The sequence below is a fragment of the Pseudochaenichthys georgianus genome, chromosome 22 (genome assembly GCF_902827115.2).
Source record: "Pseudochaenichthys georgianus chromosome 22, fPseGeo1.2, whole genome shotgun sequence".
Taxonomy (NCBI): domain Eukaryota; kingdom Metazoa; phylum Chordata; class Actinopteri; order Perciformes; family Channichthyidae; genus Pseudochaenichthys; species Pseudochaenichthys georgianus.
In genome coordinates, this window is record NC_047524.1 from 31,830,860 (window position 1) to 31,975,038 (window position 144,179).

At 42.2% G+C, this 144,179-nt stretch overlaps 1 protein-coding gene across 2 annotated transcripts; it reads right to left on the minus strand.

The window, feature by feature from the left end:
• Positions 1–12,229: 12,229 nt before the first annotated feature.
• Positions 12,230–111,103, minus strand: gabrb1 (gamma-aminobutyric acid type A receptor subunit beta1). Of its 2 annotated transcripts, none has more exons than XM_034112077.2 (9): positions 110,701–111,103; positions 110,533–110,624; positions 110,371–110,438; positions 81,135–81,355; positions 41,590–41,672; positions 30,856–30,999; positions 30,122–30,274; positions 28,618–28,868; positions 12,230–19,560 (listed from the first exon to the last, which is right to left on the minus strand). In XM_034112077.2, the coding sequence occupies exons 1-9, from the start codon at positions 110,787–110,789 to the stop codon at positions 19,219–19,221; spliced, it is 1,443 nt and encodes a 480-aa protein (XP_033967968.1). In that variant the 5' UTR covers positions 110,790–111,103; the 3' UTR covers positions 12,230–19,218. The 2 variants fall into 2 exon arrangements, with proteins under 2 accessions (XP_033967968.1, XP_033967969.1); XM_034112078.2 differs by lacking the exon at positions 12,230–19,560 and adding an exon at positions 21,144–21,328.
• Positions 111,104–144,179: the final 33,076 nt, after the last annotated feature.

Here is a 144,179-nt window from a genome sequence, read left to right on the forward strand (position 1 = left end):
TTAGCTTTTCTTTTTTAATGCTTAATGTCTTTCATTTCTTTTTTGTAAAGCACTTTGAATTACCCTGCGTCGAAAAGTGCTATATAAATAAACTTGCCTTGCCTTGCCTTGCCTTGCATTAACTGACGCTTTTATCCAAAGCGACTGACAATAAGTGCATTCGACCAGGAAGACACAACCTTGAAGAAAACAGAATGATATAAGTACATCAGGTTTCATAGAGCCAAAACATTTCAAGTGCTACTCAACTGGCTTTAGATAAGCCAGCCCTTTGTTAGTATATAAGTGCTTAGTTTGTATATAAGTGCACACCAAACAAAACATTGTACTAATTCTAAATGTGTAATTGCTTATGCCTTAAATGTTAACAAGTGTAAACAACTAAGCAAATTCACATTTTAATATAGGAGGCTGGGGTCACCAGTTTAAGTCTGTAGCATAATATCTACAAACAATAACCCACCACAGTGCCCAGCCATGTGATTTACTGTACCTTGTATTTTGTTTTCAGGTTGTCCCATTTCTTTGCTGCCTGTGGACCAGTCACCTGGCCCTCCAGACCCATCTCTTTAACAACCTGCCTTTAGTTACAAATTATCTTAATTCACCATGCACATTTATTAAAACATTTTATCAGACAAATATATGTACTTACTCCCAGCCTGATTTGGCAGCATTTCTTTTGCCACTAAACATGTGCTCCAGCTTAACCCTTGCACTAATTAAGGCAAGGGTTTCAGCATCTGTGACTGAAATAAATACATCATTATTAGGCTTGCATGGTACAACGCAGGAAACGAAGAATTAAATAGCCTAATGCAAACTGAGCATAAAGGTTTTAGTACGATGTTAACTTTACCTGGATAATTTCACAACAGTCATTTCATATAAGCATGTTGCCAAGTTATGGCTTAAGAATGTAAAAGCTTAAGAGAGCAGCGGTAACTTACATGATCTTCGTTTGTCTGCCATGATCGGTTGTTTCCGTGAACGACCGAATATTCCCTCGCCTTAAATGGCACGGCCGCAAGGCATTGTGGGGCAGCATTTTCGCTTCTCCTGCCGGTTAGGGAGGTCCAGTGGTTCCTAAACTAAAGGAGGTTATAAAGGAAGTTTGAAACCTCCTTTCCTTTCATTCTCATCATTCTAGAGAATTCGAACGGCACTTATCATGGCTGCCACTGAGGGACTTCCGGGTCATTTCACTCCTTTAGGAAGGTTCCTAAGCTAAATGGACTATTCGACTGCAGCCCTGGTCCCTTTCTCATTTCATCAAATCCCCCTCCTCGACTCCTCGGTCCTCCGGTAGTGACCCGGAAATGAATTTCAGCGCGCCATGTTGAAGGACATCTCATTTCTCTAAATGCACACCGAGGATCGAGCGTGGAGGAGGCTCTCTGGAGGAGCTCTAACTGAGGAGACACTGATGGGTCCTCCACGGCTCCTTCGTGGATGCATTTCTGGGAACAGAGCTTCCACGACCCGACCGGAGAAAAAGACGTGCTACAGGCACGAAACACATTACCAGTAGAAATACATTGCTTTTAAAATCGTGCTGTGCAACACGAAAAAAAGGGACAAATCGTGATGGTGAACACGAATCAATAGATTAAAAATCGTGTTGGTGAACACGAAATGCCATGAGACTGGGTTGATATATCTCCCTAAATACTGCACACTGCTCCTTGAATGTAGAAAGAAGTGTATAGCTGGCTATAGCACATTGTGGTATCAGCATAAACTATACTGCACTCATCCATGCAGTTATGTAACTCAAGAGTCTATAAGTAGATGTCCCTACTGCAGTACAATGAACAAAGGCTGACTGGAAGGTATTACAGTCTCAATGATCTCCAACACCACAGCATGTTTTGGAAAATGGTATGTATCATGGTATGGTGACAAAGAGCCATCAAACACGCAGTTCTTTTGTGATTTGTTTTGATTTTCAAATTATTTTGAGATAATCAGTTTAAAAGAGAACATTCACAATATCCTCTGTGCCCAGCTACCCAGCCATACTTCAGTGCCTACTTTACTTACTATAAAGAAGTCAACTATTATCTCAGCAGAGGCTATGCTTTTCAGCTGACATCATGCCCATCAACCTCAGACCAGACCTTGTGCTGTGGTCCAACCCAGTCTCACGGCATTTCGTGTTGTAGTCACAACATTTAATCTATTGATTCGTGTTCACCAACACGATTTCCCCCTTTTTTTCGTGTCACACAGAACGATTTTAAAAGCAATGTATTTCTATTGGTAGTATGTTTCGTGCCTGCAGCACGTCTTTTTGTCCGGTCGGGTCGTGGAAGCTCTGTTCCCAGAAATGGGTCTTGGAAGACCGGAAGCTGTGTGGTTCATAAAAACATGTTCTTACTCAATATCAAGCCACGATTATTGTTTTTATTTTAAATCGTATAATGTCGGACTTTTTTTGTCGTCTGTGAGGAAAATAAATGCGGCTCAGAGCCTCAGAATACTGACATCTGTATTTTTTAAAATATTTTTTCCTTCTAATTTGTTATTCTTTTCTAAATAACACACTGTTATTTACTCACCAATAACACTCAATTATCCTTGTTTTTATTTGTTTAATTCTATAATCTCTGGCTTTTTTGGCGTCTGTCAGGAACTGAATTTCAAAATAAAAATAACCGGAAACAGACGTTATTGAGATAAACAGCCACTGAACTGATTACCCAAGATCCTCAGTTATGGTTTAAGCTCGCTGATTGGATGTTTTAGCCGCATGTAGGGATATGGTTTTAATGCATGTAGGGATATGGTGTTCATGCCATATCAAATCCGAACAACTTTTAAAAAAACAACTTTATTCCGAGTGTTCTTGCTTTTCTCTTTGAAAGTCATCACATAACGGCATTGTAATACACGGTTCGGCTGCATTACATATTACAGATCTGCCGTAGTTCTTTATTTAGAGAGCCCTGATGAGAAGACCTTTGGAAAAACTGGAAGAAATGCCGCCAAAACGGAATACTTGACGTGGATCATAAATATATTAAACATCTTCAATTTCTCTTCACACAATACGTCTCCTTGCAGTATCAACACTAATTCGGCTGACTTTTATATTTGATCTAATTCATAAATAGGTTATATTTCCACCATAACGGTGCACAGCTGATAGAAAAGGACTTGTATGTAAATACTGAGTCTGAAATAGTATAGCAATATGCTGTAAAATTATGTGAAAACATGAATAAAACTACACATCTTCAGATGTTGTACATACACACCAATAATACAAAGTTATTATGGCTGTGTGTACCTTGTGTGCACCTCCTAGTGGTTAAAGCACGTTATTGAATTATTGTTTTTATGTGTTATATTTGATGAAAAAAATATTAAGAGTACATACTTTCATAGGGGGAAAGTAGAAGGTCCATGATAGAAATATAGAATATAAAAAATCAAGAAGATACTATAAGTGATCTCTACAATAAAACAATTTAGTGCAGGATGTACAAAGATATTAATAGGAGGATGTGCAAAACAGAACAACAAATTAACCTTTATTTAAACATTAAATAATACTTTCGATTAAGGTCTTCTTTCAAATAAGAAAAAAGCTTTGGGGGTATCTATCTACAGATAAATATTAAGCCTGAGAAAGTACTTAAACGTCTAATATTTGCTTTCCAGCAATGTTAACTATGTTGAAGCACTTATTTTAACTGATAGTATACACATTAATTATACTCTTATGTATGTACTGTAGATAGAAAAAGAAATGTGCAGAATATGACAGTTTAATGGTGGAGGTATACACATATTGATATATGTCTTGTCATGCACTGTTGAGGAACCTCAGCTGCGACCCAAGTGTTTAATTCATTGCATAACTACACCGTAGTGAACTGCAGTGTCAGAGGATTTTAAAAACCTTTGTATCTCATTGAATGTTACTCAGATTGTTGACAGTCCTACTCGCCCCAAATATTAAGTCCCCTAATAAATCCTCCCTAATTGATCTCATTTTAACTAATGTTCCCCATAAATATTCTTCTGTGGAGTATTTGCAAATGATCCGAGTGATCACTGTGTTGTAGCCACAATTAGGGACACTAAGGTCCAAAAGGTTAAACCTCGTATTATCATCAAGAGAGACAAAAAACATTTTGTGGAGCAGGGTTTTGTGCATGATCTGTTTGATTTTGATTGGGGTAAAATCGATCTGTGTGCTGATGTGGAAACCGCATGGTCTTATTTTTATCTTGGTTTTATGGAGATCATTGATAGACATGCACCCCTGCGTACATTTAGAGTAAAGGGACAAGACAATCCTTGGTTTTCTGCTGAGCTGTCTAGTCTCCTTCATGAGAGAAACAAGGCCTGGGCAAAGGCTAGGAAATCAGGCTCCGAGATAGAGTGGCTGCGTTTTAGGCAGCTAAGGAATAGCTTCACTTCAAATGTCAAAAGTGCAAAGTCGAAGTACTATTTGTCAGTTACCACAGAAAACCTAAATAATCCTAGGAAATTTTGGAAAGCAATACAATCGATATCCACCGGTGAGATCCGTAATGAGCTACCTCCGTGCCTCACCACAGCATCTGGCTCTATATCGGACAGGGCCACTATGCTAAATTGCTTTAATGAGCATTTTGTGTCCTGTGGTTCTCTATTTGATTCTGTCACTAACTCTGCTTCTGTAAACACTACAGTCTGTGACTCTGAACAACGTGGTCTGGAAAACCCTTTCAGTTTTACTCCTTTTACTGTTGATGTTGTTCATGAAGCCTTATCTAAGCTAGATCCTAGGAAACCGGCTGGCCCGGACAACTTAGAACCTTTCTTTTTAAAGATAGCTGCAGATTTTATTGCTCCACCTCTTACTTCTCTTTTTAACCTCTCCCTCAGCACAAATACAATTCCAAAAGTATGGAAGTCTGCTTATGTCTTGCCTTTACTGAAAGGAGGGGAGGCAAACTATTTTAAATAACTATAGGCCAATCTCTAAATTGTCAGTTCTGGCTAAGGTGCTCGAACGCCTAGTGAGTGAACAGGTAAAGGAGTTTTATGCACAAATGAACATCCTGTCTAAACATCAGTCAGGATTCAGAAAGAAGAAACACAGTTCATCAGGAGAGACGTGATGTATGGAATACATGTTATATCGGTCACAATTATATAAATGAAACATAATGATGACAGTTTATAACAAGGTGAATGAAATGTGTTTTGGCGACTAGGCCCAGGTTTTGTAGGACATCATTCGGGAAGGGAAAGAACCGTTTCCGATGAACCCCCCTGGGTCTAGACCTGGTGGTGGTGATAAGTGGTTAGGTCCGGTTGGAAGGGAGAAGGTTGAGCTTGGCCCTGAGTTGGAAAGCAGGAGGCGAAGGGTGGAGGAGGGTTGCGCGTTGACGCCTGGAAGACAGCTGATAGGAAGGGGAGAGCATATATAGAGGGTTTAACAGGTGCGATAATTAGGCTTGTGAATGGAGGGAAGTGATATGTTGGCTAAGGAGTGGCGCTCCCTGTCATCCAGTGGAGGGAGCGAGTATTGCCATGACGAGCAATACGGAGTGTTAGGTCTTCCTGTCTGAACTTGCGCTCAGCTTCATTTCAATCAGGAGAGACGTGATGTATGAAATACATGTTTATTATCGGTCACTAGTGCTGCGTACCTGGACTCACATTCAGGTTCAGGTCCGGACTCAAGTCCAGAGGTTCAGGCTTGTGTCAAGTTGTGTGAGTAACTAAAGTGAACTTATTGTGAGCTAATTATCAATTGAAAATTAACTCATAATCAACTCAAATTCAAACTTGTCAGGTTTATTGTGCTCCCTTCCAACTTGTGTCTACATTTCTCTACAAAGTACAAATGTAAAAATAACACTTTTTGCCACTTAGTCTACAAATGACTTATGACAGCAACTACAGTGAACTACTACAAAGTTCAAACATTTATTTCATTTACCAAACTAAAGTAACCAAACAGTCCCTGAGCTGACTGAGCCTAAATCCCTAAAACGTTGCTGAAAGGTAGAGTGTAGAGTAGACTATACGCATTACACTGTTACACACCTACTATACAGTATACACTGTAGTGACTGTACAGTCAGAGCGTACTGTAACTGTACTGTCTGTACACCATGTATTTTCTACAACTCTAACATGTGTACATTATACAGTACATACTACATACTTAGTGATGTACTACATACTGTTAGAAATTAAAATCAATGTTGATATGGCCTAATTTTGAATTAAATACACTATAATCAGTTTTATTCTGAAAAAACCGGAAGTTCACACTATTTACTTAATACTTTTATTCTGAAAAATTCTTCACGTCCGGTTAGCATTAGCAGTGGCGAAATGCTCCGTTTTTAAAACCGTGAGTCGAAGGTGAAATGACATGTGATGTTGTACACTGAGCACACTGGGATTAGCACCCATTTATTGACGCTGAATAACGTTCATCAGGGAATGTTTTAAATAACCACTACACCAGAATATACGTAAGTGCTAGTTGTTTTGCGAGTCCAAGTATCGGTTCCTGACGTTCCGGTTTTAACCGGACTTGAACCGAAACTTTTTACAAGTCCAGTACCGGTTCGGCGTACCGGTACGCAGCACTATCGGTCACATTATATAAATGAAACATAATGATGACAGTTTATAACAAGTGAATGAAATGTGTTTTGGCGTCTAGGCCAGGTTTTGTAGGACATCATTCGGGAAGGGAAAGAACCGTTCCGATGAACCCCCAAAAGAGTGAAGTATGAAGTACTGAACGTGAAGACATCTTACCTTGTGGGATGCAGTGGAAATCTATGGATGAAAATGAGAGGTTAATACATATGGGAATTTAGACGTACTGATGCCTCCCAGGCGTCCTTCCTGGCTGTACGGGGCATCCCGGCCGTACGGGCAATAATATTAAACATGAACACAGACCCGGAGGTCACGACCTGACGTGCAGGGTTAAACATGAACACGGACCCGGAGGTCACGACCTGACGTGCAGGGTTAAACATGAACACGAACCCGGAGGTCACGACCTGACGTGCAGGGTTAAACATGGACACAGACCCGGAGGTCACGACCTGACGTGCAGGGTTAAACATGAACACAGTGACACGTATGCTGACGTGCTATGAAACCACCACCACCAGTATAGGCATAATTACCATTCTTTTAGTGTTTGAGAGACCTTGGATAGCCAGCACGCGCTGATGTCCGGCGAATGTGGGATGTGAAGGCGGAGGAGGACCACCGCCCGAGTTGCAGGGATGAGGGAGAAATGCCTGATTGCAGCAGAGGTGGCTGAGCCTATCTGAACGAAAGCCCTGATATGCTATTAAGACGCCACAACCAGTTATGCATTATTTACCATCGGTAAACTGAAGAGCTCTTGGATTGCAGCACGAGCCGATGTCCGGGCGAAGAGGCAGCGAGCCGATGTCCGGGCGAAGAGGGAGATGTAAATAAGTAAGCACGAGCTGTTAGCTGGAGTACAGTAATGCATGAATATCATAGCCTGATTGATGCGAGCCAAGTGAGCAAACCCGAGAATATGAATGAAGTGCAGAATGCACGCAGAAAAGACGTACGCTTAGTTAAATGCTGAGACATGACCCACGATATAGTATAGCTTAATAGCAGTTAAGTGCGCCAGGATGAGTCATAGATGCTGATAAACTGATTGAGTGATTAAGATTGTCTTCCATAATCTGAGTGAGGATGGTGGGAGGAAGGGGAGAGCAGATTTAAAGGGGTTAGCAGGTGCGATGATTGGCTAGCCGGGGCGTAATGCCCCTGATCACTTATTGAGATAACGTGTGACACCCGATGATGTTGTCTTCCTGATTGAACTTACGCTGAGCTACAATTCAATCAGAAGAGACGTGATGTATGAGTACATGTTTATTACCGGGACACATGATATGCGGGAATAGTGATGACGTATTACAGCAAGTAACTGTAATGATGTTTTGGCGATTAGGCCCCGGGTTTGCAGGATGATAATTCAGGAGGGAAAGAACCGCTCTGATGAACCCCCAAAAGAAGTGAAGTATGAAGTACGGAGCTGTGAGCAATCCTTACCTTGTGGCTGGCTGCGGAGATCTATGGATGAAAAGAGAGATTAACATGGGGACATGATGAGCGCCGGAATCGCTTCCGGGCTGCGGGGTTAGTCATGTGCGGGACCACTGCCCGAAACGTGCACGCAGGTTTAACATGACGCAGACCCACTGGCCGCAACCTGCACCCGCAGGGTTAAACCTAAGCACGGACCTGTGTCCGCAACCTGCGCCCGCAGGGTTAAACCTAAGCGCGGACCTGTGTCGGCAACTTGGCTCGGACCCACGTTCGCGACCTGCACTTGCGGGATTAGCATACGCAGATCCGGAGTCATAGCCTGACAGATCCGGAACCGTAGACACGTATACATGCTGACGTGTTACCACACCAGTTATAGGTATATTTACCATCTTTTAGTGTTTGAGGGACCTTTGGATGGCCAGCACGGCACTGATGTCCGGGCGGATGTAGGATGTGAAGGCAGAGGAGGACCATCGTCCGAGTTGTTGCAGGGATGAGGACGAGACGCCTTGATTAGCAGCGGAGGTAGCTGCGCCTATCCTGAACGAATGCCCCGAGAATAATTGGGGTGATAAGCCGGATCTAATGAGAACTTGCTTTAAGTAATGATTGAACTGGCGTTGAGTTAAGGGAATATCCCCTGAAATAAGAAATAGTGGTGAGAGAGGATTAATGAAAAGGTCTAAGATGCAGAATTTGATCATGGATTTATAAGGGCAGAACGGGGAATCGTTGCGATTTTCGTTTTTAAGCAATATACATGACATGGCCTATTATAGATGTCTCCGGTACCGATAAAAGACCAATACGTTGGAGCTTAACGGCGCGTAAAACACACGTGATGACACGTGAATCGACGACTGAATAAGTTGGCAACTAATTTGGTAATCAATTTTGATCGATTAAGACGATTAGTTGTTGCACCCCTACTGCCGAGGAGATGTTGTTGTAGCAGATTCAGCCGTTGGTGCACCGAGAAACGGAACATTATTATTATTATTTATTTATTTATTTTTATTTATTTATTTTTGGGGAAGAAAAAAGAGAAAAATACGATCATTTAGTCAATAATCATTAAATTAATATTGGGAGTGAATTCCTAATTAATTTAGTATCTGGTCGTGTCATAACCAGGATAATGTGCAGCGACTTGTCATTAAGGAGAAGAAGCCCTACGAAACACCATTCATTTCAGGTAATATTGTGTTGAAGCTTGAAACTGCGTTAGTTACTGAGCATTGTAACGGGTAGTAATTACCCGCACTGCATTAGTAATGCATTACGTTCTTCGTACGCAAGTAATACGTTACTGCAACTCCATACTGTAACACGTTACACCCAACACTGCCTGGAACTCACCTTAACTAAAGTAGAAATGTATAGTGTTGAATTTCCTGTCGGCTCCCAGACCGTAGTCGTGGAAACGGGGGGGGGGGGGGGGGATTGACTCTCTGTCGTCTCCCAGCAGAAGCAACACGCTTCGGGTTCAATAACCCATTTTATCGGAAAGACTGGAGAGAGGCGAGCTCTTCTTGGGAGGTCCTTGCATTTATTTAGCTCTTCTGTTTCGCGAGATAGATTCGCAAGATCACAGACCTTCCTTTTTCTGCTGCCTTGTTTACTTCTAGAAAACATGTATCCCGCTCGCTCGCTCTACCATACCCACGCACACATGCACGCGTCACGCCCCTCTCTTAAAGGGGTAGCGATCTCGCTCTGCATGACCCTAATGTCATAACAATATAACGAAACATCTCGTGAATTTGTTGCAACTGCCTTTTGCCAGCGCTACCCTGACGCCTGTTTTAGAGGTGAGGCGCAGGAGGAAGTAACTTCAATGGGATGTAGCTTAACCCCTGCCTGCCTGCCTGCAGGAGGGGTTGTGGTTGAAGCCAGAATGGGTAAAGCTTCGCCTGCGATGAGGACCGTTCCGCGTGAAGCCGGAAGCGCCGCATTTGAGCCAGTGATGCCCTCTCGAGAGACTGAAGGCGTGCGTCAATTGTTTGCGTGAAGAAGCCCATTTCCATTAAGCCCGGAGGAACTTCCGTGGAGCCCGATTTCCTTGTTTTTTCCTCCCGCGTCCGGGTTTGCGGGGCGGCCGGCTGGACCCGCTAGCCGAACTGGGGAACGCCGTCTGTAGCTTAATCCGCCAGACTGCGGAGCTGATGAATAATGCCTGGAGCTGGGACGAAGCTCTGCTGCTGCTTGCGCGTTGACGCCTGGAAGACAGCTGATAGGAAAGGGGAGAGCATATATAGAGGGTTTAACAGGTGCGATAATTAGGCTTGTGAATGGAGGGAAGTGATATGTTGGCTAAGGAGTGGCGCTCCCTGTCATCCAGTGGAGGGAGCGAGTATTGCCATGACGAGCAATACGGAGTGTTAGGTCTTCTGTAGTGGGAATTTTTGTTGAACTTGCGCTCAGCTTCATCACCATCACTGCCACAATGAAAGTGGTGAATGATATTACTAGTATTTTAGATAATAAGCAGAGTTGTGCAGCTCTGTTTATTGACCTTTCCAAAGCGTTTGACACCGTTGATCATCGCATTTTAAAACAGAGGCTACTCAGTATTGGCATATACAGCCATGCAGTGGGTGGTTTGTGAACTACCTCTCTGAAAGGTCCCAATGTGTTCATTTTGATGGACTGTCTTCTGAGTGGTTAAACATTTCTAATGGTGTACCACAAGGTTCTGTTTTAGGACCACTTTTATTCTCCATATATATTAACAGTTTAGGTGATAATGTAGATGAAGCTACTTTACATTTTTATGCGGACGATACCGTGATGTACTGTGCAGGTCCCTCCATTAAAGAGGCTGTTGTTAAATTACAGGCTGTTTTTAACACTATTCAGACTCAGCTCTCTGAACTAAAGCTTCTTTTAAATGTGGATAAAACCAAGATAATGCTCTTTTCAAAAGCTAAAAAGACACCAGAGCCTGTTTTAGATATTGTAACTACGCAAGGAACAAAACTTGAAGTTGTTGCCTGTTACAAATACCTTGGTATCTGGCTTGATGAGTGTCTCTCTTTTAAACTTCATGTCAATAACCTGCTTAAAAAGCTGAGGGTTAGGCTAAGTTTCTTTTTCAGAAACAAGTCCTGTTTCTCATTTGAAGCCAGGAAAAGGCTCTGTGACCTTTTGACCTGTGCTGGACTATGGGGATCTGATCTATATGAATGCACCGGCCCATTGCCTGGAAAAGTTAGATGCTGCGTATCACAGTGCTCTGAAATTTGTTACTAACTGTAAAGCACTCACTCATCACTGTACCCTGTATGCCAAGGCAGGTCTGCCTTCACTAACTGTACGGAGGCTCAGTCACTGGTACATGTTCATCTATAAAGCCATGTTGGGTAAACTACCTTTTTATATCTGCTCTCTGATCTCTCAACGAATTGAAAGTACGTATTGCCTGAGATCTCATGATGTTGTTTTATTAAATGTGCCAAGTGCTAGGACTGTCTTAGGGAAGAAAGCTGTTAGATGTGCAGCTCCACTAACTTGGAACAGTCTGCAAACCTGTTTAAAACTGAGCACTTTGGTTCCCCTGCATCATTTTAAAACTCAGCTGGGTGACATGCTGTTTGATACTCATGGTACCTGTCACTGTGAATAGAGTTTTGTAAACTGTACCCTGTACATTATGTTGTATGTCATCCTTATTGTTGTTCTGTTGTTTTTATGTTACATGTGTAACTAATGTCCTGCAGGTCACCCTTTAAAAATAGATCTTTTGATCTCAAGGAGCTTCACCTGGTTAAATAAAGGCTACATACATACATACATACATACATACATACATACATTATGTCAATAAACCTTAGAAAATCTTGAAATCTTGAAAGGGATGTGCAAAATAGCCATTATACAGTCTTTAATTAACTATTAGTAGAGAATAACGAGTAATGAATATACTTTATTACTCGTTTCCATTCATGTCAATTGCAGATAAATTATTTAGAAAATAATAACAAATTAGAAGGAAACAAATATTTGAAAAAATACAGATTTCAGTATTCTGAGGCTCTGAGCCCCATTTATTTTCCTTACAGATGACAAAAAAAGTCCGACATTATAAGATTTAAAATAAAAACAGTAATCGTGGCTTGATATTGAGTAAGAACATGTTTTTATGAACCCCACAGCTTCTGGTCGGTCTTCCAAGACCCGAACAGACAAAAAGACGTGCTGCAGGCACGAAACATACTACCAATAGAAATACATTGCTTTTAAAATCGTTCTGTGTGACACGAAAAAAAGGGGAAAATCGTGTTGGTGAACACGAATCAATAGATTCAATGTTGTGACTACAACACAAAATGCCGTGAGACTGAGTTGTGTGGTCAGATCATTGAGCTGAACGTAGCGGGGAAGAAAAGGTCCGGACAGTTCAGGAAGGCTGCAGAGGCTCAGCGATGACGAGGCTACTCCGTTAGCAGGGAATAAGATGGCCCTAAGGCACGCAGTCAAAGAACTGAAGGAAAGGGGCAGTCAGCGGCTATGAAGGAAGCGAAATGAACCCCTCTGGAGGTGTTGTATCAGTGAAACATTAGCCGCGTTCACACCAAGTACTTTGCCGTACTTAGTTCCCAGCACTTAGTTCCCCTATGGAACTAAGAGCCGATCGTGTTCACACCGGAATAAGTTCCCTGACGGAAGATTACGCAAATGAGCCGCTGACGTCACTTCGTCTTCTTCTGCTTTGGGTTTACTGGCAGGCCGCAAACAACTTCACGGCGTATACTGCCCCCCGAGTCCCCGGCCGGAAGTCCCCGGAGTTGGGGAAGGCTTCAGTAGAGGCTGCTGGGACTCCCAGCAGCTTCTACTGAAGCCTTCCGAGTAAATCGCCAGAACGCCGACACCTCCTCATCTCCACCACTCCCATGTTTTCTTTTGTGTTGCCATAAGTTAGTCTCTGCGTTGGTGCACTGGGCGAATGCTAATGCTAATAATGCTAATGCAAGGGTAATAAAATGGCGGCTCTACAAAACATTTCAGAGTTTTTGCAGGGCGTGGTTTGCAATTTGCCCATCCAATCAGAACTGGGGCACTTTTCTTCCCCCAGGAGAGTACCACCTCTCTAGCAGGCACTACAAATGGGGGTAAAAGTTCCCGGCACTAAGTACCCTTTTTGGTGTGAACGCGACATAAGGGGTACGAACGGAACTAAACGGGAAAAGTACTCCGGTGTGAACGAGCCTATTGAGAGCTAAGAGTTCCCACTTGATAACTCACTGGCTGCCATCCCTCACTCGACCATCCTGCAGAGTCCAGGAAGCAGCATGTCTCAAGAATGCAATCAAGGGATATTAACACCATCGCTACATAACAGACTTGTCCTTCAAGATCCACCATCATCACACTTGAACTTGTGAAGCAGTTCACTGAACTGTTCATGGCTGAATGCAGCCTACTAAGCAGAACTGTTGGGATGTTCTAAGAAGGAAATTGTTAACCGTGTACAGTTCTTTATGTAAAGTTTGGTCAACAAATTCAGCATGGCATGTAACCCAAAACACTTTTCTTAGGTCAAATGGAAAATGTGTACCTTGAGACAAATTAGCAATTTGCAACATAATCTACAAATGAATTAATATTCCACATCATGGTGACATTATAAGAGTTACAAGCTATTTTCCGTTTCAAAAGAGTCTACTTTACTGTGTAGTGCTCCAATGAACCTCTATGCAGATGATGCTCATATTATCATAGCACAATTAACCTGGGAAGCAAACTATTTTAGTCGGGCCCTTTCATCAAGCCCCAATCTTTGGTGAGATATTCACACAACAAAAAAACAGACAAATATACATGTTTCTAATAATTCAGCCAAATACCACTTAGTTGGTAGAGATGTCAGCAATTTTATTTAAACCTTATTCTTTGAAGTCTCTAGTGGACACAAATAATTTGTATTCCACACACACACACACACACGCACTCACACACGCACGCACGCACGCACGCACGCACGCACGCACGCACACACACACACACACACACACACACACACACACACACACACACACACACACACACACACACACACACACACACACACACACACACACACACACACACACACACACACACACACACAGTCTTATGTTTGCCTGTTAACAAACTAAAGACACACAAGGAAACTCACCCACACCCCATTCCACTTGAGAGCACATAAAGAGCATGAGAGAAAAATGGTACAGTAATTTTACACAATAAGAGTCCAGCCCCCCCCACAGCCTGTAGGCAAAACAGTTGTTCATGGCTTCCATTAGCTCGTCCATTCACAGAAAAACAAGAGTCCATCTGCTTTGCATCCTTTGTTGAGAAGAAAAGCTGTTTTTTTTTTTTTTCCCACCTCCTGTCCGTCCACTCTGCTCTGGGTAGAAACAGCAAAACTGGCATAATGGAGACCTGCCTCGCAGGAGATTTTCTTTTCAGCATTGAATTCAAAAGATTGTCATCGAAATGCTGGAATGTCTTACAACTACAATCTACGCTTAGATAATGGTACCGTACGCTAGAGCGTCAGAAAAGAGTCCACCTCTGTTTTTGGTTCTCCTTGTTCTTCTTAATCTAAAAAAAGTACAAGATGATTTATTTTTAAATTCTACTCACTAGATAGAAGTTAAGTTAAACCCTGTGAAAATATTGAGATTCTTGGTAAAGGCACAATATTCAGCCATGAGGAAAGAGCACACCGCTACTATTGTGTCCTGTAGAAGCCTTTGTATTTTTCTCTGTTTAAAGCCCTGATAAAACAAGCTGTCCACATTTCTCATAACCATCATGTTGCTGTTAATATACTGTACATCACCAGTTCGTCCTTAAAGAGCCTGTGACAGCATCCCAACAACTGTTGTGCAATGAAATATTGGGCTACTAGTCATCTCGAACCGTCAGTTTAAGAAAGAAGTTGCGATACCGTTCCGATAAATATCAATAATTTCGAACATCGCGGGGAAATTCCTTCGACTCATTTTGAAGTTTTGGGGGAAGCCGGAAGTGACGTCAATGCGGGAACGCTTCACTGTGCGGCGAGAGAGCCAAACACGGACAAAGTGTGTTGTCATACGTAGAAATGGTGAATTACTGAGTTTAGGCACGTTAATAAAGTTTTAATGAAGTTGACTACAGTATATTCATATTTGTCAGTGCTTTCATGTCAATTCGGCGACATAAACATAAATGATCGTGGTGAAGATGATGATTACATTAGGATTAAAAATCGGTAGTGAGAGCTGCTGAATTTCCTCCCGTCGGATGTGATATAAAAACAAATCGATTATTTTTGTAGTTGTAAACTCAAGTGGATGAAACTACATTTATTAGTGCTTTCATGTCAATTCGGCGAACATATGATACATTAAATTATCGTGAGGATGATGATTACAAATCGTTTGTTTGAGCCGGTCTGCATTTCCTGATGAGAAAACAAACCGATGCTTTTTGTAGTTGTAGTACACCAACATGGATTAAACGTGTGTTTTTTTACCACAATGTTGGGGAAATTAATGGATAAATGGACGGATTATTATTATTATTATTATTCCCACTCCGATCGGGACACTAGGTCCACCGTTTCCCCGCAGCGAGGCTCCCCCCGTTGACAGTTTACGTGGGCTGGGCTGGGTGCAGTGGCCGGTACCGAAGTGGGCCGGTCGGATAAGTCACTAGCACATCCCCCACTCCCCCCGTTGACAATTTACTAGCGGTACCGAAGTGGGCTGGTCGAGAGTCCCGGGATGATTTTTAGTCCCAGTCCACCACTGGCTACATGACCGTATGATCGCCCATATTGACGCACCTCATTCCTAAACTTCTAACAGATACAACATAAACCGATCCTTCAGCCTCATATGAGCTCTCAGACACGTTCAAAATTAAACTGTCATCGCTGTCTGAGCTTGCTGCTGTGTGCACCATCGTGCGTTTACATGCAGAAGCTGGGATCCTGAACGGTGCAGCTGGAGCGCTGTGCGCGCAATGACGTCACACATCATTTGGCGGGACTTGAAGAATCCCGAGAAGATCCAGAAAATGGTCAACATTGAAGGCAGATTAATGGTTATCAAAGTACAAATATCCAAAATCAGTTCAGTAACAGTTTTCAAGGGGACAATATGTACTCAAATTGATGGGTTTGGATGATGGGGGAAACTCGTGTCACAGGCTCTTTAACTTAAACCCTTAAAAGTCTGATTATTTCTTCTTCCTTTCTTAATTTGTAGTAGTCAATGCTGTCATTTCGAAAAGTGATCTGGGAAAGTAGAAACATAGCTAAAGACAGGTTTAAAAATACATGTTTCCAAAGAGTACCTGCTTGATTTTTTTTTTCCATAAGAAATTGAACAATATATACGTTGAAGTCAGATTTATATTTGCCTCCAATTAAGTGTTTTAGATCATTTGGATAAGAGTGGGTTTGTCTACACTTGATCGTCTGATTGCTTGGGTTTCCTGACCCGTCTGACTTATGCGGTCTTCATAGTTCTCAGCAATTAAGTTAATTAGCGCAATGTTAGCTTAACTGATAGTTAAGTTATGGCCAAAGCTCTAAAGACAATTCGTAAATGTAATTGAGGAGAGGTCACCTATCATTCACCACCCATATACTCACTCAGTGACCAGTAAAATAGAAACCTTGCAACAACAAAGTGAAACTGCCTTTAACTGCATTAGTCTCTACCAAAACCAGCGACTCTATTTCCATTTTTGTTTTGCAATAATTATAATGCAATGTTCTATCAATAAGCTTGTGTAGTTTGTGGGCTTTGAAAAGACAGCTTCTTTAAAGTGAAACAATGATAGAACCAAGAAACCTCATAGGATATTTGCCAAGACAGACTCCCTTAGCTAGGACTACCAAGATAAGTAGGAAATTGGGTATATCAGGTCACTCTGACTGGATTAAAGAATTACATAAATGCACGATGTGTCTGAGGCTACTATTTAACGGTACAGGATGCCTTTTCTGTCAATGGTAATCTGATGAAAGTAATTCATTGGACAAGAACAGATCAGTATTCCAGGAAATTGTCCCCAATACTGATTCAAGTGCTTTTGTTTTTGGAGCCAAACTGTATTGTCCATTAGCGTTGTTTATCTGCCATAACCACAATCTTTTGTCTTTTTTTTGTGGTATTCTAAGTATAAATGTCCTGTATTACCTTTCATAGCTGGCAACAGGGTTGACTCTGTAACGTGAGTTATGCACTACAGACGACTAGAAAAGTGCTGTCTAGTTTGATACATTCTGGTTTCAAATGATCTGTTGGTGGTTTAACAGCTGTGCATGCCTGTGAGTGTGTTGATAATGGTTTTGCCAGTTGTACATACCCAGAGATTAACACGTTTATACCAGAACCCAAAGCAGTAGAAGACCTTAACATGGTAGCAAATTGATTTCATCATCATGAACATTTTCAACATAACAATACTCCCCTTCATATCAAATAATCTCCAGGAACTCTTCGAGGACCAATTGGAAGGAAGGTCAAGTCATACAACAAATCCTACTATTATCTATGGAACAAACAAATAATAGAGTCCTTGGTTTCACATCTTCTGGTTACAGGGTGTATATGCACCCATGCAGAAAACCTGTGCGCTGCTGAAGCTTAAACAATTTACCAACACAAACTCCAGTCTTGTGCATGAGCTTGCTAGATGACCATTCAAGTTCCTGACCTCTCCATTCTAACTATCCATTTCACTATATTTTAAGGACACCCTTCTTCCTGCATGGGCACTAATCATAATTTGCAAGGTGAGGAATTGTCCGATATGCATGCAATTTACAGGAACAAGCTGGCAACAGGCTGGCAGGTGCATTCACTTGGTGCGATGCTAGTTGTTGTCTCTATCTTAATGTCCATAATATTACTGTCCTCACCACTAGTTTTGTAGTGTATTTTGGTCCTGATCGAGGACTGGAGATGGAGCAAACTAGAACTTGGTCTTAGAACTCATACCTCGGCCATATTCATGAGCCTTGATAAAAAAAAGACAATCCACTGAAAAACTGAAAGTTAAGAGTAAGATTGACCTTGTGCTTAGGGGTAGGCTTAAATGATTTGACCCATCGGGAGAATAACCCCAATGCAATAAGTTATGTATTATATAATTTATAAATATTTTGTTATAGTTTTTACAATCTCACAAAAATGTCATTAAAAATGTACGTGTTGCAACACCAGCAGCGAGTTTTATCAGGGCTTTACATTTTTAATGTGATTTTGAAAGCATGGTGACATCATTGGTCATTCTTTACCTGATTTCTTTTAAAGAAAATTACATTGTACATGCTCACAGACGCTGTGAGAATATCGTAGATACATTTTGTTTTTGAGAAATGACTGGAGTTCCAATTAACCTCTGTCCTGTACTTACCTTAAATGCAATGATTGTTTCGCAAGCATACAGTATAATGATTATAATACAGATTGGCTCAGTAGAGCCATGCAAAGCTTCCTTTTTTAAAGAAAAGAAACTTGTCAGAAATAACCCCGCATCATAAAAAGCAATTTGACATGTTTTATAGCTTGCATATGACTGTCAGAGAAGGATTTCAACGCAAGTCTACAAAAAAAACCTCAGTCGGAGCACTGTCTGAGCGCCAAATAAGGACTATATATTATGATGGGAATCAACAACATGTCTTCTCTTAATAAGTTAGGTGAGCTTCAGTTACAAGTCACCTACTTGTTTTGCGCTGGGCTTTGTCTCTTGTTTTTTTTTTTACCTTAAGCAAACAAAAAGGTTGTGTTTCATTCACATGCAAAAAGTGAGATAACAGAAGGTAAGTAAATGAGATAGAACAAATGAAAGATCATTGCCGGTAATTTCAAAAGTCTTTTTGGCAAGTTTTTGCTTAGAGATACTATGTCTTTACTGTGTCTTAAATTCCATTATTTTCATCCATCTATTTTGTACAGATGAGTACAGGAAAAGTGATAGGATTTTTTATAAATTATACCTCTGTTATATATATATATTTATATATTATATATTAAATTGTATTTACATTGTAAAGACATCCAGTTCTACATCTCATTCCAAAACACAATTTATACAAATCCTCCATCGTTTTCATCGCTGTACAAGCCCCGGTTAACTTTCTCTACTGCCACCCTAATTGACGTAGTAAAACCAGTAGACCAGGTTGAAGAAGGTGAACGCAATCGGGAAAACCACGCGAGACCACTTGTCTATGGCGTTGACATCCGTGAGGTCGGGGATCTTGACTTTGAGCTGCGAGGCCCTCCTCCGCAAGCGCCCCTTCTTGTGGCCCATTGGCCGGTCGAGGGCCGGTCGTCCGTACAGGTCTCGGCTGGTCATGGGCTTGCGGTACTGTATGCTGGCGCTGTCGTAGGAGAACATCGTAGCCCGAGGGTCATTGAGAACACCCATCATATCTGCTCCACTCATCTCACTGGTCAGGTTGGTCAGGAGGATGTTGCCATGAGCGTCAACCTGAGGAAGGGAATGTCATTAAAGTAATTTTGTAACCAAATCCCAAGTAGAATGCAAAGTCAACGGTTGTACCCTAACAAAAGTAGTATCAAGTTTAGCAAAGACATATGGGAACTTGAACATTGCATCGTGGTCTGACACATACAGGGAATAACTTAGCAAGGGCGACTCATCGAGGATATTGAATGGCGTAGCCCAGTGTTTCTCAAACGTTTTCATACCAAGGACCACTTAACCAATAAAAAAACACTCGCGGACCACCTAACTCCACAAATATCAAAAAACACATTGTTTTTCTAGAACAGATTACAAATCGCCTGAAAATGGTACAAACAAGTGGCAACATGTGTGATGAAGGTGTTGCGCTGGGCTATATCATGCAATGAAAGTGAAACTTAACCTTGCTCCATTGCGGAGATATTCCTGCGAGAGTGCGGAAAACTGAAATGAATTTATTTATTTAAAATGTTACCAATATACTCACGGACCACTAGGGGGCGCTCACGGACCACCAGTGGTCCGCGGACCACACTTTGAGAAGCACTGGGTCATTGCCAATTGATCTGAACGGGAGGTCAGGCATCTGTTGGTTTAGTTATTGTGTTCATTTGTGCTGACAGTAGGCACATAGCTAGAACATTTAACTAAATGTCCATCCATCACATCCCTGTTAGTGTAGGCCATTAAAATAAATCATAATCTAACCTGTATACTACTAGTTGTCTTTTTTCGGTTTTTGCTTTCTTTGAGTGAAGGTTACGACTGTCAGTCGGTTCTGAAACAGCTACTGGGTAAGTCCTGCTGCCGGAGTATGCCACAGTGCTGCAATTATACTGTGCAGCTGCACCTTCTCAAGAAGAATCCTGGGATCCGTAGGTATTTCTTGTTAACTGTAGTTTATTGAAAGGGACAAAATCAATTTGTAATTTGTGATATTGGGCTATATAAATAAAATATGATTGATTGATGCACGCAAGGGGCTATAGTGCAAATCTTACCCCTAATCCCACCAGGAGAGTCTGCGCTGCGCTGCGGCTGCGGCGTTTTTAGCGATCGCGGCCACTCTAGTCAATGGGTGCTATTCCACCAGACCCGCTGCGCCGCGGCTCGAAGCGTCCCAGAAGCTCCTCGCCGCAAGGAATTTCTAAAATTTAGGATGAATCCTATTTTTGACGCGCAGGCAGGAAGTGGAACGTTCATCCAACAACTGCGAGGCTGCACACACGATGCTCCGCTTCCGCAACGTTTTGAAACGCGCCTGGTGGGTTATGACGCAGGAAGAGGTCACAGCGCAGCGCAGCCGCGTCCGGTGGGATCAGGGGGTTAGGCGGCTGGTTTCTCAGAACCTCACAGATAACACAGAACTGAAGGAACACAGGCTTAACCAAAAATACTATCCACTGTCTTTATTTTTTTTCCTGATAATAGGTTTGAAAGAGAGATTTACATTTACAAAGGGAGTTGAAGCAACATTTGACAGAAATCCCACATAAATTACAAAAGTACACAACTTGCAAGATATATATATATATATGTATATATATACTGTACACACAAAGTAACTTATATACTAGACTGAAATAACTCAAATGAATGCTTGTTGTGGAGAGGGGCACTATGTCCAGCGTCCATTCCTCGGGGTAGGAGTTAGTGTGTGTGTGTGTGTGTGTGTGTGTCTGTGTGTCTGTTTGCATGTGTGAGTGTGGTTGGGGGGCTTTGGGAGAGTGACCTCTTTAGATGAATCCTTTAAAAGGCAAGTGATGGCATCCTGTCAAAGAGAGGGTGAAGTTCAGGATTTAAGGCAAGGCAGGGCAAGTTTATTTATATAGCACTTTTCAACAAAAGGCAATTCAAAGTGCTTTACAAAAAATGAAAGACATTAAGCATTAAAAAAGAAAAGCTAATAAAATAAACATTAAAAGGAAAAATACATGGATACAAGTTACAGTGCAGTCTAAAATATGAATAGTTCAATTAAACATTAAAAGAAAAAGTACATGGATAAAAGTTACAGTGCAGTTTAAGATATGAATAGTTCAATTAAAAGCAGCGACAAAAAGAAAAGTCTTCAGCCTGGATTTAAAAGTAGTAAGAGTTGCAGCGGACCTGCAGGTTTCTGGGAGTTTGTTCCAGATATTTGGAGCATAATAACTGAACGCTGCTTTACCATGTTTAGTTCTGACTCTGGGGACAGAAAGCTGACCAGTCCCTGAGGACCTGAGAGATCTGGATGGTTCATAATTTAGCAGGAGGTCAGAAATATATTTTGGGCCTAAACCATTCAGTGCTTTATAAACCAGCAGCAATATTTGGAAATCTATTCTTTGACACACAGGAAGCCAGTGTAAAGACTTCAGAACTGGAGTGATGTGATCCACTTTCTTAGTGTTAGTGAGGACTCGAGCAGCGGCGTTCTGAATCAGCTGCAGCTTCCTAATATATTTTTTAGTGAGACCTGTGAAGACACCATTGCAGTAGTCCAGTCTACTGAAGATAAAAGCATGGACAAGTTTTTCCAAATCCTGCTGTGACATTAGTCTTTTAATCCTAGATATATTCTTTAGGTGATAGTAGGCTGATTTAGTCACTGTTTTAATGTGACTGTTGAAACTCAGGTCAGAGTCCATGACTACACCTAGATTTCTGGCTTTATCTGTTGGTTTGAACATTGCAGACTGAAGCTCAGCGCTAACTTTTATACGTTCTGCCTTGGCTCCAAAAACCATTACCTCAGTTTTATCTTTGTTTAATTGGAGAAAGTTCTGACACATACAGTCATTGATTTGTTTAATGCACTTACTCAGTGTTTGAATTGGAGCATAGTCTCCTGGTGAAATTGTTACGTAAATGTGTGTGTCATCTGCATAGCTATGGTAACTTATTTTGTTGTTCTTCATTATCTGAGCCAGTGGTAGCATGTAGATGTTAAAGAGAAGAGGCCCCAAGATGGAGCCTTGAGGAACCCCACATGTCATATTTGTCAACTCAGATGTGTATTTACCGATAGAAACAAAGTTGTTTATATCCTTTAAGTAGGATTCAAACCAATTTAGAACTGTTTCCGAAAGTCCCACCCAGTTTTCCAGTCGGTCTAGTAATATGCTGTGGTCAACAGTGTCAAACGCAGCACTGAGATCTAATAATACTAACACTGAAGTTCTGCCACTGTATGTGTTTAAGTGGATGTCATTAAAGACCTTTACAAGAGCAGTCTCAGTGCTGTGGTTTCGACGAAAGCCTGACTGAAACACATCGAAACAGTTATTTAAATGCAAGAAATTACTCAACTGTTGAAAAACAACTTTTTCAATGATTTTACCTAGAAATGGGAGGTTTGATATGGGCCTGTAATTGTTCATTACTGAAGCATCTAGATTATTCTTTTTTAAGAGCGGTTTAATGACTGCAGTTTTCAGGGCCTGTGGAAAAATACCTGAGTGAAGAGATTTGTTTACTATATGAAGTAGTTCTGAGGCCATGCAAGGCAAAACATCTTTGAAAAATCCTGTTGGAATAATATCAAGGCGGCAGGAGGAGGACTTCAGAAGTTGTATAATGTCCTCTAGGTTTTTATCATTAATCTGATGGAATTGTGTCATGATGTCTGAATTGATGTTAAGTGGACACAGAGACAACACATTTGCTGTTCCTGATGCAGAGGCACTGATTGCTTGTCTGATTTTCTGAATTTTGTCAGTAAAAAAGGAGGCAAAATCATTGCACGCCTTGGTGGATAGAAATTCAGAGGCTACTGACACTGGGGGGTTAGTTAGTCTGTCGACGGTAGCAAACAAGGCACGTGCGTTGTTTTTGTTTTTGGTAATGATGTCAGAGAAGAACGATTGTCATGCGTTTTTATTATGGAGTTAACAGTAGTTTTGGAGAGTAGGGTGATGAGAGACCCTCTACCTTTTGTTCCACTGGATTGGTGCAATGTCTTGCTCTTCTCTACGCAATCATCCAGATGCTCTTTTAAGCAGACATCATACTTTCCTAATAAAAGGATGAGCTCCAAAAAGTTACCGTGGTCCATGGTGTTGTCAGCTAGCATATATGCTCCCTCATTCTCCACCTGCCTGTAGCTTAGCCCCCTCTTCCCAAGCACTTTCACCACATCCACCACACGCTCCAAAACCTGACGTCTCTTTCGGACTTGTTCCCTATGAGCAGACATCTGACTGCCAGCAAACATGCTTTCGATGTCTGCTTTAGAGCACCGTAAGAAAAAAGCTTCAGCACAGGTTGAATGTGTAAGGCTTTTTTCGTGCTCCTCTGTACGCTGGTGTGCGTGTCTCCAATCTGACATTCCAGTTATAAATGTGCCAGTGTCAGTCCTCTTCCCAAATGCCAGACATACAAAACAAAACAACATATGACGTCCCTTGCAATATGTAAGCCACTTTCTGCTGGTGCCATCTTTACCGGTGAATACCTTGTGCACAACTGGATTTCTGGTATGTTGTTTGGGGTGCTGTTCTAAAAACATCTGTAACATAGATGGCTCGGGGCGGGCAAAGCAATATATGTCCTCCTGCTCTTTGCTCTCCTCACTCTCACTGACACTCTCCTCCTCTGGGGATGCTACCTGGCTCAACACAATGATACAGAATTAATGGATTCCCTGATAGAGGTCCATACAAATAGGCATTGACATAACAATACCACACAGTTAATGGTCAAAACTACATTTTTTATCTATTTCTATATTATTCAGATATTGTCAATCAAAACTACCACAAAAAGCTGACTATAAAAAAAATGTTCAGGTCCCAAAAGACCACTGTTGCCCTTATAACCAAATAAGTAAATAAACTAAACAAAACAAGCTGCCAGCTGACAGTAATTGTTCATGAATGGTGGTTAACAAAATAATAACATTCTTTCAATGAGACAACGTATCAGAGTACTGAGACTTTGAGGCGTGAAGATGGACGGTGTGGCACAGTGCGCTGTGCAATGATCATCAGATCAAGGGGTGAAACCCGCCGCCGCTGCTGCGTCTGTAAAGCCGTTGTGTCCTTGGGCAAGACACTTCACCTGAACTTGCTCCTGTGACCTGCACCTGTACTAAACATGTCGGTTATTTTGACACAAGCGGTAGCATCAGCACGAAGGGCCTACTTTTTTCTTACCCGCAATTTTTCTGCTCCCCCTTGGCCTTCGCCTTCTCCATTTCTAACTCGAACTTTTTTTTTTTAGAAAAAAAAGGCAGTTTGGCTTCAACGGCCGGCTCACCTCCTGGGGGCGTGATTTAATGATGCACACCGAGCGCCCCAAAGGGGGAAGTGATTAAAGATTTGATTGGGCCGGCCCAGTGTCAATTACTAAAAACATTTAAACAGAGGGCCAATCTACCCGTCTTATGGGCCGGAACTTCAGAAAAAAAAAAAAATGACATGTCGGCCCAAAAGGCTCGTCGGCCTACTGGGAAAATGCCCGGTATGCCAGATGGCCAGTCCAGCCGTGCGCACAGGGTACCCCTTGAGCGTCAGTTTTCAACGGGCAGGGCGTCCCATTGACTTGCATAGAGCTCCCTGAACGTTGGTAATAGACGAGTTGGGATCGCGGTGAAATGCTCTCTGCAGATTCATTCTCACAGCGTTTATCAACCTTTTTCTTACTCAATATCAAGACATACTTATTGTTTTTATTTCTTTATTTTAATTGAATAATGTAGGACTTTTGTTGCCGTCAGTTATGGGGAGAGTAGGGGCTCAGAATACTGAAATCTGTATTGTTTCATCGTTTTTTCCTTCTAATTTTGTATTATTTTCTAAACCACACACTGTTATTTACTCACCTATAACACATACTTATCCTTGTGTTTATTTTGTTGTTTGATTAATAAACACAAGTTGGAGTCCGTCAGGACCGAGGGTCGGAGCAGCTCATAGTAGTTGCTTTAGAGCATTTTACACCCGGAAGTAAGTATTCTCTCCGCTTCGCTTGACAAACCCCGTGATAGTCCTCAAGCTCTGATTGGATGTTTGAGTGTGCGCCGAGGGTTACGCCGAGCGTCAAACAGCACTTTCAAATGGGATGGAACCACGGCAGACTGTCCCAAACTGGATTTCATAACAAAGGTTCATGCGAACTTAGTTCATGCAAACTCTTTAGTTCGCATGAACTAAGTACAGATTGCGTTCACACCAGAAAAAGTCCCTGGGGGTGGATTAGGCAAATTAAGCCGCTGACGCCACTTCTTCTTCTTCTGCTTTGGGTTTACTCAGAGCCATATGGCGCTGGGTTTACTGGCAGGCCGCAAACCACTTCACGGCGTATACTGCCGCCCAAAGTCCCCGGCCGGAAGTCCCCGGAGTTGGGGAAGGCTTCAGTAGAAGCTGCTGGGAGTCCCAGCAGCTTCTACTGAAGCCTTCCGAGTAAATCGCCAGAACGCCGACATCTCCTCATCTTCACCGCTCCCATGTTTTATTTTGTGTTGCCATAAGTTAGTCTCTCTGCATTTCTGCGCTAGGCTAATGCTAATGCTAATAATGCTAATGCGAGGATAATAAAATGGCGGCTTCACAAACCTTTTTGGGAGTTTTACGGGGCGTGGTTTGCAATTCGCCCAGCCAATAAAAAGGTTCGCATGAACTACTTTTAGTACCGGCTCTTTTTGGTGTGAACGCGATCATGAACTAAGTTCGCATGAACCTTTGTGGGAAAAGTACCGCAGTGTGAACGCGGCTTATGGCACGTCTCTACTGGGAGTTGTAGTTTTAAAAAATGTTTTCGTATTTCCCATAATAAGAAGTTGCCAGTATTAAACTGTGTACATCCCTGGAGGTTTAGGGGATAGGAAACACTCAAATTTAAAACATATAATTAATAAATGGGTGTAAATTGCTTGTGCCCATAATGGGCAGCATTAATATATATACCCACATGCCAGCTAAGATCAGAAGAGCTTTATTTAACAGCTGGTCTTATGTCTGTGACCCCTCCTGTTGTTCATTGATGAGCCTGAAACATGCACTTGTCAAGGTTCAGAGGCACATTGTGCAAATATGGCAGTAGCCATCGATCAGCTTAAGATAAGATATACTTTATTGATCCCAAGTTGGAAACATTTGCGTTACATCAGCATGTGTAACAGTTGTAAATATGCAGTGGTGTTTATTTGTAAATCATTTAGTATAATCACACAAATTCTATGTTTTATATTGAATAATTCTGTGTTCTTTATTTATTGAATGTTCAATACCTGACAAGGTCGGAGATGAAAAACTTCGCAGGGTCGCAGGTTCCTCAACAGTGCATCACAAGACATCTATCAATACGTGTGTATAATTCCACCATTAAACTGTCATATTCTGCACATTTATTATACTATCTACATACATCTTATAAGAGTATAATACATATGTATAATATCAGTTAAAATAAGTGCATAAACATACAGTAGTTAACATTGCAGGAAAGCAATATATTAGTACTCTGTCAGGCTTAATATTTATACCCCCAAAGCTTTTTTCTTATTCAAAATTAGACCTTAACCTAAAGTATTATTTCATGTTTAAATAAATGTGTCTCCTATTCATATCTAATAATAAAAATAATACATTTCAATACGTGCTTTAACCACCAGGTGTCCCTTTCTATCAGCTGTGCACCGTTATGGTGTAAATATACCAATATACCGATTGGATCAAATATAAAAGTCTGCCGAATTAGTATTGATACTGCAAGGAGAATTATATTGTCAAGAGAAATTGAAGATTTTGTTTAATTTCTGATATATTTATGATCCACGTCACATATTCAGTTTCGGCGGCAGTTCTTCCTGTTTGTCTAGAAGTCTTCTCATCAGGGCTCCATAAATAGCGAACTACGGCAGATCTGTAATATTTAATGCAGCCGAACCGTGTATTACAATGCCGTTATGTGATGACCTCCAAAGAGAAAAGCAAGCACACTCGGAATACAGTATTATTTTATTTTAAAAATGTTTTCCCGGATTTCACATCAACAGGAAGTCTGGTTAACTAAAATGTCTGTGCGGAACAATACCCCAACCCATAGATCCGTGGGTGAATAATGTCAATCACCACGTTACACATATCCCTTAACATTTACATTTTAATTTACAGTAAAGTATTTCGTGAGGCCTTCTAAAATGTTTTTAAATATAATTAGGGTTGTAGTTGAAGCACAACGGCACATCCATTAATTCCACAACCACACACATGCATTAACATTTATTTAATACATTAATGTAGCCTTTGTTTCTGCTAAAAGAGGTGTCAACCAGCTGGGGCATCAATAAAATTGCCGAAATCGAGTATGACTATAAAAACAAAAAAAAATTATTATATTAATATTGACAATAACAACCGACCGTCGGGGTAGAGCATTTGCCGGGGAGAGTTCGATTGGCGTCTATTATCAACGCTATGGGAGGTCTATGAAGGTCTATGGGACGCCCTGCCCGTTGAAAACTGACTCTCAAGGGGTACCCTGTGCATAATAGAGTGACGGGGAGGGGCCCTGACCGTCCGTCAACATGTGACGGGTTGGGAGTGAGAACGTGTATACAACACGACTTTTTTCTCTTATGGTGCGTTCGCATTGCGTTAACTGTATGACTTCACCAAGGCTGTCAGTTGTATTTACTCACGTCATGCAAAGGAGGCGGGGCTTATATCCATGTTGATACTATGGTGGATACCAACTACAACAAATACACGTTTACAAATGATGCCGAAATAACAACATACTGTTACCGGTTTGTAAAAACTATAAATGAATGCTTTGAGAACTGTGCAAACAAGATGGCAGAACGCGTTAACAAATTTGACGTTGAGTTGAAAAAATGTAACTCTCGCAAAGAGACGAGTCGCGTCATTGTTGCCGCATCAATCGCGTCAGTTGTGACACCGGCTCAAATTCACGTCTCTGTGTATTTGGGTGTGAACGTACCATTAGAATACATTATTCTAATTCATCAGTATTACAACAATGGTTCTACCGACAGCCAACTGTTGCCATGTTTTTTTGGCCTCTCTGATGTCAAAGCCCAAATGGTACCAAAACTACACAAAGCCCCGTACCCACCTGGACTTTGTTGCTCTCCAGTCGGTTCTTCTCGTTGTTGGACTTTGCAGCTTTCTCTGCCACCTTCTTCTGCAGGTGAGGACCACGACCGAAGAAGATATAGTTGACAAAGGCGTACTCCAACAAGGCCAGAAAGACGAAGACAAAGCAACCCATCAGGTAAATGTCAATGGCCTTGACGTAGGGGATCTTGGGTAGAGTCTCCCTAAGGTGGGTATTGATGGTGGTCATGGTCAGCACCGTGGTTATACCTGCAAGCAAATGGGAAAGCGGTAAGAAGAAGATCTTTTTGACAAGAACTGCATGCTGAGTGGACAACATTGCTGCAGAAGAATCAATGCCTTCATTAGCCCTTCTTTGCCGACCATACTGTATACTGACTGTGGGCGTTTCAAGACATTTCCAAGACATCTTCCAATATTCTCTTTTTCTGTTAAAGGTAGGGTATGTACGTTTGAGAAACCGGCTCCAGATCGCTAGAATTTGAAAATACACGACCGGAGAAAATCTGCCACTTCCTTATAGAGGCCTTCCTCCAATACACACAAACGCGCACATGACCAATGAGGGCACGAGATAAGTTTGTGCACAGATGGAAGTCTGACAGGCAGGTAGGCCATCCAGTTATTTTAGCTGGGTCGGCTAAAATGATTGGTCGTACTTTTTACAGTATTACAGCTTCCACAGATGACGTTTTATTATGGATTTTTTGTCAAAGCACTTAAGATATGCATTGCTATCAGGATGTTAAGAGCATTCCATGGAATATAACAAAAAGTGTATCTCGAGCCGGTTTCTCAAACTTACATACCCTACCTTTAAGGTCGTGGTGTAGGGATAGCAGGTCAAGGGGTTAATCAGTCCACACCTTTGGTCAAGATTGAAATATCTTCACACATATTGGATAAGTGGCCATACCATATGTAAATGGTCGCCTAACTAAAATGTTATAACATGTAAAGCGTGTTTCGTAGTAACATTTCAATATTTGCTTCTGAGATGTATTGGAGTAGAAAGTAGTAGAAATTGTAAATACCGGTACATTTCGGTACTTGTAAATGTACTTTTTATTATTATATCAAATAATCAGCGTATTTCCGTCGGTGTTTGGGTTTTGTTAGGGAAGCATTATCTCATGGTCCAACCCTGCAGTAGAAGGAATTGCTATAAAGGGATAGGTACACTTTGAACTGTGTTCACCAGTTTAATATCGCATCTAAGCATGCTAACATTTTCTGAGATTCATAAAAAAACAAAAGTACAGCTAAGGTAAACAGATTTAACCTTATGATGGCACTATGTGAAAATTCAGAAAATCTCCAAGTTTGGATTAATATCCTGGGTACCATACATTTCCCTAAAGAATCTCTCAATCCATGTAATAATTGTTGAGATGTGTGGCCCAAACAGTGAACCAATCAATCTTCCAGCATAAACACATATAGAGCCAGGACAAACATCATATCAGCAGACACGATCTGTAAATAATATAAAAGCCACTGACCCAAAGCTACTCTGGCAGCCGATGCATCGTAGTTGATCCAGAAGGAGACCCAGGACAGGATGGTGATCAGGGTGGAGGGCATGTAGGTTTGCAGGATGAAATAGCCAATGTTCCTCTTCAGCTTAAAGCTCAGGGACAGACGTGGATAAGAGCCTGTTACACACAGGGTGATGAGAACATTGTTACTGTTGCTCCACAAAACACACAGACATAATTAATGATGTACAGATAAGAGGAAAACTCAGTGGGATCAATCTTTCCAAATGTCAAAAAAGCCGACCACACACTTCCATGTCATCAAAATTGCCCATTAGGATCTAAAACAGAATCTGTAGAGCAGTGACCATCAACTGGCCCGCCAGACTGTGGCGTTGGCGGAGTGGTTAGTGCGTTCGCCCCCCACATTTTTTGTATACAACATCTCGTGAGTAATGTGCAGTCCCGGAGTCCAACAGAGAGGCAGCAGCTGCGGGACAGTAGACTGCGTACTGCGTAGCCTTGCCTGCCCTGAAGAAGAAGTGATCCTTCGTTAGCGTGAAGAGTCTGCTTTATGCGCTCTGCAGCAGTAGCCTCACTGCGAGGCTCCGGCGACTTCACAGTACATGCACCTCCCCCCCAACAGAGTCCAACAGAGAGGCAGCAAAAAGAGTAGAAGTGGTGACAATGACATGAAAGATAATTATGTTCCTTTTTACTAATATATCTAATATATGGACACCATTTGACTCTATTACCTGTGGCAAACACAGCTTTCTTGGATTGGGTCTGGTAGTCTATGATGTCGAACTGGGGCAGTTCGATGTTCTCCACTCCAGTGACCGAGCCTATGTTGGGTCCTCCCTGCCAGTAGAACTCGATGTCGTCAGTGGTGTATCCATCTGAAAGAGGGAGGGGGACACAACAAGGTAAACCTTCCTTAAAACACAAGACAAGCATGTCATGAACCAATGTAGTACATGACATCTCATCTGATTTGAATAACGCTTTTTTTCAAAGCAACTTTCAATAAGTGTAACCAATCATGAAGAAACAAACTCAAAGCAAGGATCCTTTAGGTACAGTAGCTTATAATAATCCAAACCATTTTAAGTGCTACCTTTTTGCCTTCAAATAAGCCAAACATTTTACTACATCCAGAAATGTTTTCATTACGCAAGGTGCCGTCGAAACAGGTAGATTTTTAGTCTGCAACTGAAGATGTGTAGACTATCTGCTGTCCTGATATCAATCGGGAGCTTGTTACACCATTTTGGAACCAGGAAAGCAAACAGATATGTTTAAATGTACCTTTCTTACACCAATACAAATGAAGTTTTGTTGGCTTTTTATATTACCAACAAACCGCCCTGAATGTAATCTGATGCACATTCTTAAGACGTGAAACCTATTGCTGAAAATTCCAGTATTGTTGCTGATGTGATAAAGGTAACACAAGCGGCAAGAGTCATTTGTATTCTTTATTTCTGACTTATTTCACACAAAAAACCTTTAGTGGAAACGTTTTCACTTATATGATTAAAAAAAAAAAACGGCAAAGTGGCAAGGCTTGCCAACCCTGGGGGGCACAGTGACTCATTTGGGGGGGCATGGCCCGCGTATGACCCCCCATGACGCCGACCCTGAGTCTCCCTCTGCCTTGACTTCAGTTCGTCCTCCAGACCAGTCTGACAGGCAGCATCCCTCATCCTTCTGCTAACATTCAATATCTCCTGTAATCAAATCTTTGATATATTGTGGCCCTGTCCTTGCTATTGAACCATGAAAATGTGTGGTCTACCAGGGAATGTGGTGGTTGTACATTCTGAGTGCCATTTTTGTTCCCATTGGCCTACGCTGCATACTGCCTTCCTATTTGAAGAAGATTCAACTTATTGTCATTACGTAGTACAGGTACTATGTAACTAAATGGTTTCTCTGCATTTAACCCATCCTAGTGTTAGGAGCAGTGGGCTTCCATTATGTACGGCGCCAAGGGAGCTCAGGGACACCTCGGTAGCACTTGGTCTTTCCGGGACTTGAACTGGTGACCTTCCAGTTGCCAAGCCATGTCCCTATGGACTTAGCCACCACAGCCCTATTTATCCTCCTCCTAAAGGACAGGAAGTAGTGCTCTAGGTGAGTCCTTCACCTATGAGTTTCTACTAAAGTTACGTGATTACTTAGCCCAAAAACCTTTTCTGATGTTGAGATTCAATTGGCAAGAATGCAATTACATGCCAAACGCCATTGTTTAATTTTAGGTAATGTTTTCCTAGAAAGTTTAGAGCAAACCAGAGGCCCACTGGCATAAAGACTCCAGCTGCACAGGCAGATTCCACATCCATTTCCTAAAATATGTCATGATGTAATTTCCCGTTTAGTAAATGTTAGCAACAGTAAAATAACAAAAGTAATTGTCAGAGAATATTTTAATCCGATCTCTTTGTGTCTAGAGATTCTCAGCTTTTCTGAGAATCTGTTATTACAAAGATATGCTTTTCGTTGAGTCGCATATGCAACTTGAGGAGGACACGGGTCAAGAGGTCCTCTGCCTTCCTGTGGGGGAAGTTTGGCATCATGAGAGTTTGCAATACAATCGGCTCTTGTTCCAATGTCTGGTAATGCCAATCCCTCCTTTTCGGGATATACAGATTCCAGTTTCTCCCCTTTGTCTTCAGAGATTGCTTGGTTGCCCCACATGAAAATGTGATATACTTTGTGATCTCTCCGGCCGTATCATACTCTCAATAAATATCAGTGTTTGATTGAAGCTGCTCCTGCTTCCATCCTTTCCTGAGTTTTGGCTCTGCATTGCTGCATAGAGGTTTTCATCACAGTAATATTTTACAAATACATCTGTAGAGACTCGTTTTTTTAATTTTGAGCTGAAAAACAATTTGAGTCTTGTCCATTAGACCAGGATCATTTAATTATTATAACATTGAAACATTCATAGTGAATCACCATTCATTTACACAATGAATTGTTCAAAGTATGTCCTCCATATTTTAACAGGAAGTAAAACTAACTTATTAAATCAGTGTAACTGATAAAGCAGAAAGTAGGCTCTCTTTTTCCATTGAACTATTTCCCACAGGCTGATCCTAATCAACACTAACGTCTCTGGGCTATGTTTATAGCAGTGGTGAACCGTCAGGGCCTTCAAGGTATTCAGAGAATACCGTGGAACACTCAGATAAAACAAACAAAAAATCGATTTAATTATATAAATAAAATGTATATAAATGAATAAATGAGAATTGTATCTGTGTTGTTGATCTGTAATATTACAGTGTTGCGTTGATTTGTTTGTCCTTCTCGGACCATGCACTACGCATTTAAGTGGTTTTGTGTTAGAAAAGAAGCAACCAATCCAACATACTCTCACTCCCTAAGCGTCCAGGAGCGACGCTTGGTCAGGGTCCCGTGGCGTCCAGTTGTGACGCCCCTAGGCTCCTTCAGCTTCATAAACGGACGCAAAGAGCTTTCAACTGATTGCAATGTATTCCCATCTGCGGCGGTATTTGACACTCATGGACAAATGGACATTTATGTCCACAGCTCTTAAAGGCAATGTGAGCGTCCATTCCCATTGGATAACGGAGAATTGTACACCCGGAAGTAAGTATTCTCCTTATGTCGATTGATTTGACAGTGATATCTCCACTACTCATCAACAAAAAAACACCAGATTACCTTTGTTGATTAAACGACATTGATAGGTTTAAATTGTGTACAATGCTTTTGTGTTTTTCCCCTTCAATTCTGAGAAACAACTTGTTTTCTCTGAAATGTGGAGCACCCAAAGAGACTACACTACCCACAATCCCCAGCCATTGTTGTGACGACGCCTGTCGGCTTTGCGACAAACCTCGTCATAAGTCAAGTCAACAACCTCTGTGATTGAATGAAACATAAATTCATACAAAAAAAGTGACGTAGATTTTACTCTCATCTATTATTCAAAACCATTCTATTTATTAAATAGTCAATTAAATGCCAGTGTTTTATCTTTTTATTACTTATATTTGTATACTTTATTTGCTATGAGTTATATCTGAAGCAAATGATGTTTCTGAAGATGTGTCCGGGGGAGCGGACATCGCTCCCGGCTTTTCAGCCTGAGCCGATGAATCGAAGATGTCATCGTCATCCGAGTCAGACAGGAGGAACTCAGAGGTATCCTCTTCGTCCTCCATATAGTCCAACTCCAGGACATCCTCCGCGGGTGGAACCATGTTGAGGTTCAGTTGGGAGCCCCAGCTTGAAACAGCGCGGGGCTCCGCTCTCGCAGCTCTTGCTGCCACCGGGTCCCAGCATGACACGGCGTGGGGCTCTGGTTCAGCGGCTGTCACTGTTGTTGAGCCCCAGTCTGACACAGCGCGGGGCTCAATCTCTGCGGCGGACGCCACCATGTCTTGATTGCCGGCCGGCGATTCAGCGGACATGAGGGGGTCCCGTCCCGACAAGCTAGCTTGGCGTGCTAACTGTCGGCGGAGGCTCTTAATGGTGAAGCGGGTACAATGCCCGCACAAGCCGGGGTTATCGATAGCCTCCCGGGCGTGTTCCAGCCCGAGGCAGGACGAGCAGACCCGGTGTGAGTCTGTGCCTGAAATCTTTAACCCGCATAGCCGAGCCTCCGAGTCCCTGACTCCTCTGGTGTGAGGGAGAGAAGGGTCCATCTTCGTTCGCCGGGGTGTCGGCGTGGAGTGGACGCGCTAGTAACAGGTACGTTACTGAGAAAAAAATCCAACTTTGCCGGAAAAAAGGCGACGTTGTAGATTTTATTCTTTAAAGAATATTAACTGGTGTGTTAATACCTTTTTTTATCTCTGTCTCCTCTGGTGTGAGAGAGAAAAGAGAACGTCCTCTTTACCGTGGCGTCGGTGTAGAGGGAAGAAAAAACTAGCAACAGGTATGTTACTAGCTTGAAGAAAAAAATCAAACCTTACCGTTATTTCGACAGAAAGAAACGGCGAGGCAGATTACAATATTAACTGGTGTGTTAATATTGTTCAGTCTTCTTGCAAAGCAAAAAAGTAACCGGCAAGCGCCCGTCGACCGAATATTAGCTTTGGGTTCAGTCTGTGGACCGTTAAGCTAGCCCGGTTACTGATAATTCGAGATGTGCTCTGAAGCGAGAAGAAGTGTTTGAATGACGCTGCGTCGTAGCGCAAGCTACTTAAAGGGTGGGTGGATTCCCTGACGTTGACGTCAAGATCACCAGCCAATCAGGATTGGCGTAATGAGATTGATGCTTCTGTTTGCATACGCGTTGAGGCGCATCCCATAGTGAGACATCGAACGGAGTGTTATGAACGAGAACTCCAAATGTGTCTTCGGGTCAATGCGATTGATTTCGATAGAACAGGTCACATATGACATCATTAATGAAGTGGTTTAAAAATATTTAGACCTATTTTTTGCTGTATCTGGGTTTGAAAATGCACTCTACAAGAACTCCTTTATCTCACTACAGACACACAGAGGTCTAAAAAGGTTTTTAAGTTACTTCCAACATGGCATGTGATCTGTATCTGGATTTATTATCAGGACCAGAAAGTTACCCATGCAAATGCAGAAGTAAATGCTACTGTTCGAATCCTATTCTTATTTCAGAAATAGTAGGTTCCAAAGACCAAAAACATTTTAGAAGGCCTCACGAAATACGTTAATGTAAATTAAAATTAAAATATGAAGGAATGTGTGTATAACAACATACATCCGTCATAAACAATACCGGAAACAGACGTAGGCCTCTATAGAGTGGCGAAGTCCCTCCCCTTCCGGTGGACCTCCATGGGACCTTATTTCGGTAAAATTATGTATTGAAGTCAATGGAGAGAGAAGGATTATCTTTGTCAATTTAAAAGATAATGTTGCCGGTCAAAAAAAAGTGTCGTAAAACTGTGAAGTAACACATTTCTTTGTGTGAAACGCTCAATGAACTACATCTCTGGTCTCGCACAACAACACACGTCACCAAGATGGCCTTCACTACTGTCTTGCTAAACAAGGGATTGACTACCCTCACTATCACCACAATGAAACACGTCCAGAAGAATATCATGCAAAGCTAGCTGCCTGCCTGCCTGCCTGCCTGCCTGCCTGCCTGCCTGCGTTCCTTTGATTCTCTCTGAACTGCCTGATCTTTTTAAGGTTTAATTGTTGCTAATGTAGCGTTAGCATTTCTCCCCCGGGCTTACATGGTGTATTATAGAATGATCACACCGGTGACAGTACTCTTCAAAGGGTTCACGAAATATGACTACTACTCTTACTGTTTAACATTTTGAGTTATTTAATGTTACTTCATGTTAAGGCTAATAACAATGACAAGGCTAAGGCTGTAATGCTAACTAACGTGCTTGCTACTAGCTAGGTAGCTAACTTGATCCAGCTACTCCTGGTCCTTTCATCAGACAGGAAGCGAAAGAACGAGCAAGACCCAATGCTCGTATGATAAAAACCTAAGCACACAGGCATCTTGTTAAAGTTATCTTATCTTAGCTATCTCTTATATTTAGCGGAGGAAAACAATTGTGACATCAGTTATGACATCACTTTCGCGACTCTGGGATTTGTAGTCTTTCTAGTTGCGTATTTTTCATAGTCTTATATTTCAACAGTTTTATGACAAACTGTGACTTTTTAGACATGGAAATTATTTTTTAAGATTGACAAACATCATATGTGTAATTCGTGGCACAATTCAAACGGGATTGAAATATACGTTTTCTCTCTCCATTGACTTCAATACATAATTTTTCCGAAATAAGGTCCCATGGACCGGAAGTAGATGGGCCTGACTTCGCCACTCTAAGGGACATTTCGAGCGTTATTGTGATACACACCCACTGAACTGATTACCCAAGATCCTCAGCTATGGTTGAAGCTTGGTGATTGGATGTTTTAGCCGCAATTCACGTTGGGATATGGTGTTTATGCGATATGAAATCCGAATAAAAAAAAATAAAAAAAATAAAACTTTAATCCGAGTGTGCTTGCTTTTCTCTTTGAAAGTCATCACATAACGGCATTGTAATACATGGTTCGGCTGCATTGAATATTACACATCCGCCATAGGGAGGCGTGTGGCGTAGTGGTTTGGTGCGTTGGCGTTCGGATCAGGGGAGCACAGGTTCAAACCCCACTGCAGTCAGCATGTCGTTGTGTCCCTGGCCAAGACACTTCACCACTGTAAGATGTTTTGGATAAAAGCGTCTCTAACAAGTAACATGTAATGTAGTTCTTTATTTATAGAGCCCTGATCAGAAGACCTTTGGACAAACTGGAAGAAATGCCGCCGAAACTGAATACGTGACGTGGATCATAAATATATCAGCAATTAAACATCATCTTCAATTTCTCTTCACACAATACGTCTCCTTGCAGTATCAATAGTAATTCGGTTGACTTTTATATTTGATCCAATTGGTAGATAGGCTATATTTACACCATAACGGTGCACAGCTGATAGAAAGGGACTTGTAGTTTTTAAAAAATATTACTGATTTTCTTTGAATATAATAATGTAAATACTGAGTTGAGAGAATAGTCAGGGGTTTTTGGTGATGGGAGACACATCTATGGAATCATAATTTCAATAGCTTACCGTTAAATGATGGATATACCTTTCTGTCTGTGATGTTTTACAAATCAGATATTAATGTGTAGAAGTAAAACATGTGAAATAATATAGCAATATCCTGTACAATTATGTGAAAACATGAATAAAACTACACATCTTCAGATGTTATACATACATTACCTACACTAATAATACAAAGTTATTATGGCATTGTATGCTGTGTGTACCTTATTTCTAACACCTTCAGAAACTGCCTTTCCAACTCCTCATCAGTTCATGGTACAATGCATAAGCTTCAAATCGAGAGAGATTGGGTCTCACACGGACACCGGAAACTGTATTTTCCTTTACCGTTCTGTTTTAATTTCACAATAAAGTTAATAGTAATATTATGTTTGATATTATTATGTTTTATTAACTAGACCACTGGGTCATGTTAAGACCATCTTTTATGTCGGTTTGGTGTTACAAATATCAAGAAAATATATATGTGGATAACAAAATATATCCGTCATGAACTAAACTGGAAACTTATTCTGGAAAGTATAATTTATTGTGTTAACACTTGACCGTTTTTTAACCCACACCGCCTAGTGGTTAAAACACGTTATTGAATTGTTTTGTTGAATAATAAATTGGGTTAAAAAAACATTAAGAGTACATACTAAATAGGGGGAAAGTAGAAGGTAGAATATAGAAATATAGAATAGAAAACATCAAGAAGATACTGTAAATGATCTCTACAATAAAACAGTTTAGTGCCGGATGTACAAAGATATTAATATGAGGATGTGCAAAACAGACGAACTAATTAACCATTATTTAAACATAAAGAATACTTTAGGTTAAGGTCTTCTTTTAAATAATAAAAAAGCTTTGGGGGTATCTACAGATAAATATTAAGCCTGACAAAGTACTTAACGTCTAATATATTGCTTTCCTGCAATGTTAACTATGTTGAAGCACTTATTTTAACTGATATTATACATATTAATTATACTCTTATGTATGTAGATAGTATAATAAATGTGCAGAATATGACAGTTTAATGGTGGAGGTATACTCACATATTGATATATGTCACTGTTGAGGAACCTGTGACCTACACCGTAGTTGTGTATAATATGATATGTCAATAAACCTTTGAAAATCTTGAAATATTTAAAGGGATGTGCAAAATAGCCATTATACAGTCTTAAATGAACTATTAGTAGAGAATAACGAGTAATACTTTATAGAGATCTGCAGATAAATGTTTAGTCTTCTCAAGCACCAACTATCAAATAATTCGCCTGATTGTGGGCACTTGACAATCACCTTTCCTGAATTTTACTCAGGTGTAACTAAAGTCTGCTTTAAGGGTTGTTTATATTTCACATCATTAATCAGAATCTGCAAAGTAACTAAAATAAATGTAGTGGAGTAAAAATACCAGGTTAACCTCTGAATTGCAGTGGAGTAGAATTACAAAGTAACAATACATTGCATGTTTTCCATGCTGCCGTGTATTACTTGGGATCAATAAAGTATATCTTATCTTATCTTATCTTAAGATGATCGATGGCTACTGCCATATTTGCTAAATGTGCATCTGAACCTTGACAAGTGCATGTTTCAGGCTTATCAATGAACAACAGGAGGGGTCACAGACATAAGACCAGCTGTTAAATAAAGCTCTTCTGACCTTAGCTGGCATGTGTGTATATATATTAATGCTGCCCATTGGACACAAACAATTTTCACCCATTTATTAATGATATGTTTTAAATGTGATAACACCACTGTGTTTTGTATCCCCTAAACCTCCAGGGGTGTACACAGTATAATACTGGCAACTTCTAATTGTAGGAAATACGAAAACGTCTTTTAAAACTACAATTCCCAGTAGAGACGTGCCATAGAACATCAAATCAAATCAAATCAAGTTATATTTATAATATAGCACATTTATAAACGATTTTTGGTCGAGCCAAAGTGCTGTACATATAATTACGAGATAAGGACTCATTCAAATCCTATTTTGGATAGTCTGCCGTGGCTTCATTCCATTTCAAAGTGCTGTTTGATGATCGCCGTAACCTTGGCGCACTGCCATTCTAACATCCAATCACAGAGCTTGAGGACTAATCACGGGGTTTGTCAAGCAAAGGGACTGGTGTAGTCCCAAACGATAGCTGAGGATTATGGATAGTGTGTCTTCGGCCATCCTAAACTCCAAAAAAAACGATTTGTTTCTCCGAATCGAAGGGGAAAAACACAAAAGCATTGTACACAATTTAAACCAATCAATGTTGTGTAATTAACAAGGATAAACTGATGTTTTAAGTTGATGAGTACTGCAGATATCACTGTAAAATCATTTGACAGTGAGGGGAATACTTTTGGTTTACTATGAAAACTTTGAGACCGGAAATACTTTTTTCACCCTAAGCTGTTGCCTGGCAACGCAATTCTGTTTATAGTTAAGGTTGATAAGGCTTATTACTTATTGGCTTATTACCGTTTTTATATTTTAAACCCCAAACCGATGGAAAAACCGCACAGCAACATAGAAAAGACGTTCATAACATGACCCTGCGCTATAGTTAATAGACAAAATAATTTCATAAATGGGGCGAAGCCTGCGAGCTAGTTCAGGCAGTCAACTCGAGCACTTATGCTGCATTCACACATAACGCCCCCTTGCCACTCTACAACCAACCAAACAGAGTCTCCTTAATATGCCGCTCTATTTAACCTGCCAGATCTCTCTCTATGCATTGCTTGCTGCTGCTATTGCTGCAGCTACCTCCACGTCGCTGCTGCTTGCTGCCCCACCACCACCCCAGCTTCCACCCCAGCTTCCACCTGTAGGCTCGGGGGTTAGTTATTTAATCATCACTCATCGTGCTATGTATATCTGTGGAGTGATGAGGCCCGAGCCTAGACGCCAAACTCAACTATATGCTGCTTTTAATAAACATGTTAAAGGAACACGTGAGTTGTCTGACTGAAATAATATATTATTAATTACTTTATTTAGAAAATCATTTCCTGACGGACGGCAAAAAAGCCAGACATTATATAATTAAACAAATAAATAAAAACAACGATACTTTTGTGCTATTTTTGAGTAAATAACAGTGTGTTAACTTCAACGTTTTTGAGGCGAAGGGAAGGATCGGAGAGAGAAACGGGAACCCCTGAGTAAAAACATCATGTTCCATATTTAAATATGGAACATGATGTTTTTAAATGTATGCATACATTTATGTGCAAGGCAACCTAAAGTGTCATGCATTAACATAACTTTTGAAAGTGCATACACAAAAAACAGGTATTAGTTATTACTATTATCACTTTTAGGAGGGTTCATGTTTCTGTAATTTGTATTTTCAGACATATTTTGAGTTAGAACACCATTCATTCGGTGCAGAAGCTCAGCCCCTCTGGATTTGTCTTGGGGACTGGAGGGTCGTGGGTTCAAGTCCCCAAACAGCCAATTGCCTGTGCTCCCCTGGCGCTGTATAGTCACTGTGCCCTGCTCCTAATACTATAGGAGCTATGTACTATGGGATGCAGTGTTTACATTTTAATGTGTACGCTTTACTGTGTACATATCGGACAATCAAAAGTTGATTTGATTGGTTTCAAGTCAAGTTCAAGACTATAGTTCTTTATTTACTTGTCCTTACAGATGTGGTCAAGTTACAGCCTGGACTAACTCTATTGTGTGCACAGTCATTTCTTTTTTTGACACCACAAAATATACATACACAATTTGTTAAAGTGTAACAGGACCTCCTGTCACTTTGACTTTCCTCTGTTGGTCTACGAAGCCTGATGATGCACGATGACCAAAACACAGTAAATAAAGTAAAGGTGTAAAAGAGACACAAGCAAAGCCAGAGCCACTTACAGCTTTCAATCTCCAAGGTGCAGTTCTGCTCATCCAGTGGGTATCTGCGCAGGTCCATCATGCAGGCAGCTGTCGTGGTGATCCTGAAAGAAAAAAACGTTATATCGTGATATCTGAGCAAAAATTCATCATGAGTACGAACACACTGAACCCTTACATAACTGTACTTCCAGACCTAGAAATCATCATTTAGTATTTGCACACATTTGAAAGTTAGTCCACACCGAAGCACATCCAGCCTTCAAGTTTCTACAGAGAAAATCATGATACCTGGAGGAAATGTACTTTATAAAATAATGAACAATATGGTTTTCCCCAATTCACGGCAAGTCATGTCAACAGCAGATGTATAAGGAAGGACTCAAGATGTGAAAGGTTGTTCGTGATCTAGGCCATACAGGAACTGAACAATCTGTACATTACCATAGTTGCCTTTGCAATGCTGAAGTAGCAACTGCAGCCCACCTTCCTTTAAAAAGCCACATTTTCAAACGTTATTACAGCCATGAGTATAAAGGAATTAACATCAAAATCCAGGCAAATGGGTGAAACATTACATGTTACTTGTTACTTGAAACCTGGGACGTCCACCTTTTGAAGTCTTTCCTCTGAAGGAGGAAACACTTCAGTTTGACAGTTTAGGAGCAGTGTTACAAAAGTAACGGCGTTACATTAATGTATTACTTTTTGCTGCAACGAAGTAATGTAACGCATTACTAATGATATTTGGGTAATATACTACCCGTTACAATTCTCAGTGATACAGTTACAACACAGTTACAACACATTTTAACCCGAAATTAAATGGTGTTTTGTTTTTTGATAATTCACTAACATCGCGAGACATTCCGACACCAGATACAAAATGTTGTGGGTAGATTAGTAAGCTTGGTGTTTACCCTTCAGGCTGATCAAGATCACTCCGCTTCGTATCGGGTTCCCTGATCAGCCTGTCGGGTGTTCTTTTCCCCATAATGGCCGCCGCGCTGCACATTATCCCGTTTATTACACGGCCATATACTAAACAAACAGAGCCCATTCCGTGTCCTGTTAGTGTTCACTTCCTCTCTGCCTTCTTCTGGTGATTTATCTGACGTCCAGCGCTCTGTCTTTTAACCTCTTTTCCTTTCTCTTTCTTGATCCTCCTTAGCAACCTTCATTATAGTCCTTGACAGTGGTCTGTACTGCTGTATTAACAACGTGTCACATCTTAATAAGTTACAATCAGAATCGAGTATTCAACTAAGCCGTGTAATACGAGTTGTTAGTAGCCTTAAGGGCCTACACAGTTGTTATGCTACACCACATCGCCCTTCATTGGATGTATAATGAGCTGCACTAAACTACATTTTAGCATTTCAAATACCTAGCCATTCTTTTGCGGTTATTTTGGTAAGTAATATAAAAGTACTGTAACTCACTACATTTCAGAGACAGTAATATTGTAATTCAACTTATTACTTAAAAAGTATGTACTGTATTACATTTTGGAAGTAACTTGCCCAACACTGGGAGTAAATCAAAGATTGACTCATTAATTAATTTGTTATGTAATTCTGGGCTCTGTGTTGATGAGAGCCATGAACAGTTCTTAGTGAGAGTGAGAGGCTGTGGTTGTTTAGTGCGCAGCCTCACACAGCTCAGTATGGGCTCAGTATACCAAGACGCACCGTCTCAGGACTCAGGGGTCCCACCCCCTGGAACCTCCCCACCTCCGCCGTGGTGCACCCGGCAAATACGGTTGTTTCTCAAACCCTCCTCCACTGTTGTCTAGCGGGTGTCACTAAAATACAAGATGTTGTTATTTATATAAATAAATATATATCTATTTAGATAATAAGTGTCAGTGCGATTTTATTTTGTATTAGGGTGCATTTCCTGTTCGGAAAGCGGTGCTGTACTGAGAGTAAACAATACAAGGTGTCCCTATTTTTATATATTTATACTGAACAAAAATATAAATGCAACACTTTTGTTTTTGCTCCCATTTTTCATGAGATGAACTCAAAGATCTAAAACATTTTCTATATACACAAAATAACCATTTCTCTCAAATATTGTTCACAAATCTGAACAAATGTGTGATAGTGAGCACTTCTCCTTTGCCAAGAGAATCCATCCCACCTCACAGGTGTGGCATATCAAGATGCTGATTAGACAGCATGATTATTGCACAGGTGTGCCTTAGGCTGGCCACAATAAAAGGCCACTCTGAAACGTGCAGTTTTGCTTTATTGGGGGGGTCTGGGGGGGTCCGAAAACCAGTCATTATCTGGTGTGAGGGGTAGGGGTAGGGTTAGGGTTAGGGTAATGTTGTGAATCGAGTGGCCTGTGTTCGTCGTCCATAACATACGCCTGCCCATACCATAACCCAACCACCACCATGGGCCACTCGATTCACAACATTACCCTAACCCTAACTCTAACCCTACCCCTCACACCAGATAAAATGTATTTTAATAACTTATTGTTGGAGGAAAAAAGACCCAGGATTGGCAAAAAGAAAACAGGACCTCCCCACCAACAGAACAGAACAGTTGAGTAGGTATAGGGATCTTCACAGGTAAAAACAAGGCAATAAAAACTTGCTGAAGTTAAGTTTTACTTGCCAAAAACTTGGACTCCCAAGGGGGAAAGAGACATTGGTTGTGCTGTGGCCACATATCCTTGTTCTAATGTTTTCTATGCTGTCAAATGTTACGTTATGTTAAAGACTTAGCCTAACTTTTGAAACACTTACCTCTGAAGTTTCAAAGACCAATTTATTTTTAAAACTCCTTGTTACACACACAGTTTCTACTTTGAAAATGAGATAATAAACTGAATACATTGATTATATTGTACTACATTATATTAAATCACATCACATCTCACATGGCAGAACATTAACTGGATTAAATCCGACTACAACAGTATATGGGATCCTGTACTATAGGATGCTTCAGGTGGTCTGTTGATTTAGCAATGTCTGAGTTAGCAAACTGATGAATGCTGTAAAAGGTGGTTGAAAAATACAAAAAAAGCTAGTAAGCAAACCCTAAACTTGGCTGCACCTGGATATATCTGACGACAACGTTTTCATCGATAGCTTCCTCCCCGGTTCAGGTTTATACCGACAACATTTTCAACCTTTCCTTTGTTGGCTTCAGTACTGTTGTGAACGACAAGGATTGCGCCATGAGCTTCATCATGTCTTCATCATGAGTCTGAGTCTTCATCATGAGCCTGAGTCTTCATCATGAGCCTGAGTCTTCATCAGGAGCCTGAGTCTTCATCAGGAGCCTGAGTCTTCATCGTGTCTTCATCATGAGCCTGAGTCTTCATCATGTCTTCATCATGAGCCTGAGTATACATCATGTCTTCACCATGAGTCTGAGTCTTCATCATGTCTTCACCATGAGCCTGAGTCTTCATCATGTCTTCACCATGAGTCTGAGTCTTCATCGTGTCTTCATCATGAGCCTGAGTCTTCATCATGTCTTCACCATGAGCCTGAGTCTTCATCATGTATTCACCATGAGCCTGAGTCTTCATCATGTCTTCACCATGAGTCTGAGTCTTCATCGTGTCTTCATCATGAGCCTGAGTCTTCATCATGTCTTCACCATGAGCCTGAGTCTTCATCATGTCTTCACCATGAGCCTGAGTCTTCATCATGTCTTCACCATGAGTCTGAGTCTTCATCGTGTCTTCATCATGAGCCTGAGTCTTCATCATGTCTTCACCATGAGCCTGAGTCTTCATCATGAGTCTGAGTCTTCACAAGTCCCTGTGTTGTGTGGATGTCGTGCCTTGTTCATGTATCTAATACACTGTGTCCCAGTGGCTACAAGGACTTTCATTGCACATTTTTACTTTAACTTCTGTTTATATAAATATTAATTTAGTTTATTCTAATATGGTGCACCTGTGATGAAACTGTAATTCCTCAGGGATCACAGTTTCATCACAGGTGAAAATAATGTTTTGATTGAATGATTAAGAGAACTATACATCCCAAGACAGACAATGAACTTACACTCTTAGTGTGTAACGACAGAACAATCCTGAGGGCTGAAAGGCTATCACTTGAAAGAACACGGTCCATTGGATAGCTTCATTTGGACTTCACATAAGTACAGGTGAATGGACATGTTTATGATATGTATGTGTTTATCATCTTCACCTCTAATAAAATAATGAGTTTTATCATTCCTGTGCAGCACTGCAGACATCTTATTTTGAGCTGAAACCAGATTTCTTAACACTTATTGGACACTATACGTAAAGAAGGTGCACATAAGCAAGCCTTGAGAGAAAAGTGTGACTTTGGTAGTCTAGAAAAATCCACTGACGCTCCTCCCTGATCCTCCACTCTGCTGAGTGTCCGGCTACACCTCCCCATACTCAGCTGTTACAGTGTCAGAACGTTAAAAGCCCCTCAAGACATGAATATTCATCATTTTCTAACCTTCTTTTATATTCTGGGGCCGTCGATCCCTGGACCGGACACATTAGGAAGCACTGCATGAATTATAAGCAGGTGCAAAGAGCGTGGACGCCCTGTAAAAATAGATGTGTCAGGCAGGAACTTGTCAGGAAGGAGAGGATGTTGCAGTTCTGCCGTTTCAAAATGGCAATCATTAAAACTTCACTGTACCGACCTCGTTCACACAACCACAAATGTCTGTGTCAAAGGGTTGGTGCTGGGTAGATGAAATACAATACACACATTTGTTCTCTTTCCAAAATCCTATTTTTTAATGAAGAATAAAAGTGGCAACCACAGCTGATTATATATTTTAAACAAGGAATGAACTGCAGTGTTTGAAAAAGTACTCTATTTAAAAGTAGCAATCAAAGTTACAATTAAAAGTCCTGTATTCAAAATCTTACTTAAGTTAAAGTACAAAAGTATTGAGATCAAAATATACTTAAAGTACCAAAGCTAAAAGTACTTGAGCGTAATGGCCAGAATCAGAATTATATATATATTAAAAACTGAATTATGGTTTTCATACATTCATTTGTGTATCACAGCAGGTGGGGCTAATTTGAATGACTTTGTACTGCTGCATCTAGCAGCAATTATTAACCAGTAACTATATATCAACGTTCATTTATGTATTTATTTAATATTTTGTATAAGCCAACAATCTGATATGTAAAGTAACTAAAACTGTCTGATAAATATTGAGGTGTAAAAAATACAATATTGGTTCAGAGATTTAGAGGAGAAGATGTTGTAAGTAACACAAAATGAAAATACTCGGACCTTGAAACTGTACTCAAGTACAATACATGAGAAAACTTACTTCATAACATTCCACCACTGATTAACTGTAATCAATAATTATTCTAATTATAATTAATATAATTACAATTTAGAAATGTTCATCCAAGGGTCAGTTAGTTGAGAAAGAATGGTCGCTCATGTGTTAAGCAACTCCTAAGATGACTAGCCAGTCAGTGCCAAGGAAAACAGGCACTTATGTCTACCCTTTAAATCACAAAACATATTAAATTACATTAAAAGCCTTATCCCTTGGAGGACCCCATTCAACACCAAATCAGGTCATACTGTACATTAGGGATGTTAAGATTCACCGATTCGCATCAGTGCACCGCCATAAACGTTCAAGATGCGAGTGCACCGGTTGAAAGAGTGCACATCGGCTACAGTTTGGGTTGAACTCGTGATGCATCGATTGTAGTGTCTTTGCATCGGTAAAAAAACGATTCATTCATATAATATCCTCTCACCCTGTCAGCACTCCGCAGAGACGATCTTTGATCTTTGCTTCGGACTACGGAGGCCGAGTCTCAGTGATCAACACACATGAAGTCGAGGAGAAAGAGAAACACAGCATACTGAAAAATACCTACAAATCAAACGTTCGGCAACACTTTGGATTTTTCAAGAAAGACGGACAACTTGAAAAATCGCTCGCAAATTGTAAACGATGACGTGCCGCTTTAAAGTACACAAGTAGTACGAGGAACTTAGCGACGCACATAAAGAGGCGACATGGGGTCTGCGGCTGAAAAGAGAAACCTGAAAGTTAGACTGAGTTAAATCACTCAGAGAAGTGTTCTGTCAGAGAGAGTGGTGTTTAGTTTACAGCAGCCTGTGACGGCCAATCACAGTTTAAATGTCTTCCTTACTGTAAGCAGTTATGAAATACCTGTTTGTGAAAGGTTATTTGTATTCTTTATTGTTCCTATAGAAACCACTGCTTTCTGCTCACTGGTGAGTTAGCCTATGAATCACAGCAGGCTGGCAGCTGTATGGGCGTTGCACTATGGTAGCTGTTATTTGCACATTGTTAATCCTGGGCAATGCATCCTTACATTGTTTAACTGTGAGGTGTTATCCAATTGAACTTTACTCTGGAGAGTGTTTTAAGGTAAAACAGAAACATCATGATGGGATGTGCAGTACTAGTAGAGAGAACCAAATATGTAAAGCACTTTTTTGTTAATGTATGATTTGCTGCATATAAGGAATAAAACAAAAATCCTCTGTCGTACCATATTAAATTGTATCATTATTTTGCATCATGTTGAATTGCCCCGTATCGCCCCGTATCGCATAATGTTGAATCAAATCGTATCTAACTGTATCGCAACAGGGGTGAATCGTATCGCATCGCCTGGTGTTTCAAATGTATCGTTAATGTATCGTATCGTGGCAACGCATTGAGATGCGCATCGTATCGGCCTCAGTGATGGAGATGCACATCCCTACTGTACATACAGAAACCAATATGGACATAGCATTCAAGGTTTAAGAATAATTAACTGTCGGTGCACAGCACAGGGTTGCACGACAAGACAATATAATCCTTGAATTTTGCACAAGAAAGAAAAGTTTTGTTTGTGAGTGTTTTGCCTTTACTTCTTCAGAATAAAGGTTCCTTTAGAAAAACAGATGCTTTTGAGATATCTTCCTAGCAGTATTTGTTTTGTACTGGGACTTATTCACAGTATGAAACAAATACACCGTACAACAAACAATTACGGTATCATCATACAGAGCCATTTAAACATGATTGACTGGTAAAAGATGCACATTTTGAGTGTAGCTAGAACAAAAGACTTCTCAGTCCCCCTAGTAGAACACTCATTGAATGAGCTTTTAAGTATGTTACAAGCATTGTGTAAGTGATGGCCTTCTAAATAAAAAGCCATTCTGTTTATCTGAGGTGATGGAATTTTTCCATTGGAATTTGAAATTTCACAGAAAAGATCTGTGGCACTGGCAAACACATGTTTATGATACTTAAAAACGTTTGGTGCAGCAGGATAATTTCCAAATACTAACGCCTCTTTTTGATTTTTAAAGCGTAAATTCAATTGCCAGAAGTAAATAGCTATCGATAGGCTATTAAGGAACTATTTTACGTTCGCATTGGTGCGCATCAGCATCGATAAAGGCGGGCTCGTGTTGGCAAAATGATGTTTAGCAGTCTAAATGAGTCACTTGTTAGCACCTATTTTATGATTGAAGCTTCAGACATTCAGAATGACAATGGTATCTGTTTACAGCATCTCACCCTCAACGTGGTTTGGTGTCGTCCTGATGGCAGATTGTATCCGGAATTGGGACTGGCAATCCAAGAGTATTGGAAATTTGAATAGCTGACTATATAAATAAAAACAGCTAATAACTCTTGGAAAGGACGTCAAAACACGAGAAGAGGAGACAAAAAAATACTCTCTTCAACTTTTGGAATGGTTTGTTCAATCATGAGCTTTGTTGGTAGCAGTCTGCAGAATACATTCAGTTCAAGGCTCCTCTACACTGGCACTTGCATAACATGAAATATCCAAAAAACTCAATTGAATTGATGCTAATGTATCACTTCAAATTGGAATGGTCTGCCGTCTTTCAACATTCTTGCCATTTAGGATAGCCCTCCTCAATCAGTCAGACATGCCTGTAAAACTAACTTACTTTCAAATACCCCATACATGTGTTGTATGTCTTTTTATGCCAAACCAAGGTATTGAGCTTCTAACAACCAAAATGTGTATCTGCCAGTCAGTAGTGAGGTCATTTGGAAAAACCTAAATATAGCCCTTGTGTCTGCAGCGAGCACACTGGATGAATAATTGTGGGAGCCTGCAGGGGATAATGATTCTGCAGCATGCCAGTGTGAGAGAAATGTTTGAGGCTTCTTGAGAAACTGGGGAAAGCTCAACCCAAAATGGAGGAGAAAAGAGACGTGTGCTCTCAGTATCTGAAAACAAGATTCAGAAGAGACAAAGAAGAAGCAGTGGGGCTGAGAGCATATTATGAATATATAATAAGATACTGTATATATAGTGATAAGTATTACTGCAAATGATTGTATTGCCAGCCAGACTCTTACGAAGTCATAAGGACATTGTCTTGTCTCGAGAATGTGCAAGTTTCAGTGCTTCATGTGCCACGTTCATAGAAATGAACTGAAGATCTTCACATTGCTAGAGCATTCTCTCTCTCCTTTGTCGTCATCCTTCTGTGCCTCTGTGCTGTACTCTATATTTGTTGGACCCTTGTTAATGCATCACTGGGATTCCTCAGGGCTCGATCCTGGGTTCCCTCTTCTTTTCTCTGAACACACATTTGCCTGGCTCTGTCAATCCCTCTCATGGCTTATCCTGCCAAAGCTACACACTCAACATGTTTTTTCATTTTCCAATTTTGATCCCATTTTCATTCAGATTTGTTAACAAAAATCGAAACTGGTGTCTCCTTCAGCCTTTGTCTTTGCTGCTGTTCTCTCTCAGAAGTTATTGTTTGGAAAGGCTTTTCCACAACAGTCAACCGATTAGTTCCACAATATCGCAGATCACAGCAATGGCTGGTTATAGAACTGACAAAGAGCCTTTTTTGTCATGTAGTAGGACTTGGTTTGAAAAGTGATAAACTATAGTAATACAATAATTAGGGTTAGAGTTAAACTTTCCCTTTACAGTATTGATGATATAAAGGCTGATGGCATATGGGTGATGCTATGTCATGAGTTCTCAAGCAGGGATGCAGATGGAAGTGGTCACAAAATCACCATAAAAGAATTGACAGTCCTCTTTATGAAGGGTGTCATTCTACGAAATGTTTAAAAATAGGGAAGAAAGAAAGGGTAGGGAGCAGTTGCACGTTTCAATGGGAAGATCAACAATTGAATGAAATGTGGGCAAAACAGAATAAAGATGTTTTATTTGAACTGACTTAGGGGGAATCATGGGGACACACAGAGAAGTGTTTACCTTGGAGGAGGACGTGTTCATTCAGTCATGAAGGCTGGGCTAGTCCCTGATGTTTCTGGACAAACGCCGCTGCTCTCTGTCCTTTTCAACAAGCTCTGTCCGGTGTGGGTCTAAATGGAAAGCACTCCGGGTCCGTCCTGATGTACTACTCTCTCTGCCTCTCATTGTCTGTCTCTCTTTGCGTGTGTGAGTGAGTTCATCTGGTGAGAACCGGCTCTCAACTGGAACATCATGTAGGGCTGCGCAAAACTACCTTATTACACATTATACTACCATAAACAGGGTCATGCCAACCAGGCAAGTGTAAATCAACCAGGAGACTTCTGAAATGAGCGGGGGGATAACAGCTGAGTTCACCTGTGATCGTCTTATAAGCCTTAAGCTTGCCACTAATGGAGAAAAACAAATAGGGAGTTACTGAATACATGAAACAAAGTGATGTAATAAGGATATACATTTTTTTTCTGTTTATCTTTTTTTTTTTTTCTACAGTATTACAAAAAAATCGGAATTGGGACATATTCAAAGAAATATGGGATTATTGCAGGATAACACATAAGAAACATTTTAAACATGCACCCACATTACTACATTCAATTACATTACATTCAATTACAGGGTATTTGGCTGACATCTTTATCCAAAGAGAATAAGTTACATCTCAATACCCTAGAAAGGCCTACAGGAGTAATTGAGGCTTAGGTATCTTGCCCAAGGATACTTCGCCATGTTGACTGCAGGGGTAGGAATTGAACCTGTAACCTCCTGACCCACAGAAATGAGTCCCGTTTTGTTTTGGCATCCATGTCTGTGCCTCTTAAGGTCCTGACACATCAAGCCCATTATTGTCCGTAGGTCCTTTCGGAGTCATCAGTGAGCAACTATGTGCATCTTTACCAAAAAGAGAATGGTCTTTCTCTCATTTATCTTTGAAGCATGTTCAAATTGAGTGTCTTTTTTTGAACAATGCTATAATTTTGCTATAGTAAAAATATAATAAAATAATTTTTTTTCCAGAAAAGATAAGCAAAGTGGAGTCGTTACTGCACTTCTTTCTTTAGACTGCTACAACCAGCTTCGCCAATCAGAGAGGAGGACAGCCTGTATGTTGCCTGAGAGGCTATACCCAGGGCAAAGAATGTTCCCACAGTAATAAATGCTGCTGCTGCAGTGATGATGTATTGTTGTAGGTTAACATTGTTAACGATGCTCTCTTGACCAAAAGCAATGGGATTTTCCATTGGATTTTGTAATATAGAAAAAAAGGATCTGTGGCAAACAAACATTTATGACACTTAGATATTTTTTTGAAGTGTAAATGAATGTGCCAAAAGTAAAAAGCTAACGTAATGCTATTAACAAACTACACAATGGTTAAATTACTTCACATCAGTAACGCAAAGCTAAAGGTGGCTAATGTTCAGTGTGATGTCGTTTAGAAGTCACTATTTAGCTATGCATGTTTTTAAAGAACGTAAATGTTTAAAACATTTACCAGTGGTCTATTTATTGATGTCTTAAATGATCTCAAAGAAAACTTGTGAATCTCTTAAGTTTGTGTTAACAATAGACCTTATTTACGGCAATTAACCAAGAAAGCATCAAATGCTGACTCATTTCTGGTTTTAGAACTGAATCCTGCACCACACCACATTATTGTAGGGACTTGACTGAAAGCAACATATATGACTTTATCTGTATGTTTTGTTAACTTGGTGCAGCTCTCCCTGACTGAAAGAGAAAAGGACGTTGTCGTTTACACTGAATCCTTCTGTAAATCACACTCATACAACTAACTAACTAACTAACTAACTAACTGTAGAGCATTACAACATGTCCCTTCTGTGTGCCGTAGGATTTAAAGTCACCACAGTGTCTTCATCTGAATAAAGTGTTGCCATGATAACCATGTTGGTTCTGTTCCAGTGCTGGTGCAGCGTAAAAGCGTCCTGCTGCTCTGCCACCTGCCACACCATCACCAAATCCTGAGCATCGTCACATGCTGCCAACCAGTGCATGCCAAAACCTTCAGTACACAATATTCATGTGAAGCAAATATAAATGCAGTCAAATGTAAAGGACGATCAGATGACATGCGTGTGATCAACATATTGGATAACATGAGACAATGTGGTCGTTTCTAAACGTACAATTAACCAAGAAGATGAGAAACACAGTAACTATGTACATTACTTTAGGCGCTTAAAATGATAATCTTATTATGGTGCACTTCTGGTTCCTTTGTCTCGAAGATCTGTGGTTAACACAAGCTTAAGAGATGTTCATGTGTGTACTACGACATAACATATGTCAGTGAAAACCCCACTGGTGAGTGTCTGAAGCTTTTATATGTCTTAGAAACCACGGTTGCTAACAAGTGACTAAACAAGACTAGTAAATGCCATCGTGCAGAACATTAGCCACGTTTAGCTTAGCGCTGTTGACGCCGAGTCGTGTGACCGGGATGTAGGTCCTTTTTAGTCAAGCATTAGTTTTTACCTCTTTTGATTACAGTGTAGCTTTAATAATCATAAAAGTGGTGTAAATATGTGAAGATGATCCTGCTGGACAGAATGTGCGAGTATAATTAACATGTGCTTGCCAAAGATCTTATTTTTTATAATATTCAAAATTCCAATAAAAAAAAACCTTTGGTCAGCCTACGAAATCTGAGGGCCAATGGGCATCTGAAATATTTGAAGAAAAAACAAGCAGCAGTTAAATGTGAGGGGTAAAGGCACAGAACATGAGCAGGGAAAACGTTCCCAAAAAGCTTACAATGAAAACCAATGTTTTTTTTAAATCTTTTAATAACCCTGAACATTTTGAACATATTGTACTCAAACTCTTCCTCATTGAATTTAAATATATAAACATCCAAACACTTTGGACCCTTTTTAAATGTATATATCTGTATATATTTGTAATTAGTAGGTTGGTGTTTTATTGTGTTTTTTTATTTTATTAAACTGTAAATTATATAGTGTATTCTATCGATTCTATAAAGATATATATATATACTTCTAATATGAATGTGCATGTATTTACTGTTTATTTTATTTTCTATCTCATCTGCTATTATATCTTCCTGAAAAAAATACAAGAGAGACACAATGTGAGGTTGCCCTCCCTGTGGCTAGAGGCTGCCAACAGAGGTAACAATCAAACAGAAAAGAGTGGGCTTGGTAATATACATAGAACCAATAAATGTTCTTACTAACGCATTGAGTCAAATAAACATAATAAAAAAAGAAATGAACGTTACATGCCGCTGGTTATTTAAAAATGACAGCTTTTTGCATTTCTGGGAATTGTCTCAGATTTAAAGGTGCTGTTCTCATTCATAACACTCCGTTCGATGTCTCACTATGGGCTGCGCCTCATCGCGGAGCAACCTGATTGGCTGGTGATCTTGACGTCAGCGTCAGGGAATCCACCCCCTATAAGTAGCTTGCGCTACGTCGCATGCGTCATTCAAACACCTCTTCTCGCTTCAGAGCACATCTCTATGGTAGCCGGGCTAGCTTAACAGTCCACAGACTGAACCCAAATCTAAATTTCGGTCGACGGGCGCTCACCGGCTACCCTTCCTGCTTCGCAAGAAGACTGCTAATACTAACACACCAGTTAGTATTATAATCGACCTCGCCGTTTCTTCCTCGGGAATTAAGGTAAGGTTTTGATTTGTTCAACCTAGCAACACACCTGTCGCTAGCTTGCTTTCCCTCAATACCGACACCACGGTAGCGAGGACGTTTCTCTTTTCTCTTTCTCACGGAGAAGGAAAGGATTAAAAGAATATTAACACACCAGTTAATATTCTTTGAGAAAAAAGACCTACACCGTCCTCTTTTTCTCCGGATTAAAGACAGGTTGGTAACACTTTTTTTTTTATCGACGACGTACCTGTTACGAGCGTGTCCTCTCCACGCCACGCGGCGAACAAGATGGACGCCTCTCTCCCTCACACTAGAGGAGTCAGGGACTCGGAGGCTCGACTCGGAGGCTGCGGGTTGAAAATATCAGGCACAGACTCACACCAGGTCTGCTCGTCCTGCCTCGGGCTGGAACACGCCCAGGAGGCTATTGACAACCCCGGCTCGTGCCCGTTTCACCATAAAGAGCCTCCGCCGACGGTTAGCACGCCAAGCTAGCTTGTCGAGACAGGACCCCCTCATGTCCGTTGATTTGCCGGCTGGCAATCAAGATGCGGGGGCGTCCGCCGCAGAGATTGAGCCCCGCACTGTGTCGGTCTGGGGCTCATCAACAGCGGCAGCTGCAGAACCGGAGTCCCGCGCCGTGTCAGGCTGGAACCCGGTGGCGGCAAGAGATGCGGGAACGGAGCCCCACGCTTTACCAAGCTGGGGCTCCCGGCTAGACCTCACCATGGTTTCGCCCGCGGAGGATGTCCTGGAATTGGATTACATGGAGGACGAAGAGGATGCCTCTGAGTTCCTCATGTCTGATTCGGATGAGCAAGAAGACGATATCTTCGTGTCATCGGCTCAGGCTGCAAAGCCGGGAGCGATGGCTGCTCTCCCGGGCGATAGCACACCAGCTTCGCCCTGTCTGAGCATGGACCTGCAGGCCGTGTGTCAGCGTGCCGCGTCCAGGCTAGACATCCCGTGGCCCGAAATGGCCAAGGAGATCTCCAGGTCCCGTTACGAGGGGAAACATTTTCCCCAAGCAACGAGGACAAAGAGGCAACTCCTTCCGGTCATCCCGGAGATGTTGGATGAGGTGTCGGTCTCGTGGAGAGACCGGCCCTTTAGCAACAAGGCCCCAATCCAGGGTGCCTCCTCCCTAGACTGTGACAGTATGGAGAGGCTCGGCCTTCTCTCTGCATACCGCCATTGGTGGCAGCCCACCTCCTGCCGAGGATGGGCCCGTCACCAAGCAGGAACCCCACGCTGCCAGCGAAGGCGGACCGATTCCAGTCGACCATGACTGAACGGTCCTACAGAGCCGCAGCGTTGTCCGCCAGGGCTCTGAACGTTTCCTCGCTGCTAACCGCATACCAATCGGAGCTCTGTGAGGATCTGTCGAGCAATCCTGGACCGGCCGTTCTGGATGAGATGGCCGCGGTCACAGACATTTGTCTCCGTGTCCAACGCTGCGCCGTCCAGGCCACGGGCAAGGCAATGGGGATCATGGTGGTGCAGGAAAGAGCGAGATGACTCAACCTCACCAACCTCCCAGACCGGGAAAATGAGGATGTGCTTGACATGCCCATCGTTCCCGAGGGGATTTTCGGCTACGCTCTCGCCTCCATGCAGAGGAGATGCAAGTCAAAAAAGAAGGAGGACGAGGCCCTCCACCTCTGCCTCCCTCGAAGGGTCCAGCCGCTGCCTTCAAGCTGCCTCGAACCCTGCTCGGTTCAAAATACCCAAACAGCAGAGGTCGCAGCCCTCTGCTGCGACCCCTGTCGGGGTGAGTCCCCAGCCCAGGCAGGAGACGAGGGCGAGTTGGCCTAGAAAATCTCCGGTCCCGGCTGCAGCCCAGGCGCAGCCGACCCAGAATTTCGGCCAGCAGTCGAGGAAGAAGAAGCGAGCGGCCTGACAGCCCCTCCGTCTCTCCTCTGTGACAGAGCTGGAAGTCCACGGTTCCCCAGCTCTAGATGTGTTCCCGCCACCTCGAGAGATGCCTCAACACCATCCTCAAGTCCGCAAAAACACATTACATTACATTGCATTTAGCTGACGCTTTTATCCAAAGCGACTTACAATAAGTACATTCGACCAGGAAGACACAACCTTGAAGAAAACAGAATCATATAAGTACATCAGGTTTCATAGAGCCAAGTATTTCAAGTGCTACTCAACTGGCTATAGATAAGCCAGTCCTTTATTAGTATATAAGTGCTCTGTTAGCAGTTCTTTGTTAGTAATTCTATCGCTCGAGGTGAAGTCGAAAGAGATGAGTTTTCAGTCTGCGCCGGAAGGTTTGTAAGCTTTCTGCCGTCCTGATGTCAATGGGGAGCTCATTCCACCATTTTGGAGCCAGGATAGCAAACCCACGTGTTTTTGCTGATGGGAACTTGGGTCCCCCTCGCAGCGAGGGTGCAGCGAGTCGTTTGGCTGATGCAGAGTGTAGAGCACGCGCGTGTACAGGGTGTACAGTTTAACCATGTCCTGGATGTAGGAAGGGCCAGATCCTTTTGCAGCATGGTACGCAAGTACCAGTGTCTTGAAGTGGATTCTAGCAGTTACCGGAAGCCAGTGAAGGCAGCGGAGGAGCGGCGTGGTGTGGGAAAATTTAGGAAGGTTGAAGACCAGACGAGCCGCTGCATTCTGGATGAGCTTCAGAGGTCGGATGGCACATGCAGGTAGACCAGCCAGGAGGGAGTTGCAGTAGTCTAGGCGTGAGGTGTCGAAAGCCTGGACCAGAACCTGCGTCGCTTTCTGGGTCAGCTGGGGACGTATCCTCCTGATGTTGTAAAGCGTGTATCTGCAGCAACGGGTTGTAGCAGCGATGTTTGCAGTGAAGGACAGGTTGTTATCTAGGATCACACCCAGATTCCTTGCAGTCTGGGTCGGGGAAACAACAGAGGTGCCGATGTTGATAGTCAGGTCAAGAGTGGGACAATCTTTTCCCGGAAGGAAAAGCAGTTCAGTTTTGTCAAGGTTGAGCTTGAGATGATGAGCGGACATCCACTGAGAGATGTCAGCTAAACAAGCAGAGATGCGTGCGACGACCTGGGTCTCTGAGCGGGGAAAGGACAGAATTAATTGGGTGTCGTCAGCGTAGCAGTGAGATGAAAAACCATGCGGGCTAATGACAGATCCGAGCGAGTTTGTGTACAGGGAGAAGAGGAGGGGACCAAGAACAGACCCCTGAGGGACCCCTGTAGTTAATTGACAAGGGTCGGACTCGGACCCTCTCCAAGTTACCCTGTAGGTACGGTTGAGGTATGAGGTGAGGAGGGAAAGTGCAGAGCCTGAAACTCCAAGATCTTGGAGAGTGCGAAGGAGGATCTGATGATTCACTGTGTCGAATGCAGCAGACAGGTCCAGAAAGATGGTGACAGAGGAGAGGGAGGCTGCTTTAGCAGTGTGCAGTTCCTCAGTGACAGCAATGAGGGCAGTTTCTGTGGAGTGACCTGCCTTGAAACCAGACTGGTGCGGATCCAGAAGGTTGTTCTGATGGAGATAACAGGAGAGTTGTTTAAAGACAGCGCGTTCAAGTGTTTTAGACAGGAACGGGAAGAAGAGAGACAGGCCTGTAGTTTATAACATCAGACGGGTTGAGAGTGGGTTTCTTTAGGAGAGGGTTTACTCTTGCCTCCTTGAGACTGTTTGGAAAGTGCCCAGAAGTTAGAGAAGTGTTGATGAAATGGGTGAGAAACGGTAGAATATCAGGAGCGATAGTCTGAAGGAGGTTTGAAGGGATAGGGTCGGGAGGACAGGTGGTAGGGCGGGCAGAGGTAATGAGGGTAAGAACCTCACTTGGAGAGAGAGGGGAGAAGGAGGTCAGTGTGTGGGTGGAAGGAGGGTCTGGTGACCCAGCGGTGAGTAAAGGTGAGTCAGAAAAAGAAGAGCGAATATCATCAACCTTTTTTTCAAAGTGGTTAACAAAGTCGCTTGACAGAAGTGAGGAGGGGGGAGGGGCTTTGGGAGGGTCCAAGAGGGTGGAGAAGATGGAAAATAGTTTTTTAGGATTGGAATGTCACATGTCACAAGTTTGTTGTTGTTTCTAAAATAAACCATTTTCCCGCTGACGCATCCAGGCTTCAAGCCAAGGGCGCAGCTCAAATAAATGAAAAGAAAAACAATAAAAACAATAAACAGTCCGTCAACTGTTCCCCTTCTGAGAGCAGCTACGGCTTCTCTCAAAAGGCGGATTATAGACGGGTCTGTGAAGGCACCACCATCACGCGCATGCGCAGTATCGGTGGGGATTGTCGAAATGGGGCACCACCGTGTTCAGATACTAGAGGGCCCCATAACAAAACTAATAGGGACTCAGAGGGTAAGAGACGTGACATCTCCGCTGACTCTAAGGAGCATACAGTGGAAGATGCTCACAACATCTGCTTGGGGTTCTCAAGACAGTAACACGGAGCTACAGACTCAAATACGCTGTCACCCCCCCTCGCTACTCGGGCATTCTGTTTTCACAAGCCCGGGGAGAGTCAGCCCATATTCTAGAGAGAGAGATTCTCTCACTTCTAGAAAAGAGGGCTATATCTATAGTACCCACCGAGCAGAGTCAGATTACGCAGACACATGTCCTCGTAAAGCACCTGCTCAACCTGGGTTTCATAATAACACAGAAAAGAGCATGTTGTGCCCAGCTCTTCCTGGGTTTACACCTGAACTCGGTGCCCTTTACAGCCCGCCTGTCAATGGCACTACGTCACTGGCCGCACCCGACTTTTCTAGTATGGGGCGTGTCTATGGGTGCTGTCCTTTCACGGAAGGTGGTCACCACGGACGCATGTCTGACAGGCTGGGGAGGTATTTACGGAGGTCGTCCGGTGAGGGGTCTCTGGAACAGAGACCTCCAGCGGGCGCACATAAATTACCTGGAGCTTTTAGCGGTGTTCCTCACTCTTTTCTCAGAGGACATCATGTCCTCGTGAGGACAGACAACACGACCACAATATTGTGTATAAACCGCCAAGGGGGTTTGCGTTCTCTCCAGTTACACATGCTGGCACGCAAACTGATCTTATGGAGCGGCAGACGTCTCCTCTCTCTGAGAGCGACACACGTACCAGGAGTGATGAACCTCGGGGCAGAGCTACTGTCCAGAGATGCACCACTATATGCAGACTGTACTCTACATCCAAGGATTGTGAGTCAGCTGTGGGTGCGTTACGGCAGAGCCGTGGTGGATCTGTTCGCATCAAAAGAAAATGCTCAATGTCAGCTGTTCTTTTCAATGCGTGATTTAAACGCACTGTTAGGCGTGGACGCGCTCGTGCACGATTGGCCTCCGGGCCTTCTGTACGCGTTCCACCCCTGGCTCTGATACCCCAACTCTGGCCAGAGTGAAGGTACAACGCCACACTCTTATCCTGATAGCTCCGCCCTGGCCCACAATGTACGGACTGGCGGAGATATATCAGCTGCTGTGAGGGCAGCCATGGCAGCCCCCACTACGCAGGGACATACTGTCTCAGGCGGGGGGGGCGATCTTTCACCCACGCCCCAGAGCGCGGGGCACTATGGGCCTGACCCGTGAGTGGTACAATCTGAATACAGCGGGACTCCCTCAGAAGGTGATAAACACTATTCAGAGTGCGAGAGCTTCCTCCACCAGGTCTCTTTACGACTGTAAGTGGGAGGGTGTTTGAGGAGTGGTGCCTTCAAGAAGGACACATCTCTTTTCAATGTCCTGTCGGGGTGATTTGATCATTTCTACAGGACTTGATCGATAAACACAAAGCTTGCTCTACGATCAAAGTGTACCTGGCTGCTAGTGCTATTGGAAAGACGGCTAGCCAACATCCTTTGGTTCTGCCGTTTTATGAGGGAGCTCGCAGGCTCCTCCCTGTCTCCAGGTCGCTGGTGTCCTTATGGGACCTGGCAGTGGTTTTAGATGGGCTCAACCTGACCCCATTTGAACCCCTGGAAGGAGCTGACATGAAACATCTGTCACTCAAGACAGTGCTGGTACTGGCCCTGGCATCCGCCAAGCGGGTCAGTGACATTCATGCACTGTCTGTACATCCCTATGCACTCAGTTCGCCCCAGGGCAAACGAGAGTGTTGTTGAAGCCCAACCCTTTCTTTATACCTAAGGTGGTTGGTTCATGTTACCCCAATTGACATTGAGGCATTTCCTCCCATGATAACCATGTTGGTTCTGTTCCAGTGCTGGTGCAGCGTAAAAGCGTCCTGCTGCTCTGCCACCTGCCACACCATCACCAAATCCTGAGCATCGTCACATGCTGCCAACCAGTGCATGCCAAAACCTTCAGTACACAATATTCATGTGAAGCAAATATAAATGCAGTCAAATGTAAAGGACGATCAGATGACATGCGTGTGATCAACATATTGGATAACATGAGACAATGTGGTCGTTTCTAAACGTACAATTAACCAAGAAGATGAGAAACACAGTAACTATGTACATTACTTTAGGCGCTTAAAATGATAATCTTATTATGGTGCACTTCTGGTTCCTTTGTCTCGAAGATCTGTGGTTAACACAAGCTTAAGAGATGTTCATGTGTGTACTACGACATAACATATGTCAGTGAAAACCCCACTGGTGAGTGTCTGAAGCTTTTATATGTCTTAGAAACCACGGTTGCTAACAAGTGACTAAACAAGACTAGTAAATGCCATCGTGCAGAACATTAGCCACGTTTAGCTTAGCGCTGTTGACGCCGAGTCGTGTGACCGGGATGTAGGTCCTTTTTAGTCAAGCATTAGTTTTACCTCTTTTGATTACAGTGTAGCTTTAATAATCATAAAAGTGGTGTAAATATGTGAAGATGATCCTGCTGGACAGAATGTGCGAGTATAATTAACATGTGCTTGCCAAAGATCTTATTTTTATAATATTCAAAATTCCAATAAAAAAAAACCTTTGGTCAGCCTACGAAATCTGAGGGCCAATGGGCATCTGAAATATTTGAAGAAAAAACAAGCAGCAGTTAAATGTGAGGGGTAAAGGCACAGAACATGAGCAGGGAAAACGTTCCCAAAAAGCTTACAATGAAAACCAATGTTTTTTTTAAATCTTTTAATAACCCTGAACATTTTGAACATATTGTACTCAAACTCTTCCTCATTGAATTTAAATATATAAACATCCAAACACTTTGGACCCTTTTTAAATGTATATATCTGTATATATTTGTAATTAGTAGGTTGGTGTTTTATTGTGTTTTTTTATTTTATTAAACTGTAAATTATATAGTGTATTCTATCGATTCTATAAAGATATATATATACTTCTAATATGAATGTGCATGTATTTACTGTTTATTTTATTTTCTATCTCATCTGCTATTATATCTTCCTGAAAAAAATACAAGAGAGACACAATGTGAGGTTGCCCTCCCTGTGGCTAGAGGCTGCCAACAGAGGTAACAATCAAACAGAAAAGAGTGGGCTTGGTAATATACATAGAACCAATAAATGTTCTTACTAACGCATTGAGTCAAATAAACATAATAAAAAAAGAAATGAACGTTACATGCCGCTGGTTATTTAAAAATGACAGCTTTTTGCATTTCTGGGAATTGTCTCAGATTTAAAGGTGCTGTTCTCTCATAACACTCCGTTCGATGTCTCACTATGGGCTGCGCCTCATCGCGGAGCAACCTGATTGGCTGGTGATCTTGACGTCAGCGTCAGGGAATCCACCCCCTATAAGTAGCTTGCGCTACGTCGCATGCGTCATTCAAACACCTCTTCTCGCTTCAGAGCACATCTCTATGGTAGCCGGGCTAGCTTAACAGTCCACAGACTGAACCCAAATCTAAATTTCGGTCGACGGGCGCTCACCGGCTACCCTTCCTGCTTCGCAAGAAGACTGCTAATACTAACACACCAGTTAGTATTATAATCGACCTCGCCGTTTCTTCCTCGGGAATTAAGGTAAGGTTTTGATTTGTTCAACCTAGCAACACACCTGTCGCTAGCTTGCTTTCCCTCAATACCGACACCACGGTAGCGAGGACGTTTCTCTTTTCTCTTTCTCACGGAGAAGGAAAGGATTAAAAGAATATTAACACACCAGTTAATATTCTTTGAGAAAAAAGACCTACACCGTCCTCTTTTTCTCCGGATTAAAGACAGGTTGGAACACTTTTTTTTTATCGACGACGTATGTTACGAGCGTGTCCTCTCCACGCCACGCGGCGAACAAGATGGACGCCTCTCTCCCTCACACTAGAGGAGTCAGGGACTCGGAGGCTCGACTCGGAGGCTGCGGGTTGAAAATATCAGGCACAGACTCACACCAGGTCTGCTCGTCCTGCCTCGGGCTGGAACACGCCCAGGAGGCTATTGACAACCCCGGCTCGTGCCCGTTTCACCATAAAGAGCCTCCGCCGACGGTTAGCACGCCAAGCTAGCTTGTCGAGACAGGACCCCCTCATGTCCGTTGATTTGCCGGCTGGCAATCAAGATGCGGGGCGTCCGCCGCAGAGATTGAGCCCCGCACTGTGTCGGTCTGGGGCTCATCAACAGCGGCAGCTGCAGAACCGGAGTCCCGCGCCGTGTCAGGCTGGAACCCGGTGGCGGCAAGAGATGCGGGAACGGAGCCCCACGCTTTACCAAGCTGGGGCTCCCGGCTAGACCTCACCATGGTTTCGCCCGCGGAGGATGTCCTGGAATTGGATTACATGGAGGACGAAGAGGATGCCTCTGAGTTCCTCATGTCTGATTCGGATGAGCAAGAAGACGATATCTTCGTGTCATCGGCTCAGGCTGCAAAGCCGGGAGCGATGGCTGCTCTCCCGGGCGATAGCACACCAGCTTCGCCCTGTCTGAGCATGGACCTGCAGGCCGTGTGTCAGCGTGCCGCGTCCAGGCTAGACATCCCGTGGCCCGAAATGGCCAAGGAGATCTCCAGGTCCCGTTACGAGGGGAAACATTTTCCCCAAGCAACGAGGACAAAGAGGCAACTCCTTCCGGTCATCCCGGAGATGTTGGATGAGGTGTCGGTCTCGTGGAGAGACCGGCCCCTTTAGCAACAAGGCCCCAATCCAGGGTGCCTCCTCCCTAGACTGTGACAGTATGGAGAGGCTCGGCCTTCTCTCTGCATACCGCCATTGGTGGCAGGCCCACCTCCTGCCGAGAGATGGGCCCGTCACCAAGCAGGAACCCCACGCTGCCAGCGAAGGCGGACCGTTCCAGTCGACCATGACTGAACGGTCCTACAGAGCCGCAGCGTTGTCCGCCCAGGGCCTGAACGTTTCCTCGCTGCTAACCGCATACCAATCGGAGCTCTGTGAGGATCTGTCGAGCAATCCTGGACCGGCCGTCTCCTGGGATGAGATGGCCGCGGTCACAGACATTTGTCTCCGTGTCCAACGCTGCGCCGTCCAGGCCACGGGCAAGGCAAATGGGGATCATGGTGGTGCAGGAAAGAGCGAGATGACTCAACCTCACCAACCTCCCAGACCGGGGAAAATGAGGATGTGCTTGACATGCCCATCGTTCCCGAGGGGATTTTCGGCTACGCTCTCGCCTCCATGCAGAGGAGATGCAAGTCAAAAAAGAAGGAGGGGACGAGGCCCTCCACCTCTGCCTCCCTCGAAGGGTCCAGCCGCTGCCTTCAAGCTGCCTCGAACCCTGCTCGGTCAAAATACCCAAACAGCAGAGGGTCGCAGCCCTCTGCTGCGACCCCTGTCGGGGTGAGTCCCCCAGCCCAGGCAGGAGACGAGGGCGAGTTGGCCTAGAAAATCTCCGGTCCCGGCCTGCAGCCCAGGCGCAGCCGACCCAGAATTTCGGCCAGCAGTCGAGGAAGAGAAGAAGCGAGCGGCCTGACAGCCCTCCGTCTCTCCTCTGTGACAGAGCTGGAAGTCCACGGTTCCCCAGCTCTAGATGTGTTCCCGCCACCTCGAGAGATGCCTCAACACCATCCTCAAGTCCGCAAAAACACATACATTACATTGCATTTAGCTGACGCTTTTATCCAAAGCGACTTACAATAAGTACATTCGACAGGAAGACACAACCTTGAAGAAAACAGAATCATATAAGTACATCAGGTTTCATAGAGCCAAGTATTTCAAGTGCTACTCAACTGGCTATAGATAAGCCAGTCCTTTATTAGTATATAAGTGCTCTGTTAGCAGTTCTTTGTTAGTAATTCTATCGCTCGAGGTGAAGTCGAAAGAGATGAGTTTTCAGTCTGCGCCGGAAGGTTTGTAAGCTTTCTGCCGTCCTGATGTCAATGGGGAAGCTCATTCATTTCCACCATTTTGGAGCCAGGATAGCAAACCCACGTGTTTTTGCTGATGGGAACTTGGGTCCCCCTCGCAGCGAGGGTTGCAGCGAGTCGTTTGGCTGATGCAGAGTGTAGAGCACGCGCGTTGTACAGGGTGTACAGTTAACCATGTCCTGGATGTAGGAAGGGCCAGATCCTTTTGCAGCATGTACGCAATTACCAGTGTCTTGAAGTGGATTCTAGCAGTTACCGGAAGCCAGTGAAGGCAGCGAGGAGCGGCGTGGTGGGTGGGAAAATTTAGGAAGGTTGAAGACCAGACGAGCCGCTGCATTCTGGATGAGCTTCAGAGGTCGGATGGCACATGCAGGTAGACCAGCCAGGAGGGAGTTGCAGTAGTCTAGGCGTGAGGTGTCGAAAGCCTGGACCAGAACCTGCGTCGCTTTCTGGGTCAGCTGGGGACGTATCCTCCTGATGTTGTAAAGCGTGTATCTGCAGCAACGGGTTGTAGCAGCGATGTTTGCAGTGAAGGACAGGTTGTTATCTAGGATCACACCCAGATTCCTTGCAGTCTGGGTCGGGGAAACAACAGAGGTGCCGATGTTGATAGTCAGGTCAAGAGTGGGACAATCTTTTCCCGGAAGGAAAAGCAGTTCAGTTTTGTCAAGGTTGAGCTTGAGATGATGAGCGGACATCCACTGAGAGATGTCAGCTAAACAAGCAGAGATGCGTGCGACGACCTGGGTCTCTGAGCGGGGAAAGGACAGAATTAATTGGGTGTCGTCAGCGTAGCAGTGAGATGAAAAACCATGCGGGCTAATGACAGATCCGAGCGAGTTTGTGTACAGGGAGAAGAGGAGGGACCAAGAACAGACCCCTGAGGGACCCCTGTAGTTAATTGACAAGGGTCGGACTCGGACCCTCTCCAAGTTACCCTGTAGGTACGGTTGAGGTATGAGGTGAGGAGGGAAAGTGCAGAGCCTGAAACTCCAAGATCTTGGAGAGTGCGAAGGAGGATCTGATGATTCACTGTGTCGAATGCAGCAGACAGGTCCAGAAAGATGGTGACAGAGGAGAGGGAGGCTGCTTTAGCAGTGTGCAGTTCCTCAGTGACAGCAATGAGGGCAGTTTCTGTGGAGTGACCTGCCTTGAAACCAGACTGGTGCGGATCCAGAAGGTTGTTCTGATGGAGATAACAGGAGAGTTGTTTAAAGACAGCGCGTTCAAGTGTTTTAGACAGGAACGGGAGAAGAGAGACAGGCCTGTAGTTTATAACATCAGACGGGTTGAGAGTGGGTTTCTTTAGGAGAGGGTTTACTCTTGCCTCCTTGAGACTGTTTGGAAAGTGACCAGAAGTTAGAGAAGTGTTGATGAAATGGGTGAGAAACGGTAGAATATCAGGAGCGATAGTCTGAAGGAGGTTTGAAGGGATAGGGTCGGGAGGACAGGTGGTAGGGCGGGCAGAGGTAATGAGGGTAAGAACCTCACTTGGAGAGAGAGGGGAGAAGGAGGTCAGTGTGTGGGTGGAAGGAGGGTCTGGTGACCCAGCGGTGAGTAAAGGTGAGTCAGAAAAAGAAGAGCGAATATCATCAACCTTTTTTTCAAAGTGGTTAACAAAGTCGCTTGACAGAAGTGAGGAGGGGGGAGGGGCTTTGGGAGGGTCCAAGAGGGTGGAGAAGATGGAAAATAGTTTTTTAGGATTGGAATGTCACATGTCACAAGTTTGTTGTTGTTTCTAAAATAAACCATTTTCCGCTGACGCATCCAGGCTTCAAGCCAAGGGCGCAGCTCAAATAAATGAAAAGAAAAACAATAAAAACAATAAACAGTCCGTCAACTGTTCCCCTTCTGAGAGCAGCTACGGCTTCTCTCAAAAGGCGGATTATAGACGGGTCTGTGAAGGCACCACCATCACGCGCATGCGCAGTATCGGTGGGGATTGTCGAAATGGGGCACCACCGTGTTCAGATACTAGAGGGCCCCATAACAAAACTAATAGGGACTCAGAGGGTAAGAGACGTGACATCTCCGCTGACTCTAAGGAGCATACAGTGGAAGATGCTCACAACATCTGCTTGGGGTTCTCAAGACAGTAACACGGAGCTACAGACTCAAATACGCTGTCACCCCCCCTCGCTACTCGGGCATTCTGTTTTCACAAGCCCGGGGAGAGTCAGCCCATATTCTAGAGAGAGAGATTCTCTCACTTCTAGAAAAGAGGGCTATATCTATAGTACCCACCGAGCAGAGTCAGATTACGCAGACACATGTCCTCGTAAAGCACCTGCTCAACCTGGGTTTCATAATAAACACAGAAAAGAGCATGTTGTGCCCAGCTCTTCCTGGGTTTACACCTGAACTCGGTGCCCTTTACAGCCCGCCTGTCAATGGCACTACGTCACTGGCCGCACCCGACTTTTCTAGTATGGGGCGTGTCTATGGGTGCTGTCCTTTCACGGAAGGTGGTCACCACGGACGCATGTCTGACAGGCTGGGGAGGTATTTACGGAGGTCGTCCGGTGAGGGGTCTCTGGAACAGAGACCTCCAGCGGGCGCACATAAATTACCTGGAGCTTTTAGCGGTGTTCCTCACTCTTTTCTCAGAGGACATCATGTCCTCGTGAGGACAGACAACACGACCACAATATTGTGTATAAACCGCCAAGGGGGTTTGCGTTCTCTCCAGTTACACATGCTGGCACGCAAACTGATCTTATGGAGCGGCAGACGTCTCCTCTCTCTGAGAGCGACACACGTACCAGGAGTGATGAACCTCGGGGCAGAGCTACTGTCCAGAGATGCACCACTATATGCAGACTGTACTCTACATCCAAGGATTGTGAGTCAGCTGTGGGTGCGTTACGGCAGAGCCGTGGTGGATCTGTTCGCATCAAAAGAAAATGCTCAATGTCAGCTGTTCTTTTCAATGCGTGATTTAAACGCACTGTTAGGCGTGGACGCGCTCGTGCACGATTGGCCTCCGGGCCTTCTGTACGCGTTCCCACCCCTGGCTCTGATACCCCCAACTCTGGCCAGAGTGAAGGTACAACGCCACACTCTTATCCTGATAGCTCCGCCCTGGCCCACAATGTACGGACTGGCGGAGATATATCAGCTGCTGTGAGGGCAGCCATGGCAGCCCCCACTACGCAGGGACATACTGTCTCAGGCGGGGGGGGCGATCTTTCACCCACGCCCAGAGCGCGGGGCACTATGGGCCTGACCCGTGAGTGGTACAATCTGAATACAGCGGGACTCCCTCAGAAGGTGATAAACACTATTCAGAGTGCGAGAGCTTCCTCCACCAGGTCTCTTTACGACTGTAAGTGGAGGGTGTTTGAGGAGTGGTGCCTTCAAGAAGGACACATCTCTTTTCAATGTCCTGTCGGGGTGATTTGATCATTTCTACAGGACTTGATCGATAAACACAAAGCTTGCTCTACGATCAAAGTGTACCTGGCTGCTATTGCTATTGGAAAGACGGCTAGCCAACATCCTTTGGTCTGCCGTTTTATGAAGGGAGCTCGCAGGCTCCTCCCTGTCTCCAGGTCGCTGGTGTCCTTATGGGACCTGGCAGTGGTTTTAGATGGGCTCAACCTGACCCCATTTGAACCCCTGGAAGGAGCTGACATGAAACATCTGTCACTCAAGACAGTGCTGGTACTGGCCCTGGCATCCGCCAAGCGGGTCAGTGACATTCATGCACTGTCTGTACATCCCTCATGCACTCAGTTCGCCCCAGGGCAAACGAGAGTGTTGTTGAAGCCCAACCCTTTCTTTATACCTAAGGTGGTTGGTTCATGTACCCCAATTGACATTGAGGCATTTCCTCCGCCGCTGTGTCCCTCCGGGGAGCAGCAGCAGGATCTGTTGTGTCCAGTCCGTGCTTTACGCACCTATATGGACAGATCAAAGGAGCTTCGTCTTAATGGCCAACTCTTTGTGTCCTGGGCTAACCCTCACAAGGGCAAGCCCGTTACTAAGCAACGGCTCTCCCAATGGATTGTGGAGGCGATTGCTTTGGCCTATACGAGTCAGGGGTTGCAGGCACCTTCGGGTCTGCGGGCTCATTCGACTCGTGGTCTGGCTACATCCTGGGCTTTGTTCAAGGGTGTTTCCATCCAAGACATCTGTGCAGCGGCGAGCTGGTCCTCGCCGCTCACTTTTGTCCGCTTTTACAGGCTAGACGTCTCTGCTCCTAGTGTGGCCCGAGCAGTGCTGGGCACCTTGTTGAGTCAGAGCTCTCTGTGTTAAGTTCTGTTTGGTTTGGTGATTTTCGAGATAAGCTCGTCTGGCAATACGGGAGCTACAATTTCCCATAGTGAGACATCGAACGGAGTGTTATGAATGAGAACTATAGGTTACTTACGTAACCCCAGTCTTCAGAGTAACATGTAGTGAGATGTCTCACCAGACGGCCCTCCTTGCTATGGTGAAGCGAGAAGAGGTGCTTATTTTGAATGACGCATGCGTCGTGGCGCAAGCTACTTATAGGGGGTGGATTCCCTGACGCTGACGTCAAGATCACCAGCCAATCAGGATTGGCGTAATGAGATTGATGCTTCTGTTTGCTCCGCGATGAGGCGCATCCCATAGTGAGACATCTCACTACATGTACTCTGAGACCTGGGGTTACGTAAGTAACCTATAGTTCTGTTAACACAAATAACGAGAAGACAAATCCATCACCATAACTGCCTTGTTAACATGCCGCTGTAACAAAACAATTCCCCAATACGGGATCAATAAAGTGCTAATCTAATCTAATGTGTTACAGTAAATGCTGGTCCTGGACAGCCCTGATGTATGCAGCACCTTATTGAAATGGGCAGCACTACTTCAAAGCAATAAAACAATCAAGTCATCATTCCTCTCTCTTTGAACTCGAAGGACTGAATTATTGACGCTGACAGGCAAACTCAGTAAAGTCCATGCGGCTCGCTGCAGAGTGTACACTGCACCAGGAGAGCAGCCTCAAACATTCACCAGCTGGTTCTCCTCCAAGCTCCAGGGGAAGCACACATGCAATCTGATGGAAGCCTTTGAGGAATGTGCTCAATGCTAATCTGGCGCTGCTGACCAAACTCTGCAGGGTTTCTGAGGGCTAACATGGCCACGAGACCATCAGGAGAGGATGGAGCTGTTCATCTCTTTCATTAAAGATGGGAGAAATGGATAGTGACCAGGTGGTAAGATGTTACACTGAATGTATGTTTGAGTATTATGCAGCCATTATGTGTTAGCTATATCTGATATTTCCTTTTTCTCTTTCTTCTCTTTTTCTGATTTGTGGATGGTTATGTAGTTATTTAATCAATGTAAGTTATTTGATATGTACAGTGGTGTTAAGTAACTAAGTACATTTACTTAAAGATGGGGTAGGTAATTTTGTAGAAAGCAGCTCGAGTGCGCTAGAATTTGAAAATACACAGCCGTAAAAAATATGCCACTTCCTTACAGAGCCCCTCCTCCAACACACACGAACGCGCACATGACCAATGAGGGCACGAGATAAGTTTGTGCACAGATGGAAGGCTGACAGTCAGGTAGGCCATCCAGTTATTTTAGCCGGGCCGGCTCAGATGATTGGTCGTGCTTTTTACAGCGCCACGGCTTCCACAGATGACATTTTTTTTATGGATTTGTTGTCAAAGCACTTCAGATATTCATTGCTATCGGGATGTTGAGAGCATTCCATGGAATATAACAACAAGTGTATCTCGAGCCGGTTTCTCAAACTTACCTACCCCACCTTTAAGTACAATTTTGAGAAACGTGTACTTTATTTTAGTATTTCAATTTACCTCACTACAAGTCAGAGGTACATGGTGTACTTTTACTCCACTACATGTATTTACTACCTTTAGTTACTTCACAGATCTGGATGAATGATGTGAAATCTAACCAAGTGTTAAATCAGACTTTAGTTCCACCTGGAGTAAATCCACCAGCTACGCTGCAGTATACAAAGTCTGTCAGACTAGCTGCACCTTTACCAGCTTTGAGAACACTTTCATCCATCCATCCATCTTCTCCCGCTTATCCGTGGTCGGGTCGCGGGGGTAGCAGTTCCAGCAGAGAGCCCCAAACTTTCTTTTCCCTGGCGACATCAACCAGCTCTGACTGGGGGATCCCAAGGCGCTCCCGGCCAGCGAAGAGATATAGTCCCTCCACCTGGTCCTAGGTCTACCCCTTGGTCTCTTCCCAGCTGGACGTGCCTGGAACACCTCCCTAGGGAGGCGCCCAGGTGGCATCCTAACTAGGTGCCCGAACCACCTCAACTGGCTTCTTTCGACGCGAAGGAGGAGCGGCTCAACTCCAAGTCCCTCCCTGATGACCGAACTTCTCACCTTATCTCTAAGGGAGGCACCAGCCACCCGGCGGAGGAAACCCATCTCGGCCGCTTGTATCCGCGATCTCGTTCTTTCGGTCATGACCCATCCTTCATGACCATAGATGAGGGTAGGAACGAAAATGGCCCGGTAGACAGAGAGCTTTGCCTTCTGGCTCAGCTCCCTTTTCGTCACAACGGTGCGGTAAAGCGATTGCAGTACCGCTCCCGCTGCTCCGATTCTCCGGCCCATCTCACGCTCCATTGTTCCCTCACTCGAGAACAAGACCCCGAGATACTTGAACTCCTTCACTTGGGGTAAGGACTCATACCCTACTTGGAGTGGACAGTCCATCGGTTTCCTGCTGAGAACCATGGCCTCAGATTTGGAGGTGCTGATCCTCATCCCAGCCGCTTCACACTCGGTTGCGAACCGATCCAGTGAGTGCTGAAGGTCGCAGACCGATGAAGCCATCAGAACCACATCATCTGCAAACAGCAGTGGTGCAATCCTTAGTCCACCGAACTGCAGACCCCCCCCCCCACGACTACGCCTCGAAATCCGATCCATGTATATTACAAACAGGATTGGTGACAAAGCGCAGCCCTGGCGGAGGCCAACCCTCACCGGACATGGGTCCGACTTACTGCCGAGGACCCGGACACAGCTCTCGCTTTGGGAGTACAGAGATTGGATGGCCCTGAGTAGAGACCCCCTCACCCCATACTCCCACAGCACCTCCCACAGTAACTCCCTGGGAACCCGGTCATACGCCTTCTCCAAGTCTACAAAACACATGTAGACCGGATAAGCGTACTCCCAGGCCCCCTCCAGGATCCTTGCGAGAGTAAAAAGCTGATCCGTCGTTCCACGACCAGGACGGAATCCGCATTGTTCCTCCTCAATCTGAGGTTCGACAATCGGCCTGACCCTCCTTTCGAGTACCTTGGAGTAAACTTTCCCGGGGAGGCTGAGTAGTGTGATGCCTCTGTAATTGGCACACACCCTCTGATCCCCCTTTTTAAAAAGGGGAACCACCACCCCGGTCTGCCACTCCTTCGGTACTGTTCATGATCAATCATTATAAAACATATCATATATATTATTCTGAAATGGACCAATCTGCACAACGACTACTGTCGCTACTTTAACTATATTTTGAGGCAAATTTTTACTTGAGTAACAGAGTATTTCTACAGTCTGGTAGTCTTCTAATTTTACTCAAGTACAAGTTCTGAGTACTTCTCCCACCTCTGGTTTTGTATGCCTTGTTAACAAATAATTTCTGAAAAATAACAATAAAAACACACATTGGGAATAAAGCCAAAAAAAAACAGCTAAAACATATGAAGTAATCATTCATAGAGCTGACTTATTGCTTGAAAGTAAGCATTACTACTGCAGTCCATCAATTAAAACCTATATTAGTGTTCATCCCAATAATAATCTATGATTAATCTCCCATTACAATACTACTTGTATTTTGGGGGAAGATAAAACACACACGTGGTGTTGTAACAAAAAGATGCATGACAAACTGGTAAGAGAAATCAGAGGGATTTTTACTTTATTATCACAAGATTTCAAAATGATTGTCATGAAGTCTGACTGTTTTCAGATAGTAAACTAGAGCACAGACAAAGCCACTCACCCTCTGTGTAATGTGCGCTACACAGGCCATTTCCTCTCTGCTGCTCTCATACTGCACCATTTTCTGTTCCTACGGTGGTGACCCTGTCCACTATCTCACACTCTTGTACAACTTCAAGAAACAGGCGCATGGCAAAATGCCTTTCCTCCGTTTTCATCAAATCTAAAGAATGAGTGCAGTTGTCACGGATTAGATGTGTCGTTACAGTGAAGTAGTGCTGGTACTTACTGATGTCCGCTGGTCTCCACATGTAACCTGTGCCAATTTCTCTGCTTTCCTCACTTCCAATTATTTGTAAACATCCGTTAGTATAGAAGCAATCTTGGGTCAAATTTGGTAATCTGATTCATTTGTGTTAATTTTTTGTACGCTTTATGGTTTCCAGATTAATCGCTACCATTACATTAACATTGACATATTTTCTCATCACACAACACATATTTATAGTTTGCAGTGTGACTGGGTGACAGGCACTATAATAAGTGCCAATTCTCTATCCTACAGTATACTATAGCACTCCGGACTGCAGTGGTTCCTGAAGAGTGTGCTGCAGCTCCAGGGAAGCCCTTGGGATGGGCCAAGGCTGACAAAAGTTGTGCTTATTTATATTCTTTGTGGTATATTCCACAACATAAAAACCAATTACATCAGCTACATTAACTACAGTACTATACAAATCCCTTAGTATGTGGTTATAGGGTGGCTGTGGCTAAGGGGCTAAATGAGTACCAATCCAAAGGTCAGTGGTGGTCAACATGTCGATTAAATCCCCAGTTCCTGTAGTCAACATGTCGAAGAGTCCTTGGGCAAGATACTTAACCCCAATTGCTCCCGTAAGTCTAGAGTACTGAAGTGTATGTTAGTCGCTTTGAAAAGAGCAGCAGCTAGATGACAATGTAATGTAATGTCACATATTGTTGACATGACAGTTCATATTTGCCAGTTGCCATAGTGAAGAGAGGCCCGTTTTGGCACGTTTCAAAGGCCCAAAGCACTCCACAATTAACTTGCTCTGACAGTTGCTGTTTCTGATGGATGGATGACTGATGTTAAGTGAATAATCAAGAAGGAGAGCAAAGCATAAAGGAGTTTGATGCGGTGGACATGGGCTTGTGAAGGCTGCAAAGTGACCCGGTTTCTCTGTTGATCTACAGTTAACACTAACTTGAAATGTGAAAACAGCAATAGCATCACATTGACCCTTTTGCACTACATTTCTTGTTAACCACATTGCACAAAACAATTGTATGGACTGTTTTTGGCTTTATAGGTCAAAGCTTGGCTATGCTCCAGGAGGTTAATGGTTGTGGTTTGATCCCGAGACCCTGCTGTCAACATGTCAATGTGCCATTAGGCAAGATCAAGACCCCAGGAAGAGCGCCAGGCATTGAAGCAATTTCCCTATTGGCCACATGTTGGTACTACAACTTCTATGTCAGTCACGTTATGCCATTAGGCCCAACAATACTTTTCCCCATTGACTTACATTGGGAAAGAGCTACGGTAAATCAGAGGTTGATGTATTTTTTAGATAAATAAACTCCACAGTATGAACACTTGAATAGCCCCTATTTGAATGATTTAGTCCAAAAAGTTGTAAAAATAGTGGATTGGGGGCTGGGCATAGGGAATACACTTGTGCGCATGCTCATTCTCTCCAATGGATGCGGAAGATAACCGGAAGATCCAGGATGATCCGGGTATATTTCTTCTTGAGAGTCAGTACATTTTGGCTTCATGCACACTGAGCAACTTTCATAGGAATGAACCTCAATACTAAACCAAATTAAATTATACCTCCTTTGAAACCTTGTTTTTAGTCTTACGCATCCGACCTGGAAAACATACAGCCAATCTTATTTGTTACAGTGTACCGTGCACCAGGGCTGCAGTCGGATAGTTTAAAAATCAGTTCCTAAGTTCTAACCCTATCGTCTATTCCTTGACCTCTGAGTGAAACGTCACAGGGTTAAGGGATAGTGGATAGGAAAATTCAAAAGGACTTAGGAGAAGAGACTGCGGTACTTTAGAGAATCCGAATGCACTTTCACTATCCGACGTGTTTATGATGCGCCAGCGGACGTCATTGTGTGCGTCTGCTGCTGTGGGGAAACTATGGAAACCACAGTTTTCTATACAGCGGACTACAACATGGATGTTTAATAAGAACGAGGGACTACTGTGAACTCATCTAGAGACTCTGCACCGTGCTCTGATGCTGCTGCTTTTCTTTATGAACGTGGACAACAGAGAAACATATTCTTCAGGACCAAAGTTGGAATTGAAATACAAAAGGAAAGTGAAACTTCTGCTCGTCACCCTCTCCCTCCGGTCCACATTAATACAAATGATCCCAATAGGCCTACGTATGATTGTATGAACTAAAGATCTTAAAATCAATACAAATGTATTTATTATAAACGTTAGTCCTTAACATCTATCACTGTGTATATCACCATTCAAACATCTTTTAAAAGTTGAACAAACCCCACACAGCTCAGTAAAGACTGAAATGTTGACTTTATTTGATAATTTCAGTGAAAACTAACGTTCATATTTCTCTCTTTGATTATAATACTGATGAACGTTCAAAACAAAGCACTTTGGCAACTTACCACCTATGTTTTAAAATGCTTAATAAGCACCGTAACTTTCATGATATAATTTCTCGGTCATAATCGGTGGTTTCCGTGAACGGCCGACTGTTGAGTGACGGCAAATGCTGCGGCTGCAATGCATTGTGGGGCAGCATTTTCGCTTCTCCTGTTGGTTAGGGAGGTCCAGTGGTTCCTAAGCTAAAGGAGGTTATAAAGGAAGTTTGAAACCTCCTTTCCTATCATTCTCATCATTCTAGAGAATTCGAACGGCTCTTATCATGGCTGCCACTGAGGGACTTCCGGGTCATTTCACTCCTTTAGGAAGGTTCCTAAGCTAAATGGACTATTCGACTTCAGCCCAGGTCCTTATTCAGAATTCTTATCAGAATTCTCTGAGTTTTTATCAACTTTGGTTCTTAAAACAGATAACAAGTAATTATCGTAGGTGACTTTAATATTCATGTTGACGATGATAAAAATAGCCTTACTGTTGCATTTAACTCTATATTAGATTTCTACTGTTGGTTTCTGTCAGAGTGTAAATAAACCAACCCACTGCTATAATCACACTCTCGACCTTGTTCTGACTTATGGTATTGAAATTGAGCAACTATTAGTCGAAACGCATAATCCTGCTTTATCCGACCATTTCTTAGTAACTTTTGAAGTACTATTACGAGACTACAAAGCATTAGTCAAAAGCTCTTGCAGCAGAAACCTATCTGTTAGTGCTATTGCCAAAATTAAGGACGAGATTCCATCAATACTTAATTCGATAGCATGTCTGCATGTAGGGGAGGAAACTTATACAAAATGTACACCACCCCAAATTGATCATGTTGTTGATAGTGCTACAGGTGCGCTGCGAATACAATTAGACTCTGTTGCTCCTTTGAAAAAGAAGAAAATAAAACAAGATAGACTAGCTCCATGGCATAAAGCTGAAACCCGCAAAATAAAGCAAACATCGAGACAACTTGAAAGGATATGGTATTCCACTAAACTTGAAGAATCTTAATTTGACATAATACTCCCCAATTAGCACTTCTTTATTAAATATTATGAATATGTCTTTATTATCAGGCTATTTTCCACAATCATATAAAGTAGCAGTGATAAAACCTCTTCTTAAAAAGCACAACCTCGATCCAGAGGTTTTAGCCAACTATAGACCTATTTCTAATCTTCCATTCCTCGCAAAACAGTTGTGTTATTACTTAAAAAACAATGATTTATTTGAAGATTTTCAGTCTGGCTTTAGAACACATCATAGCACAGAGACAGCTCTGGTTAAAGTCACAAATGACATTCTAATAGCCTCAGACAAGGGACTTGTCTCTATTCTTGTTTTGCTCGATCTCAGTGCTGCATTTGATACTATCGACCATGACATCCTATTGCAAAGACTAGAGCACGTAGTTGGCATACAGGGAACTGCTTTAGGCTGGTTTAGGTCCTATCTATCTGAACGCTCTCAGTTTGTACGTGTCAACGATGAATCTTCCACGCAAACCAAAGTTAGCCATGGAGTGCCACAGGGCTCAGTGCTTAGACCTATTTTGTTCACATTATATATGCTTCCGTTAGGCAATATTATAAGGAATCATCCTGTACATTTTCATTGTTATGCAGATGATACTCAACTATATTTATCCATCAAGCCTGATGAAACCAATCACCTAAATAAAATTCAAAACTGCCTCAAGGACTTAAAAACGTGGATGACCTTACATTTTTTTATGTTAAACACGACCAAAACTGAAGTTATTGTACTTGGCCCAGAGAATCTACGAAACGAACTATCTAAAGATATACTATGGCATATATGGCATTAAGTTGGCCTCCAGTGAGACTGTAAGGAATCTTGGTGTTATATTTATATAACGCCCATATAAAATCAATCTCAAGGACCGCCTTCTTCCATCTACGTAACATTGCAAAAATTGACATATCTTGCCTCAAAACGATGCAGAGAAACTAGTCCATGCATTTCCCCCAAATTTATTTTTGGTGTCTATCTACGCTGGGATCCTGAGTTGTGACTAATCCTGTTGCTGTGGTGCTGAGTCCTGGATCCTGAGTCCTGATCTGAGTCCTGGATTTCGAGTCGTGGCTGAACCTGTCACTGCGGTCCTGCCTGACTCTCATCATACTACTTCCCTGATGGCTCCCACAGGATTGTTGACATCCTCGTGGATTCATCTGCTTATTATAGACACATGAATTTCCAAACATTTGGACTACCTATGTTGCAAATGTATTATCTCTTCGATGTACACACACCATCTATTGCACGTCTATCCGTCCTGGGAGAGGGATCCCTCCTCTGTTGCTCTCCCTGATGTTTCTCCCATGTTTCCCTTTAAACTGGGTTTTCTCCGGAAGTTTTTCCTTGTACGATGTGAGGGTCTAAGGACAGAGGGTGTGGTATTGTCATGCTGATATTCTGTAAAAACTGTGAAGTCCACTGAGACAAATGTAACATTTGTGATATTGGGCTATATAAATAAATATTGATTGATTGACCTCCAACACTGTATCCTGTTCTCATTATACATCCTTTGGTATGATACTTAACCCAAAATTGCCTAACCCTATCCCCAAATTGCCCCTGATGGCATTACCAATGGTGTGTGAATGTGAGCCTCCCCTTAGCACAGTGGTTCTCAAACATTTTCTGTCAGGCGAGAAAAAAAAAGGTCGGGCCCCCCAACACAAATAGTCAAATAATGGGCCAAGTTAACATTTATTAAAATACATCAATATGAACGTGAGCATTCCTTTCAAGAACAGTGATAATAAAACAATGCTCCATCATTCTGTGTGGTCAATACAATTCTGGCGTTACTAATTACGACCTTACTACCCACGAACGATTACAACAATACAATTGTGCAATCCCTTTGCTAGAACAATAAGTTATAATACTTACTTTGCCACTTTGCAATCTGTGCAAAAAAATGAAAAGAAAGAAAATGCTGATAAAAGTGTGTCTTAGCATTAGTGGCTGCAATAAGCCTGTTTGGCACTGCACATTTCTTCAAAACGGGGTTGCTTGCTAAGTGGTAACGCCAGATATTTTCTTTTGGGGGTGCTGTGGGGTAGCTTGACGTTTCATAGAGGGTGCTCAAACATTTAGGGTTTCCCATTAATGTACCGGTCGCTACAGTGGAATTTTCTACTGCAACACTCCCCACACGCAAATACACAGTGTACCTGTGACTGTTACAATGACAGGGGTTACCCCCCTGGCATGCCTCTGCGACCCCCACTTTGAGAAACACTGCCTTAGCAGATGGCATGAATGTGTGTGAATGCTGACTTGACTAGTAAATGTAAAAGCACTTTGACTAGAAAGAATAAAAAAGTGCTATTTAAATGCAAACCATTTACCAGGTCCCAGTTTGATCAAACAGTGGAAAAAGAATAGAAATAATCTTGTTCCAAATTTGTAACAGTTCAGGGGCCTCATTTATAAACGGTGCGTACGCACAAAAGATGGCGTATGCCAGTTTCTACGCACTGTTTGCGATTTATAAAAAACTAACTTGACGGGAAAAGGTGCGGTCCTCCACGCAAACTCTAACCCATGCGTACGCACTAAGCACAAAAACGGGAGAGACGAGAAACTGCGACACCGGTGGCAGAAGGAAGAATGGAGAGAAATATGTGGAAATAATACCATAAACAAAATGTTACCTCTCATTTATCATATATGAAGAATTCATTTTCAAACATTGATTAAAGCCAATCTTAAAATGATTAAACAAACACCTGTTTGAGACTCCTCAGTGCACACAAACACATAACTTGGAGAAATAAATAAATACGTAAATGTTATTGATCACCCCTCGATTATGTTCTCTTGTTAAGAAATGTATTCTCATAAATGATGCAGTAAACAGAAGGACAGAATTACGTCTAAACTGACGCCGTTTTGCATTTCTATAGGTTGCATGGTTTGATATACTATCATGTTTAATCATGTTTTATGCCGTTCACCAAGACTTGATAAGTCGCTCGTAAAACACAGGAGGTATGGAAACTAAGAACACCATATGTGGTCAATTGTACAGCTAATACACAACACATTAGTTGTATTTCCTTTAATCCGACACCAGGTTGAGAATCAATGATCAGGTAATAAAAAGTACATTAATTAAAAAGTACATGAATAAAAAGTTACAGTGCAGTTTAAGATATGAATAGTTCACACACAAGTTCCACTTTACTGATGAACACAACGGCTCAGTTTCAATTAAAAGCAGCAACAAAAAGAAAAGTCTTCAGCCAGGATTTAAAAGTAGTCAGAGTTGCAGCGGACCTGCAGGTTTCTGGGAGTTTGTTCCAGATATTTGGAGCATAATAACTGAACGCTGCCATGTTTAGTTCTGACTCTGGGGACAGAAAGCTGACCAGTCCCTGAAGACCTGAGAGATCTGGATGGTTCATAATTTAGCAGACAATCAGAAATGTATTTTGGGCCTAAACCATTCAGTGATTTATAAACCAGCAGCAGTATTTTGAAATCTATTCTTTGACACACAGGAAGCCAGTGTAAAGACTTCAGAACAGGAGTGATGTGATCCACTTTCTTAGTGTTAGTGAGGACTCGAGCAGCGGCGTTCTGAATTAGCTGCAGCTTCCTAATAGATGTTTTAGTGAGACCTGTGAAGACACCATTGCTGTAGTCCAGTCTACTGAAGATAAAAGCATGGACACGTTTTTCCAAATCCTGCTGTGACATTAGTCTTTTAATCCTAGATATATTCTTGAGGTGATAGTAGGCTGATTTAGTAACTGTTTTAATGTGACTGTTGAAACTCAGGTCAGAGTCCATGACTACACCTAGATTTATGGCTTCATCTGTTGTTTTGAACATTGCAGACTGAAGCTCAGCGCTAACTTGTATACCTTCTGCCTTGGCTCCAAAAACCATTACCTCAGTTTTATCTTTGTTTAATTGGAGAAAGTTCTGACACATCCAGTCATTGATTTGTTCAATGCACTTACTCAGTGTTTGAATTGGAGAATAGTCTCCTGGTGTTATGTACATTTGTGTGTCATCCGCATAGCTATGGTAACTTATTTTGTTGTTTTTCATTATCTGAGCCAGTGGTAGCATGTAGACGTTAAAGAGAAGAGGCCCCAAGATGGAGCCTTGAGGTACCCCACATGTCACATTTGTCAGCTCAGATGTGTATTTACCTATAGAAACAAAGTTGTTTCTGTCCTTTAAGTAGGATTCAAACCAATGTAGAACTGTTTCCGAAAGTCCCACCCAGTTTTCTAGTCGGTCGAGTAATATGTTGTGGTCAACAGTGTCAAACGCAGCACTGAGATCTAATAATACTAACACTGAAGTTCTGCCACTGTCTGTGTTTAATTGTATGTCATTGAAGACCTTTACAAGAGCAGTCTCAGTGCTGTGGTTTGGACAAAAACCAATATGATTTATCTCGACCTCCCCAAAATAACCAAGATCTGACACGGTGTGAGATGTCTTTTTTTTAGCTGTTCTGTCGTCATTTCCTGCGATCTTCTTCATGCATTCAGAATGAATGAATCGGCGTTTCTTTGACTATTTATAGGCAAATATGAGCGTTACGTGAAGCCCGCAAAAGCTGCGCCGCATTTCGAGTTGATTGTGATTCATAAAGGGAAACAGACGTAGGATGTCCTGTGCCGGTACGCAGTCTTTTATGAATCGGAAAGTGTCGGTGCGTATATTTATTTGCTTTATCCTATGTAAGCAACCTTCCCACGCCAATCCTACGCAAGGCTTTATAAATGAGGCCCCTGGTCTTTAAAAGCCCCTAGAGATGGGGCATTATGTCTATGCAGTAAAGAAGGGCCAGAAAGTGGAAAAAGCTCTCACCTGAGACCGTAGAGAACAGTTCCATCGGGGTGCAGTCTGATCATCCGGTTCTTCACCGTCACGCCATGAACGAACGACTTCTTGTCATTAATGAAGTAGGTGTCAGGTACCCACAGCTGGTCGGCCACCCGGTTGTCCAGGGTCAGATTGAGAGGAATGCCGGTGTAGGAGAGCCGCTTGTCTCTCCACGACTGCTGGAAATACATGGTGATGGTGTAGTCCTGCGGGAATGACACAATAAAAGGAAGGTTAAAACGTTGTTCATAAGTCATTAACTAACTTTTTTTAAATCCCAAATGGTTTCTTTGACAACTTTCAAACTGGCTTTCTGACCCTACTGAAGTACTGAGACTGCTGCCAGAAATGTTCTGAGTGATATTCATCTGATGGAGACACAGTGTCAGGGCCAATAAAAATAACAAAAATGTTGCTTGCATTATTATTCAACAGATCTCCTAATGTTCAGATATTGAAGTGTTACACAATCCTCTAGAAATTGTAGAAAACAAACCCACAAACATATATAAAGAAGGGATGGGTTGTTAACAGTGATGACCCTTATTCATGGGAGAGCACCAGTGACTAAACAAGCATTTAGTGAAGCTGCCGCTGTGTTAAACATGTGGTTAATATTGTGGATTTAAACTAAATTACGTAGTTAAGTTTGTAAAAGATCATGGTTTTTGGTTAAAACAAGTACGCTTGTTACAAATGGTTGGATCAACGCAAGTTAAAATAATTCAACATTGACTTTTGGTTTCAAATGGGACATGCAGTAGCCTGACAGGTCATGTCTGTTCTACAGTACAATTCTGTGTAAACATGAAAACAAAAAAGGGTGGAAAGTACATTTTCAGTAGCTTTACCAAGCTGAATTGTTTCTATAATATTTTATTTTAAAACAGTGGCCTCACATTTTCTAAATTACAATTAGATGTGTGTTAAACATTACAACAGTATTGTATTCAACAGAAGTCCTTTTGAGGACACATTTAGTTTACAACTGTCTGTCTCTTCTGTACTCCCTGAAGAAATACTATCTGGATTTTTGGGGGGAAATAAGATTTAAGAAAGAAGCAGATAGATAGAAGACATATAATGCTCAATTTCAGGTTCATATCAGTATGTAGTGTCTCTACTGAGACATGTCTGCATGCTTTAATGTTCAAAAAGCTCTTTATTCTTCTCATACTGCCTGTGCTGCAGCACCTCTTTTCACCCTCTGTCTGAAACCAGAGCGCAGTCTGATTGGTTAGCTAGCCCGCTCTATTTTGATTGGTCAACCACTTAGAGATGTCCCTCTTTAAGCAGTACGACAACTATGTGTGTGCTTTTCCAGTCGTTACAAACCTCAGAGCACTTCCATGTCAGCATTCACACACCGTCATAGAGAGGCTGCTAGACAGGGTGCACCTGCTCAGAAACACACACTCGCGCACCAAGATACTTTTGTGTGAAAGACAAATAATCTGTGTGCACCATAACTCACAGTCTGGTCTGACAGAGAGCAGTCTGTTCCTTCTTTTCAAAAAACAAGTTGTTACAGCTGCAGCACAGACTGCTGAGGTGGATGATGTTGTGTAACGTCACCGTCACCAGCCTGCTCGCTCCAATTCTTTCCCATGCTCCTTAGAGAGCCGCAGCGCCTCCTTCACCTGCCCTTCCGCTCCTGTCACACCCCCGCTTTGCAGTCAGAGTCCCCTCCTCTGACAGCTGTCTGCTGCACCACATGCTCCATCACAGCGTGCCCATTAACTCTTTAAAATGACTTGGAACATGTCGATACTGTATGCTTCAAACAGGTTTTACACTTGATAAGCTTAACAAACATGGTATTTCAAAAATAGATGTATTGATCTGTAGCTAGACTGAATAGGAGCTCTGTTTTCTTATAAAACCCTTAAAATCACAATTTAACTTACTTTTATATGTTTCTTTTAATAGGGAGAATGAGAGTATACATAGAGAGTTGCCTAACCAGCATGCAATGCAATGTAGCTATTCAGGTACTGTATTGTAGTCCAACGCTATGCTGTAGAAATGGTAGTACAAATGTATCTATCTTTTACTATCCTGCAATAAATCATTGCAACTTGTTTTCCACTATTGGGCCTTAGGGGCATTTCTAGGTGTCGCTGCGTTTCCAACGTCATTAAACGTGGATAACATACTGCAGTGGTGCAGAGCAGGAATCCAGTAGAGATCAGCCAAGGCCCGGTCCAATGGAGGATCACAGACAAGGCCATTTTAGATCATTGATATTGTAGATGCATGTAATGAGTTGACAGTGAAAGGATGCTGCAGAATAGTTAAGCCAATGAACATAATGGATGCAATTTGTGTAGAGCCACTTCCATCCTCCTTGTAACACACGTTATGAACATACGGGGACTTTCATCATGAACATGTGCCAGAAAGGTAGATCACACTCTCCATCATGATCCTGACAAAGCAACAGTCTAAAAAAACACATAATAATTACAATTTAAAACAGCATTAACGCTCAATGCCATGGTTACATGATGAAATGATTGGAAAGGTTTAAGCAACAATGTAATTTGGGATGTTTAAGTAAAAGATCATGGCTGGTTTAGGAAGAAGTCTCATCACATGCTGTAAGACACATGCCAGGACGGTCATACACATGACCCCAAGACACCAACCCTAACCCTAATACTGTGTTTGTGTAATTACCCATTTAATCCCAACATTCTTTCCTCAAGACTGGTCTGACATTTCTGTTTACATCACGCTAAGGATGATAGGAATCCTGGTGGGTAGACCAACATCGTCCTGTCCCCTTTCAGGTGAAAACAAATAAGGGAAACATTTGTCATGATGCCTCAAAAGCTGCGGTGTCATGTATTGCATGTCAAAAACAAAAAAGGTCCAAAGTTACAATGTTCTTGACTTTCATTTAGAAAGAAGAACAGAAGAAGTCAATCTATGTGGCACCAGCCCTCCATAGAGAGGACGGAGACTGCACTCAATGGGACCAGATCAGTCAATGAGTGCACGTCTTCAGGGAACATCAAAGCGAAATGATTATGCTAATGAGTGAACAATGTAATGTAAAAAGTCAAAGTAGTATATTTAGATGCTGCATTACAAATATAAAACACTGACAAGTCAAGGAAATCCCAGTTTGAGTGTTCGCCCGCTGCAGTGACAGGAACCCTTGATTTTGATTTCACAATATCGATACCAATTACCGATCTCCAATGACATTGTGTAACTGTTTGCCTGACTGACCATCATAGTTGGGCTCCATGTGGATACAACATGCACAGTATTCTTTTTCTTTTTTTATCTGATTTGGCAAAGACTTTAGAAATGTTTTTTTACCGCCAGTCAAATAACAGCAGAAATGTTAATGAAAATAAGGGCGGCCATGACGTAGGGGGAAGATACCCAGAAGGGTTGCCCTCATGTATCGAATAAGGCATAAGTGTGCCTCTTATTCACCAACTCTCAGGTTTCAAATACCATTGACATGCCAAATGAAGGTATGGCCAGACACACATTGCGGAAATATGGCAAGGTTTGAACATTTGAATGGATAACAAAGTTACATAAAGTCAGCTTACTCTAATACCCCTGGCTGCCTTTGCTTGCATATTGATGTATCTGAGGGAAAGTCAGAGGCAGGGACAGAGAATAACAAGAACAAAGCTGAAAGGATGGGCACTGATGTTCAATATCTCAAGGTCACAGAGAAATAACAATCACAAACAAGACATTTAACGTTGTGTTAAATGTTAGAAATAAAATGCCTTTATGTATAGCTCATAAAGACCTTGAGGTTATCGCATTGAACTGCTCTTCGAAAGCGTCAGTTGACTGCTGGTAACCTTTGGATGCAGCTGACAGGAGAATGTTGCATCACGGCTCTCTATCGAGCTAATCTGAGGTGTAAAGCTGCAGTTAAGATTCCACTCACAGCTCTCCTGCTTTCCAGCACCCGTTGCACTTTGTAAAGATGCTTAGGCATGCACTTTCTGACACGCTGGAGGGAAATGCAAACTTTAAAAAAAAATCACGTACTTTAGGCCCATCTGAACCGTTCGCCTCGGTGGTCACAACAGAAAAACAAAGACAAGGGTGGTCAAGGCCAATGGACACAGTCACCATGATAAGGCTCTCTGCCAATGTCCATCGTGTGGGCACTACGGTTGAATTCAACGCATTCTTACTTGGGCGAACATTTTATTGAAATGACCAATGAACCTGATTTATCAAAAGCAGCATCTTTAAAACCTTTGCACCCAATTGAATTAAGAAGAAAATAACTCGATAATTCCTTCAAAATTAGAGAACGTCGGAATATTGAATATTAGAGCCCAACGACTCAACTGCTTATTTTATCAATTGTATGACCGTGACATTTATGTTTACGACGAGGCATAGTAAATGTACACTGTGAAATGTAATTGTATTCACAATGTCTGCTGTCACAAAAGCTATGTCAGGGCTCCAGATCTAATATATGTTTACAGTAAGAGAATACAAAACACCCGGTGCGCCCCCCTCCGTGTACAGCAGTAGAGCGTTGAGTAATAAAACAGACGGATTAGCCATTTAGCCCGCCACAGGACCTGCAAGCAGCTGATAACAAAGTGGAGATGACATCACGTCTCATGAGTCAGCAGTGGGAAAGTGCTGCCTCATGACGCTGGGAACACAGCATAGGAAGGAGGACACCTCGCGTTGGGAGTGGATGGGGTTTACAGTAGCGTTGGGGAAGAAGACTATTATTAGAAGCAGATGTTCCCCTCAGCTTGTGCTTTGCCATCACCGCTGTGCTTCCACGGCAGAGCGATGGCCTTACATGAGCTGAATACCGTTATGTATATGAGCTGTGCTAAACCACGGAGAGGAGAGCGCTGCTGCTGCACTGCACCCAACTGCAGGAGAACAGGGTCAGCAATGCCCTTGGTTTGTTTCCCGTCCCCCCTCTAGCAGCCTGTGTGGGTGAGAGGCGATGCAGCTTTACTACTTCTCTTTATTTCTCCATCTGCATCTTTTCTGCAGAACATGGGTACCTAAGCCACGCTAACCCCACTGCAGTATGCTCCTGCCTGACCTAATTCTTCCCTTCCCAGTCATCTCTGGGTGCAGCCAGAAATACATCATAAGAAAGGGGGTGGGTTAGTCGGTGGTGTAACAGTGCAGCATTTCTGCAGCGTACCTCATCTTGTGATCTGATCAACACTGAGACGGCACACAGTACTGCTGGTTTGAACACTGTATTTCATATAATGGGGCAAACCATGCATGTTATTTGCCTTCAGAGTCATCAAATGTTACAAAGTACATTTACTCAGGTATTTTTCAAGTACAATTTTGAGGTACTTGTACTTTATCTATGTTTCTCCATGTTATGGTACTTTGTACTTTTTACTCCACTAGAATCATCTGACGACTTTAGTTACTTTGCAGATTTAGATTATTAGCTAACACAAAATATAATCAACTAATAAATGAACATTCGAATAGTATTATAAGTTAAATGACCCAGCATTTTACGAAGAAATACAAATTAGCCACAACTTTCCCAGCTTTGACAGGCACATAAATCCATTAGTAATCATAATCCAGAAATGTAATGCATGTGATTCACACAAATGGGCCATGAGTTTTTTTTCTTTTGGTCATTTAAATGCAGTTTGATAATGCTTTTGTACTTTTAACTACGTATAATGCAAGACGTTTACTATTTACAGAGTCTTTTAATTAAAAAAATCAAAGTACTACTTCCCACTTCCTTTCAGTTCTACAGAGCTTTTTAGCCTCTTTTAGCGAGTTGTTTAGGTGTTCTGGTCTCATCTCAGAAATGCCACCTCTTGATCAAACGGAGCTCTGGTAACCTCCTCTCTCATGGCTCGATGTCTCTTGACAGACTCACTAGTGAAATTCAGAGCGGTTAAAAGGCGAAACTAAATACTCCTAAATGGGGAAAAGACGCCTAGACTGTTAAGATGTACTATAACTTATAATATATAAAAATGTCTTGCTCTTTACTACATCTCTGGTCAATAAATACAGTTGAGTAAATCAAACTATAGATGAGGTAGAATTATAATTTACCAAAGGTTCACTGCATAATCCAATCCAAACCTACTAGGAAGAAACTTCCAGTGTCAGTATCACGTGACTGGGGTCTGTTCTCAGGTCTGCCTGAGTAGAACTGAGTACAGCTGAACTCACTTACTGTATGCTGTTGTTTCACTTTCCAATAAATCCCCGTATACACTATGATCACTTGTGCAGTACGTGACTTTTGAACTGTAGTGTTGTCTCAAATGGAACACGGCTGCTCTGCCCTTACTAGAAGTGACCAGTGGCGAACCGTGTCTATCACAACTGGACCTTCTGTAGACACACACACCCCCCGCCGCCCCCGCCCCCCACGCGGCATTATAATGTCCGTCTTTTCACTGAATTGTCGTCTTGAAAAGGGTACTCACAACAATTCCGCAACAACTTCATCTTCACCTGTTGCACTTGTCATTTCAACGTTAAAACAATAAAACGGCATGAATTGCTTCGTGGCATTCATCTAGATCAGGGATGGGCAACTTTGATGGTGGTGGGGGCCACATCATTGATGTACTGGCCACCAGGGGGCCGCAGATTCACTTGGAACACACACACAAATGTGTTGTATGTAATTATTAACACATATACTAAGTCTGACATCTTCATTGACATTTTACAATCAAAGGGAACATCCCCAAACAATGGGAACATCCTCTAATAAGCTCATTAAACAAATATCAGTTCACAGAAATGTTATTTCATTTTTACAAGTGGCTTGTATTGAACAGGTTATTAAACAGTGGAATAAAACTATTTTAAACTATTGGAAAGCACGTAAAATGTGTGTGTATTGAGATGAACCATTAGATGACATACACATGAAGTCATGAACACTAACCCAGACATTAGTTGTCTAACTTGAACCTAAAACACTTGTAGCCAGTCTCTGCATTCCCCTTACTCCACAATAAGGGGAATGTCCACACAGACACCTGTCAGCCCGCACTCTGCTGTTCCTCAGCGCCACTCCCCCTCCCTTCCGCTGAAATTATGAATGAAAAGCGTAGTAATCATAGATAACACGGCAGGGTCCGTGACAGTTTGTTTTCATCTGATTTCAAATAAACAAAGTCTTGGTTTTAAGAATATTAAACTTGTTTCGCCAAATTCAGATGATAAAAACAACTTGTAAGCTTGTAAAGGCATAATTACAAGAGGCAACTTAACGTCACAGCAGGCATAACAACAGCCGGTGTTTCTAGTGAGGGTTTCCCCGGGAAACAAACACAATATACACACAAATGCGTCACAGATTATTTCGCGGTATTTGAAATCATCTACGCAGCTCGCGACGTAACTAGGAGTCTAGTGGACGGTATCAGTACTACAAGTAAACATTTTTTATTTTATTTTTATTAATTACGTTGTTTATAAATTAATCTGAGGGCCGCAAAAAGAGGAGGTGGGGGCATGTCAAGTGCTACTCAACTGGCTTTAGATAACCCAGCCCTTTATTAGTATATAAGTTCTTTGTTAATAGTTCTATTGCTCAAGGTGGAGTCGAAAGAGATGAGTTTTCAGTCTGTGCTGGAAGGTGTGTAAGCTTTCTGCTCTCCTGATGTCAATGGGAGCTCATTCCACCATCTTGGAGCCAGGATAGCAAACCCACGTGTTTTTGCTGATGGGAACTTGGGTCCCCCTCGCAGCGAGGGTGCAGCGAGCTGTTTGGTTGATGCAGAGCGGAGTGCACGTGCTGGGGTGTACGGTTTAACCATGTCCTGGATGTAGGAAGGGCCAGATCCATTTGCAGCATGGTACGCAAGTACCAGAGTCTTGAAGTGGATTCTAGCAGTTACCGGAAGCCAGTGGAGGGAGCGGAGGAGCGGCGTGGTGTGGGGGAATATAACAAAAAGTGTATTTCGAGCCGGTTTCTCAAACATACCTATCCCACCTTTAAGTGTGAGAAGTGGGAACAACTTTTGATTGTTATGAGTCAATCATCCGGGTACTGATGTTGCAAATCATTTTGTCATCATTTGCTTTTGAACGCACTAAGGTATGCTATTACTCTCCACCACAAGCTGAAGTACAATAGATATGTATTGATAATGAAAATACAGCACTATATTAAACTTTGATATCAATTAAAACGTTTCATCTGTTTTAGCAGAAAACTGTTTACATTACAATGTCTTAAGATTGTTTTTTTTATTAGGATTACTGCATCCGAAGGGATGTACAGATGTCTTAATAATCACACAAATAGACAGCTGGCTTGATATTTCACAAGAACACACATGTGGAAACTACCAATCAGACCATTCACTGTTCCAAACCAACCAGCATGCTCCCTCCCCTTGTTTCCATGTCAACCACAGCACACACTTGCATACAGGTATAAGGGAAGTCAAGGCAGTAGTGAACACAAGGACAGGTAACGACACCAACCACCAAGAAAAAGGAGCAGAACAAACTGTTGAAAGGTTCTTACAAACCTGGAGAAAGAATGTGTTGATAAACTGCAAATTTCACAAATACAACTCTATTCTACTGCATTATATCGGCTGGATGGCATTTAAAATCAGATACATGTGACCACTAAGGGGGAGTGAGACAAGATGTTTTATAATGAGTGTGGACTAAGCCTTACATGTTAAACATGACTGTCTATTTGTTTTTGTGGTTTTAAAATGTAATATGCATGTTCAAGGTATAAGCAGTTATTACAAGGCTACGTTGAATAGTCTATTCTGATTGGTCACACCATTCCTGAGGAGGATCAATAGATCAACAGTCATATCAATCCACAGAAAGAAGTCAGGCAGATTTAACTTCACAACAAACATTAATGGAATCATTTTTATTTTTTTATTTCTATATTTGTTGAGAGCCCGCATCTTTGGATTCATGATGGCGGAACTGTCCACAGTAGAGAAAAGAAAAAGAGAAGGAAAGAGTTTAAGAGTAAAGGCGCCGGACGTCAGAGAAATCAGCAGAAGAAGACAGGAAGTAAACACTAACTCGTCTATCACCAACATTCAGGGAGCTCTATGCAAGTCAATGGGACGCCCTGCCCGTTGAAAACGGACTCTCAAGGGGTACCGTGTCCGTAATAGAGTGACGGGGAGGGGCCCTGACCGACCGTCAACATGTGACGGGTTGGGAGTGAGAACGTGTTGATTGGAAACATTTTCATGATCGTTTTTTTCGTTTTACATTTTCATTTATTGTCATTTCCATTCAGTCAGTCATTAAGTGCTATTAAAATGTTAATGTGCTACATGTCCACACAAACAAACAACGTGTGCAGTCCAATGAATGTTAATCTAACTGGGTTTTGATAGATAACATATCTCTTTTTCTTCTCTCAATTATTTTATTTCTATTGTACACTCATCAATATTAATCAAACTATTGTTCGTTTATACATTTTAAGAATGGCGTTTATCTTTTTTGAGAATGAGTTCTTATTTAATTTAATTTATTTGGGTCTACAACAGATGATACAAATGTTTGTGTCAGTAAATGTGCACTAACAGAGGCGGGGGTGTGTGTGAACACAACAGGGACAGAGCTGCTGTCAGACGAACAGCTGTGCAGCGTCATCACAAACGGACGTCGCTTCACGTGACGCTCCGGAGGAAAGGACGTCCCATTGCTCTTAAAACTCATGTCCCTGCTTCTCGTGGTTTCCTTGCGTCTCTCCTTGCTTCCCTGGTGGGAGGGACTAGACGCAGGGAAACGACGCAAGTGAGGGACGCAAGGAATCCATTTAACCGACCTGAGATGCAGCCTTAGAGTAATGAGAAACCTTCCAGGAGAAGACAGACCGGAAGTAAACACTAACAGGAACAGCAGAAGAAGACAGAAAGTAAACACTAACAGGAACAGCAGAAGAAGACAGAAAGTAAACACTAACAGGAACAGCAGAAGAAGACAGAAAGGAAGTAAACACTAACAGGAACAGCAGAAGAAGACAGAAAGGAAGTAAACACTAACAGGAACAGCAGAAGAAGACAGAAAGTAAACACTAACAGGAACAGCAGAAGAAGACAGAAAGTAAACACTAACAGGAACAGCAGAAGAAGACAGAAAGGAAGTAAACACTAACAGGAACAGCAGAAGAAGACAGAAAGGAAGTAAACACTAACAGGAACAGCAGAAGAAGACAGAAAGGAAGTAAACACTAACAGGAACAGCAGAAGAAGACAGAAAGGAAGTAAACACTAACAGGAACAGCAGAAGAAGACAGAAAGGAAGTAAACACTAACAGGAACAAAGTAATGGCTCTGGCAGCGTTTAAAGACTGGTTAGTGGAAAATAAAATGGAAACAGACTTGGACAATAGCAGAAAAAACGTGTCTATTGTCTTGCTGCACATTATCCCTTACTTATTGAATTAGAGGCCACTATTTACTGCACATACCTGTTCTAATGTGGAACATTCTATTTAGAATAATGCAAAAACACTGTACACAATAATCCCAGAACTGATGGAAAACTACTCCAAAGCATTCACAAGCTAGTAACTAGCAGTTATAAAGATTGATTAAGTGACCACTAATTTTGAACAAGTGTCAGACCCATGTCTACTATGTAATGGTGTTTGTGGCTGCCTGTGTATTGCACCAATAGATTCTGACAGGACTACAGGCAATGTGTGCATTTTCATTAACAGCTGATGAGTTGCGTATTGCTTGTGTGCTGAAGTTATCGATTGATTTGGTCAGCAGCAAGCTTCTTTTCTCCGCCCCGGGGACGGTGTCCTCTATCAGAACAAGTGTCATTTAAGCACATTATTACAAGGCTTAGATGATGATGGTCAATTTGGACTTTTAGCTGTTTAGGACTATCTAATCAAGAGACTACGTGCAGTCATTTCAATCAATTAAACATTTCTTTCACTTTATCCATCAGTAAAACACAGTGGAATACTTTTGGAATATTCTTATATTTCTGGAGAGCGCATAACTTTGGATTCATGATGGCTTAACTGTCCCCAGAAAAGAAAAAAAGAGAGAATTGCAAAAACAGAAGGAAAGACATCAAAAGACAGAGAGCTGGATGACAGAGAAATCAGCAGAAAAAGACAGACATGAAGTTAACCTTAAAGGGAACAGCAGAAGAAGACAGCCAGGACATACACAGTCAAGAGAACACAGTATGGACTCTGGCAGGGCTTAAAGAATGGTTCATAGAAACAGGGTTTTGGAATATTGAAGAAAATAAGATCTCTGGAAAAATGATACTTCCATGTGTTATTAAGCAGAATTATGTTGTGTTTTATTGTACTACATAAAAGTCGCATGGCTGCGCATCACCACTGCTAACCCGGGACTCGTCTTGGGCGTGATGACGTTTAGTAATCTCATTTAGCCCCTTGTTAGCAACTTCAGTTTTGAATAAACATAAAAGCTTCGGAGATTTACCAGTGGGGTTTTTACTGACGTATTTAATGTGAGAACCAAACGTGAAAATATCTTAGCTTGTGTTAACCACAGACCTTATTTCAAGCGTCTAACCAAAAACACGTTGAGAAAAAGGTTTTGAGACGAGGGATTATGTATTAATCAGAGCACCCAGAAAAGAAAATGTGGTTTGTGAGTTGATTAACAACCAATTTTCTACTTAAACGTTATTGTTGTAAATTGTGTGGTTGGTAGTACAAGTTGTCTATTTCATTATTGTTGTGTTTTTAAGGGTTCAGGGGTGTTTTTTTGTGACACCCGCCCCCAGCATGGTGCTATGGCACCCGTTTCAGCCAGAAGTACGGCTTCACACTGTTCTCGGGTTTCCCATGTTCTGTGAAGGAGTGCAGCCTGGCTGTGGGGAGGTGGTGGACCGTGGCAGCATGAAATCTGTCGCCTGGATGAACAGCGGGGTGGTTATGTCTGTTGATAGCATGGATAAATGAACCGAGCACTGAAGGCCGGAATTGTTGTTAACAAGATGTTCGTTTCCATGTCTCCGTTTACGACTCCCACTACTAAAGCAACCGTCTCAAACATCCCACTATTCACCCGGGACGATGTTTTACAGATGGAGCTGTCAAGACATGGAGCTGTTGTATACTGGGACTGCGCACTAAATTCAGCTCTTTGTCTCTCTTGTTGAATTCCAGTCTCACAGTAGACAAGTCCAATTATGTAGTGTTTGTTCATTCTAGGACACTGAAGTGCTTAGGTTGAAAAAGGAAGGGCATATTGTGAGAGCCTGCCCAGAGAAGAGCTAAACATGAGCTAAATAAAAAAAAATAATAACTTACATGAAATAACACGTGTTATTTCATGTAAGTTATTATTTTTTTTTATTAAAGTTCGCAATGTTTTGCACAGGCATCCCCACAGTCACCTACTTTGTCATGTTCTAGTCGTCACTGGAAGCTTCACGATATCAGCTTCTCACCCACAACCTCACATACGCGTACTGAACGTGCATCAAAGTCGTCCTATTCAGTCAGATATACCAAAAGATGAATTTGAACAACACGCGAAGCGATCGAGATGTTTCTTTCCCGGTGAGTCAACAATGGGTCCTCAAGGTACACGCCGCAATACATCTGTCGAAAATAATAGAATATCACCAGTTGTTCGGGCCACAATTTGTTCGGTAACACCGGCGCGTCCACCGACTCCAGAGGGTTTAAACAACAGTGAGCATGAGTCACATGTATCTCGGAAAATCTTGAAGTGGGTTTGCTTTTTTTCTATAGAAACATCAAACTTAGACACACACAGTACAATACACACATTACATTAAAAGTAAACTACTAACCACATCTGATGAGGGGGTGAGGTGCAGGTGGAGGATTGGCGGAGACGGGCAGGTTTAGGGAATGCGGAGGTTAGACAGGAGGGTTGGTTTGCAGGGGAGGGACTCTGGGAGCAGGGAAGGAGTAAAGAGGCTGATATAGACCACGTGAAAGGAGGGAAAGTAGAGATGTCCCGATCCGATCACGTGATCAGGGATCGGAGCCGATCACGTGATTTTCAAAAGATCGGAATCGGGAGAAAAAAATCGGGGATCGGGAATTAAAAAAAAAAAAATGTTTTATATATAAAATATTTTTTTTATTATTTCATTTAATGTTACAAAACAAAAATGACCATGTTCACGTCTTAAAGTCATCCTAAGGACTTAGTTTTGGTTTAAAATTACACAACATCATGTATGTGTTGCTTTCTTTGGGCTTGTTTTCATAGACCTGGTTGCTTATTTCTCTGAAATCTGGCAACAGAGTGGGCGCAGTGTCTAATAGTAGCAGTAAGCTAACGAGAGGCTACGTTCAGCTGGTGACTCGGGAGTCAGGACAGAGAAAATGTCAGGAGTTTGGAAGTATTATAAAATTGAAAGCGAAGGCAGTGTAACAGCCAGATGCAATGTTTGCAAGGCGGAGGTTCCGCGTGGTGGAAAGAACAGAGCTACGTTCAACACGACCAATCTAATACGCCACCTGAGAAACAAACATCAACAACAACACGACGAGTACACAGCGGCCACTCAGGTAACGGCACTGAAACAACCGACACTTTCAGAGACTTTTAAAAGGAAAGAGAAACTGCCCCAGAACAGTGAAAAGGCCAACACAATAACAGCCAAGATAGCTGACTTCATCGCGTTGGATGACCAGCCGTTATCTGTTACCTTTTTTTTCTCTTAATGCATTGCATACAGATCGGATCGGGAAAAATCGGTATCGGCAGATTGTCAAAATCAAATGATCGGAATCGGATCGGGAGCAAAAAAAGGTGATCGGACATCCCTAAGGGAAAGTATCTGTGTATTCGAATAATGAGATGAAGATGGAAAATGGACACGCATTTGTATACCGCTTTTCCAGCATTCAGCCACATTCATTGGTGTTTGCTCCGTAATGCTATGTTGTGTGATGTCTGTGTTTGCTTCCCCTGTCGCAAGTTCTGATCGCTCAGTGATGATAAGTAATAAGGGTATTTTACCGTGAGTTCTGTGCTAATTGCGTTTGAATTTTTTCGCTAATTCAGAGCCTTTGTTATTACCCTTTTGTTTCGTTTAGCTAAACATGGTTATTATTGTTTGAAAGCTGAGTTTCTACCCGTTAAGTGGGTATGACACATTCAGTGTTTATTAAATGTTAAGAAGCCCTCAGACGATATTTCTTGCAAGATGTTGCGTCCTCTCCTGCTGATGTTCAGGTGTATATCAGTATGTAGTGTGTCTACTTTAAAGAGTCCTCTCCTGCTGATGTTCAGGTATATATTAGTATGTAGTGTCTCTACTTTAAAGAGTCCTCTCCTGCTGATGTTCAGGTGTATATCAGTATGTAGTGTCTCTACTTTAAAGAGTCCTCTCCTGCTGATGTTCAGGTGTATATCAGTATGTAGTGTCTCTACTTTAAAGAGTCCTCTCCTGCTGATGTTCAGGTGTATATCAGTATGTAGTGTCTCTACTTTAAAGAGTCCTCTCCTGCTGATGTCCAGGTGTATATCAGTATGTAGTGTTTCTACTTTAAAGAGTCCTCTCCTGCTGATGTTCAGGTGTATATCAGTATGAAGTGTGTCTACTTTAAAGAGTCCTCTCCTGCTGATGTTCAGGTGTATATCAGTATGTAGTGTCTCTACTTTAAAGAGTCCTCTCCTGTTGATGTTCAGGTGTATATCAGTATGTAGTGTCTCTACTTTAAAGAGTCCTCTCCTGCTGATGTTCAGGTGTATATCAGTATGTCGTGTCCCTACTTTAAAGAGTCCTCTCCTGCTGATGTTCAGGTGTATATCAGTATGTAGTGTCTCTACTTTAAAGAGTCCTCTCCTGCTGATGTTCAGGTGTATATCAGTATGTAGTGTGTCTACTTTAAAGAGTCCTCTCCTGCTGATGTTCAGTTGTATATCAGTATGTAGTGTCTCTACTTTAAAGAGTCCTCTCCTGCTGATGTTCAGGTGTATATCAGTATGTAGTGTCTCTACTTTAAAGAGTCCTCTCCTGCTGATGTTCAGGTGTATATCAGTATGTAGTGTGTCTACTTTAAAGAGTCCTCTCCTGCTGATGTTCAGGTATATATCAGTATGTAGTGTCTCTACTTTAAAGAGTCCTCTCCTGCTGATGTTCAGGTGTATATCAGTATGTAGTGTCTCTACTTTAAAGAGTCCTCTCCTGCTGATGTTCAGGTGTATATCAGTATGTAGTGTCTCTACTTTAAAGAGTCCTCTCCTGCTGATGTTCAGGTGTATATCAGTATGTAGTGTCTCTACTTTAAAGAGTCCTCTCCTGCTGATGTTCAGGTGTATATCAGTATGTAGTGTCTCTACTTTAAAGAGTCCTCTCCTGCTGATGTCCAGGTGTATATCAGTATGTAGTGTTTCTACTTTAAAGAGTCCTCTCCTGCTGATGTTCAGGTGTATATCAGTATGTAGTGTGTCTACTTTAAAGAGTCCTCTCCTGCTGATGTTCAGTTGTATATCAGTATGTAGTGTCTCTACTTTAAAGAGTCCTCTCCTGCTGATGTCCAGGTGTATATCAGTATGTAGTGTCTCTACTTTAAAGAGTCCTCTCCTGCTGATGTTCAGGTGTATATCAGTATGTAGTGTCTCTACTTTAAAGAGTCCTCTCCTGTTGATGTTCAGGTGTATATCAGTATGTAGTGTCTCTACTTTAAAGAGTCCTCTCCTGCTGATGTTCAGGTGTATATCAGTATGTCGTGTCCCTACTTTAAAGAGTCCTCTCCTGCTGATGTTCAGGTGTATATCAGTATGTAGTGTCTCTACTTTAAAGAGTCCTCTCTTGCTGATGTTCAGGTGTATATCAGTATGTAGTGTGTCTACTTTAAAGAGTCCTCTCCTGCTGATGTTCAGTTGTATATCAGTATGTAGTGTCTCTACTTTAAAGAGTCCTCTCCTGCTGATGTTCAGGTGTATATCAGTATGTAGTGTCTCTACTTTAAAGAGTCCTCTCCTGCTGATGTTCAGGTGTATATCAGTATGTAGTGTCTCTACTTTAAAGAGTCCTCTCCTGCTGATGTCCAGGTGTATATCAGTATGTAGTGTTTCTACTTTAAAGAGTCCTCTCCTGCTGATGTTCAGGTGTATATCAGTATGAAGTGTGTCTACTTTAAAGAGTCCTCTCCTGCTGATGTTCAGGTGTATATCAGTATGTAGTGTCTCTACTTTAAAGAGTCCTCTCCTGTTGATGTTCAGGTGTATATCAGTATGTAGTGTCTCTACTTTAAAGAGTCCTCTCCTGCTGATGTTCAGGTGTATATCAGTATGTCGTGTCCCTACTTTAAAGAGTCCTCTCCTGCTGATGTTCAGGTGTATATCAGTATGTAGTGTCTCTACTTTAAAGAGTCCTCTCCTGCTGATGTTCAGGTGTATATCAGTATGTAGTGTGTCTACTTTAAAGAGTCCTCTCCTGCTGATGTTCAGTTGTATATCAGTATGTAGTGTCTCTACTTTAAAGAGTCCTCTCCTGCTGATGTTCAGGTGTATATCAGTATGTAGTGTCTCTACTTTAAAGAGTCCTCTCCTGCTGATGTTCAGGTGTATATCAGTATGTAGTGTGTCTACTTTAAAGAGTCCTCTCCTGCTGATGTTCAGGTATATATCAGTATGTAGTGTCTCTACTTTAAAGAGTCCTCTCCTGCTGATGTTCAGGTGTATATCAGTATGTAGTGTCTCTACTTTAAAGAGTCCTCTCCTGCTGATGTTCAGGTGTATATCAGTATGTAGTGTCTCTACTTTAAAGAGTCCTCTCCTGCTGATGTTCAGGTGTATATCAGTATGTAGTGTCTCTACTTTAAAGAGTCCTCTCCTGCTGATGTTCAGGTGTATATCAGTATGTAGTGTCTCTACTTTAAAGAGTCCTCTCCTGCTGATGTCCAGGTGTATATCAGTATGTAGTGTTTCTACTTTAAAGAGTCCTCTCCTGCTGATGTTCAGGTGTATATCAGTATGTAGTGTGTCTACTTTAAAGAGTCCTCTCCTGCTGATGTTCAGTTGTATATCAGTATGTAGTGTCTCTACTTTAAAGAGTCCTCTCCTGCTGATGTCCAGGTGTATATCAGTATGTAGTGTCTCTACTTTAAAGAGTCCTCTCCTGCTGATGTTCAGGTGTATATCAGTATGTAGTGTCTCTACTTTAAAGAGTCCTCTCCTGTTGATGTTCAGGTGTATATCAGTATGTAGTGTCTCTACTTTAAAGAGTCCTCTCCTGCTGATGTTCAGGTGTATATCAGTATGTCGTGTCCCTACTTTAAAGAGTCCTCTCCTGCTGATGTTCAGGTGTATATCAGTATGTAGTGTCTCTACTTTAAAGAGTCCTCTCTTGCTGATGTTCAGGTGTATATCAGTATGTAGTGTGTCTACTTTAAAGAGTCCTCTCCTGCTGATGTTCAGTTGTATATCAGTATGTAGTGTCTCTACTTTAAAGAGTCCTCTCCTGCTGATGTTCAGGTGTATATCAGTATGTAGTGTCTCTACTTTAAAGAGTCCTCTCCTGCTGATGTTCAGGTGTATATCAGTATGTAGTGTCTCTACTTTAAAGAGTCCTCTCCTGCTGATGTTCAGGTGTATATCAGTATGTAGTGTCTCTACTTTAAAGAGTCCTCTCCTGCTGATGTTCAGGTGTATATCAGTATGTAGTGTCTCTACTTTAAAGAGTCCTCTCCTGCTGATGTCCAGGTGTATATCAGTATGTAGTGTTTCTACTTTAAAGAGTCCTCTCCTGCTGATGTTCAGGTGTATATCAGTATGTAGTGTGTCTACTTTAAAGAGTCCTCTCCTGCTGATGTTCAGTTGTATATCAGTATGTAGTGTCTCTACTTTAAAGAGTCCTCTCCTGCTGATGTCCAGGTGTATATCAGTATGTAGTGTCTCTACTTTAAAGAGTCCTCTCCTGCTGATGTTCAGGTGTATATCAGTATGTAGTGTCTCTACTTTAAAGAGTCCTCTCCTGTTGATGTTCAGGTGTATATCAGTATGTAGTGTCTCTACTTTAAAGAGTCCTCTCCTGCTGATGTTCAGGTGTATATCAGTATGTCGTGTCCCTACTTTAAAGAGTCCTCTCCTGCTGATGTTCAGGTGTATATCAGTATGTAGTGTCTCTACTTTAAAGAGTCCTCTCCTGCTGATGTTCAGGTGTATATCAGTATGTAGTGTGTCTACTTTAAAGAGTCCTCTCCTGCTGATGTTCAGTTGTATATCAGTATGTAGTGTCTCTACTTTAAAGAGTCCTCTCCTGCTGATGTTCAGGTGTATATCAGTATGTAGTGTCTCTACTTTAAAGAGTCCTCTCCTGCTGATGTTCAGGTGTATATCAGTATGTAGTGTGTCTACTTTAAAGAGTCCTCTCCTGCTGATGTTCAGGTATATATCAGTATGTAGTGTCTCTACTTTAAAGAGTCCTCTCCTGCTGATGTTCAGGTGTATATCAGTATGTAGTGTGTCTACTTTAAAGAGTCCTCTCCTGCTGATGTTCAGGTGTATATCAGTATGTAGTGTCTCTACTTTAAAGAGTCCTCTCCTGCTGATGTTCAGGTGTATATCAGTATGTAGTGTCTCTACTTTAAAGAGTCCTCTCCTGCTGATGTTCAGGTGTATATCAGTATGTAGTGTCTCTACTTTAAAGAGTCCTCTCCTGCTGATGTTCAGGTGTATATCAGTATGTAGTGTCTCTACTTTAAAGAGTCCTCTCCTGCTGATGTTCAGGTGTATATCAGTATGTAGTGTTTCTACTTTAAAGAGTCCTCTCCTGCTGATGTTCAGGTGTATATCAGTATGTAGTGTCTCTACTTTAAAGAGTCCTCTCCTGCTGATGTTCAGGTGTATATCAGTATGTAGTGTCTCTACTTTAAAGAGTCCTCTCCTGTTGATGTTCAGGTGTATATCAGTATGTAGTGTCTCTACTTTAAAGAGTCCTCTCCTGCTGATGTTCAGGTGTATATCAGTATGTCGTGTCCCTACTTTAAAGAGTCCTCTCCTGCTGATGTTCAGGTGTATATCAGTATGTAGTGTCTCTACTTTAAAGAGTCCTCTCCTGCTGATGTTCAGGTGTATATCAGTATGTAGTGTGTCTACTTTAAAGAGTCCTCTCCTGCTGATTTTCAGTTGTATATCAGTATGTAGTGTCTCTACTTTAAAGAGTCCTCTCCTGCTGATGTTCAGGTGTATATCAGTATGTAGTGTCTCTACTTTAAAGAGTCCTCTCCTGCTGATGTTCAGGTGTATATCAGTATGTAGTGTCTCTACTTTAAAGAGTCCTCTCCTGCTGATGTTCAGGTGTATATCAGTATGTAGTGTGTCTACTTTAAAGAGTCCTCTCCTGCTGATGTTCAGGTATATATTAGTATGTAGTGTCTCTACTTTAAAGAGTCCTCTCCTGCTGATGTTCAGGTGTATATCAGTATGTAGTGTCTCTACTTTAAAGAGTCCTCTCCTGCTGATGTTCAGGTGTATATCAGTATGTAGTGTCTCTACTTTAAAGAGTCCTCTCCTGCTGATGTTCAGGTGTATATCAGTATGTAGTGTCTCTACTTTAAAGAGTCCTCTCCTGCTGATGTCCAGGTGTATATCAGTATGTAGTGTTTCTACTTTAAAGAGTCCTCTCCTGCTGATGTTCAGGTGTATATCAGTATGTAGTGTGTCTACTTTAAAGAGTCCTCTCCTGCTGATGTTCAGTTGTATATCAGTATGTAGTGTCTCTACTTTAAAGAGTCCTCTCCTGCTGATGTCCAGGTGTATATCAGTATGTAGTGTCTCTACTTTAAAGAGTCCTCTCCTGCTGATGTTCAGGTGTATATCAGTATGTAGTGTCTCTACTTTAAAGAGTCCTCTCCTGTTGATGTTCAGGTGTATATCAGTATGTAGTGTCTCTACTTTAAAGAGTCCTCTCCTGCTGATGTTCAGGTGTATATCAGTATGTCGTGTCCCTACTTTAAAGAGTCCTCTCCTGCTGATGTTCAGGTGTATATCAGTATGTAGTGTCTCTACTTTAAAGAGTCCTCTCCTGCTGATGTTCAGGTGTATATCAGTATGTAGTGTGTCTACTTTAAAGAGTCCTCTCCTGCTGATGTTCAGTTGTATATCAGTATGTAGTGTCTCTACTTTAAAGAGTCCTCTCCTGCTGATGTTCAGGTGTATATCAGTATGTAGTGTCTCTACTTTAAAGAGTCCTCTCCTGCTGATGTTCAGGTGTATATCAGTATGTAGTGTGTCTACTTTAAAGAGTCCTCTCCTGCTGATGTTCAGGTATATATCAGTATGTAGTGTCTCTACTTTAAAGAGTCCTCTCCTGCTGATGTTCAGGTGTATATCAGTATGTAGTGTGTCTACTTTAAAGAGTCCTCTCCTGCTGATGTTCAGGTGTATATCAGTATGTAGTGTCTCTACTTTAAAGAGTCCTCTCCTGCTGATGTTCAGGTGTATATCAGTATGTAGTGTCTCTACTTTAAAGAGTCCTCTCCTGCTGATGTTCAGGTGTATATCAGTATGTAGTGTCTCTACTTTAAAGAGTCCTCTCCTGCTGATGTTCAGGTGTATATCAGTATGTAGTGTCTCTACTTTAAAGAGTCCTCTCCTGCTGATGTTCAGGTGTATATCAGTATGTAGTGTTTCTACTTTAAAGAGTCCTCTCCTGCTGATGTTCAGGTGTATATCAGTATGTAGTGTCTCTACTTTAAAGAGTCCTCTCCTGCTGATGTTCAGGTGTATATCAGTATGTAGTGTCTCTACTTTAAAGAGTCCTCTCCTGTTGATGTTCAGGTGTATATCAGTATGTAGTGTCTCTACTTTAAAGAGTCCTCTCCTGCTGATGTTCAGGTGTATATCAGTATGTCGTGTCCCTACTTTAAAGAGTCCTCTCCTGCTGATGTTCAGGTGTATATCAGTATGTAGTGTCTCTACTTTAAAGAGTCCTCTCCTGCTGATGTTCAGGTGTATATCAGTATGTAGTGTGTCTACTTTAAAGAGTCCTCTCCTGCTGATTTTCAGTTGTATATCAGTATGTAGTGTCTCTACTTTAAAGAGTCCTCTCCTGCTGATGTTCAGGTGTATATCAGTATGTAGTGTCTCTACTTTAAAGAGTCCTCTCCTGCTGATGTTCAGGTGTATATCAGTATGTAGTGTCTCTACTTTAAAGAGTCCTCTCCTGCTGATGTTCAGGTGTATATCAGTATGTAGTGTCTCTACTTTAAAGAGTCCTCTCCTGCTGATGTTCAGGTGTATATCAGTATGTAGTGTCTCTACTTTAAAGAGTCCTCTCCTGCTGATGTTCAGGTGTATATCAGTATGTAGTGTCTCTACTTTAAAGAGTCCTCTCCTGCTGATGTTCAGGTGTATATCAGTATGTAGTGTCTCTACTTTAAAGAGTCCTCTCCTGCTGATGTTCAGGTGTATATCAGTATGTAGTGTCTCTACTTTAAAGAGTCCTCTCCTGCTGATGTTCAGGTGTATATCAGTAAGTAGTGTCTCTACTTTAAAGAGTCCTCTCCTGCTGATGTTCAGGTGTATATCAGTATGTAGTGTCTCTACTTTAAAGAGTCCTCTCCTGCTGATGTTCAGGTGTATATCAGTATGTAGTGTCTCTACTTTAAAGAGTCCTCTCCTGCTGATGTTCAGGTGTATATCAGTATGTAGTGTGTCTACTTTAAAGAGTCCTCTCCTGCTGATGTTCAGGTATATATTAGTATGTAGTGTCTCTACTTTAAAGAGTCCTCTCCTGCTGATGTTCAGGTGTATATCAGTATGTAGTGTCTCTACTTTAAAGAGTCCTCTCCTGCTGATGTTCAGGTGTATATCAGTATGTAGTGTCTCTACTTTAAAGAGTCCTCTCCTGCTGATGTTCAGGTGTATATCAGTATGTAGTGTCTCTACTTTAAAGAGTCCTCTCCTGCTGATGTTCAGGTGTATATCAGTATGTAGTGTGTCTACTTTAAAGAGTCCTATCCTGCTGATGTTCAGGTGTATATCAGTATGTAGTGTGTCTACTTTAAAGAGTCCTCTCCTGCTGATGTGCAGGTGTATATCAATATGTAGTGTCTCTACTTTAAAGAGTCCTCTCCTGCTGATGTTCAGGTGTATATCAGTATGCAGTGTCTCTACTTTAAAGAGTCCTCTCCTGCTGATGTTCAGGTGTATATCAGTATGTAGTGTCCCTACTTTAAAGAGTCCTCTCCTGCTGATGTTCAGGTGTATATCAGTATGTAGTGTCTCTACTTTAAAGAGTCCTCTCCTGTTGATGTTCAGGTGTATATCAGTATGTAGTGTCTCTACTTTAAAGAGTCCTCTCCTGCTGATGTTCAGGTGTATATCAGTATGTCGTGTCCCTACTTTAAAGAGTCCTCTCCTGCTGATGTTCAGGTGTATATCAGTATGTAGTGTCTCTACTTTAAAGAGTCCTCTCCTGCTGATGTTCAGGTGTATATCAGTATGTAGTGTCTCTACTTTAAAGAGTCCTCTCCTGCTGATGTTCAGTTGTATATCAGTATGTAGTGTCTCTACTGGGACATGCTTTAATGTTCAAAAAACTCTTTATTGTTCTGCAGCTCCTCTTTTCACCCTGTCTGAAACCAGAGCCCAGTCTGCTCTGATTGGTTAGCTGGCTGGCTCTGTTGTGATTGGTCGACCACTTAGAGATGTGTCGGAAAGGTACCACCACTTAGCCTATCATGTATAATATGTTGGAGCGCTAGCCAATTCAAGCGTGATGTCACTATGTTCCGGAAGAAAACAAAGGAGTCCAATGGAGGCGTGTGTGGCAGGAGTGTGTGGGAGAGAAACTCCCTCTGGAGGGAACACAGGGATGTGATCCTTTGCAGAGCATGTACATACACACAAACCTATAGAACACACTACAGGGAAGGGAGAATAGGGCCTCTTTAATATATTAAATTAGGACTACCATTTTTGTAACAGTCGGATGTTAAAGAATTTGACAGCTTTATGCAGCTCGTGAACTACACATATACAAAACATAGTCCTTAAATGACCGTAAATTAAATTAAATTACTTTACGCAATCAAATCATTCTGATTGTGTTAAGCCATGTGCCCTACAGAGCAGAACATCTCTTGTATTTGCAGTGAATGCTGGGATAGTCTGGGTTCGACCTCCAAAGGAAAAAGAACAATGCATCTCTGGATGAATCTCTCATGAATGCTAGAGATACATTCCGTGTTCCTTTCTGCAGAGAGTGCTAAACATCATCCGGCCAGAAACGATGCCACAGCTGATCAGTTAGCATGCTGAGAGAAGGAGCCGGACCTCAGAAGAACCTCATGTTGCATCACTGTCCCTCTAACTCACCGGCGCTCTGTTCCTGACAGCACAGCATGTTTGATGACTCAGGCTAGGACGGGCCTGACAAGGATCGTAAATCTCCCAGTAATCTGTTCACTAACTGCCAAGTAAAGTAGAACTTCACAGGCATACAGGCGCCGTCTGCTGGCTTCACGTCAATGTCAGGGACAAGGTCGCTTGATTTGTCACTTTGGGACATGAGAAATGTCCTCTGGGAGAGCGGAAGCAGGTCACTTCGTCCACCTGGATCTATGTCCATGTCAAAACAAGTAGAAGGCTAACACGCACAGAAACAAGGCAACACGAGCAAGTTACTGTACACTGCCACACTATGCTAAGACAGTTAGCTCTGTGAGCCAAATTGCCGTTGTTTGGACTGCTAACCCTGTTAGTATCGTTAGCTTCTAGCACCTTAGCTTTAGGCACTGTTACCAACCGGCTCAGCCATCTTCATATTGAGAGCTGCAGCAGGCAAACTTGAATTTCACATTCAACCTCTTTAATCGTTTTTGCACAAACTTTTCACACAGGCTTTTTTTTTTTTGTTCTGCTCTCTTTGTGCTCGGAAAACAATGATTGACAACAGCTGAACACATGCATCACACGTACCTCATGGTATACACATTTTCACAAATTCAGCCACACAGATTTGGTAGCTGTGGACATGGCTGGTAACTTTGGCTTGCATCCTGGGTCTTTAACTGTTATTTTGTTCAATCCGATTGCAGCTGACATTGGGCGAGAGGCGGGTTACCCTTGACAACTGGCCCGTCCATCCAACCCAGTCTCACGGCATTTCGTGTTCACCAACACGATTTTTAATCTATTGATTCGTGTTCACGAGCCCCATTTATTTTCCTCACAGACGGCAACAAAAGTCCAAAATTATACGATTTAAAATAAAAGCAATAATTGTGGCTTGATATTGAGTAAGAACATGTTTTTATGAACCACACAGCTTCCGGTCTCCCACGACCCGACCGGAGAAAAAGACGTGCTGCAGGCAGTAGAAATACATTGCTTTTAAAATCGTGCTGTGCAACACGAAAAAAAGGGGCAAATCGTGTTGGTGAACACGAATCAATAGATTAAAAATCGTGTTGGTGAACACGAAATGCCGTGAGACTGGGTTGGTCCATCACAGGGCTTATCAATGTGACAACCTGCATTATGAACCATTGTTATGGCTGGGCTGGGGGGACACATTCAGGCCTGTGGCCCATCAGAAATATATTGTGTCATATAATCTGTCTGCTTTGTATTTTCAATCTATCAATCTTTATTTATGTAACACATTTTAGACAGAGGAAGTATCCGCACATGATTGAGGCACAAACAGCGCTGAGTAATACGTAGACGATCAACAGCTTCTCAAGGTAAACCAAACAAGAGCATTACAATAGCAAAGCCCACAGGTTTTGAAGGATGCCTTGGTTTTTCTGTATCGGCCTGAAAGAGAAACTCTGTAGCGATAGCAATATTTCTAAATGATAAAAAATATACTTTGGTTACATTCCTAACTTTTTTTTTTATGTTTCATGTGGAACTTTACGTTTCATGTGGAACTACTTGAACAGGTCTCCCTTGGAAAAGAGATCAATGATCTCAATGGGATTTTATCTGTATAAATAAAGGTTTGAAATGAAATGAAATGAACTTTTAATGCCATTCGCAATGTCTGTGGCTTATGCTACCGTGCACAGTATGTAATGCAATATGACAGTAATTTTTCATGACTAACTACGCCATTTGTATTTTTAGCTTTACTACAGGACATAGAGGTTTCAGTGATACTGACTAATATCTCCTTGAGTCAGGGAGGTGTAGCCTATTAGTAAAAACAGATACATTAGTAGGATCTGATAGAGGTTTAATTGACAGAAGGGACCGGTGGGTAGAACAGTATGGTGGCGTGGTACTGTCATTTGGAATGTTGGAGTCAATCCCAAAATATGTTAAAAGTATCAATAGGGAAGAGCAGCTCTGCCATCAGTAATGGGGAGTTGGCCTGATATAAATACTGTTTTTTTTTTTTAAAGTTCAGAAGGAGCTTAATAATCGTTTTGGTGCACTCAGACTTGTGATGGGTTATGTCATCTTACTCCACATACTGTATGCTTTAATTGTTTTAATAGAGGTTGAGAGAGAGGGCAGTTGGTCCAGAAGTTAATTCAGGATGACATGGGCTGTGTCTTCAGGAACATAAAGATGATATTGTGCTTAAGAGGGGGATGTTCTTTGGCAAGAAGACAGCATTAGTCCTGGAGGGGTAACCATGTGTTGAGGCTCAGCTCAAGGAAGAGCTCTTGACCATCTAATCAAGGCCGGTCAGCATCCTTTTAAATGTTTCCTTCATCATTGGGGGAGTAACGAGCCGCTTTTAATGCTGGCCACTGGTGGAGTAGACCCAGTGGTCCCCAGAAGGCTCACAGTCTAGGGACTTGCCACTCTCCCCTGCTGCTATTATCCCCGATTAACCATTTTGGACATTTGGGCTTTAATACATTTTACACTGTTTTATCTATGTGAGCATATAATCCTGTTTTAGTTTGTTTTTTGATGTCCTTCCTATGGTGAGTTATACGCCTGTTTGTTTTCTGCGGTGGACCTGGGTTAAATTAGATCTGGGGACCATTTACTCATCTCTTCCCCTCTGTATCCCACTTTCACATCTTTCTATGATTAAGGCACTGGTAGCCCCCAAACAAATCTTAAACTTAAAATCTTCAATTAAAGCAACTGCTCATCTATGACCTTGTGTGTCAGTCATAAAGCAGACATGACTATGACCTCACTTCCTGCCAGTGTTCAGTGTGGCCAGCTGTAGCAACACATTTACTTTTGGCATCCAATAACATTTTTTGTTGGGTCAAGATAAGTCTGGTCCTCCCTCTCTGCAGGCCGCCTTGAGGACATCACAAAAGCTCACTCAGCTATCACAGTCACAGATAGCTAAAATTACTTTTATAAGGGCCACTGTCTAGCATCTGTTTTGGCTGGGCAGCTGCCACTGAGTCTAAGGCCAATGCCAAGGACGATTATAGATTGTTCAGCTCATGCTATATGTGCTATATATATTATGTCATAAGTCATTGAACTAACCTCTCAATAGGAAAACAAAAAACATATTGGGAAGATTCATTGGGTTTCATCCGCTCAGAAACCAATTTTATTCTTTCTGACAACATTGGCCAAGTGGAAGTACTTAGAGGAGAAAAGGTCTTGAAGACCTTAAATAGAGCCCTGTGGGACACCAAAAGTTACGTCTGTGTTCTCTGAGGAGTAAAACTGCAATTTAGGCAACTTTTTTAAATAGTGTGTCTTTATAAGGACCATGCATAAAAATGCATCATACTCAGAAAGCAAAGATGATATATATGTATTTATATTTGAAAATGGATCACAACGCAAGAGAGAAAGCCATATATGTTATAGGTGTTGAGGTGTTTCGTCTCGATGTTCATAGCCTTAACCAAATCATTGTGTCATGCTGAAATCACAAGAAGGCATACACAATTAAAAACAAATTCAAAAACTGTACAATTGTTGAATGGAGTTTTGAGAATTCCTGCCCACGGGCCTTCATCTGTCTCCAAATGAATCAAGCAGAAGGCAAATCAGCATTAACTTCATTTATCATTTGTAATGTAATAAACACAACTCCAAATGAATTCTAACGCCCCTCTCTCTCTGCTGGAAGTGTAAACACATAAATACTTTCTGTATGTCATAAGATCATTCAGGCTTTTAGTTTAACTTGGCTCCTGCTCAAGTGGCATCTTGTGCCAAGAGTTTCTATTAAAAGGAGCAGTAACACGCCCCCCCTCCCCTGTCCCAGATTTCATTGAGATGCATAATCAGATAAGGGCCCATGGTCCAATCAGTGACCAATAAACAGAGCTGGATAACACAGTCCAATTAAGATAGTCAAGCTTCAAAATGATTCCAATCCGATATTCTTCATGTTTATGACTAAACATTTTTAACCCAATAGGGAACCAACACTAAGCATCTCAAAATACAGATCTCTGCTTGTGTCTGAGACAAAGAGGAAGAAGATGTATAGACTAAGATTCCTCACATAGTGATGCTCGGCTAACCTGGCTTGGTCGCACTTTTAGTTTTTGGAATTGTTTGGGCACTGCTCCGGACTAAATCTTAGCTCCAGATACTTTTAACGGGTAGAACCGTTAATCCTGATTGGTCAAACAGATGTAGATCAAATCAAGGAGGACAAACAAAAAAAACAGTGGACACTTTTGTGAAGTCTTTAAAACTATGCTACACAACAATTGTGCTTTGTCTAAATGTGGATACTTAGTTCAACTTAGTACATTGCCATGCAGTACATTGTGAACACTTTCTCTTTGTGTGCATTTCAACGGTGTCTCAAATGGAACACTGCTGCTGTGCCCTCAATGGAAGTGACGATTGACGCTGTTAGCTAGCTAGCAAGCTTAGCGTGTGCAGTAGCAAATCATTACAGACTGCTCAATGAATCCAATCAAATTAACGGTGGATTCTTTTTTCATCCACAGTATCTTGGTCCATTTAATAAAAACTGAACTAAAACATCTGTATAACTTTTATTTGTATAGTGCTTTGTTTGCCAGTCCAACTTCAACCGTGGCTGCTTGCGCCACTTACGTATAGATGGCAGTCCTTAAATGTAAATGTGTCAATCGTTTCCCACTCGGCTCTTTGACCGTTACGAGTGCACTATTCAGGTATTTAAAGAGCATGTTTGCCATTCATTGCATTGGGACGCATGTATGCACTAAATATAGCAAGTAAAGAATTGAGCATTGGTGTTTTTTTTAGTGCCCAGATGATTGAGGAAATGAATTACATTACATGACACTTGTTACACGCTTTCATCCATACTCAATACTGTGGACATGTCCCACAGGAGCAATGTGGGGTGAAGTGTCTCAGGGACACAACGACATGCTGTGGGGTTTGAACCTGTGACCCCCTGAACCCAACACCAACACACAACCCACTGCACCACACGCCTCCCCTAGCCTTTCTTTAGTTATATAAACACTTAAACAGGAAACAACAAACAGAGATATGACGGTTTGCTGAGCAACAGCAGTTGAAATGTACATGATGAGTATGTGAATCCCTCCTGCAGACACTCCGTCTCACTGCTGCAACACACAGATGCAGTGTGTTCACCTTGGCAGCGCTGCATTGCATTAAGTGGTCAAATCATATTCTGCAGGCGAATGGCTTCTTCCTCCCGTTGACTCACTGAGAGCCGTTATGTAATAACTGCACTAAGGCCCAAAAACAGCCAAAGCGTGCACACAGACGTCTTATTCTGTCTGCCCCCCCCACACCACCAGCACCACACCGCTCTGACACCGGGCTCACACCGCCGCAGATGGAGTCCCTGAACAGCTCCTCTCTGTCTCTCCAATTAAAATAAGCTTTATTGGCATATTGAAAACACAGCATTGCCAAACCACTTTGTACAAGGCGGTAAAAGTCATATATTAATAATATTATGCCATTTCAAATCTAGCAATCTCTTTTTTTCAACTAATTAATATAGAAGCTTTATTGGCATTACCATATCAAAAACACAGTATTGCCAAAGCACATTGCCCCCACTGCTCTCTCTCTCTCTCTCTCTCTCTCTCTCTCTCTCTCTCTCTCTCTCTCTCTCTCTCTCTCTCTCTCTCTCCTCTCTCTCTCTCTCTCTCTCTCTCCTACTACTTGATGCAGACGGATAGGCTTTGACACATTGCGGCTCTCTCCGTGCTGGAAAAAAAGGAGGGAGGGAGAGGAGGGGGCTCTTTTCTTTTTTAGTTTCCTCCAGGAGCGGCGCTGCACCAAGCTCAGAGCCGAGCCGGTCTACCCCCCCTCCCACCCTCTCTGATAGAAACTGTGCCTCACTGCAGAGGATGTGGCAGCAGCAAACTTACCATGTTGACTTCAGACACCATGTCGATGCTGGCGATGTCTATGCTCATGCCCACATCCACAGGAGCGCCTGTTGGAGAGAGCAGAGGAGTGAGCACTCTGCAGCATCTCATGTCTGCACGGGGGCGCACACACTGGGGAGGGGGGTAGGGGGGGTCTCTTACCTCCAAAATCAGGCCGCAGACGGATGTCATAGCCCTTCAGCAGCTTGTCCACGGTGGCTTTCACGTAGGACATGTTGCTGGGCTCGTTTGCACTGAGGACAGAAAGCAGATTTTAATTTGTTATCTGATGAAATAAAAAGGCATTATATTTGTGGGATCAGATCTCACCTCTGCGCCCCGATCACTACTGTCACCAGCAGCGACAAGCAGCAGCAGACCCCCCAGCCCAAGCCCCCGCGCGCCACAGCGGTCCACATCCTGCCAAACACTTTCACACAAACACCTCAGGGACGCAACTTAGACTGCAAGATTCCAAGAGCGACGCATGCGCGGCGGTTTATCCACATCCGAGCGTCATTGGCAAGGTGAGAAAATGTAGCCAAGATGAAAAAAAGAATAAAAAAACCAGCCTATAGGTAGTTCACTTGAGGAGTTGAGGTTGGTGCATGAGGCGGCACATGCATTCTCCCCGCGCTCAGCGTCCTGCAGCACGCACAGCTGATCTGCCGCATGCGCGTCTCCCCGCTGCCGCTCACTTCGAAGACGTTAAATAATGAGCAGCAGTGAGCGGCTGCACGGTCACCTTTAGTAAGCCGGGGGAGAAAGAGAGAGAGAGAGGGAGAGAGGGAGGGAGGGGTGGGGGTGCTGAAGATAGGCGTCATGTAATACAAGCACGTCTGAGGAGCTGCACCAGGAAGCGGGTCCCGTTCAGCTGGCGTCACGGGCTGCACACCAACTTAATTAATTGTTTTAAATTCCAGAAAATGCATTAAAAAGTGCAACGCACGGCTAAGTGATGGGAGAGGAGATAAGACACGCTGTATGGAGGCTGGAATGGATTGTGTTCCGGCAGCAGGGCTGAAGGGAATATAGAGTCCTGACTCCTGCATAGGCTATAACTAGTCATACGTTTAGCATAATACATAGAAAGGTATCAGCATTATCACTATGGTACTCACATTTAGCTAATTTCACATTGTAAGAATTACAGTTCTATAGTAGTGGAATGCAATAAGTACATTTACCTGAGTAGCCTACTTTAGGAACTATTTTTTCATATTGTACTTTTTTATTTCATTTGCTCATCCATTCGTTTTACAGTTACTAGCTACTTTTTAAGAGGGCCCTGTCATGTTCATTTTCAGGTTCACATTTGTATGTTGAGCCTCGACTGTGACATGTGGTCCTGCTTTAATCTTTACAAAATTAAAAAAAGTGGCTCAAAATTGACGAACACATATTTTAAGCGATAAAACCTGAATAATATAATATTATTTCGTGTGATAATACTTTGAAAAGAACTACAGTGCATAATGAGTATTTTTACTTTTACATTACATTACATTGCATTTAGCTGACGCTTTTATCCAAAGCGACTTACAATAAGTGCATTCGACCAACAAAATACAACCTTGAAGAAAACAGAATCATAAAGTACATCAGGTTTCAGAGCAAAAACATTTCAAGTGCTACTCAACTGGCTTTAGATAAGCCAGTCCATAAGTGCTTTGTTAATAGTTCTATTGCTCGAAGTGGAGTCGAAAGAGATGAGTTTTCAGTCTGCCCCGGAAGGTGTGTAAGCTATCTGCGGTCCTGATTTCAATGGGGAGCTCATTCCACCATCTTGGAGCCAGGATAGCAAACCCACGTGTTTTTGCTGATGGGAACTTGGGTCCCCCTCGCAGCGAGGGTGCAGCGAGTCGTTTGGCTGATGCAGAGCGGAGTGCACGTTCTGGGGTGTACGGTTTAACCATGTCCTGGATGTAGGAAGGGCCAGATCCATTCGCAGCATGGTACGCAAGTACCAGTGTCTTGAAGTGGATTCTAGCAGTTACCGGAAGCCAGTGGAGGGAGCGGAGGAGCGGAGTGGTGTGGGAGAATTTATGAAGGTTGAAGACCAGACGAGCCGCTGCATTCTGGATGAGCTGCAGAGGTCGGATGGCACATGCAGGTTGACCAGCCAGGAGGGAGTTGCAGTAGTCTAGGCGTGAGATGATGAGAGCCTGGACCAGAACCTGCGTAGCTTTCCGGGTCAGCTGGGGACGCATCCTCCTGATGTTGTAGAGCGTGTATCTGCAGCAGCGGGTTGTAGCAGCGATGTTTGCAGTGAAGGACAGGTTGTTATCTAGGGTCACACCCAGATTCCTTGCAGTCTGGGTCGGGGAAACAACAGAGGTGCCGATGTTGATAGTCAGGTCAAGAGTGGGACAATCTTTTCCCGGAAGAAAAAGCAGTTCAGTCTTGTCAAGGTTGAGCTTGAGGTGATGATCAGACATCCACTGAGAGATGTCAGTTAGACAAGCAGAGATCAACACACTCTCACTCCCTAAGCGTCCAGGAGCGACGTTTGGTCAGTGTCCGTGGCGTCCAATTGTGACGCTCCTAGGCTCCTTCAGCGTCATAAAGGGACGCAAATAGCTTTCAACTGATTGCAATGTATTCCCATCTGCGTCGGGATTTGACGCTCATGGAAGCACGGCATTCGTTTGTGTCGGCTGCCCTTAAAGGTAATGAGAGCGTCCATTCCCAGGAGTAAAGGATGGCAGAAGACACTACACCAGAATCCCCAGCTATCGTTTGGACTACACCATGTGCTCTGTTTGACAAACCCCGTGATAGTCCTCAAGCTCTGTGATTGGAGAGTGTGCTTCGAGGGTTAAGCCCAGGGCCGTATTCACCATATACATTGGGGGGGACACATCCCCCCCAATATTCAGATACACTCCAAATGTCCCCCCCAATAAATAGCAACAAAAAAAAAAGTTTAAATGTTTTGATTTTTAAAATTAAAATAAAATTGCTATTCTATAACTTCTTTATTTTGGTTATTTGTATACTTGAAAATCTATATTTTCTGTTATTGTGAACTTCACCAAAATGATATTTCTTTTCATATGTAAATTGGTTCCTTATTTTGTACCCGGGGGTGTATTTCCCTGTTGCACGTCTGCGTCCACCTTCAGTTAGCTTGATGCTCCAAGCTGGTCAGTCATGTTTTAATTTGCCCTCCATCAGTTCTGGTATCTTTTCTAGTTAGCCCTAAAGTAATCTATATTATTTTATTTCGTAATGGTAATGTTAATGAACCCTCCGTTTAGCTTCTTTGTGTAAGTAACTTGTAGTTCTGATGTTAAAACCGAACTTTTCAGGAATAGTAGCTAACTAGCTGTGGGCTAGCTGGTTTCAGTTGTTAGCCAGGGTTTGGCGGGCTAGTGTCAGCTATGTGGAAAATGACGGTGTCGTTTTGGATGTAATCCAATAGATATTTATTCATGTGGATTATTTCTATTTTATTTTGTAATTTGTAGGGTGTAGAAAGATTTAAAACTGTGATGTGAGACACCTATGGAATACCAAAGGTGCCAGAATTAATTAAATAATAAATATTCTACAATTATTATGAAATAGTATTTCATAATCGTCAGAAGCATTTAAAAGATACTCACACGCAGGAGGTTTGCAGTGTGCATCATAGCTTGTGCTGGGTTTAGAACGCTCAGAATTGCTAATAAACATGTTTAATGATCTTATATCCAGCGCTGCTGACCCGTATTCATCACATCAGCAACTGCAGATCGCCGAGGTCGAGCTGTAAGCATGAGCAAGAGGAAGGGTGGCAGTGACATTAGACAGTTTTTTGGGCAGCCTCAGAAAAGAAAAAAAGTAAGTTAAGAGCAGTGAGAAAGTGAGTATTGTTTCCAGTCAGATAGCTTGTTTACTGATAATATTTCTTCCATGTTCACTCTGGTGTGTTCAGAGTAAAGAGAGAGAGGGAGAGAGAGAATGTGAGCATGGCGACCAGACAGGGAGAGTGTGCGCTGGTGACATGGAGGTAAGTCAGAAAGGAGCTATATTGATGGTTAAGACAGAATAATGACAGCATAGCAGTCTAATGTTAAAGGGGACCTATCATGCAAAATGCACCTTTGTACGTCTTTTAAACATGAATATGTGTCCCCGGTGCGTCAGGGAACTCACCAAGAGTCAGAAAACACAACCCTCTCTATTTTCCTCTGTGCCCAAATCTCTAAAAAAGGGGTTGCAACAACGGATCTGAAAAAAACGGATCCAGATTGAGCACTGTCCTGATGTCAGGACGGTGGCGCTACGGCTATTGGGCCAACTCCACCAATCAGGAGGAGACAGCCACGTGCTTTGCCGTTCTAAAGCGCTGGAGAAGCTGTAGAAGCTGTAGTACATTTAAAAGGCCAAAAGATGGTGCTGTTCTCACTGAATCCAAAATGTCAGGCTCAGTGTTAATTTGAGCGAAATGAGGAATGGCTAAAATGCATGATCTGTTTGGTATTTTGAGAAAAAAAAAGTATAAATATGCCTTATATAGGTATGGTCCTACACTATATTATTCAAATATAGCATGATAGGTCCACTTTAATGTACAGACTCCTGTGTCCCCCCATATGTATAATGTGTATCAACAGTCTTTCTAGTCAATAGTTTACTGATATTTCTTCCATGTTCACTCTGGTGTGTTCAGAGTAAAGAGAGAGAGGGAGAGAGAGAATGTGAGCATGGCGACCAGACAGGGAGAGTGTGCGCTGGTGACATGGAGGTAAGTCAGAAAGGAGCTATATTGATGGTTAAGACAGAATAATGACAACATAGCAGTCTAATGTTAATGTTAATTTAAGATGAGATCATCCTCATATGTATTTCAGATAATACCATCAAGCAGGGAGAGTGAGTTTGACAATGAGAGAGAGAGCAGCCAGGCAGGCGAAAATGAAGGTACAGGAAAGGAAGGGGAGGAGCTTGGACTTTGCCCAAATCATCCAAATGTGAAAGTCATACCCAGTCAAACCCTATCAAATAGAATACTCTACTTTCAGGAGAAGTGGTTTGAAGATCATACATGGCTCCATTACAGCCCCTCTGTAAAAGGGGTCCTCTGTTTCTATTGTGCTAAATACTTTGCAGCACAAAAGTCTAAGCTTGCGTCAAAAGCAGATTCAGCGTTTGTCAAGACTGGTTTTAACAATTGGAAGAAGGCACTGGAGAAATTTAGTGTGCATAAACACAGCCAGTGTCACAAATTAGCTGTGATGACTAGGATTCAGGAGCCAGAGCCTGTTAATGTGCAACTTTCACGTGAGCTTGAAAGACGGCAGCAACAAGCAAGAAGAAATCTGATGAAGATTGTTGAGGGTGTGAGGTACTTGGCGCGGCAAGGTCTAGCTTTTCGAGGTGATCAGAAGGAGAGTGGGAATCTAAACCAGCTTCTAAAGTACAAGGCAACGGGCGATGCAGAGCTGACCTCCTGGCTAAAAGGTCCCCTCGATTTCACCAGTCCGGAATTGCAGAACGAACTGTTGAAGGTGATGGCCAATACAATCGTCAAAGAAATTGTGTCGGAAATAACATCAATGCCAGTGGTCCAGTTCGCAATTATCATTGATGGCACCCAAGATATATCAGGAGTTGAGCAGGAGTCAATATGTGTGCGCTCTGTAGATGCAGATCTACAACCAAAGGAAGAATTCCTGGGAATCTACCAAGTGTCATCAACAACAGGGCAAAATATAGCCAAGATGGCATGTGATGTGATGACACGCCTACAGCTTCCTCTGTCTCAACTCCGAGGACAAACTTATGATGGTGCCGCAAACATGGCTGGACGATTGCAGGGAGTACAAGCCATTTTAAGGAAAGAACAACCCCTGGCTGTGTATTGTCACTGTGGTCCCCACTGCGTGAACTTAATTACGCAGGCTGCCTGTGGAGCCTCTCCACTAGTAAGAGATGCAATGGGTCTGGTCCATGAATTGGGGGGCTTCTTTAATCAATCTGGCAAGTTCAAGTTGATTTTCCAGAATATCGCAAAATCAGAGCATGGTTCAACTTTCACCTCATTGAAGCCTCTCTGTCCCACCAGGTGGACTGTACGTACCCCTGCCATCCGTTCAGTTCTCAAGCAGTATGAGTCAGTGCTGATGGCCCTTGAAGAAATGGCATCATGCAGCTCACCTGAAACTTCAGCCAAGGCCAATGGTCTTCATGGAACATTTCTTAAAGGGAACACTGTGCTCGGCCTTTTAATGGCTGAAGACCTGATGGGGGATTTGGAGTGCCTGAACACCTCCCTGCAGCTTAGGAAACAGACCGTTTCAGGCATGTTGGAGGCTGTAGACCATGTCAAAACAAGCATGCAGGTCAAACGAACGGAGGAGCATTTTGATGTATTGTTCTCGAAAGCAACTGCTGTGTCAACAAAGTTGGACCTACAACCAATTCAGATCCCTCATGTCCGCAAACCTACAAAGCGTTACACGGGTCAGGCTGCAGCCCATATCCATCCCGATGCCCAGTCCTTGTACAGAGTCCAATTCTACAATGCCTTGGACACAGTGAATACTCAATTCATAGAGAGGTTTGAACAAGCTGGATTCCACAAGCTGCAGCAGCTTGAAAATGTGCTGCTACACGGAGACATGGACAAGGTGGTAGAAGAGTATCCTGAATTGAATTCAAGACTACTGCAGGTGCAGCTGGCCATGTTTGAGGCTAATTACACCTATGAAACAAGCTCAGATGTTGCTAGCATTATTGGGGAGGTGAGAGGTCTCTTCGGTCAGGTGGAAGCTTTAGTAAGGCTTCTGTTGGTCGTCCCTGCCTCTTCTGCAGAGGCTGAGAGGAGTTTTAGTGCCCTGAGGATGCTTAAGACATGGCTTAGATCATCGATGAGTCAAACAAGGCTGAATAATGTGGCCATATGTCATGTGCACCAGAAGAAACTGGACAGACTGGACCTTGAAGGAATATGCCAGTCTTTTATCAGTGCCAACGATAAGCGCAAAAAGGCTTTTGGGTCCTTTACTTGAGGGTTGGGCTTTTTGGGCGGGTGTCTGGGAGGAAGTTGGGGGTCTTTTTGATTTTGAATGAGCGGCAAGCAGCTAGTGCGAGTCGTGGCTGTAAAACAAAAGGGCAATAAAGTGTTCCTGTTTCTATTGAAATTGCGTGGCACAGACCTTTCTATGGATTGAAATGCTTTAATGTGATTATGGTTATAGTTGTACTTTATTCATCCCTAATCTCTGCCATTACAAACAACAAAACAAGAAAAGCTAAACTAGATAACATAGGGCGATGTAATACAATGCACAATTAGACATTATGGTAAAACATTTTAACCAGTTAAGCCCGAAGCCTGTTTTTCAGGTCTCAGGTTTGAAAATGACATTCCCAGAACAATTGACTATATCTTCACTTCTAAAATGGTTAAACTAATAATCTTTTTTTCTCAAAGCAATGATAAACCTGTGAGTTGGATGTAGAAAAAGTCAGAATCAATATAGATGTTTTTAAAGTAAATTCAGATTGAAAATAGTAAAAAAATGTAAATGATAGTGTCCGTGCAAAAAATAAACCATTACTTATTGTGAAAACCACTCTTGAATGATGGGATAGTAGACTAAAAGCTTTAGGAATCCAAAGTACAACATATAATAAGTACCCTGTATCAAGATTGATGCAAAACAAGTATTTACAAGGCACACCTTTATATGATCATTATAGTTATACAAAATAAGAGAATAACAGAATAACGAAATCATTCCAACTCATACTACAGTTTAAAAAGGGAGTGATTTGTAAAATATGCATAAAGAAAAAGTAAATCTGTTCAGTTCTGTTTCAAATGGGTGTTGTTGAGATGTATCCATAGATTTAGTCCCTAATGTTGCTCTCAAAGTGCACCAGATTGATGCTTTTAACTTCAACATTTAAAAAAAAATCTTACCGGGGGAGCATGCCCCCAGACCCCCCTAGAGGAGGTTAGGTCCCCCCCCCGCCCACACCCCCCGTCAAATTGTCCCACCCACATTGAGGATGCTTCCTACACCCATGCCTGAGACACAGTTTCGTGACTATTGTTGTGTTTTGCCCCCACGGGCAGGGGCATGGGGTTTAACAGGTTTTAAAGTATCCAATGTGTTAGTGATTTTTTATGTATTTTCCTTTAGAATGGCAGGAAATTAGTATTCAAATTTTTATTGGATTTTTGGTCCCCCCCAATGTAGACTCCATAAATACGGCCCTGGTTAAGCCGATTCTCAAACAGCACTTGAAATGGGATGGAACCACGGCAGACAGTCCAAAACTGGATTTGAACGGGTCCACCGCGTCCCCCCTCCCCCACCCCGTCCCCAGAACTACACATGCTGGCTATTCTGTTTCGCAACATGTTGTCTATGGTACGTCTCTACTGGGAGTTGTAGTTTTAAAAGACGTTTTCGTATTTCCCATAATAAGAAGTTGCCAGTATTAAACTGTGTACATCCCTGGAGGTTTAGGGGACAGGAAACACTCACATTTAAAACATATAATTAATAAATGGGTGAAAATTGCTTGTGCCCATTATGGGCAGTATTAATATATATACCCACATGCCAGCTAAGGTCAGAAGAGCTTTATTTAACAGCTGGTCTTATGTGTGTGACCCCTGTGATAACATTACATTACATTAATTGATAAGCCTGAAACATGCACTTGTCAAGGTTCAGAGGCACATTTTGCAAATATGGCAGTAGCCATCGATCAGCTTAAGATAAGATATACTTTATTGATCCCAAGTTGGAACATTTGCGTTACATCAGCATGTGTAACAGTTAAATATGCAGTTGTGTTTATTTGAAAATAATTTAGTATAATCACACAAATTCTGTGTTTTATATTCAACAATTCTGTGTTCTTTATTTATTGATTGTTCAATACCTGACAAGGCCGGAGATGAAATATCTACATACATCTTATAAGAGTATAATACATGATGTATAATATCAGTTCAAATAAGTGCTTCAACATAGTTAACATTGCTGGAGGTATGCACAAATATTGATAGATGTCTTGTAATGCACTCTTGAGGAACCTGCAACCCAAGTTTTTCATTCAGTGCAGAACTACACCACAGTTGTGTAGGCCTATATGATATGTCAATAAACCTTAGAAAATCTTGAAATCTTGAAAGGGATGTGCAAAATAGTCATTACATACAGTCTTTAATTAACTATTAGTAGAGAATAACGAGTAATGAATATACTTTATAGGGATCGTATTAATATCTAATAATAAAAATAATTAAATTCAATAACATGCTTTAACCACCAGGTGTCCCTTTATATCAGCTGTGCACCTTGATGGTGTAAATACAGCCTATCTACCAATTGGATCAAATATAAAAGTGAGCCGAATTAGTGTTGATACTGCAAGGAGACGTATTGTGTGAAAAGAAAAGTAAGATGTTGTTTAATGGCTGATATATTTATGATCCACGTCACGTTTTCAGTTCCTCATGTTTGTCTTCTCATCAGGGCTCTATAAATACAGAACTACGGCAGATATGTAATATGTAATGCAGCCGAACCGTGTATTACAATGCCGTTATGTGATGACTTTCAAAGAGAAAAGCAAGCACACTCGGAATAAAGTATTATTATTATTTTTTTTAAATGTTTTCGGTCTGTTTCCGGTATTTGTTAATGACGATGTGCTGTGAGATGTGAGACTGGAATTGCACAGGGGGGAAATAACGTAGGCTATCTTTAGATGCGGATTTTGTTAAACTAATATATTTAGGCTGTGGACCAACACTATACATTGACGGGGAAGGGGGTAGCAATAAAGATAACACCATTAAACAGTTACACAACATAACAGAAATAATATCGATAGCAGCGTCCCTAGCAACCACCTTGGTAACAATGAAAACGTCGCGATTTCCTGAAGTAATCTTCGTAATAACTAGCAAACTAAAGATCATGTACATCCACTGCACACATAATCTGAAATAACAACTCATATTTCTCGCATCAAATGACATCAAAACGCATTTTAATGGCCAAACTAACTTTAAAATAGGCATTTTCCACAAGAATAAAACGAATTTCGGCCATGTTTTCTTTTTCTGCAGGGAGAAATTTGAAGATCATGTGACAAAGACGCCAGCCATCGGAATGAATGGTGAAAAAAACGGGGTTTGTCAAACAGAGCACATGGTGTAGTCCAAACGATAGCTGGGGATTCTGGGTAGTGTAGTGTCTTCTGCCATCCTTTACTCAGAAAAAATATTTGTTTCTCCGAATCAAAGGGGAAAAATACAAAAGCATTGCACACAATTTAAACCAATCAATGTTGTGTAATTAACAAGGATAATCTGGTGTTTTTTAGTCGATGAGTAGTGCAGATATCACTGTAAAATAAATCGACAGTAAGAGGAATACTTACTTCCGGGTGTACAATTCTCCGTTATCCAATGGGAATGGACGCTCACATTGCCTTTAAGGGCAGCAGACACAAACGAATGCCGTGCTTCCATGAGCGTCAAATCCCGACGCAGATGGGAATACATTGCAATCAGTTGAAAGCTATTTGCGTCCCTTTATGACGCTGAAGGAGCCTAGGAGCGTCACAATTGGACGCCACGGACACTGACCAAACGTCGCTATTGGACGCTTAGGGAGTGAGAGTGTGTTGCAGAGATGCGTGCGACGACCTGGGTCTCTGAGCGGGGAAAGGACAGAATTAATTGGGTGTCATCAGCGTAGCAGTGGTATGAAAAACCATGCGGGCTAATGACTGATCCGAGCGTGTTTGTGTACAAGGAGAAGAGGAGGGGACCAAGAACAGAGCCCTGAGGGACCCCTGTAGTTAATTGACAAGGATCGGACTCGGACCCTCTCCAAGTAACCCTGTAGGTACGGTCTTTGAGGTATGAGGTGAGGAGGGAAAGTGCAGAGCCTGAAACTCCTAGTTCTTGGAGAGTGCGAAGGAGGATCTGATGGTTCACCGTGTCGAATGCAGCAGACCAGTCCAAAAGGATGATGACAGAGGACTTTTCATACTTATATACCTCTTCTTAAGTAACATTTTGAATTCAGGACTTTTACTTGTAATAGAGTACTTTAAGACTATAGTATTTCAAATTTTACTTGAAGGGGCCGTATTTGTCAAATGTTCAGTTTCATATCAGTATGTATTGTATCTCCTGGGACATGTCTCCATGCTTTAATGTTCAAAAAGCTCTTTATTTTTCTCATACTGCCTGTGCTACAGCACCTCTTTTCACCCTCTGTCTGAAACCAGAGCTCAGTCTGCTCTGATTGGTTGTGATTGGTCAACCGCTTATAGATGTCCCGCCGTTAGCCTATCAGTTTTGTGGGAGAGAAACTTCCTCTGGAGTGAACACAGGGATGTTAGCCTTTGCAGACTATTTACATGCACACAAAACTATATAACACAGTACAGGAAAGGCAGAACCCCCAAAAGTACAATAGAGTATTTAAATACTGTATCGAAACATGTTGTGCTGATATGTGATACATTACCGTACCTCGACAACAAAAACTGAATAATATAGTATTATATACTAATTAAAACTCACTCCTTCTCTCTGGCCTTCTAGTCTGAGACTCCTGACATTTCCCTGTGTGTGATTTTTTTATTTGTGCTGTTGTATTTGTTGTAAAGTGTTTTTATTGTATGTTCAGCACTTTGGCTCGACCAAAAATGGTTTTAAAAATGTGCTATATAAATAAAACATGATTTGATATAACATGATAATACTGCCACTGCGCTTAATGAGCACCTTTTGATACTTAAATACATGTTGCTGATAGTTCTTCTGTAGTTCTACTAAAAGCGCACCTATTATGCTATATTTTAACAATATATTATAAGGCCATATCTATACAAAACATGTCTCTGAAGTGTTTTGCCCCATATCATGTTCCAAACCACATCAATCATTATCTCTGAAACAGTATGGAGCTCAAATGCTTTTTTTCTCTCAAGGTGAGTACCTTTTTATTTCCTGCTTCTTTACACATACTCTCTCCAGTACAGGTTAGCTCTGAGTGTTAGCGATAATTGCTAATGTAAACACAGACCATATGTGACCTGCTCCATCGAAATCAGTCGCATTGACCTGAAGACACATTTTGAGTTGTATACTATACACTGTTTGAAAGAGGAGATTCCTAGCTTTCTAATGATATCAGGATTGTTTTTGTACTCCAAATATTAAGCGAAATATGTCACATTATATAATGACTGTCACAGAGTCATCATTTTGAGAAAAAGGCCTTCAAAGTTTTCTCTTCTCTGGAATCCATCGATCTGATTGATTATTAGCGGAGGAAATGATCAAAATACTACGGAGGGAAGATATTTTCGTTTGGATTACTGGTCTGGGGGAAGCTTGCGAGTGTGTTCGTGTATTTTTGCGTTTGTGTGTATTGTGTTTGTTTCCCGGGGAAAACACTCACGAGAAACGCCGGCTGTTGTTATGCCTGCTGTGACGCCAAGTTACTCCGTTCTCCGCTTGTAATTATGCCGTTACACGCTTCAAAGTTGTATTTATCATCTGAATTTGCCGACACAAGTTTAATATTCTGAAAGCCAAGACTTTGTTTAATTGAAATCAGATGAAAACAAACTGTACTATATACATATACCATATAGGCCGATTGTTCATGCCCTTATTACGACCTAGAGACACGTTTTAAAGTGTATGTTGTTTCTTACAGAAACAACATGCTCCCGGCCCGTTCATTGCAAACGCTCCGGAGGGACGTTTATTCACAAAAAACCCTCTCTGGAAAATCCTAAATTGTGGAATAGTTTGGCCATTAAAATGATTTTTGATTCGATTTATGGCGAGAAGCGTATATTGTACTCTTAGAATCCACGTCCAGTCAATGTGTAAGATCTATAGTTTGATAGATATTACGAAGATGATTTGAGGTCTTGCCAGGATAACGTGTATGCAGCTTCCATGTAAAGTTAGCGTGGGTGAAAACAGTTTTTCCGGTCTCGAAGTTTTCATAATAAAACCGGATATATTCCCCTCACTGTCAAATGATTACACAGTGATATCTGCATTACTCATCCACTAAAAACATCAGTTTATCCTTGTTAATTACACAATATTGATTGGTTTAAATTGTGTACAATGCTTTTGTGTTTTTTTGTTGTGTTTTTAACAAATAGTTTTTTCGGAGTTAAGACACTACACCACCCAGAATCCCCAGCTATCGTTTGGGACTACAACATCCGTCTTGCTTTACAAACCCTGTGATTAGTCATCAAGCCCTGTGATTGGATGTTGGAGTGGCAGTGCGACAAGGTTACACTGAGCGTCAACAGCTACCTGAAATGGAATGGAACCACGGCAGACTTTCCAAAACTGGAATTGGACGGGTCCAGCCCCCGGCAAATTCAGGGAAGGTGATTGTCAAGTGCCAAAATAAAATATGCAATATATTGGACGTTAAGTACTTTGTAAGACTTCATATTGATCTGTGGATAACCCCAACGTTGTGTTCTTATTCAAAAGAAAACTTAAAGTATCCTTTAACGTTTAAATAAAGCCTTATTAGCTTGTCTGTTTTGCACATCCTCCTGTTAATATCTTTGGACGTCCTGCACTAAACTGTTTTATTGTAGAGATCACTACAGTATATTCTTGATATTTCTATTCTATATTTCTATCATGTCTTCTACTTTCCCCCAATGTTGTATGTAGACTACTCTTAATATTTAAATGTTTTCATCAAATAAAACGTATTCAACAACAAAATGCAATAACCTGCTTTAACCACTAGGCGGTGCGGGCTAAAACACCAGTGGTGTAGTTAATAAAACATAATATCAAACATAATATGACTATTAATTTTATTGTGAAATTAAAACAGAACAGTAAAGGAAAATACAGTTTTAGTCTCTCGATTTGAAGCTTATGCATTGTACCATGAACCTGTATAGACATGTAACAGTCAACTGCATGAGGAGTTGGAAAGGTAGTAAATAATATCTTTAAAAACTACAACAAAATCCCTTTCTATCAGCTGTGCACCGTTATGGTGTAAATATAACCTATCTACCAATTGGATCAAATATAAAAGTCAGCCGAATTAGTGTTGATATTGCAAGGTGACGTATTGTGTGAAAAGAAATGGAAGATGTTGTTTAATTGCTGATATATTTATGATCCACATCACGTATTCAGTTTTGGCGGCATTTCTTACAGTTTGTCAAAAGGTCTTCTGATCAGGGCTCTATAAATAAATATCTACGGCAGATATGTAATATTTAATGCAACCGAACCGTGTATTACAATGCCGTTATGTGATGACTTCCAAAGAGCAAAGCAAGAACACTCGGAATAAAGTATTATGTTAATTTGAATTTTTTTCTTTTTTCGATTTCATATCGCATACACACCATCTCCCAACATACATTGCGGTTAAAACAATCGATGTTTTAGCCTATCAAAACCTCTGAAAAAACAAAGGTGTCTCTCAGAATCGAAAGAGAAAAACCTATGGAAAAGCAGCTTTTTTTTATTATGCCCCAACAATTTGGAACAAACTGCCTAAATCATGCACATCCGCTGAAACACTTCCTATTTTTAAATCCCGACTAAAAACGCACCTATTTGCCGCTGCTTTAAATTGAGCTGCCCATACTCACACTACAGTATGCCTTTTTAGTCATGTATTTTGTACCTGCTGTGTTTATTTATTTAATTTCATTACCTTTGCTTATTATGCCTGTTTTTAAATGCCTTTTTAATAATGTATTTGTGCTGTATTTGTTCTTAAATGTCTTTTGCTTTTAATCTGTAAAGCACTTTGAATCGCCACATGCTGAAAAGTGCTATATAAGGCAAGGCAAGGCAAGTTTATTTATATAGCACTTTTCAGGCAATTTAAGTGCTTTACAAAAAATTAAAGACATTAAGAAAATGGCATTTAAAATCAGTCATTAAAAAGAAAAGCTAATATAAATAAAATTGCCTTGCCTTGCCATGGGAAAAACACAAAAGCATTGTACACAATTTAAACCAATAAATGTCGTATAATTAAGGATAAACTGATGTTTTTTAGTTGATGAGTACTGCAGATATCACTGTTAAATCATTTGATCATTGGTTTTATTATGAAAACGTAGAAACCGGAAATACTGTTTTCAACCCGTAACTATCTATCAAACTATAGATCCTACATATCGACTGGACGTGGATTCTAAAATTAGCCTACAATATACACTTCTCGCTAGAAATATAATCAAAAAGCGTTTTAATGGCCAAACGATCCTAAAATTTAGGATTTTCGAGAGGGTTATTTGTGAATAAACGACCATATGTAACGTTTGCATTCAACGGGAGCACTAGAGGGCGAAAACTTTAAAACGTAATTATAGGACGTATTAAGTGCTTGAACAAACGACATATTTGGTCGTAATAAGGGCCTGAACAATCGGCCCATTTGGTCGTATGAGTTGTAGCACTTGTTGTGATTACTGTACGCCTTACATTCATTATTTCAGCCGGAGGGAGGGGAAGCAGCGCTGCGGAACAGCAGAGTGCGAGGGAGAGCATCTTCATCTTCATCTTCCCTTTACAAGATTCAAACATATATTTATCGTGTCATTTTGGAAATAAAAGTTTCATTTTGTGAAAGCCAAGACTTTGTTTATTTAAAATCAAACAAAACACCCGAATGATTATAATTCTAGAATGTTACAATTATGAAATAATAACATTTTAAAATGTTACAATTCAATATTGGGCTTTTAGCTGCACTGCTCCCAGACTCTGGAACTCCCTCCCCCCGCACATCCGACAGTCAGACACAATCACCATATTCAAATCCCAATAAACAACCTACCTGTTCAAATCTGCCTACTCACTGTGGTGCTCCCCATTATATGTTTCATTTGTGTCCACTTGACTGTCTCCTCCATGATTTCCTGTTTGTGTTTTTATCATGTTTTGTTGCCTATTAGCGTTTACTTTTTTTTTTTTTTAACAAATCGTACGGTGTCCTTGGGTGTCATGAAAGCCTCCTAAAAATAAAATGTATTATTAGGGCCCGAGCGCTAGGACCAAACGGCGTCCTAGCACGAATTGCGAGGAACCTATTGTTATCCTAGGAATTATTATTATTATTATTATTATTATTAGTCGCCATTTTTCCTGTTTTTGAGGGCTTTAGGATGCTTCAAAAGTTGTATAACTGCACGGACGCCAGGACCGGTAACAATTGCAACATTCTGGAGTCAATGGGTTAAAGTATTCCAACATGCTCGCTAGCGCCAACTATCAAAATCCCATTTCGGAATACATTTACAAAGTCGCACCGTAAGTCCAAATGACCTGAAATGTTGCACACATATCCGGGTGGACCTGCTCTACAAATAATCCTCTTGGAACCCTAAGCTCCGCCTACATTTTTTTTTATTAGCATAATTTACAAAAACAGTGAAATATTAACTTACATTTCTATTTTCAGTTTTTCAACACCAAACTTCGTATACAGAATTTTTGGAGGGTCAGACACATTACCGTAGAAAATGAGCATGTTCAAACGATAAATATCGCCGCCATTAATCAAAACGTACTTGCAAAAAGGCGGGGCTTAGAAAGAAATGCTCATAACTCATCAACAATGTATCCAAACTTCACAGATTGTGGTGTTTAGGTTCAGTCTGTCTTGGGGAATGGGCACACCAAATAATTTTCATTTTGGACTATAGGGGGCGCCAAAAACACCACCAATTTATAACTCAAGAACGAATGGACACATTGTTTTATTTATTTTCCACACATAGTCTGGGGGAACTGAGATTGTAAGTGTCGCAACAAATGCAGAATGTGGGCGTGGCCTCAACATTTTTTTTAAATTGTGATAGCATAAAATGAGCTTCGGACGCAAAACTTGGGACACACGTCAGAGCCCACGACCTTTTCGAGAATGTAAAAGAAAAACGTAATTTTTCAAAAAAACTGCTCACTAGCGCCCCCTATTGTGTGGTAGTCACATATAGTTTCTCAGAACTTCACGAAATGTGGCAACATTCCTCATGAAATTGCGGACATATTTGTAATTAGCTTCTATTAGCCCCGATAAAGTCATCATGTGCGTTTTTCATGCATTTTAAGCACATTCTTGTTTACTGCTCCTAGGGGAATGATCGGAAAAATTCCATTCCAGCACAAGTTCAGCCCCTATCCAACATGATGCTAAATTGCGAAGACATTTTTTGATAGCTCAATCGTGGAGGTCGTAAGCTAACAGCGAATACACCAATGTTGACGATTTACATGTCGCAAATTACTCCAAACTACTCGCATATAGTTTTTCCGATATTCACAAAACGCTGTATACACATTAATTCATGATTGTGGACATATTTCAAATGTGCTTCTATTAGCCCCCCCCCCTCCAGAAAGTCGGCCATTTTGAAAAATGTGCGTTTTTCATGCATTTTAAGCACATTTTCGCAAACTCCTCCTAGGGAAATAATCGAAAAAAATCCTATCCAGCACAATTTCAGCCCATATCCAATATGATGCTAAATTGTGAAGGAATAGTGCTTCGCTCAAACGGGGAGCTCGTAGGCTAACGGAGAATGTACAATTTTTGACCAATTATACAGTGGGGCAAAAAAGTATTTAGTTAGCCACCAATTGTGCAAGTTCTCCCACTTAAAAAGATGAGAGAGGCCTGTAATTTTCATCCTAGGTACACTTCAACTATGAGAGACAGAATGGGGGGAAAGAATCCAGGAAATCACATTGTAGGATTTTTAATGAATGAATTGGTAAATTCCTCGGTATAATAAGTATTTGGTCACCTACAAACAAACAAGATTTCTGGCTCTCAGACCTGTAACTTCTTCTTTAAGAGCCTCCTCTGTCCTCCACTTGTTAACTGTATTAATGGCACCTCTTTGAACTCGTTATCAGTATAAAAGATACCTGTCCACAACCTCAAACAGTCACACTCCAAACTCCACTATGGCCAAGACCAAAGAGCTGTCAAAGGACACCAGAAACAAAATTGTAGACCTGCACCAGGCTGGGAAGACTGAATCTGCAATATGTAAGCAGCTTGGTGTGAAGAAATCAACTGTGGGTGTCACAAACGAGCTGAGGACCAAAATGCAGAACACGGGAAACCAGGGATAGTCGGTAACCAGCTTTATTGAAGGCAATAGGCTGGTAGGAGACAAAACGGCGGATAGCAGGCAAAGGACTGGTCGGGGACAGGCGAGGGTTCCAGGAGAAAGCAGGACGGGAGTTGCAAGTACAGAACGGGTCAGGAAGCAGGCGAGGCAGGCTGGTCAGGGACAGGCAGGGTCGAAACCGGGAGAGCAATCTGAAGGGTAATGCGGGAAAGACTGGCATGCTGCAAAGTACGATCTGGCACTGAGGTGAAAGTGAAGTGGGCCTAAATACTAATGGAGCTGATGGGTGTAACAGAGTGAGAGAGAGACAGGGTGTGACTACCAGGTGACTAAGGAAAGTTAATGCAGAAAATAGGTGAGTGAGAAAGCAGACTGTGACAGTGGGAGCAATTATTAGAAAATGGAAGACATACAAGACCACTGATAATCTCCCTCGATCTGGGGCTCCACGCAAGATCTCACCCCGTGGGGTCAAAATGATCACATGGACCGAGTCCATGACCTGCAGAGAGCTGGGACCAAAGTAACAAAGGCTACCATCAGTAACACACTACGCCGCCAGGGACTCAAATCCTGCAGTGCCAGACGTGTCACGCTGCTTAAGCCAGTACATGTCCAGGCCCGTCTGAAGTTTGCTAGAGAGCATTTAGATGATCCAGAAGAGGATTGGGAGAATGTCATATGGTCAGATGAAACCAAAATAGAACTTTTTGGTAAAAACTCAACTAGACGTGTTTGGAGGAGAAAGAATGCCGAGTTGCATCCAAAGAACACCTACTGTGAAACATGGGGGTGGAAACATCATGCTTTGGGGCTGTTTGTCTGCAAAGGGACCAGGACGACTGATCCGTGTAAAGGAAATAATGAATGGGGCCATGTATCGTGAGATTTTGAGTGACAACCCTCCTTCCATCAGCAAGGGCATTGAAGATGAAACGTGGCTGGGTCTTTCAGCATGACAATGATCCCAAACACACCGCCTGGGCAACAAAGGAGTGGCTTCCTAAGAAGCATTTCAAGGTCCTGGAGTGGCCTAGCCAGTCTCCAAATCTCAACCCCATAAAAATCTTTGGAGGGAGTTGAAAGTCTGTGTTGCCCAGCGACAGCCCCAAAACATCACTGCTCTAGAGGAGATCTGCATGGAGGAATGGGCCAACATACCAGCAACAGTGTGTGAAAACCTTGTGAAGACTTACAGAAAACGTTTGACCTCTGTCATTGCCAACAAAGTATATAACATATATAACAAAGTATTGAGATGAACCTTTGTTATTGACCAAATACTTATTTTCCACCATAATTTGCAAATAAATTCTTTAAAAATCAGACAATGTGATTTTCTGGATTTTCTTTCTCACTTTGTCTCTCATAGTTGAAGTGTACCTAGGATGAAAATTACATACCTCTCATCTTTTTAAGTGGGAGAACTTGCACAATTGGTGGCTGATTAAATACTTTTTTGCCCCACTGTATGTCAGATAAGCTACTGAGACCTGCCTATCTGCCTAGCACATCAACTCTCTCTCTCTCTCTCACACACACACACACACACACACACACACACACACACACACACACACACACACACACACACACACACACACACACACACACACACACCACACACACACACACACACACACACACACACACACACACACACACACACACACACACACACACACACACACACACACACACACCACACACACACACACACACACACATTCACCTACTGTTAGTCCAACAACGCCCTTTGCTGGCGGCATATTCATTACAACAGACACCTATACACTCCCTAACCCTAACCCTACTGTTTATTTGTAGATATCTCCTAATAGTTGACATAAGTCCAACCATGCGTCACGCCTCTTTTAAACATCACTGTTGGCTGAAATCGTCTCTGGAGAATACATCAGTGCACCCTCGGTTATAGCTCCTCCAGAGAGACTCCTCTCTCCTCTCTCCTCTACATCTTTGCACCCTCGGTTATAGCTCCTCCAGAGAGACTCCTCTCTCCTCTACATCTTTGTACCCTCGGTTATAGCTCCTCCAGAGAGACTCCTCTCTCCTCTCTCCTCTACATCTTTGCACCCTCGGTTATAGCTCCTCCAGAGAGACTCATCTCTCCTCTACATCTTTGTACCCTCGGTTATAGCTCCTCCAGAGAGACTCCTCTCTCCTCTACATCTTTGTACCCTCGGTTATAGCTCCTCCAGAGAGACTCCTCTCTCCTCTACATCTTTGTACCCTCGGTTATAGCTCCTCCAGAGAGACTCCTCTCTCCTCTACATCTTTGTACCCTCGGTTATAGCTCCTCCAGAGAGACTCCTCTCTCCTCTCTCCTCTACATCTTTGCACCCTCGGTTATAGCTCCTCCAGAGAGACTCCTCTCTCCTCTACATCTTTGTACCCTCGGTTATAGCTCCTCCAGAGAGACTCCTCTCTCCTCTCTCCTCTACATCTTTGCACCCTCGGTTATAGCTCCTCCAGAGAGACTCATCTCTCCTCTACATCTTTGTACCCTCGGTTATAGCTCCTCCAGAGAGACTCCTCTCTCCTCTACATCTTTGTACCCTCGGTTATAGCTCCTCCAGAGAGACTCCTCTCTCCTCTACATCTTTGTACCCTCGGTTATAGCTCCTCCAGAGAGACTCCTCTCTCCTCTACATCTTTGTACCCTCGGTTATAGCTCCTCCAGAGAGACTCCTCTCTCCTCTACATCTTTGTACCCTCGGTTATAGCTCCTCCAGAGAGACTCATCTCTCCTCTACATCTTTGTACCCTCGGTTATAGCTCCTCCAGAGAGACTCCTCTCTCCTCTAAATCAGTGTATCCTCGGTTACACGCTCCTCCAGACAGCCTCCTCGATAATCGATCGTCGACGAGCCTTTAGAGAAAGTGTTTTCCTTCGAGACGGCGCGCCGACATCCGTTTCCGGGTCGCTGCCGGAGGACCTGGGAGTCTGGGACGCGAACATTTGAGAAATGACAAACGGCTCATTTCCCAGGACTCGCACGCGACTGCTTGACGCCGGGACAACCGGCCGCCCTCCCCGACAGGCGCACGGACACGAGGGCCCGCTCATCACTGCGCGCACATCTGTGACCGCAGTTTTAATTATTATTATTAATAATGTTAAGATAATAGTTATAGAATGTTGCAAGTCTGATATATAAGACTTTCAGAATGTCGTCATTTTTTAAGTCTAGAATGTTACAATTCTAGATTTAATATTATAATTCTAGAATGTTACAACTATGAAATAATAAAATTCTAGAATGTTAGTATCCCCTTGTCCGCAGTAGCCTAACCAACATGCAGTGGAGTCTGACGAAGGTAACTTTGTCACTGTGGACTAACGGCTTCGGGCCTTGTATATTGCACATGTTTTTTATTTTGAAAAGTGTTCCCCCTCCCGTTCTTTCTGTTACTCCTGATTATGTTCACCTGGTGCCCTGTGTATTAAATAGATAAATAATTAAAATGCTCACTTTTTAACCAACTGTTTGTGAACTCTGGCAGCTGGTACATTTATTAATATTTTAGATACATATTTTTGGTATTTTAATATTCAGAAGAACAGCACATTTATATAGCATAGTAGACGTTTCATTATCATAGTCTCTGTTAATACTTGTAGGTAAAATATATGTATTCTAGTCTAAAACAAGAAACAACACGTGGACCAAAACATGTGGACAGGTTTTGGTGTTTGCAAAGCTTTCAGTTTTCCCCTTTTAATTTCTTCTATCTATTCCTAATAGACAGTACTGGGGTCATGACTCATGATAAGACATGAGGAGGATCATTGTTTGCAACCCTGAGGCCTTTGATACTGGAGGTCAGAACCCTGAGGGCCACATGATGTACCAATAGGTCAGGAACGAAGAACTTCTTCAAGTGAAGAATGAGTGCTCTGAAACCAAGTGTGCCAATACTGACACATTAAAATAAAACATTTGATGTCTTCCGAAGTCTTAAGGACCCTCACACCAACACCTTAGCATTACTCAATGAAACTAAACAGCAGGGCCCAGGAGGTGAACATGGGACCTCTCCAAGTGGCAGTCCACACTCCATATTTATGTCTGTTCGAGGACTTGAACCGGCGACCCTACAGCTCCCAGTCCAAGTTCCTATACTTACTGAGCCACTGCCGGATCATGTCTGCTTGAGAGTGGAATCGGTAATGCAACACAATGAACGTCAGAGTTAAATATAACATGTTTTATATGACATGCCATGTTAGGTGATATTCAGAAAGTGCTGGGCTGCAACACCATGCTGTTTACTGATGTCTGTGCTCCAGGGCCATCTAGTGGTATAAAGAGTTGAGGACAGAATAATCACAGCCACGTAAACAGCTTTTACCCAGTAACAATTCTCTGGACAGGTTTTCCATAGGCCCAATCCAGACTGTAGACCTGCAGAAGGCTGGGATCGGCTACAAGACCACCAGAAAGCAGCTCGGTGAGTTGGTGCCATTAGTCAGAAATAGATGAAACACAAAATGAGCATCAGTCGCCCTCGGGCTGGGGCTCCACACAAGATCTGGCCCGTGGGGTATGATGGTCATGAGAAAGGTGAGGGGTCAGCCCAGAACTACACGGAGGAACTTGTTAATGATCTCAAGGCAGCTGGGAGCACAGTCACCAAGAAAACTATTGGGAACACACTACACCGTAATGGATCAAACCCTGAAGATGATGAGCTCAGATGAGACCAACATCGAGATCTTTGGCATCAACTTGACCCGCTGTGTTTGGAGGAAGAGAGATGCTGACTATAACCCCAGAACACCATGCCCGCCGTCAGGCATGGAGGTGGAGACATTATGCTTTGAGGGTGTTCCTCTGCTAAGGGGACAGGAACACTTCCTGCATCGAGGAGCGAATATACGGGGCCGTAACATACGATAGCCTCCTTCCCTCAGCCAGGACACTGTAATGGGTCATGGAGGAGTCTTCCAGCAGGACTATGACCCTGAACATACGGCCAAGGCAACACAGGATTGGCTAAAGAAGAAGCACATGTAGGTGAGGGAGGGGCCTAGCCAGTCTCCAGACCTTAATCCCATAGAAAATCTGTGGAGGGAGCTGAAGCTTCCAGAGGCCAAGCATCAGCCTCAAAACCTGATTTTCATCGACATAACTATTCTGTAGCTATGTTCGTATGACAAATAAAGAACCTTTAACCTTGAAGGATTTGGAGAGGATCTTCAGAGAGGAGTGGACCACAATCCTTCCTGAGATGTGCACAGACCTGGAGACCAACAATAAGAAGCGTCTGATCTCTGTGTGTCCAACAAGGGTTTCTCCACCAAGTACTAACACAAATTCTGCAAGGGGATCAAATACTTATTTCCCACAGTTAAATGCAAATCAATTGTTATCTTTTATATAATGTCAGTTTCTGGATTTTCTTTTTGATATTCTTACTCACTGTATTTACTGTATAAACCATTACAATTAGAAACTGTTAATTTCTTTGTAAGTGGGTAAACTTACAAACTATGCAAGGGATCAAATGCTTATTTCCTCCACTGTATGATTATAGAGTTTATTTTAAATGTCATTTTTATTTTTTATTTTTTTTTCACAAAGAAACTTACTTTACTCTGATTATTACCTGGGAATGGGGGGATATAATTGATTTTATTTGTAAATTGTCTATGTTGAAGCACTTTGAGTTACCTTTGTGGATGAAAAGTACGATATAAATAATGTTTGATTTGATTTGACTTGATAAGGACTTGCATAATGTGCTGTATCGCGTCCTCCTGAGACCACTTCCATCTACCTGTGAATTAACAGCAAGATGGAAGACAGGACATTGGGAGAGAATTGGCACACAGTGTTGCTGTTACTTGGGATCAAGTACTGCTGAATGCAGTTTCCTGACTCAGCCTGCAGGGGGAGACAGAGACCGCTGTGAAACCACATGCAGGAGATAAAGAGGAGCTGAAACCTTTCCTTCTCTTTGCCACTTCTTAATCCTCACCAAACTGAGTGTGAACTTCACAAAAACATACCACAAAAACTAAAATGAAAAGAAAGTAGCACTTTTATATTTATGGCAACATATACATTATGTTAGCAATAACAACAATAGTATAGCTTATTTTAAATGGTTCATTAAAATCCATCCTGCCTCATTTTAATTTGACAAATTCAGACCTGACTTTATTTTTGTCAGAGTTTTTAAAGAAAGGGTGAATGGATAAGGCATGCTTCTTTGTTCTATCTCATTTTCTACATGCAGTATTACGGTGGCTGCGAAGTGCAAACGAGAATTACAAAGTATGAGACACTAACAAAGCTTGAGACAAATTTACATTTTATAAAACAAAATTACATTTTATAAAACAAAATTACATTTGATAAAACAAAATTACATTTGATAACACAAAATTACATTAACGAAACACTTTTACAAGAACTGAGACAAATGTACAAGTCCCGAAACACTTTAACATTTCCCGAAACACTATAACAAAGTAGAGAATCAAACCGGAAAGTGAATGCCCATCATACCAGAAGTGACGTGCAAGTGATTGACACAAACTTAAGTTTGTTTTGGCGGATAGACCGCCGATACCTATGGACGGTACGAGTGTGTTTATGGTCATTAAACATGTTTTGTTCATTCTGTAGAAACCACCTGGGCCAAGTGACACGGTTTTGCAAATCACAAGATACGTTCTCGTGCGCACAAGAAAGTTACCAGTTCGCCAAGTAGGAAGGGGAGCTGTGCCTTCACTGTGTTTACCTTCATTAGAACAGCTAAAGAGCGACTGCAGGCTGCTTAGTTTTAAACACACACTCACATACCTCTACACGCATTGAACTGCCCGATTATTTCCCCTATTACTCGATGTATGAAGGAGATGTCCGGTCACCAAGGTGTGTGTGTGTGTGTGTGTGTGTGTGTGTGTGTGTGTGTGTGTGTGTGTGTGTGTGTGTGTGTGTGTGTGTGTGTGTGTGTGTGTGTGTGTGTGTGTGTGTGTGTGTGTGTGTGTGTGTGTGTGTGTGTGTGTGTGTGTGTGTGTGTGTGTGTGTGTGTCAGGGTTTCCGCTAGGATTTTGTTCTCGCCGGCATTTGTTTTGTTACCAGGAACAGTCATTTACACACATCTGGCCAACTAGGTATATGTGTGTGAGAGAAACTTCCTGCTCAGCAATGTTGATGGAAGAAATGGAGGCTGGAGTCCGCTTTATATCAAACACTGAGTTTAATGAGAGCCAACGGCCGTGAGTGAGCTCAAAGCGTTTACACAACATGCTATGAGAAAACCCTCCAACTCACTGAAGCATTACACAGAAAACACAGACGATCTACCGGAGAATCCGGGAGGGGCCTCTATTTCGCGCGTCTTCTGATCGATAATCACAAAAACACATGGATTCAGAGACAAAGACAGTCTGTTAAAGTCCCCTGGCAGTTAGTCACAGTCCCCCAACAGGAAAGCGGAACCTTTAACCCTTTAACCTTTAAACCCCTGCTCTAAGTTATGGCAGACCTATGTGAAACACAAAATGCTTTTTGGTACAAACACTTAAACAAAATATTTCCTCACAATGTGTGTATTCCCAAATAAAATAATCTCGATGTAGTGCTCAGTGCTGTCGGAGTGCACCGGAACGGACGACACTATCATAATATTTTCTGAAAACAAATGTCTGTGTCACACACACACACACACACACACACACACACACACACACACACACACACACACACACACACACACACACACACACACACACACACACACACACACACACACACACACACAGACAGTGGCGGTTCTACAGGGTGGCACGGGGTGGCAGCTGCCACCTCAGAAAAATGCCTTGCCACCCCAGCTGCCACCCCCAGTTGGCAGCTTTGTTTTGAAAGAAAAGTTATGGCTCATCGGACATTTATGAGAGAAAATCTCTAATGTCCGAGTGCAAGTGAATGCAGCACAAGGCGCGCCTTGTAACCCCTCCCCCGGCCCTGGCGCGAGCCTGGAAATATGATTGGCGGCGATTTCGCAATTTCGCAAAACGAGAAGCATTTCGGACCCAAGTAGACGGAAGGAATGAGATATTTGCGGTCTACAATGACAGAGAAGAGCCTGTCAAGTTTGGCTGTAAGGCAAGGCAAGGCAAGTTTATTTATATAGCACTTTTCTGTACGCAACAATTCAAAGTGCTTTACAAAACAAATTAAAATAATTTGTAGGAATACATACAGTAAAAACACATATATAATGGCATTTTACAACAGGCATTACAAAGCAAAGATAATAAAATAATAAAAAATAAACACCACAGGTATACAATACATGTTTAAAAGGCATACTGTAGTGCGAATATGAGCAGCTCAATTAAAAGCAGCGGCAAAGAGATATGTTTTTAGTCTCGTGCTTTCTCTGCTACCGCACCTAAACTGTGGAACGACCTGCCCTCGCTCATCAGACAGGCTCCCACACTGACTGTTTTTAAATCCCGTCTGAAAACCCACCTCTTCTCCTTGGCATTCAGAAACAATTAGAGTGTTGCTTTTATTTGCTTTCAGTGGTCTATTGTTTTTATTATATGCCTGTTATTTATTTTTTAATTATTACGTTTATTCTGGTTTGTTTTGTGTTTGTATCTTGTATTTTAAATGTATTTATATTATGTTGTGTGAGCTTATCTCTCTGTACAGCACTTTGGTCTGAAGGTTTTTAAAGTGCTATATAAATAAAGTTGGATTGGATTGGATTGGATTTAAAAATAGTAAGCGTTTCTGCGGACGTGCATGATTTGGGTAGTTTATTCCAGAGTGTCGGGGTATAACAGCTAAATGCTGCCTCTCCATGTTTTGTTTTTACTCTCGGAGCCGATAGCAGACCCGTCCCAGAAGACCTGAGGCACCTCGATGGCTCGTAATTATGCAGGAGTTCAACAATATACTTTGGTCCTAAACCATGTAATAATAATAATAATAATACTCCTTATATTTATTATAGCGCTATATCAATGACTCTCAAAGTGCTTTACAAATACACATCACACATACAGATATGTAATGGTCATCTACTGTGGACAATACCCACAGGAGAAAATTCGGGTGAAGTGTCTTGCCCAAGGACACAACGGCCTGACGCAGTGGGGTGGGAGCGGGTTTCGAACTGGAGTCCCCCCCTTGATCTGATGATCAAACGCACAGACCACTGCGCCACCCGTCCCAATGATTTAAAAACTAGCAATAATACTTTAAAATCAATTATTTGGCCGACTGGAAGCCAATGTAGACATTTCAGAACCGGAGTTATGTGATCCACTCTTTTAGTGTTAGTGAGGACACGTGCAGCAGCGCTCTGAATCAGCTGCAGTTTTCTGATGGATTTTGTTGTCAGCCCTGTGAATACACTATTGCAGTAGTCGAGTCTACTAAAGATAAAAGCATGGACAAGCTTTTCTAAGTCCTGTTGTGACATTAGTTTTTTAATCCTCGATATGTTCTTCAGGCTGTACTCAGCATTGAATCAAAATGCACTAAAGCTTTAGATCTTAATAAGTTTGTGAGGCGTTTTGCTGAACAAGATGGTAATCGCCACATTCAGCTGTAATAGGCATGCCAACTTGATGCTCTGCTCACGGATGACTCGATGAGCATAATACACTGTTAAGATGATGACCTTACCTGTGTAAATATTTTTTTTTCTTTGTGGGGGTCTGCCCCCAAAAAACAGTTTTAAGTCCTGAGAAAGTCAAATAAGACGGTGTGTAAAACTTCACTGCCCAGCCAAAAAAAAGTAACCACTTTGATTTCACTAGGCCAGTAGGTAAGGACTTTCCACTGGATAATAACTGCAGTGATGTTCAGATAAAATTCATTAAATTAATTATGCCACCTTATATATTTATATTTAAGGCTTGATGTGCCACAATAATGTCACCAAATGTTATTGAGTTAAAATAAATATTGTGGCTTTCCAAGTTAACATTAATTGATATGACTGCGATTAAATCAGCATATAGTTCTGCCAGGGGATGCCACCACTGAAATTCTCCTGCCACTCTCTTGCCACCCCATGAATATTTGTCTAGATCTGCCCCTGCACACACACACACACACACACACACACACACACACACACACACACACACACACACACACACACACACACACACACACACACACACACACACACACACACACACACACACACACACACACACACACACACACACACACACCACACACACACACACACACCAGGGTTTCCGTTAGCCGGTAATTACGGTTTTTAGCTGGTAACATTCTATAAAAACCGGTAAATTCAAAACCTGCTGGTCAAAATGTCCGATGCTCCGATCGATTGGCCGCCGGTCATTATCGGCTGATATTCACTCTTAATAGTTTGATCTGTGCTCTCTATAAAGGCCGATCAGGAGAGCTTGATCTGATCGATATGGACATAAACGCAAGTGAAGTGTAACCAGACGAGAGAGAGAGATCAGATCAGCTGCTGCATGATCACCTGAAGCCCCGCCCACTGTTTAGCGCGCTGCATGAGAAACTGACGCGCTGTCAGGAGAGAGAGGGAGGGAGAGGGGAAAAGAGAGGATCCGTTTCTCCCGTGTTATTATTCAAAGTTAATTTAAACTTTTGAATAATGTACTTCATCTACTACAAGTAGTTTCTTTGAATGTAATAATTATGTTGTTTGTTGTTTGTGGAATCATTTATTGAAAAATGAATCTGAACTTTTCGATCTGTTACGATTATAAACTGAAGCAATATAAAAATGAGCCCCATTAACTGAGTTTTAAACATCAGCATATCCGGTCCTAGTCCGGTAATTACCTGCTAACAGAAACTCTGCTACACAATTCTTATTATTATTATTGAAACATGACCGTTAAGTTTCAAATTTGTCCGGTAAAATAAATTCTGTCCGGAAATGTGACCGGGCGAGAACAAAATCCTAGCGGAAACCCTGACACACACACACACACACACACACACACACATACACACACACACACACACATACACACACACACACACACACACACACACACACACACACACACACACACACACACACACACACACACACACACACACACATCAGGGGACATTACATTGACTTACATGCATTTCCTGGAGACTTATCCTAACCTTAACCACAGTGGCGGCCGGCCCATATGGGCGCTAGGGGAGCCGCCCCACCTCTTACCAGATACAAAATAAAAATAAATATTAAATTAAAAAAAATATATTTAAAAAATATATATTTAAAAAAAAATATATTTTATATTTTAATTTTTAATGAACAAGGTAAATATCATACAATTAGTATCACACAAATGTATAATCTACAATACAATCTCGTTTAAAATTGTGTTACGATGTCTAAAGTTACTGATAAGTCACCTGTTTCCTGCCTGGCCTTGCCCATGGCATTAGTTTATCATTACGGGGCAGAGCCCCCGAGCGAAACAGCGGCAACCAGCAGGTTGCAAAAGTCTCAATAGTAAACTGTGCCGCCAAAACATAATTTCAGCCAATCAGCGCCGTCAAATATGTTGGTCACGTGGGCGCTCACGTTGGCGCCCATGTTGCTTACTTGCGTTGACGTGAGGAGTTGTTTTTTAGACTCGTGAGTGACCAAGGTGACGTAGTATTTGGATGAGAATGGTGTGCAGGTGGAGTCGCCGGAACCTCGGTCCGCCCAAGAGCTACTTTCCAATCCTTTTGAAAGGAGAAGTTTGGGAGATAAATTGATACTTAAAGACCTTGGACCGGACCAACCCGATTTGTATATATCACAACAAGCTCGTGAAAAAGACAAAACGTATCAACAAGGCTTCTCACATGGCTAGCTGGATGCAAACAGGTAAATGCTATCTTTTGTTTCACATGCTTGCTCTTCAAACAGCCGGGGACAGATACGATCTGTTCAGAAACTAGACAAAAGTTAAACAAGTACAAACCACAGACTGTCTGTGTCATGGAGAATACAGTCGCTGCTTTATTTATGTCTGTAGGCCGTTGTTGTGACTTGTGAGTGTGGACGGTCGGAGCATATATAGCGTTAGCTTAGCCAAGCTCCATTCAGGGAACAAGCATTCTAAAAGGTTTTTCGCCTGCCGTCTGTCTGCAGACTTGTCAAAGCATTCATTCATGGTTTTTACTAACCGGTATCAGTATGTTGTTACGTCGGCATCATTTAGAAACGTGTATTACAATTTAATCACGGTAAAATATGTTCATGTTGTTGTAGCTGTCGCTCCCTTGCCAGCGCGTCTTGTTTGAATGATGCGAGTAAACACAGCTGACAGCTGCGGTGAAACTCGAGCGACTAGAGTGATGCGATAGGAGCGTTTAGAGCGAAGCAAATATTCGCATCGCGTCCGGTCTGAACGCAGCATTAAAGCGAGCTCCGCGCTGCACTGGAAACATCACCAGAAGTCCTAATTTAAGGGGTCATTTCTCCCAAAAAAAATGTTTTACTCACTCTATCAATAGCCCCACCAAAAATATTTTCCACCAGCCGCCACTGCTTAACCATAACCAACACATGCCTAACCCTAACCCTAACCCTAATCCTAAACCTAACCAAGTCTTCACCCTAAAATTAATGATTCCCCTCATGGGGACTTCCAATTTATGGTAAAACATTTAACCAGTTAAGCCCCAGAACAATTGACTATATCTTCCCTTCTAAAATGGGTAAATGAATAATCTTTTTTCTCAAAGCAATGATAAACCTGTGCGTTGGATGAAGAAAAAGTCAGAATCAATATAGATGCTTTTAAAGTAAATTCAGATTCAACATAGTAAATAAATGTAAACCAAAAATAAACCATTACCTATAGTGAAAACCACCCTTGAATGATGGGATCGGAGACTAAAAGCTTTAGGAATCCAAACTATAACATATAAGTACCAAGATTGTATCAAGATTGATGCAAAACAAGTAATTCCAAGGCACACCTTTATATGATCATTATAGTTATCAAAATAAGAGAATAACAGGTATGAAATAATTCCAACTCATACTATAGTTTAAAAGGGGAGTGATTTGTAAAATATGCATAAAGAAAAAGTAAATCTGTTCAGTTCTGTTTCACATGCGTGTTGAGAGATGTATCCATAGATTTAGTCCCTAATTTTGCTCTCAAAGTGCACCAGATTGATGCATTTAACTTCAACATTTGAAAAAAAAATCTTCCCGGGGGAGCATGACCCCGGACCCCCCTAGAGGAGGTTAGGTCCACCACCTGCCCACACCCCCGTCAAATTGTCCCACCCACATTGAGGATGCTTCCTACGCCCATGCCTGAGACACAGTTTTGTGAATATTGTTGTGTTTTGCCCCCACGGGCAGGGGCATGGGATTTAACAGGTTTCAAAGTAACCCATGTGTTAGTGAATTTTTATATATTTTCCTTTAGAATGGCAGGAAATTAGTATTCAAATTTTGATTGCATCAAATGTTGGTCCCCCCCAATGTTGACTCTATGAATACGGCCTTGCTTTATCTATAGTACTCTACTTTCTTGATATGTCTGAAAGCGCAAGATAGAATTTTTATTTTTTAAAGTACACATGTTTATCATGAATTACTATTTGCTGAAGTTGTAGTTTAAATGTGACCTATCATGCTATATTTGAACAATATATTGTAGGGCCATACCTATATAAAGTAGATAAAGTTTTTTTTACAAAATACCAAACAGATCCTGCATTTTAGCCATGCCTCATTTCACTCTATTTGCTCTTTCCAGCGCTGTTTTTGCAGAGGGCTGATTCTGTGAGCTGCAGCTGACCACGCCCCCATGCAGCTGACCACGCCCCCTGCAGGAGAGGGGAGAGTGCTTTGAGATCAGCTGCTAGGCTGCAGCGGGGAGAAGAGGGGGAGAAAAAGAGATCTCCGTCCACCGTGTTTTATTCTTATATATGATTATATAGAGTCATTATTCATTTGTTTTAAAGCTCAATAAATAACAAAGAAGACCTTTGACCGGCACTTTTCTAATTTTGTTTTCTGACACTTGGTGAGTTCCCTGGAACACCGGGGACACATATTCATGTATAAAAGACGTACAAAAGTGCATTTTGCATGATAGGTCACCTTTAAATGTGTTATTGATTTTGAAGAATTGTTGATTGTCACTGAGCGCAAGTTCTTTCAGGAAGACTGGGAAGGCTTCTCAATTATCTAATTTCCCCTCCTCGACTCCTCGGCCCTCTGGTAGTGACCCAGAAATGGATTTCAGCACGTCATGTCGAAGGACATCTCATTTCTCTAAATGCACATTGAGGACCGAGCATGGAGGAGGCTCTCTGGAGGAGCTATAATCGAGAATACACTGATGGCTCCTCCACGGTCCTCCACAGCTTCTCCACAGATGCATTTCCGGCAACAGTGATGTTTCAAAGAGTCGTGACGCACGGCCGGACTTATCTCAGCCAATAACAGCTCTGCATGCATCCCCTGGATATTATTTTATTAACTGCTTTCATCGCGCTGCGATGTTTACAGAGAGAACAGCTGTGAGGTCCTGCAGAAAGCAGAGCAGTGTGCAAGGCCGTCCCTCCCTACAGGCCAATCATGCAGACTGTGTGGTGCCTCACCTTGCGGAGGGGGCCTCATCTTGCGGCGGGCCGAAAATGCGGCGCGATTAGTGTGGCGTGGCACAGTTTCGGCTCCACTAGCACCCCCCCCCGTTGACACTTGCAAAACACAAAACAGGGGGCCTCATCATATAACTTTGCGTGGGGCCTCATGTTGGCCAGGGACGGCACTGGCAGTGTGTATAATATATATCACTCAGTATAACTGCCTACATTACTCTCTGTATTTGTATACTGTAGTTTAGTAGATATCTACAAACAAAGAGTCGATATTTTTCTAAGACCATTTAGTGCTTCACATAATAAAATACACAACGGCTGTAGCCTGATTATGCTTTAGGAGCTGTAGGTGTGTGTGGTACAGTGTGTAGGTGTGTGTGTGGTACAGTGTGTAGGTGTGTGTTGTACAGTGTGTAGGTGTGTGTGGTACAGTGTGTAGGTGTGTGTTGTACAGTGTGTGTAGGTGTGTTTTGTACAGTGTGTAGGTGTGTGTTGTACAGTGTGTAGGTGCGTGTGGTACAGTGTGTAGGTGTGTGTTGTACAGTGTGTAGGTGTATGTGGAACAGTGTGTATGTGCGTGTGGTACAGTGTGTAGGTGTGTGTTGTACAGTGTGTAGGTGTATGTGGAACAGTGTGTATGTGTGTCTTGTACAGTGTGTAGGTGCGTGTTGTACAGTGTGTAGGTGTATGTGGAACAGTGTGTATGTGTGTGTGGTACAGTGTGTAGGTGCGTGTGGTACAGTGTGTAGGTGCGTGTTGTACAGTGTGTAGGTGTGTGTTGTACAGTGTGTAGGTGTGTGTTGTACAGTGTGTAGGTGTGTGTTGTACAGTGTGTAGGTGTGTGTTGTACAGTGTGTAGGTGTGTGTTGTACAGTGTGTAGGTGCGTGTGGTACAGTGTGTAGGTGTGTATTGTACAGTGTGTAGGTGTGTGTGGTACAGTGTGTAGGTGTGTGTGGTACAGTGTGTTGGTGTATGTGGAACAGTGTGTAGGTGCGTGTTGTACAGTGTGTAAATGCGGCGGACAGACGGGTCTCAGTTGG

What these genes read in the sequence shown, in the direction of transcription:
- gabrb1 (XM_034112077.2), bottom strand. Translation starts at nt 110,789, where the DNA reads ATGTGGACCGCTGTGGCGCGCGGGGGCTTGGGCTGGGGGGTCTGCTGC. An exon ending in TGGTGTCTGAAGTCAACATG is followed by an intron (nt 81,356 to 110,370) that starts GTAAGTTTGCTG and finishes TCATTCCCGCAG; the next exon opens with GACTACACCATCACCATGTA. An exon ending in GAAAGCTGTGTTTGCCACAG is followed by an intron (nt 30,275 to 30,855) that starts GTAATAGAGTCA and finishes TGTGTGTAACAG; the next exon opens with GCTCTTATCCACGTCTGTCC.